Source organism: Spea bombifrons, chromosome 8, assembly GCF_027358695.1.
Source record: "Spea bombifrons isolate aSpeBom1 chromosome 8, aSpeBom1.2.pri, whole genome shotgun sequence".
In the NCBI taxonomy this organism is placed as follows: Eukaryota; Metazoa; Chordata; class Amphibia; order Anura; family Pelobatidae; genus Spea; species Spea bombifrons.
In genome coordinates, this window is record NC_071094.1 from 9,661,404 (window position 1) to 9,805,582 (window position 144,179).

Genomic DNA, 144,179 nt, shown 5'->3' on the forward strand with positions numbered 1-144,179 from the left:
TTTTTATATATATATATAAGTGAAAAAAGAAAGCATAAACCAGGAATAATTAAACCGAAGACAAATGAAGGGGATTATATCAATGAACATAAAGATCTAGCAACTGCTAAAATAAATACTTCTGTTCTGTTTTTACAGAGGAAGATGAAGGTGAAGGACCGCATTTAGCAAAGAGAAATAGGGTGACATGTAAAACAAGCGCGTTAACATGGGAAGAAGTTCTACTTAACTCTCCAAAGTACAAACCGACAATCCATGGACCCAGTGGGATACACCAAAAGTTATTAAAAGAGCTTCAAAGTGTCCTAGTAAAACCGCTAGAAGACTTATTAAACCAGTCAATATTGGCAGGAATGGTTCTAGAAGACTGGAAGTTGGCAATGATAGTCCCAGTTCAGAAAAAAGGTAGCAGGGAAGTCTTATGTCAGTAGTTGGCACATTAATGGAAACCATGCCAAAGGATAGGATTGTTTTTAGCTGCTGTCAAAGTCTGTGTTTCTATGACTCAAAAGCTGAGATATTTGGCAAAATTACTATATCTAACCAGCTTCCTGTCTTTTGCTTATATCCTTTTCTGCCTGGATGCAGCAGAAATCATTTAACCTCAATGGAAAAAAAATAACAGAAAGGGGGGACAGAACGAATTGGGTTGGAATAACATCCAAAGCTTAACAACAGCGGGTGAAGATGTCTGCTCCCAGTGGTATTCATTTAAGGAGCTGAGCATCACTTAGAGCCAGAACAATAAACTGAGATAGAAATGTATCACTGTTTTTTTTATATATATATATAGTTTTCATTGCAGTTTATGGATTTTCTATTCTATTACTCAGAATCGAATTGATATTGTTTATTTAAATCCACAAAACCCCGTTCATTGAATGTTTAAATTCCAAGTGCATGGAAGCAGTGCAGGTTTTTTAAAGTTTTCCAAATGTTTTGCTTGTTGTACTCTGTATGCCATGTTTAATCACAGCATAGGATTAATGAATTCGGCAAGCATACGTCTGACGGAACATACTCCGGTGAATTTGCAGCGTTACCTGAGAGCCATAGGCATATCCAGCAGGGGGAGAAATAGAGGTGAAACAGGACAGACTTTCTGATTCTGTATACCTGGTGGCTACAAATATTTTACAGACAGATTCAAATGACCGTTTTGATTTGTGTTTTATTGTTATTGGTTTATTTATTTATTAATATATTTAATGATTGATTTTTATTTATTTATGATTGCTTTCATAAATTGCTACATTTTCACGTCTTCTTTTTCTTTTGTATTTTTTTTTTACACCAAAGATATACATAGAGACATCAGAATCAATTGTTATCTGCTTATCATGTGGGGTCACTTTATTATTTGGCATAAAACTATTTTGTTATTCAAATGAGTGTTTGTAGGGGTTGCAGTATATCCTCTATATTCTTGGCTTGTCTGCTAGAGATAATAGTGGGGAGTGATAGGTCAGTGTTCATGTACCCTCCTATGGACTAGCTGGAGAAAGAGACTAGGTAGCTGTGTTGTATGGGTCAGCTGCTTAGAGCATCCTAAAACCCATAGGACCCTCATCCCATTGTACAGCACTACAGACTATATTGCCGCTATATATATATATATAAAAAAAATATATTAATAATTTGGAGTGGTTTCCTTCACTTTTTCAAATATTTGTTGCTAGGATTAATATATTTACAGACCCACAGGCCCTCTACTATTCTATTGGAGAACATTGAGCTCTCTCCACCTGTCTAGTAAAGGGTGTTAAATGTTATAGATATGTCACTGACTAGTCTATAACTTAATTCTAAGCATTTTTGTGTTTGTACACATGCTAATCATGTTATCCCATCATGTTATGACATAAATCTCAGATGTCATTGCAACAGAGGGGGTGGTGTATTTATTTAGATAGCAGATAAGATATATGGTGATTAAATGTTTAGAACAATAATTAGGGAAAATACATTTAAAAAAAAAATTACACAAAACAGCTCTTTGTTATTAAAAACCTACCATTTAAAGCTTATTATTATCATTATTATTATGTTCCTCCATCTATAGCCACAGACTCTTCAACCTCATACGTCGCCCTGTATATTATAAGCTTGCTATCAGAGCTCTCTTTACCTTGTATAAAGTTTTGACTTCATGCAATATATAGAGCTCTGTGTAACTAAATACATATATACATAAATAAAATGAAGGGTGTTCAATGGCAAATATCTCCCTAGCACAGTGATAGCAGGCGGCAGAGGGAGTGAGCCAATTTGAGGCCTGACGTGCCCCCTTTACTTTACCACTGCTATTCATAGTATGCCCCGGTAGGTGGGCATCATTCATCTGAGCCATAAGGATCTTGACTCCTGGAACCAGGTCAGAGGTCACACGATGGACTGATATCACATCCACTTACAGAAGCAGAAGGTGGGACAAGTAGGCGTCCGACCATTGCCCCCAGCCCGCTCAAAAGCTCCCCTGAACTATTGACGCTTCATGAATGTTACATCACTGGCTCTCATATATATATTTATATATTACATACTTGGGGTACCTAACCTGCCATCAATACATCCCATCTACTTTTATAAACATACCATAAATATCATTTCTGGTGTCTGTGCCATACAGTAATGAAACTGACATTTTCATTGGAAACTTTGTGCGTATACAAAATTGCATTCTACCCATTAACTAAGTGTAGACGTAAAGTGTGAATTTTATTATCCTACATTAAAATGACAATCTGGCTGCTTAAATACCATTCTTCCTAATACTGTAACCGAGTATCTCTAACAGGCCCTTTAAACGAGGATCCTTCTTTTTGAGCGGAGACAATTGGATAAACACACTTAATGTAGTATTATCATCTATAAAATACAAGCATATTCTGCAGCGCTGGAGAACGATATACAATCAAATAGTATAATTTACCTTTTGTTCAGGCTGGGTTTTAATTAAAAATACCGGCCTGCTATACGTACGTGGGTTCCGAAAGGCGAAACACTAACTTTGCTTGGATTTATTTGCTAGAACACAAATTTTTCCATTTTCAGAAAATGACCTTATATAGAATTAAAACAAAAAGGACAGAGAAGAGAGGCAGGCATGATACGCTGCCTACTGGAACTGAGCGGGTCCAAAGGAGTCTGTCCTCTTTCACTTTAATGCCTGCTTGGTTTGACTTTAGAAAGTGTTGAGATATATTCAGGGTTATTTTCTATAGATAGCGTGATATCGCTGATGCCCAGCATACGTCGAGCTCAGGTACAGTGTGCACACAATAACCGGAATGTCCTTCAATTGTTATTCCTTAAAACCAGGCAGGGTTATCTCGCTGAAATCAGGAGATCAGCAGCACTAATACTTATGACCAGAAAGAAACCAAGGATAAGGGTGAACAAGTGTGCGTTGCGAGATATACGAAGAGAGCAGCTGTTTGTTCTTTTAAAACACAAATTTAATACACATTTGATTTATATGTATAAAGTTGTCGTAAGCGCATGATGTGGGTCATAATAGTATGCATAAACAGGACCGCTATCTTTTATACATTTTATACATATGTCATAACATCACAGTGAATGCAGCCATTATATCTTTCTGCAATTTTGTTGGTGCGAAAATGCATCTATACACAGGACCCACAACATTTTTAGTCTACTTTGTTACTTTTTATCTAAATTTGGTGTCGCCATCCGGAATATGCTGCTGCCACAGGGCGCGCAATTGCGATTTGTCCCTTCAACTTTTTTCATTCATACGCAAATCGATCTGCAAGAAAATTGCGTTTGAATTATATTTAATCTGTTTAGTAATTGTGTCAATCTGATATCGTAATAAATTCTATTGATGAGCCACGGTTAAAACATGTAATAGAGTGTCCGTTATGTGTTGAGAAAGCAAATTTAGTTTTGCTTCCTACGTGCTGAGTAACACTTTCCTTCTCGGAGAGACTTAAGCTGAGGGTGACATTTAAATATTCTGCTACTGATTCACGAAGCACTAAACCGAAGCACGTTACGTTGCACGTGAATTATTGTTACTGTGTTTCTTATAATTTAAAAACAGACATACAGCAAACGAATAAAAAAATGCAATTTGCATTATTAATTATAATAATAAAATATACAGATAATAATCTTAATGGGCCATAAAAGATTATCTATTATGCACCTTATAAAAACAAACGGACGGCTACAATTCATTAATCCTCGTACCGGGAAACTAGTTAGGCTGGCGTTTAATGATGTTACAAATATATAGTTATTGATATTGATTAGATCATCGCAGTCAATTATAGTTATTAAGTTGCCACCTAGCTTGTAAGGTGTAGGCAGGCTGGTAAAAGTTTTGACGCAGGGCCAGCAGAAGCCAAGCAGGGGCTACGCCATGGCACCCCCCTCTTTAATAGTTCTGATAACCTTATGTCCTGAGTATTTAGGGACAGTCCTTAAATTTGTCCCAAGTAGGAACTGCAATGTTCTGCAAATAACAATAGGGGAATCAGCAATTGGTGCTGACGAGCCGAGGGAAAGGAAGAACGGTATTTAATAATTAATCTCAACCAGATTTCCATCTGTTTATTAAAAAAAAAAAATAAAGTCTATATTTCCTGTCCGTTTCAGCTGCAGTCAATTGATTTTTACCCTTTAGGTCTCAGTAATTTTACTTATTGATTTGTATAGCACCATTATATTCTGCGGCGCTGTACAAGTAGTAAACTGGAATTGCTGAGTGCTGCATTAGGAGTGAACAATATGGAACTCTTATTAATAGCTAATGAATAATTATTAGAGTCTGTGGTCACTTGTATCACTGATTGATTAACGAACTATCCGGTAAACATGTACTAGGACGCGTTAGCATTTCAGTATTAGAGACGGTGCTTCCTGACTACACATGGTCAGCATCCCTCAGCCTCCGGTCCTCCCGCTACCATGGCAATGAGTGAACGACCATCCTGCAAGACTAAGTACCCGCCCATTCCATTTCGTCACGGTTCGAATCCACTAATCAAAAGTACGCAGGCGGGAGGGGAAAAGGGGGTGCGGTCAACCTACCATGCTAACTCCTAGCAGCCGACACAGATCGGAAAAGGGGCGTATCCGAGGTTCGCCATTGGCTGCCTGCCATCTCCTCGTTAGCAACGGCGGCAAGGTTGCGTTGCAGCGCCCACCATAGCAACAACATCACCGCGCCATTTCTTCTGAGGCAGTACCCCGAGTCTCCTCCTCATAGTCGGAGTTGACAGGCGGGGACGGCCGAGTGCGGTCCGCCTCTTCACCCCCCCCTTTTACTCCCTCCTCCTCCCGGGGCCCAGGACACGAGGAGGTGGAGCCTGCCTCCATTATTTATATTTTGTCTCCCTTTTTATTTCCTCCCCTCCTTCAAAGTCTGACACGTCCGCAGTGAGTGAGTGGCGTTGGCAGCCTGTCAATCCGTCACTGGGGCCGGCAGCGGCAGCAGCAGCAAAAAAGCGGGGCAAGAAGCCGGAGCCATAAATCCCGCCCGGGAGCCCCGGCACCGGCCCCCCATCCATCTCTCCCTCATCAAACCCTCTCCCCTCAGCCGCCGCCGAGGACGAAAAAACTTTTTTTGATTGCTGCTCAGAGGCATCATCATCATCATCACACCGGGCAACCTTAACCATTTCTATCACCTATCACTGCACTAGCTCTTCTTAATACTCTCATTAATACTATATCTGCTACTACCGGTACACCCCCCCTCAGCCCCGGCCACAACTTTCACAGAGACTTTTGTTTTATATCTTTTTATTGGCGTTTAATATATTTTTGTTTTTTTTACATATTTTATATGAAGACCGGTTTATTTTCTTTTTGGAGGTGATCTGCGAGGAGCTCCATCAGTGACTGATTTATTTATTTCTCTGAAAGGAAAAGGCGACGAGAAGCTGGAGATTGGCAGCGCCTGGATGGGAGACCCGAGCGAGGGATGAAGGATTGAAGAACTAGGGGGAAAAAAATCAAGAAAGAGGAAAATCTAAAAATACAGCTTTGACTGCTATGAGAAGCGAGGATCAAGCGATTTGTTACACGTCTTGATGAGATCACTGTCTAATTTTGGGGGAAATAATCTACATTTCTGTCAATATTTTTTTTTTAAATTATACTTGATTGGAAAATAACTGAAAATAAACTTGATTTAACCAATAAAGCGAGCTTCACTATAGATCGCTAGCTGTCACGGAAGATCGCGTGTGACAGAGATCTGTGCCTCTTTTCACGATTTTTTATTGTTTTTTTGGTAATTTGCACTGGCGGAATAAAGGACCGAAGTTCCGATCGTAAAACATAGAACGACCGTAAACAATCAGAGGTTCTACGGGAAACCGGAATACTCATCGCTGACAGCATGTGCGCCCCGTCGCACCTCTTTTACTTCTCCTACGTTGAAGGGATCATTTGTACCGAGTTTTGTTTGTGATAATTAAAACCCCAAAACTTTGAACTTGTGTTTAACTTTTTTTTATGGGACCCTCAGAACTTGTACTTGGAATAAAGATCTGATTTGTGCTAAAAGATACACAGCAGCTGGACTGAGATTTGATCACCGAGCGGCTTCTTCTCGTTACATTTAATAGATCGGTGGATGGTCATTACGGTTTTTTTTTTGGCATGAAGATCGACCATAGACCTTGATGACAAGTCTGCCTACCTAGGGAGATCAGAGGTCTCGGGCTTGGATCTGACGCTTGTTATTGTTGATGTGTGGGACAGTGACCCCCCAGCGGTACTGCTCCTGGCTGTGAGGTCTTCCTTGCAGTCTGTTGCCATTGATTGGGTTGCGGTGAGGAGTATGGACGATCAGACAAGGATGATGCAGACTTTAGCAGGGGTGAACATGGCCGGTCACTCTGTACAAGGGGGGATGACTTTGCCTCCTCCCCATGGACACGATGGGACAGACGGGGACGGCAGAAAGCAGGATATAGGAGACATCCTACACCAGATCATGACCATCACTGATCAAAGCCTGGATGAGGCACAAGCAAAGTTGGTTCCCAATGCAATAAAAAAAACAAACCCTAAACAATACAACCTCATCAGCCTTTCCCTCCCCACACATCACAGCAGCTCATCAGTCCTGTTCATCGCGGAGGGAACCACTTCCCCGTGCAGGCACTTTGTCAAATAAAGCAACACATGTTTGGGTAGAGATTCGCTGAGATGCAGCTGCAGGCTCCTCTGGCGTGGGGACGAGATGATTCAAAAGCAGGCTGGGATCGGCACCGCTCGCCGCGGCAGCAAAGCAGGCTTTTGTTCCATCTCACGTGCGGATAGATTCCCCCGGTGCCCGTATAAATACGACTTCCAGGACCCCTCTCATCCCCTCTGCCTCTGGGGTAGAAGCTATCCCTTTATATATGATAATATCTAAATAAAGCTTGGCATGGGCTGTTTGTCCCTTTACAGTAATTGATCGGCCTTTATATTGTCAAATTGATGCTTATAAATTCCTAGATCACTCAGGTTCCCTTTTTTTTTTTTCTAAACCAGGGCGATCCCCTTATCTGGTCCCTGCCCCTACAAAGCGAATTGTTTATAGATCTTGCTTTAAGGGCCACTTACTTTCCTCCCAACAAACATCTTGTGGTGTAGATGAGCCTGCCAGCGATCTCTGAGACACGAGACAATAAATGCCTATTTTCCTACCCAAGCATTTATTGTTTTATTCTTGGCAACCTGTTTGCATGATTTGTAAACAGCAGTCACTCTTTAATACTGTTTATGTAGTAGGAGTGCACAGATTGTTTCTATCATGCTTTGTTTATATGTCTGTGCCTGTTTCAGTAGCCTAACATTATAAAATCCACCTGCCATTCATTTGCTCATCCTTCAGCAAGTTGAAACATTGTTTATTATTATTTTATTTATTATTTATTGAGTGTGTGTGTGCAAATCTTAGGATTGTTTCTAGAGATGTTGCTGCAGAAATCAGGGGGTGGAGGGGGAGAAAATAGCAATGTTTGGAAAATATACTGCTGTGTAAAAATTGGCCCTTTTAATAAATCAGTTTTTGATGTGGATGGAAGCAGCTTGTTGCAGACACTGGCAGATTTATATTTGCAATAATAGCAAGCTAATTTGACATGTGAGTAAACATTACAAATTGCATCTCCTTTATGGTAAAAGCTCAACTTACAAGTTGCCTAACACTTTTGGCATGAGTAGCAGGTGTTTCATCAATTCCCCCCCAAAGTGAAACATGTTGTTGGAAATTAATAAACAACATATGGCATATAAATCAGGTATTTTATGAGAGACACACCAGTGAAAATAATGATTATGTGTCAGTTTCGAACGATCATAGTTAAACCCCAGGTATTTTTTTTCCCCGTAATCCATGCCCAAAGAGAGTATTTGCTGCATGCCTGTAATCTTTGTCTCGTGCCGCCGCTTTGTACATATTTTGGCACATATAATGTCAGAGAAATTAGAATTTAGAAAGCAGTTTGGATTAATCTTTTTTGTGCTTGATTCTTTTTCAGAAAGCATGCGCTTAACTGCCATAGGATGAAGCCAGCACTCTTCAGCGTCCTCTGTGAAATCAAAGAGAAAACAGGTAGGGTCATGCTTTTTTTTTACTGTGAAACATGGATTTTATTACATGCAGTTTGCCCTGATTGTGCACCGACTCGTGTCCTGGAACTGGGCAACGCCATCTTTGGTCTTATTTATTTTTCTCGTCTTGTGTTGTTAAAGCAGTACACAGAAAGATAAAAAAGTATTGATATCCTATACATAGGCAAATAGTTGGAAGCTGTCGTTGCTGTGTACTGGGATGGGGGGAGGGAGAAGTCTACATATGACACAGGACAGAGGACCTTCAGATAGGTTATGGAGCAGCTGGATATTTCTCCTTGACTATTCCTTTAAAGAACAATACAGAGGGAAACGATATGTCTTTAACACCTTAGCTTCCAAGTGAACCTGTAATTTGTCTCTATATTAGAGTGCGGTAAACTAAAATCGCTCTACAGGTTGGCTATGTGGCTTAAAAGGAATTCTCCATGTGAGCCATGGACCCAGACAGAGATGTCTCTACAGACTTCCATTAAGTGGAGATGTTGGAGACTACATCAACAGCATGCGTTTGTACAGAGATGTGCAGCCCATCATTACGGTGATTTTCTTCTCAGAAATATCCACAAACCCCCATCATGAGATCAATAAAGGAATCTGAGCTGTTGACACTAAATCAGGTTATTAATTAACTCCACAATCTCACTGTAAAAGATAACTGCGTTTTGTTTTAAAATCCATTTCTCATCTCAGCCTAAAAAACGTTAAAACGTAGAAGAAAGAAAAAAAAAATAGTAACAAAGGTTTTCGCAGTTATTCTTGGCAATTCTGATTTCTTTTGTTCTTGATTTATTGTAGAGAATAGCAGTTTTGCTCAGGGGGTAGTGTAATTAAGTGCTCAGTATGTGTCCGTATATATATATATATATATATATATAAATATATATATATATACAGTAAATTATGTTAAACCAAATGTTATACTGCTTTTAAGATATTTTGTTTCTATCACATCAAGGTGTGTAACATACTTATTACCTTAGAAAAACATAAATATTATTATATTAAATAATTATATTATTTGAAAACAATTTTAGGTTAATTATTTTATTAATGAAGGTTAATCATTTTTAAGGGAACTCTACAGTGTCATCTGATATGTATTTATATGAGCGGGTCTCCTTATTTATTATTATTTATTGATTTATAAAGCGCCATCATATTCCGCAGCGCTGTACAATGGATAAACACGACATAACAAATAGCACCTAACAGTTTTCACCTACAGAAACAAAAGGTACAGAGGGCCCAATCTACTTCTTCCGCCAAACAGATCAAATATTCATGATAAATCTCAACTTTCCGAAGTTCTTATAAAACGACACATGTATTATTTATCGATTGTCGTTGTCTGTTTGCGAAACTGGCAAATCCAACCATGTGGAAATGAAAATAGTCGTTTGGAATTTTGCTTTATTTAGGTTATTTATTTATTTCATACAAATAATCATTAAATAATCCAGGGATTTCAATGGTGTCAGATCACTAGAACCTATTAAGGGTGTCAGTTTCAGTGTTGAGCTTGTCAGTGATACATTGTAGCAAATCAAACGACTACAATATATATATTAATTGCTGGCACACCTAATCAATCACTGTCAATTTCCGTGTGCGTAGAAGGCTTTTTTTTTTTACCCCCAAAATCTATCTCTTTAATTGCTGCTTTCTGTTCGTATAATACACCGCAACCTGATCTTTTGAACGCAGCACTGCCTTGAGCTACACTGATTTTAGTCATTCCATATGTGAAATTCATAAAAAAAAATACACATTTTAATTGTAGCAAAAAAAAATACTCTAATCATAATATGTTTTCTGCGCGTTCATCTTTTTGAAAGCCAATCTTTATAAAAAAAATATAAATAGTGTCACATAACATCATATGGAGATGTAGCTAGACTTTAAGCGCACCATTATTACTAATATTTAATCCTATACTGAGTTGCAGACGTAAACGTTCATTCGCATGTTGGTATTTGAGAGGTAAATGATCATTATAATAATTGTATATGTGTCTAACATTCGTATTAGAATCCTTCAAAACTTTGTTCCTCCCAGTTTAGGCGGCTTGTAGATAAAGGTTTATCCAGTTCAAACGTCCACCGGTTTCCCAGACTCTGAACGTGGTGGTAAAAACTGACAAAGGGAGAGCGTGTGAATGAAGGAAGACGGGCCTTTTACATTATGAATGAGAACATGATTGTTTAAACAGTCATCTTAACATACAAAGAATCAATGGGCATCACCCGAGTAACACATATTATGATAGATATCCAGGCGGTGTATCTTATACGTAGGAGAATGATCAGCTTGTATCCTCCTTGTGCTGTAATGTAGAAACGAGGGGAGAAATTAGAGCAGACAAATTGAATTTGCACATCGCGTTGCTGTTGTGTGTCCGACTTGTGCTTTAACAGCCGAAGCAGCTGCTTGTGGAGTTATAAACAATGCTGCATTTCAAGTGTTTGTTTTTATTCTCAGTGGCTGCAATCTGTTTAATGTCACAGAGGGCGGCTGGTCCGTGTGCTTACACTAACACGGAAACTTTACCCTATTAGCTCATCCAAATGAATAGGGTCATGAAACGTTCTTTGTCTTTTAACCATATCATTGTTTCCAAGCAGATTATGTACCCGCCGCATCCATCAGAGGAGTCCCGCTCCTTATTTTTTTTTTTATATAAAAATGCCTTTATTATTTCTGTCGAGTTGACTCTTTGTTCGGGATCAGATGGGAAGTCGTATTCATTAAAAGCAGCAGATAAAAGCGTACAGTCGATTAATCAATGAGTTCCTTTTCCGTTCTGAATAGAAAGGCTTCTTCTTCTTCTTCTTCTTGAAAGGACAGGATATTTGTGTACTATCACGCGCAGGTTCCCGAGCTTTATTTAGATTCGTGCTTTGCTAACGGCAGCCACAAGGTAGCAGGCTTTTGCATATGTTTTACCCCGTAATTGTTATCTTTCCTGAATTATTTGCTCCGAGAATTACAGTGTTTGTGGGATCATTTTTTTATTTTTTTTTTTCTTCGGATTTGAGGCATTAACCTTACCCAGAATCAATCTCCTGTTTATTTGTGTGTTTGGATTAATCAAAAAAAAAAAGGAGTTAGATGGAACCTGCCTCCTGTGTTTGTTGCATGTAGATGAGAAATGACTTTTTTTTTAAATTAAATAAGCAAGCTGTAGATTTTTCAGCTAGCCACAGGCATAAAAATCAATACACTTGAACATATGATTGTGTACAGATTTTTTTTATTTATTTTTTTTAACAAGCCTCAGTCTGTAGGTTTTTTTTATTATTATTTATCCCCATGTGGGTACATACTGGCAAAACCTGTGATTGCTTCATTAGTATTGCGTACTGAGAAAATTAGAAATATTTTTTGGTTTGTCATAAGAAAGCCAACTGCCTCATTGATCTCTGAACACCAGCTTTTCTTTATGCTTTATGATGAATCGCAATGACGTTTGGGTAGTGTGAAAAATGAAGACTTTTGGGGTCCTAAAAGTGTATGCATATACCAAAAAGCGTCTGTTTGGTGGCACTTTATCCACACATCCCACCGGTGACAGGTAATGCTAGAAGAAAGAAGGCGACGAAGCGCTCGTAGCATTTAGGTACATTGACAGCTGTCAGCCACCTATAAATATATGGTCACTATGGAGCAGAAAGCTTAAATGGCATTCATTTAGTAGTAATGTCTAATGGCATACGTGATGGTTTGCCAGATTTGTGGCCTTTTGTGAGTCTTATAAGCAGGACAGACTTGGGAAGATCATAAAATGTAATGAACTTCTCCAGTGAGCGAGGCGTCCGTAGGGGAAGCTCGAAGGACTGTCTCAGGCTAGTTGAAGGATTTTTATATGCCTTAGGAGAGTCCGTAGAAACACTCACTGACTGTTTTTGACCCAGAAAACAAGATGTGAGTAGCCTTTTGGGGGACCATTAACCGCTTAATTGCCAGGCTACTTCTAACGTTGCCATATAGTGCTTTGCTGGTATGTATGGCATCATAAGGGTTAAATAGCAACATGATTTAATTGGCCACATGCTAAACTATCGTTTTGGTCGGAAAAACTAAAATGATTTACGCGTATTACTGCTAACAATCCTAAATAATAGTCTATCAAGGGGAAAAAGATGAAAACATTTTTTTTTAAACAATATTATATTTGTTATGCACTAAAAGGACTTTTTTTACCTGCACAATACATTGGAGTTACAGATAGGATTGGCTCAGACATTTAGATCTTGCCAGATTTATGCTTTTTTTTGCCTTGATTTTAAAATGTCATTAATTCTGAGGGAAAACAGAATAATTTACAGTAAAAAAAAATGGGAAGAAAAGCTTGTATGTATTTTAAGTAAGGAAAATGCATTTCTGCATATTCAAAGTGAATCGTATTAGTGTTTAGGGGTTTATTATAGTTAGCTTGTCCTTTAACGCTTTCTCACCATCAAGTGTTAATATAAAATATATGTCGTGTAAGTTAAAAAGTAACTTATTTCTTTGGCTTTAAGTCCTAATTGCAATCAATATATATATATATATATATATATATATATACAAAATATCCAGATGAACCCAACTTAAGTAAAATTACTTATTCTGCATAATGATTCCTTAAAAATTGTAATAAACCGAACAGAATAAGAGAATTAAGAATGTATCCATATTTTAAGTGAGAGGTATCCTAATATTTTTTTTTTATTCATCGTTCCATATGATAAATGTCGCCTTCGTCTAAATAATAAGCATCTCATTACAAAAAGGTAAGAGAGGCTCAAATGTCTTTTCCTGCGGCAGTTCAGTCTCAGGTTTACAAAGGGTTAAACAGCCACAAGCTTGAACTCGATTATAAGGATCTGTTTCCAGACTACATGTCAGCTTCCTCCTGTAAGGTTAAACGCCATCCAGTTATCAATGCAAACCCAATAAATGAAGATAATCACATATGCTATGTATAATAACTGGAGCTTAGGTATGAATATTTTATCTTAAAATGATCCATATTTTATCATATTTATAGCATATATTTTTTCAGGTAATATGTATTTGGTGCTTGTTCCGGGTTTTCTATGCTGTAGAGCAAAAAGGGTCTGCGAGACTAATTTTTACGGTCTTTAGGCCAGCTATTTCCTATATATATAAATATATATATATATATTCTTTTTTTTTGTCCCGTATCGCTCAGCCGGTCTCAGGGTGCTCTCGTTTTACACTCCGGTTATAAAGTGATGCGTCTGTTGGCGATATAAAATGTGTAATTATTGCAGTGTTGGGACAGAAGAATATTACACATTTATTCCTTTCTGCACATTGAGATACGTTTTATGAGGACAGCATGAAATGTCATATATTTTCTGATGGCCCCATAAAAGTTATCACTTCCTGAATAAGAATATTGGAATAAAGGCTTTTCATATTCCTCACCTTCCAGAAGGATACGCCGTTCTGTATTTTCGACATAGAATAAAACGGCGCGCGTTTAACCCCAACCTACAAGAAATGCTGCATGGCGCACGTTTTATCATTTGGGCACCGCCGAGACCTACAAATACTTCTCATAGCGAGGGGATCAGGGCAGAAATTATAAATGACATTGATTCAATTTGAATATTGACCTACATGTAATTTAAAGAGATGCAGCTGGCCAGGAAAAAGCAATAAGAACTGGATTAGTGTCAGTATGCTTTTCCCAACATATTTGCTAACAATAACATATTATTTATTTATATATTAATAGTTTCGAGTTCACCGCACATTATATTTATATTTAGTGTAATTTACTTACATTGATTTGCTATGTGTGTGTGTGTGCGTTTGCTGGAAATATCAACTAGAATCTTATAATCAATATTTTTTTTATTTAACTATAACATTAAGTGGAATCTTAACATCAGCCAGAGAAAAGCACTATATATATATCTATATATATATATCTATATATATATAATCTATCTTCATATATATATATATATATATATATATATATATATATAAATGTATATATATATACATATATATATATATATATTTATACATATATATATTTATCTATCTATATTTATATATATGTGTGTGTGTATGTATATATATATATATATATATTTATTTTCTTTATTTTTATATATGCATGTATATATATATATGTGTATACATATATATATATATATATATATATATATATCTTTCTATATTTATATATATATATATATGTGTGTGTATGTATATATATATATATATATTTATTTATTTGCTGTGTACTGGTCACATACATAAGTTGTGTTGTTTTGTTCCCCTTAGCCCGCAGGCTATAGACTGAATGTCCATTTAACACCACTTTACTCTGTAACAAGTTGTAGTGAATGCAGGGAACTGATGGGTGGATGTGACTTTCTTGTCTAATTGCTGGAAAGAAATGTATTTGTTTGCTCTGGCTTTTTTTTCCCTCCCCTCCCTTATTGCACCAGTTCACACCAGGAGAAGAATGCGGTGTTTGTTTTCCCCGCACGGCTTTGTTGGAAACCAACCCTCTTTACTAAGGTGATCGTCCAGACTCACATCTCACCAACCTCACAAAGCCGGCCTCTGTCATCACGCTGACCTCGCGTCACACTCTCCTACAGGCCGCGCTCGTTCTGAATTATGAACGTTGTAAATAATTCACATCAATATTTAATATAAATTATGGAATTATTAAATCTCGTTCTCTTCTCACTGTCAGTGTTTCAGCAAACTTGAAGCAATCACACAAGCCTTTCTGATGGATGAGAGTTTAAAAACCCGCCGGTTTCAGCACCCGTATAAAGTGCTCACACTGCCCTATGTATACGCTAGTTTTATATAAGCTCATGAGTGTCATTATGGGAATCTGTAGGAGCAACCGTGTATGAAACCTGTATCTGATATATTCAGAACTCAGAAATGGTATGTCTGATTTAGTAAAAATTACAAATCCTGTGTCAGTCATTATGCACAGTGAATAATAACCTTTTCTCCCCCAAAAAGTGAATGTTGATTTTGGCAACTATAGCTGACCCCTAGTAACTATAAACTATAACAATAGTCCTACTTCTTAAAAGGAGAAGAATTTCGCGACAGTTTCTTCATTTCAGGTTATTTAGTTCTCTTTGGTATATTGGCTGACCTAGGCTTATCAGCATGAAAGCATAAAAACTCAAATGAGAACGGCGGCATTTCTGCCCACGCCGTGCAATCTCCCTAGTGTGTGTTCTCCTTACAGCCGCAGGGAGCCTATTGAAATTGCTTGTAAATTTAACAGCGTCCCGGAGATGTTAGCCCACAAGGATTCCCATCGTGTCGCTTAACACTGCGGCACGCGGAGCGCTGGCTGCCAAGTTAAAGGGTCATCTGCCCCGCGCGAGGGTCCCTCTCAAACAAGAACGGGCGTCAGAGCTTCTGCGTCGGCTGAGTGTCGGGTGTTGGTGGATTTGGGCCAACGCGTTGAAGTGACGGAACACTTTTGAATATGGTGTGGATACAGACGAAGTGTTCCACAGATTAGAAATGATCCTATTACACATATGTTGTGTCTCGGGGTTTCTTTCTGTGTTTGTGAACATCATCACGAGAAGTTTTTACTTAAACTTTAAGAGGAAACTGTAGTGTAAGTCAGTTGTCTGTAGTTGTAGAAAGGTAAAGGTTTTTAACCCCGTCCTGACAATGGCAAAACTAATTCTATTGAGCCAACCTGGTGGTGAGAATGTGAACGAAAAGACAGTGTGAAGGTAGTACTACTAGTCATAGTAAGGAGATCGAAAGTTAATTTCATTTGTTGTATTATTGTGTATTTTTTGCGCTCCTTTAGACGCACAGATCCATGACGTTTTGTTAGTCATGTTAGTGTTATATTAACTGTTTCAGTATTTACGAGTGAAGCCTCGGATGCAGCGCAAAGTTTGCCAAAATAGGACCCACAATCCCTTTAAATTGCAAATAGATCTGTTTTGCAGCTGGGGTATTTCTGCACGTACAAGAGTGTAATCCTGTCTAATCCAACACAATTTACTTGCTATGATGTCATAAACTACACTTCATACACGGTTTAATTTATGTAATGGTTTAATGTATAGTGTAATCATGGTGGGCTTAGTGAAATAATAATAATAATAAATTAATACTAGTAATTGAAATGATTAATAATAATAATTATTATTATTATTATATTCATTTTTAAGCAATACTACTGATTTCCCTTTGTAGTAGCATTCATACATTTAGCAATAGTTCTTTCTGACCTAGGGCAAAGACACTTTACCTCCCTCTGGGTCTTGTAAACTCCTTATGTACCATTCTGCATCTATTACTTCTACTGTTTTTCCGCTCATAAGGAAAAAAAAAAGCAGACATTTCTTAACGAGGGGATATTTTCCATTTATTTAAGCAAATATGTTGGAGCTTTTGATCTAATTAGGACCCCTAGGAATCACAGCGAAAAAAAGATCCACCTTATCGTGAAAGCATTTCAGTAGCGTAAATGAATGCCCATCGTTTCATCAAATGCTCTCGTTTAGCTATCCTTGTACCCTGCTATTAAAAAAGCTCTTCTTCCCTATTAAGAGCATTTGAATTACTTACTAGTATAACTGTATGCAAATTAGCCATAAATTAATCAGGGCTACTTATTCTGTTGCTTTTAAAATATTGTATTCATGCCGGAAAAATGACCATAACCAACCTCAATCGGTAATTTGTTTCTTTTATCGTTTTGTTGTATTTTATTTTTGTTAATGGTAAGCATGCAAACCTTGGCCTCTCATTCGGGACTGACAATCGGTCTCGGGAGCCAATTTTTAAATGTTATGAAACGCATTCTTATGTTCTATTTCTTTACCTTTTGGGAGAAAAAAAAAAGTCCTGTTTCCAAAAAATGCAGTATGTGTTAACTGCAACTAGTGTTATATTTATTATTATTATTATCTTTTATTTATATAGCGCCAACAATTTACATAGGGCTTCTTACAATACATATATTCAAGGGGTCCGACAAGACGAGAATTGACAAATTAAGACAAACCGATACATTAGGTAGAGAGAGCCCGGCTCGCAAGCTTAAAGTTATATTAGTTTAATGCTAAAAGGGGTTAGTATGGAATCTATATGGGAGGATCTTCAAGAGAAAGGTAGAGGTTCTCCAACACGTCACCTGTATATATTTACATTCTGTTACCTTTTCCATTCTTAATATCTCCAAAATATGAAGAATTTTGTGACAGCGTACAAGCAACAAGCAGGGCAATTTAAAGTGTTTGTTTTCAAGAACAGAGCCTGATTATACTCCACGCAGCTCACCCACATTTATTATTCTAAACGCCGTTATGTGAAAATCTATATGTCTCGCAGTTCCATAATAAATTTAGAAGGGAAAAAAAAAAAAATCTAGTAATTATAGCATGGGGCATAATATGTCCTAGACAGTACTCCAACATCTTGTAAATTCATATACTTAGCAGATGCCGATAAGTTTGGCAATTATCGTTTTCTTTCCTTTTCTTCCTCCGTCTTGGCGAACAGTACTAAAACAGTGTGCGGTAAAAGTGTTTAGAGAGAGAGATAAATAAGTTGAGCGGTTTTGCATTGCAAAGTGGTTGGTGGTATGTGTATTTTTTTTTTATTTTTATTTTTTTTTTTCTGCAAGCCTTTCTTGGCTTCTTCTAAACTGCTATTGTGAGCCCCAAGCAGATTTTCCCATTGCTAATGTCCTAGAAGTATTAATTCACTTTGAAATGCTAATTAGAGGGCATTATGCAAGAAATGAGATTAAGTGGCAGCGTGAAGCCATTTGCCTGTCAGTAAATTGAGAGTTTTAGCATCAAGAAGAGCTTTGTTTTTTTTTTTTTTTCCCGTGCATTTCTCTCGATTTTGCATATAAATAAAATTGATTGAAAGCACTCAAGAAGCTTCCAGAATCAAGCAGGATCTTTCCATCTTTTTTCCAACACCCTACATTACCATTTTACTCATTAAAGGTTCTGACCTCAAAACAATACGGATTGGGTTAAATCTCGGTGGTGCACAAACGTCTCTGAATTCCGCTAGCGTTTTCGGGTCTATTTTTGTTTGTTGGGTTAGTAAGGCTGAAACGGTTGGCGAGAGGACAAGGCCTGCTTACAGGGGACGTGGGGGTCCGTAAAAGCGTATTATTTGGTTAACCCAGACATAGCCCAAGTCAGGGTGAGGTGGGATCTTTTAATCAAAGACAATTCTACTAAATGCATCAAAGGGCTTAATGAATCTTCTTCTCCCCTGTTGTATAAGAATGTTTACGTCCTCGGTTGTTCTTTCAGTTGTTCTTTAGATCTCCAGTAAAGCACCATTTAATATGCGGAGCCCTAATTAAGACAGCGTAAGACTTTGACACTTGTTGCTCGTATCTTTTGCTGACTATAAGGGGCTGGGACAGCCATCATTAACTGTTGCATTTATTTACAGGCACCATATATAATCTCGTATCGTCATCCGTTTTTGGAGTGCTTCGAAGTCAGGATCGCTGTAGTAGATTCCCCTCTCTTTTCTTTTGCAAGAAGCTAACAGGCCCGTTGGAAGCTGTTTATCCTTCTATGAAGTTCTGTGTAAAGTCTAGGGATAGAAAGCAGACCTGGCATCTTAATTCCAGACATATTTATTAACCCTTTCTATAGCATGGTGAAATAATATAGTATAGTGAACTGTTGAGCTTTAGTGTAATTCCATCAGGGCCGTTAGGTATAAGTAAATGTTAAATATGGTCTTACTGAGACATTCCCTTTCTTATTTTACATGTTTTAAGATATGATTATTATACCCCTCTCGTCTTGAAAGCTAAAAATCTACATGTAGAATACCGGAAGGATTTACTGTTTCAGACAGCCCAGTGGCCCCAATGCCGATAGGGAATGTGAAGTTCAAGTCATGTGACCAACAGTGTTGTTATAAATTCCCTAATCCTGCACATTTCTCAGTCTGTCGTTATACATCTGCAGCTGCCAGGTTAAGCAAGACAGTAACTTTTAATTCAGGGCAAGAAAAAGAAAAATGAAAATGACCCAGGACCGCATCGAGATCTAGTGCTCCATTTAAAAGGCGAGAGCGTGTTATAAATTTGCCATGTTTTGCATTAGAAAATATAAGTAAAAGCAAGATGGCATTTATGACGCGTCCATTAACGGGATGATACTGCACACTTGTGTCACGTAGTCTGAGAAATGCCTTTCTGCTACTAATTTGGTTTTGTGACGGAAGTCTAAACATGCATCCTTCTGTGGTCCTACAGATCATAAGCAAAACCAAGATAAATTAATCAGGTACCCGTATACATATATATATTTATTTAGAGATTGTTACTGGTTGATTGCCGAAAAGAAAATTAGCTTAGTCAAAGTTTCTTCAGTTTCTTCAGCTTCTTTTTTGATGTAGGCCTCTGTTCCATCGCATGTCGATTCGAGAAGCCTCATCCAGACAAACTGACATTAGTGCCTCCCTTATCACTCTCATGTATTTTAATATATATATATATATATATATATATATATATATATATTCCTACTGTTCCTACTACCCCTACTACCCCTACTACCTTGGAAAACCACTTAAACGTGACATCTCTGAATGGTGGCTATGTGGTTCCTAAAGATATCCTTCAGACATCAGTAATACCGGTGGCAATAACACCTGGGCCACCACTGAGAACCACTAGATCAACACAAACGTCACATAAATTAAGAAAGTTATTTCAACCTTTTTCTTGAATTTTTGTTTTAAAATAAGCAAACACGGGAAAGAATAATGGGAACGCATGATATTCGTGGAAAATCTTAGCAATCCAAATAAAATACACTTATGCCAATATGGACATGTCTAAGGCTGTATAGTGAAGGGCTTTTGTCACTTTCGGTTTGCTACGGAATTCCGCATGCTTATAGCAAACCAAAAGTGACAAAAGCCCTTCGCTATACAAGCTAAATTAAGAAACCATTAATATATAAAAAAAAAAATTACAACAATAATTTTCTGCATGGTAATCCCTACCAGAATATAGAGCGAAACCACTGAAGAAAAGTCTGCAGCTAATTATGAACTCCAGACAGAATGAATTGTGTATAGAACAGAGTTTATGATAACATGAGGGTGCAAACTGTAATCGATGACAAAATGTATTACCTCTAGTTATACAACCCTGCCTGCTTTTTTTAATGTTTTTTTTGCATTTTTTATTTACCATTACATCCTCAGAAATAATTACCGAAATGGTCCCTCTCTTCCGTTGTCACTGACAGAACAGTGCCCCCAAATCCTATATTCTGCGTCCCAAGTGCATTATTTAACATTTATCAACATTAAACTGCAGCTGCCACATCCATTCTTCTAATTTACTTAAATAACTTGCCATTTAACTTGTTCCACCAGGAATGTCTACCCTTTTGCAGACCTTTGTATCATCTGCAAAAAGACATAACTTACCATTAAGACCTTCAGGAATCTTACTAATAAAAATATTAAAAAGCACAGGTCCCAATACTGATCCCCGAGGTACCCCAATAGTAACATGTCCTTCCTCTGAATATACACCATTCACTACAACCTTCTGCCTCCTGTCACTCAACCGTCGCCTTATTAATTAAACTATTTTAGTGCAAGGGAGAAGCCTTTGGCCACGCTCACTCTGCACTCACTTTCTCTCCCATTCCCTGCCTACTCAATGATATTTAGCCCCACCCCCTGCATTACTAGCCCCACCTCCTGATGAAGCCACTCCCCCAGAAGAGCGCCGAGTAGCCTACCATGGAATAAGGGGTTCCGGGTATGACCAAATCCCATATATTTTCTTTCCTGGTAAATATGTAAAGTGGAATTTATGGTTGCCAATATCGGCCATATAAGTTACATGTTTCTATACAATGGAATCTTTCATGATTACAAAACCAACATTTACAATGATACAAAATTATCTCTAAAAAGTACAATTAGAATAAAACATTTCAGTCTTGCCTCCCTCTTACTCTCCCTCTCCCTCTCCCTCTCTCTCTCTCTCTCTCTCTCCATTCCATGTTCTATGAACATAGAATATTCATATGCTCTGCATAATCCGTATTGTCAGTTCCTTTATTACTTTTCTGTTTTTAATTAGCGAAAGCACTTTTTTGGGTTACATATTTAATTAAATTGGAAAAAGGGCACTCATTCATAAAGAACCTGTACCTGGGAGTACGATAAACAAATCCGATCAAAACATTGTATATTTTCCATATTTGATCATTGACATATATAATATAGTCAATATCTCTCGATATGCAGATTCCTAAAACAGAGATCAATATCATATCCAGAATGTTTGTACTCCAGACATCGATGTATTGTATGTATATATATATATATATATATATATATATATATATATATATATATGTACACAAGCTGTCATCCTACAGGTTTAAATTTGAGTCGAAAAGTGCTCTGATTTCTCTTTGACCTCCTGGACGTATATTTCTTACCATTCCTGTGTAAATTACCCCTCCGTAAAAAGTACAGCCAGCGATTGTGCAGAGGCTAACATGATCCATAGCGGTAACGTGCGAGTTTTATGGCATTTTATGCTGAAGTTTTCTCAAAAATTATAGCACAATCCTGTCACTATAAAACCAGATGATAGGTAATAACAGGCAGGGGGAGGATTTCAACATTTTTTTACTCGTTGTTGCTTCCGAAGAAATTGATTGTTTTTTATTATTTCTTCTTTTTTTTTTTTTACCCAGCTGTAGCAATCCTTAAAAAAATAAACGATTGCAAACCTTTGGACATTATTGCGGTTAAATGATTGTCTATTATTTGTAGTTTGAAGTAATTTAGTGGATCGCAGATGACGTTCTTCGTCTGTGAAGTTATTTGTTGAGTATATTATCTGTATTATCTTGAGGAGCCACTGGGGATGGACGTGCCAGAGCACATAATCTATAAAAATCTTAATGTTTTAAGGGGTCCAAAAAGAGAAGTTACACACAGCCTTGCTAAGAGCGCCATACAGATCTAGGTTGATTGGATCCATAGACTATGACAACAATTCACCATTTCAGCCATTGCTGTGGTTCCTATCATTTCTAACTTTAAAATAAAAGGAACAAACTTTATAGGGTGGGGAACCTCCATTGGGACCTAAATCTGAAAACCAACTTGAAGACAAACCAACACAAACCCTAGACCTGAGAAAGTATGGAAAGCAGTAAAGATGGAGAAAACCCAGCAGCCAGGTAGCCACGGCTTCTATAACGTTTGTACCGGTGGAGTTTGTGTCATATTGATTATTAGGGCTGGCCCAAGACAAAATGCCGCCTGGGGCGAAGTTTAAAATACCGCCTCCCCATTATCTACCCTTCCTCTCCCTCCGCCCCTGCCGCCCCCCCCCATTATCTACCCTTCCTCTCCCTCTTCCCCTCCTTATTATCTGCCCTTACTCTACCCCCCCCTTGTACTTTCCTTTCAGCAGTCCTGCAGCGAGTCTCCTTGTTTGGTCTCGGTGCCGGCTTGTAATGCTGAGCGCTGGAAATGACGTCTTCCGCCACTCAGCATTACAAGCTGGCAACGAGACCGAGCAGGGAGACTCGCTGCAGAGGAGAGAGAGAGGGGCGCCAAGCGGGTACTGACAGCTTGGTAAGCGAAAAACACTCGGCGCCCCTCTCTCTTCCGCTTTAGGAAAAAAAAAAAAAGGGCTTGGGGCGGCAAAGTGCTGCCCCTTCAAAAGTGCCGCCTGGAGCAGTTGCCCCACTCGGCTCCATTGTCGGGCCGGCCCTGTTGATTATAATAATTATTATTGTTTTATATAGCGCCATCAAATGCCGTAGCGCTGTACAATGGGTGGACAGGACATAACAAGTAGTGCATAACATAACAAATTGACTTACAGGTGAGGAGGGCCCTGCTCAAACGAGCTTCAAGGAAACCATTTTTCTGAGTAAAAATAGAATTTGTTTTTTTTTACAATATCCTGTGTGATTTCCAAGTTCTTCCTATATTTCTCCTGCTCTGGGCTTATCCGTAGTAAAACCGCCTCAGTCCTCTATATTTAACCTACTGAACACGCGTGTGACGTTAGTTCATATCAGTGCGAGTGAAGACTGCCGGTGTAACAGCAGCGTGCCGCTCCCGAGTCTGCATTTAGCTGGAGATTCGTCTTCTGCAGCTTAATGAAATCTGCTAAGATCCAAACAACCTGACTTATTTTTTTGCAAATTGATTGCGCAGACCCTGCCAGCTCGGTTTTGCATGACAAAATGGCTCTTCTTCGTCTTCGTGACTTCTCTCCGCGCCTCTGGTTAGGTATGGCAGGAACGCTAGTTTTTATTTACATGTTGCCAAGCTTAATCGTGCCTTCTGACATCTCTATAATTACCAGGCCATTTACACGGAGGAGTAACAGACCTTGCATCCAACGCAGCTCAAAAAGAGTCAATGTGTCCTAATAAATGTGTAACAAACTTTATGATCGTCTCTAAGGATCACACTTTTTGTTCTCATCCAATTTTTTTTATTTAGCATTTTTTGTTTATATTTTGGGGCAAAGCAGAAGAAATGTGCTGATGCTCTAAAAACCATGTGCCAGGGATTGTATATGTAGTTATAGTTATTATATGTGACATCGCGTTCCCTCGTACTCCAACGTATACCTCACTTCAGATATTTCTTACTAATTTTTGCGTTGGATGAATTGCAGAGGACTGTTGCATATATTTTATTTTTTGGGGGCAGAAGTTTTGTGCGGTTGTAATCAACAGTGAAACAACATGTTCATCCCAATATAGGTGATTATTGGAGGGGGGGGCTCTTTTGCAGCAAGCAAGCTAAAATAATCTATTTGCCAAGTATAATGCTGGTTATTTCCATGGATCCTCTTCTTCATGAGAATATCCCCAGCACTGTTTCTGATATTATTATGAGTATTTTATCACAACTACTATCTTTTTTTGTGTGTAGTGCTCCATTTATGTGAAGTTCAATATTTACACTCAGGACTATGTACATATACTATAAAATGCTGAGAATATGTTCCTGAGCATAGATACCATACAGACATGTTTAAAATAAATAAATTAATAATAACAGCAGTGCCATGAGCTGCATACACACACAATATATATATATCATATATGTATATATATATATATATATATATTATACATATATGTATATTTATATATAAAACGTGTGTGTGCGCAGCTCATGGCACTGCTGTTACTAATAATTTATATATATATAATTATATTATATATATTATATATATTTATATTTAAATATAATATGTGTGTGTGTGCTGCTCATGGCACTGCTGATATTAACAATTTATTTATATATATATACGGTAATATAATATATATAAATATATATATGTATATTTATATATAATATGTGTGTGTGTGTGTGTGTTCAGCTCATGGCACTGCTGTTATTATTAATTTATGTATATATATAATATTATATATATAAATATATATATATATGTAATATGTGTGTGTGTGTGTGTGTGCAGCTCATGGCACTGCTGGTGTGCACGGCTGCATGCTGACCTCTGAGGAATAATTATAAGGAAACGGTGGTGTTGATAGATATTATTACAGATAGCTTGTCCCGACTGGAGATTTGCAGCAGGAAAGCAACTTGTCTTGTTCACAAAGTGCTAGTGTTTCTGCCCTTATCCACACCATCAATATAACCCATTCTGTCAGGAGCCTGGCGGTGGTCAGCAGTAATGTAAATATTTGTAGGATGAGGGTGTTCTACAGGCTTCAGTCAACTGGCGTAAAGCTGCTCCAGACAGCTTAGTAAGTGTATGCCGGAAAACAGATTCCAATTTATCCACCAAACAATTGTCTTTGGCTCCCCCGTTATCTAAGTGGCCGCACCGACCGCTAGATCCAAGCCAGCTGTCACAGGCTGATGACCAGCGTATTTGGTATAAAGTAAAGTAGCGCTAGAAGTTTGGGAGAGTTTGGGCTCCTCTCATGCACCCTGCAATATTTTAACTTAAAATAAAGTAAATTCCGAACAGTTATTCACATGGAAGAGGCAACTAGTCCCGTGTTCTTCCAATTGGCAGTTTAATGTTTTTCGCTTGCCGTACATACATATTCTGCAAGCGGAGGTGGAACGTTTATCATTTCAGTTTGGGGAATGAACAGAAATGTTGTGCTCTGAATTTTTTCCACTGATGCCGAAGTTTGCAGACAGCGTCTGGAACTTGTATGTACCCTCGCACGCTTTAGTTTTTCATCATCTCCTTTCTTATCCAGCTATAAATTATGCAAATTAGCTTTTATAGCAAATCGCTAAACAATTAACACACTCCCAACAATATTTTAGCAGGTTAATTGCAAAAAGAATACTGTACAGGCGGCTCTTAAATAAGCCTTGGAAGGGATGCTTGGTGGTTGGGGTCACGAGGAGCCAGGAGTTATTTGAGATGAATCTTGGATTTTTTGAGTGTGTGGAGAGGTAGCGCAAGCTCGATAGAAGAACTTTCCACTCGAGTGACTTTAATTATAAATTTAGCATTGTAAATATAAATACGTGGCAGAAGAATTGGATTCAGTGATCTTGCTCTCAAGTTGAACACAAGTTGGAGATGCAATCGAGGTCCACCAGTCACCATGCCAAAGATCGCAAAGCAGTGCTCGTATCATTAGCATACTTTGCTTACAAGTTCTCAAAAGAAATATTATATTACGCAGCATATATTATTTTTATTGTAGGAATCACTGAGAGTACGAATACCTTTTTTAGTAGCGTTCCAGCCAGACACCGCAGTAATGCCTCGGTCTCGGAAACGTTACTGCTGGTAATATATTCGGACTCCTTTTTTAGTGATGGGATGATGTATACGTGCGCAGGGACACAGCCGACCAAGATTTTCAGTTTAAATCACTGAAAGCATTGCCCTTTGCTCAGACTCACATTATAATCCTTTAACCACAAACCACCAATTCTATTAATGGGAAGAGCACTCAAGAGAAGAAACTTCAGCTTTTTACCTTCACCCGACTGAAAGAAAACCGGTCGTCGGCTGTTTGATCTGTTTAATTCAACATGTACTCCATGCGCAATAAAATGCAGTAGGGTTCTCAGAAAGATTTTGAATTCGTATGGAAAATAACACTGATTATGTGTAAAGCAGGAACCTAATTCATCCCACCATAAAACAGGCATATCTCTGCTTACCTCTCCTATAAAGTAAACGGGAAGGCGCTTAATGGTTTGGTTCACTGCAAACACTTCCGATAACAGCGGAATTACTTATCGAGTCTTGTGTTGGTGACTGCCGACTTACTTTTAATATTTAAATGCAGTGCCCTGAAATGAATACCAGTTTGGTTATTGTACATAATATCTGTAAATCATTCTAAAGTTTCCAGATGGAGCATACAAAAAAAAACAAAACATAAAATGTACAATAAAGTTCTCTATGTAGGACCTCAACGTTAATTCAAAGCAAGAAACACTTTCTAATCGCTTTGCTTCACTAATCATTTGTCATAAATGTAATCCTTCTCGTTTATCCTCTATACATGCTTTTTCTGCTCTACAGATCCATAAAAAACTTGTTTACTAACAGATTTTTTTTCTAAGAAATACATTTTTTAGTTTTTAAGGAAACAAAAGTCATTTTTGCTTGATCTTGTGTTTGAAGGCTAATACTAATGAATAACGCCTGTCTAATCCTCACCCAAATGCGTTACTTTATATTTATTGCGCAAGAGGATTATTTTGGTTCTCTTAAATGTTGTCCCCACACGGACTTGCCATTCCCGGTTGGAACAAAAGAGTTAATAATGTATCAAGCCGCATGTAGATATCCTCTCCAGAGACATTAAATAATCTGTAATCCATTTCCAAGGACGCTGTCATTACAAATGTCTTAAATTTGAGATTCCTAAGTGAGGCCAAAGAGTTCACTCCAGTAATTCATCCAACTTTTATTTACACATTCTTTCGGCGTGAGGTTACAGTCCTTTCCCTGTTTAGGAGAGCTTTCATGGTAAAAAAAAAAATGATGGTTTAATTAAACTATGTAGAAATGTTATACTTTATAACATCACAACACGTTTGTTTTTATTCTCTGAAGTTTTAGGTTTCAAAGTTATTAGGAAAGTTTCCCCCAGGATTATAGGGAACTATTCTAAAGAATGGATCTCTTTCTACCTTGAAAAAAAAGTAGATAACGAACTTTTAGCCCCTATACATGATAGACGGCAGAAACGCTCGCAATATCTTAGTATAAACTACTCTGCAGGAAACGTGGATTCACACTGTAATGGTTTGTGGGGGGACAACTTCACATAGCTTGTGGCCCATAGGTTTTTTTTAACCCCTTAAGGACAATGGGCGGTCCCTAAACCCATTGAAAACAATGCCTTTTCAGCCCGTACATGTACAGGCTTTGTCATTAAGGGGTTAATAATGACTTTGTGATTTTCGATACCAATTCCAAATCTTTTCAGGAAACCTACTATACTTTATTTCACGTTGAATTAAAAAGATCAGTTGTCCTCCATTTGGATGAAGGTGAAATCTAAAGTGTCTTCTATTTCTGTTTATAGAATTTGTGGTTAATGCAATATAGAATATAAGACTATAGAGACACATAATAGTGCAATATGGAGGCTAATGGGAATACACGGTGTGTATAGACACTTGCAAGCAGAGTTGCAGGATAAACTTCAAGTTAAATATGATGCAATCTCTTTCCAACGTGGCTTTAATGTAAGATACGGCGGCTCACGTGGACTGTGTATGGAAGTAACGGCCACTCGTGGGACCAGGGATATCGAATTAAAAAACCTCTCAATGCGTTGCGCCAGGCTAATGCCCGAGCTTCACCGAGAGAATTCGGCTTGCGGTTAACGGGACGCTCATTTGATCAGGGCCCTCCTTACTTTTTGTACAGTTCAGGGCCCAATCTGCCTCCGGAGTGGCTAGTGCTGCTCTATCAACCACAGGCCCACCAGGCATTTGCCCAGTGTGCCCACAAAGTACTTTAAGCCCACTTTATTTTAGGGAGTCCAGTAATTAAATGAATACAAAATAGAAATGAAATTATACAATGGTGTAAATCCATTGGTAATTGTTATAATTCTTTCTGAAATAGCTGCGATCATCAGATACTTCTTCTGAGAGGTTCAGAATTAACGCTGCATGATATCGACTTGGTAAAACTTCACCCCAAAATGAAATTACAGTCATTTATTCTGTATTTAACATTTTTGTGCTTGGACAAACATCCTCCATTCTCCGTTGTGTATAGACAGATGATAGACAGATATATATGGACATTGAGATAGCCCTGTTAGTCCAGTAGTGTAAATTTAATAAAAGATATGAGTTTTACAATAAATACCTTTTTATTAAACTAACTTTCCATTTTTAGGATGACCTTTTGATAAATAGATAGATATACTCCACCATTCAAAAGTTTGCATACTTTACTATACTCTACTGTTTTCCTGGAAAACAAAAGACATTTCTGGTTGTGACATATTTGCAAAAAGGGTTTTCTAACCATCTATTAGCCTTTTAAACTTAAACTTGGAATAGTGAACACAACGTGCCATTAGAACACAGGAGTGATAGAAGGGCCTCTGTACGCCAATGGAGATATTCCGTTAAAGATATTAAAGATATATTATAAAAATCAGCCGTTTCCAGTTACGATAGATTAACAGCGTCTGCGCTGGATTTTCTTTAAAAAACAAGGACAATTCTAAGTGACCCCAAACTTTTGAACAGTAGTGTGTGTATATATATATACATTGTTTAAATATGTAGACCTTATTAACTCAGCAAAGTATGGAGGGAAATCCAATTTCAGTGTATTCTTTCTGATTCCTGCGTTGTTCCTGGATATGCAAACAGAAGATCTTCACGCCAGGAATACATGCAAATTAGTTTATGGACAAGAACACCTTTTTGATGGTTTTGGAAAAAACTACAGGTTTTTGTTAATGTGATTTGTCAGCGTACCCTGCTACATCAACGTAGGATAGCTTACATTTCAGCAGTACATTTTTTACTAAAAATGCAAAATTCTGGCACTTTTAACAGCAAACGGTTAACTCATTGTTCTATATACAGATCTTTGTGCACTAATATGAAATGTTAGGATTAAAAATAAATCTACGATCCCAGGCTGTTGTAATATTTACATTTGGCGGTGACACGCCAACATCCCCTCGGTGCCATTTGTGATATGTTGTCATCAATAACTTTGTCAGATACAATAGAAGCTTCCCATTTCAATCCACCCACCGCTCGGTTTAATCACACGTGGGCTTTTTATTTTTCTTCTTAACAAGAGATGCAAAATTAACCGAGAAATTGGATAAGGAATCCCCCCGGCTCCCCAGTATATTCCCGTTACAAACACAGGACCCCAAGCTTGCCGTCTACGACGATCTTATACCACCGTGCGTCGTATCTTCATCCACGGTTACATTTACCAGCACACAGCGCCATCCGATATCGCTTCACTTATGTACATTGTAATTGAACGTATTGTATTTTCAATAGGAGGAAAACAAGATTTCCCTGTCGTTTTACCCACTGATTAAAAGCTCTTCTTTTTCATTAAGAAAGGGAGCAATTTCCCAAAGTGCTTTTTTTTTTTTTTTTGGTATCGCTTTAAATACAACTTGTAACCCCATCAGTGCCAGAGAAATTTTAGAACATTAAGTAATGAAAAGTACTTCATTTAAATCAACATTCAGAACATTTTATTGTTAAAAATCAATATATATATATATATATATATGTTTAATGCTTCTAGAATATGCCCTCTAAAATATATATATATATATATATATATATATAAATATAAACACACATTTTTACATGTGATCTTAGGCAGGTTTTACAAGTTTATTGGATAATATAATATATATATATATATATATATATATATATTAGAGCAACACACATTTCTACATGTGATATTAGGCATGTTTTACAGGTTTATTGGATAATATAATATATATATATATATATATATATCTGTGTGAGTTTGTCCGTATTTTATATTTTTAGTATTGTATGGCTGTATGCATAAAGATCTTTATTTTTTACTGTCCTGAAAAAAGACGCTTGTATATGAACCATAAAATACACATTTTGCCAATAAATATACATGCCGACAGAAGCAAACAGCATAAATGTTTATTTATTGTATTGCTGTAAAATAAAAAATAAAAAAACCAGAAAATGTTTGCATTAAAAGCACACAGATGTAGTACTCAGCCCTCTTTATTACCCCGTCAGACCCATCCCGATCATCGCTAGAGAAGACGGTGGGGTGTAGGAGACTCGTCTACTTTCCTTAATTCACATTTGCATCCGCTTTTTTTTTTGAGTTTCCCGGTATCGATCATCCTACGGGGAAATATTGAGAGTTATTAGCTTAAAGAGGGTCCGAGGCAGACGCTGTTCTCTCCAGTAATGACGCCGCTATTTATAGATCTCCCATTTCATTAGTCGCAGGGTTTCAGGGAAGAGGATTCCTCCTGGGGAATGGGATACTCGAAGTTCATTTTCTCCCTGATACACATTAAAAAAAAACCCTCTCCATACCGCCTTCATCTCTCCTCCGTATGGATCTGGGGCACAGGCTGACATCTGGAGGAGGCTGGAAATCCGAAATATATATTTGTACCGAGGTTATTGCAATACGAGAGTTCAGCATTAAAGATGTGACGATATTTGTCACCGACACCGGCACAGCAATTATCAAAGAATACATAAATTATACGATTATCCACGCATTGGGATTTTTGTTGGTAATACCATTTTTTTTTTTTTTAAGAAAGGCAGCAATAATGCATTTCAGGTTTGTTCACCACATGTGATGACTTTTATCAGAATCTTTACATATAAACACTGTTCGTGTCAATATATCCCTTTATAGGGGGTAGCATTTTATGAATGGATCACCCCTTTTCCCCACTGCCTACTTCCGTTAACCCCTTCATGACAAAGCCCGTGCATGTACAATACATTGTTTGGAATGGGTTGAAGGACAACCCATTTTCTTTAAGGGGTTAATTAAAATAGCCTTAAACGCTTAAAATTTATATTCAAATGCGGTAATATGTTTAGGGATTTGTAACGTGGTTTCGATTGTATTGCGAACAGATATATGTATCTGAGAAATATATTCCATAATAATATTAACACTGGAAAAAAAAATATAGATTTACTTTAATAAAAAAAAAAAGAATACATTATTTAAAATTAATAAATACAATGTATCAGCATTCCTTTATATTTTTTTTATTGCTTTACGTGAATATTTACTTAGTTGCGATTCACTTAATTAGAAGTGACTTCCGAATGCTGCCTGGGAAGGTATTTATAGTATTTTCTTTGCCATATTTGCATTCGAGAAATTAAGTCCCCCACGCCAGCACTCGACATGCCTTTCATACATTAGAATGATGAATTGAGAGCAGAAATGAGGAAAAGACTGCAATGCAATGAAAATTTAATCAGCGTCTTCTGCTGCTTTAATAAGGCAAATAATTCTTATTGGTCGCTGCGTTAAGATTTCTAATATTTAATTCATAGCAAACCCTGCGTTATTTCGCGAGCGGTCTCAAAAGCCACACTTTGCTGCCTGCCCAAAAAGGCAACCATAACAGCTTAAAAGCAGATGTAAATACCGACTACAACTGAAGCCATTTGATCTGGGGCGGAAAAAAAAAACCGACAGCACTGTCACCAAATCATCCGTTCCAGGATGTTTGTGAATGGCACGATCATACTAAGGTCGGGTTTAAGTCTTAGCGTGGGATGGATGGGGGGGATATAATGACGAGCCATTTAATATGACGGTATCTGCATACGGCTCCCCTATTACTTTTAGCGAACTCTGTTTATTTTAGGCACACCACATTGATTTTTGCCCGCGGTACCTGGGAAATATATTTCAGCCGTTATTCAGGTTATTAACCCCTTAATGACAAACATGTACGGGCTCAAAAGGCATTGTTTTCAATGGGTTTAGGGACCGCCCACTGTCCTTAAGGGGTTAAGCCGCTAATTTGGTTTTTACCCATGTACGTTTAAATGAAAGTTTCAAAAGAATACCTAAGCAAATTCTTTCCCCCCCCCACTCCTAATATAATATGTTTTAATTATCGCGCAAATTGATTTTAGACCCGCAGAATAAAACGCTCTTTGTTATATCGCAGAGTAACTGCTGTTCTTTCTATACTCCTTGCCGTCACGGGGGAAAGCCGATGCTTCTCTTTCGTAAAAAGGGTTTAATGGTATCGCTTCTGTAATTTAACTGCTATTTTAAGTAGATCGTTTAATTGATATTTGGTTATTAGAATGCAAATTGCCTTTGGGGTTTTTTTTTTTTTGTGATCATTGAAATATAATCTGTGATTTTTTTTCCCCCCTGCGTAAGTGTCGTAATTTTGTACGTTTCTGTCACGCGGCTCCCCTCCTGGATGGAAAGGGTTAATTGAGGCCAGACGACCGCGTTCAAACGAGGCGTGTAAGCCCCACACGCGTGTTTCAGGGAAATATCAGCGCCAACTAATAATTACAGGTGCAGGGGCTTTACTGCTTGTGCATAATGACCTTTAACGACCTCAGAGAAGGACACAGTCTGCTGCTTATTACAGCCCAACGAACCCCGGTGTATTTTCCGAACAATAAATCGACCCTGTGGACACATTTCCACTTTAAAGCGGGGTCTCCGAGACCCCCGGTTCGTTTGTACTACAGCATAATATTCCGGCATAAAGCCGGACGTGAAAGTCTTGTACGTCGTCCTCCATGTGTCCTGTAATTCACGAGCCCAACGTGTGTTTATCTAACGGGCACCTTACGCCCAGGGCTGAAAACCGACTCAAACATTTAACCGAACGATGAATCCGTACGTCTCGATTCAGCGCTGAAGCCCAAACAACATACAGTTCATTTTTATGTTTATATACATGCACACACACGGGCCGATGCCGCCTTTATGGTGAGAAACCTGATTTTATTCATATTTAAGGCCGGCGAGGTTCTGAATTTAACGAACTACCTTATTCTCTAACCGCCTCTAATTGATGTCATTTTCCCCGAGGGAGAAGGCTCCCGCGAGCCTCGGAGCCCACGCCGTCCACCCCGAATGCGCCCTGACAGTATCCGGCCCGTGTTTGGCATGACAGGAATTAATACACGCAGACTGCAGGAAAGCAGTGATTAATGTCAGGTGGGAAGCGATGCTCGCCCGCGCTCCCGCTCTGCTTTGATCGGGATTGAGAAGTGGAGAGACCTGATTTCCTTCCGAGCAGAAAGCCGAGGTCGTGCAGAGTACATTAAAGCCCGTTCCCAATCACCTTTCATATGCCTTTAACACGTGTAACCCTTTCACGGCAAGAGAGAGAGACAGATCAGCCACGATCCTAACATGATTATCATTTCTGTTAAAATAATAACTCGCCGGGCAGGCAGTGATCTGTTTGAATTCCCATGGAATAAATAATATTTTTTTTTTGTCGGTCCCACCTTTTTTAATTTAACAAATGATGTCATAAATAAACGAGCCCGGAACATTTACTTGTTGAAGAAGAAAATGCTTCATTCCGAAGAACGTGTTCCAGATCTCAAATGCCGCGCTTCCCACTATTTCACTGCATGCGCACGTCGCCCCCTAAAACCTTATACATTCCCAAACCCTGTGTGCAACGCACAATCGTACAACACGTATCGGAAATCAAGCACACGCTTTATTTCCTCACTTAAGCAACAAGGAAAACATAACGGGGCGTTTGCACGTTGTCAAAATTATATTTATTTAATGATCAATAAAGGTTGGAATAAAAAATGCAGCGAGATACGAGTGTGCCGGGCTGCAATGCATCAAAATAATTTCAAGCTACGCAGCGCCTTATATATTTTTAGTGTAGATGATATGTATTTTATGTATTTTCAGCTAATTTATATTTTTTTAAATTACAGAAAAAACTGTGTGTAAAGCATGTCATGTCTGGGTGTAGGTGTGTGTATGTATGTGTGTTTGTATGTATATATATATATATATATATATATATATAAATAAATATATATATATATATATATATATATATATAAATAAATATATATTATATACATACATGTTTAGTTTTTCAGTTGTTTGATTTTATTTTAAAAAAGTTTTGATTCAGTGGAATGTTTATATATATATATATATATATTTATATATATATATATATAATATATAATTTATATATATATATATATATTATATATATTATATTATATCTGTTGTAAAAAGACTTATTACTCTGGTGTAGGTGTAATTATAGTAACAAAAATGCACATTAAAATACAAAGATAGGAAGATAGAGTTTTTTTTGCTGTTTATCTAAAATACATTCCTTCCCCAGTTAAACAAGTACCTTTTTGTAGTCGCTTTACCGAAAATAAACGATAAAATAAACTCATTTCTTGGTGTTTTGTGCCTTAAGACATATCCTGGGCTTTTATACCCCGGTGAAACGTGAGCGAGGAGCCTGTCAGTAGCAGCGCATGACAAAATAGATTATTAATGAAGATCTGATCTCCAGAACTCTATTAATTTATGTCTGCCTGTCGCATCTCACAGATATATCAGCCTCCTCACTCAGGGAAAAAAAAAATACCTGCCAACATTTCGGCTTTGTTTTAAAGTTCTCCCTAAGATAAAGGATTCGTTAGTAGGAACATGGTGTAGCCGGCGCCGGAGCTGAATAAAGACTCTTTATCACAACTCTAGAAAGAGCGCTGGCAAGAATAACTAACTACCTAGATGGGTATGGTAGATGAGGAACATATTCTGCGGAAAGTCCTTTTGAATTTCTATGTATGTTGGCTGTTTGCTTACGGATAGAGCTCTACATTCTATGAAAGGCTTGGTTGTATGTGAATTGTGGACCCCTAGTACTGTAGACAGCCCCATAGGTAGAGAATAGGATTGCATAGGTGCAGACTGACCACACAAAAGCATCTCGTTGTCCTTCCAACAATATACAACCGTATATTGCAAGTCAAGCCGATCCGGCATACGCTAGGTTAACTTTGTACTGAGCTAGGAGGTTAACTGGCTAGGATTACACGTCTGCCAGTTCTGCAGCGGATAGGGTTAACTATTGGGACACATACCTTAAAAAAAGCTAATTGCAGATAAGCAGCCAGGTTTATGTGTGCTTGTCATAGAATTATTTGTGTGCTGCACTAAAGGAATTTAAGGAGTCACTTCAAAGCCTTTACACCTCTTTCTGTTATTCAGTTCTTTAACACATCACCCATGCATGTCAAGCTAGTTTATACTCCCTAATCTCTTATCCTGTCTATAATTGCTCGGATCGCTAGCAGGGCTTTCCTTACCTATAATGTTACCTTATGTTCGCCGTAAGCCTGCTGAATCTCTGTCTTGTGGCTCAGAGATGCTCCAGTCCTGCACTCGAAGGGGGCTGTATGTAGGTGAACAGGGGGGCTGCTTCCATGTAAGCAAATTAAGCAGGGCTCAGGGCCCCGAAAGGACTAAGGGTCCCCTAAATGGTTGATATGAAAACACAGATTCTTCATAATGTTAATAATACATTTGTTGTTCAAAAATATTGAGTTTTTGCAAATTTTTTGTGTTGTTCCTGTGTTGGGGCGCCGGTAAACCTTTTGGCTCAGGGTACCTACAACCCTAAAACTACACTCAAAGCTTTGTATGCAGATCGGAAAGCGACATGCCATGTGTCCTTATCTACACGCCTGTGCCGAGAATTATTAAGTGAATAAAGACTTATTTTGAATTCGGAGCAAGACGCTGTTTAGCCAAAGTAATTGCATATTGCAGCATGTAATATTACTAACGTTTAATTTTACGGACAAGCGCCGGAGTGCCAACCTCCATTATTAACTCAAAAGCGTTCTTGAAGACTTGTCCTTAAAGATGAATGTTAGTCCAAAATGTATAATGTAATACATACACCCTTATGACTGGGACATATAGATAAATACAGAGGCGGATATGGCTCGGGATCTATAGGGATGTCTGCACGCAGTTACAGATATATTTTTGGTGGTTTATGATTAGAATATGGATTCCTTTGCAATCCCTGTGCGTTTTAGCAGCGTTTTCGTCTTTCCCCGGGATGTGAGGGTACAGCCTCCCGGCTGTAAGGATGAAAAATGAAGGGCTCTGTGTTTAGGAAGTAGAGGCAGAGTGCCGAGTTCCTTCATATCACCTCCAATAAATGCATTGAACCCCCTCCCTGCCCCCGTCCGTCGCCTCCTCCCAGACACATAGACGCATTTTCGAGGCGGACAGCTATATTTTTCAGAGCGCCTCGCGCTGAGAGATTTCTGCTCTCTGCCTGACACGAGACACCGAGAATATTTCCTGAAGTCGGGGGGATTTTTGAAAGGAGAGGGGGGGAAAATGAGCACGCTGCGGCGCGGTTTCAAGGAAGATGGTCTGACCGGAGTTTAACTCTTCTTTGTGCTCTAATACTAAGGAAGGCGATGGGGCGGTGGGCATAGCCGCGATGAAACGGTTAATCTGATAATAGGAGAAAGGAAGGTTGTAGACCTGTTCTTTAACACAGCCAGGGTCAGCAGAGGATATCTGAAAAGGGAGAAGTGACTGAGAGAGAGAAAGAAAGAAAGAAAGAAAGAAAGAGAAAAAAATGTGAATGGCCGCTGAATAATAGAAAAAGAGGAGACAGAGAAGATGTATGGGCCGGAAAGAGAGAAAGCAATAGATGGTTTGGGGTAACGGTCTGACAGCAGAAAAGGAACATGAAGGAATAGGCACTAAACAGAAAGTCTATGTTCTTAGGAGCTGGAGTCATGGTGTAAACACTGAAGTGGGGGGCAAGTGAGGACAAAAGGAAAGGGTTAAATAGAGAGCCATATATGCCATGCATGTCCGCACGCCTATGACAGTTTGCTAAGCAACTTGGCTAATTCACGCCTGGAAAACAGCGCCTTTGGCATACAGCGAGAAGCAGAATTGAGACTTGTTCATTCCGTAGGACCCAAACTCTCCCCAGCACGTGAAGAGGAGGCCGTGTGTGTGTGTAGGTCGCAGAACCCGCCTGGCAGCAAAGGGATCATATCTTTGGTTAAAAAGAAGCGGCTGGCATTGTCCTAGAATTTATTTCCCCCGCTGGTCTCGCCAGCCAGATTTTTGCATGCGTGCATGAATATTCTGACGAGAGCTGGGACTGGAAGCATCCCATGGCTGCACAAAGATGCAAGTTTGGCCGGCTCCCTCTCTCGAAAGAAAAATTGATGGCCGTGCAAACAAATCATTTCTATTTGCCAGTGCCTTAACCATCACACACAACAACACGAGGAACAAAAGATAAAATAGGCCAATCAATCTGTTTAGTAACATATGCTTTACACGGAGATTTGGATATGATGGCGTCGAGGTGGCAGATAAAGCTCCGTTATGTCACAGTCTAATTTTATGGCCCACAGTATGTTACTGTTATAGAAATGCGAATGGGTTATGGAGCGGGGTTTGCAGCCCTTCCGAAGCCAGTTATCGGGAAAAGCGCGGCTGCTTCTGCAGTGATCAGATACTCGCAACCATATACGCTGCTCTATATCAAAGAACTTTTTAATAAACACTTTCCCAACTTTCTAACCCCTCCCCATCGCTTAGTTTTAAGGCTTGTTATATCTGGGTTTGAGGGACACTGAGATTTTTGTGTGAATGCTGATCCATAATCAAGATGATTTTTATTTTTACTCTCTTATGGTTGCGTACAAGGCCTGAGCATCTAATCTAATTCAGTAGGATTTATGAACCAGACGAAAAATAGGGGGCCGGCTTGATTTTTTAGGAACCAGAAAAGTATGTATCAAAAGACATAAATATCAAATTTTACCAAAGGTTAGGCATTAGTAGTAAAAAGGTAAGGATCCGTGGGGATGTAACCACTGTGACCTCATATTACGAGAACATTATGTCATCATCATCACCCTATCCCAGAAGGTTAGTAGGCAGCATCATCTATGTGCAGAATGTACGGTGCAAGAATACATACCCAAATATATCTGTTACGGGGTGTCAAGAATAACAGTTAAGGAAAGAATCCCGTTTTGTTTTTATCTAAAGTAATCAAGGGTCAGTGCTAATGTAAAGAGATATAAACTAGTTTTATTGTGTGTCTGCACTTCTCCTGCTGGAATCACGCAGCCTGCGTTTTATTATGCCACCTATCTTAAAAGGGCCATCGAGTTATTTCAGTTAGAACAGGAAATAAATGTTGAGCAAACAAGATACCTTAACTGAATATGCAGTAAAGGGAAATGAAAACAAATTTATATTGAGGGAACGAAGATGCTGGCAGGACGCCGCGGTTGTGAGTTTCCATGTCCACTCGATGGTCCTTCACAGTTGGTGAAGGCGGTTGTATAAATATTGTTTAAGTGGTAAAAGGAAAATCAAATGCTCCATATAGAATTGTATTTATTCACAGGGGACAACTTTCCTGGACTTTTTTTTTAAATAACAAAATTACTATTTTTCATCTTTCTTGCAAAATACAATCCACTTATTTCAACAAGACATGGCTGAAAATAATTGTGCTCTTCCTAAAGTACAAAACACTCTGAAGAATTCTAGGTGGACAGAAGCCAACAAGGTATTCCTTACCCACAAATGCATTGGTTGCTTTATTTTCAAATATAATATATGGACACAAGTATTGGGACACCCGACCATTACACCAACAGGGACTTTACGACATCACATTCTAAATAAAAAGTCATTAATATGACGTTGGTCCCTTTGCAGCTATACCGGTTTCCACTCTTCTGCTTTCCATGAGATTTTGGGGTGTTTGTGTGTTAATTTTTGCCCATTCATCCAGTAGAGCGTTTGTGAGGTCAGGCACTGATGTTGGACTAGAAGGTCTGGCTCGCAATCTCCATTCCAGTTCAGAGTAAAGGCGTTCGATGGGATTGAGGTCAGGGCTCTGTGCGGCCGGTCAAGCTCTCCCACCCCAAACTCATCCAACCATACCATTCAGTGTACCTTTTACTTTATTCTTAGCTTTTTATACATATAATTTCTTTTTTTATAGTTTTACTCGTTCCCTCTTCAGCAGGCTTAATACCCTATAGCTTTTTTTGTAAAGCAGTTTGTTATAGTGATCTGCATATAAAGCTCTAATGTCATCTTTTACACCTCAGAAGACCAGAGAGATACTACGTATTAACTGGCCATTAGTATCTCCTTATGTGTATGTGATGCCAGAGCTGGGCGATATTATTGCTGGTATCCAACTTCCATGCTGTATAGCTCTTTCTGGCTCTGAAGATTGTACATCTACTAAATTCTTTCTAGAATAGTCCTGCGCTGCTTTCTTAATAAAGAAATATATTTTTCTTTTGAGCATATATAGTAACGGTTATAATAAAAACAATAAATCAAATAGATATGAATCTATTTCTTATACACACTGGTAATTTATAGAATTGCACTTGTATCTTGTGGCTCTATAGCAGGATATTTGCATATTCTTGGGCATTTCTTGAATCTTGGAAATGTATGCTTTTAACCGTTCGATTACACGTCGCCCTATTTTACTGCATTATGTATTAGAAGCCAGAGAGCTTTCTCAGTAGTTGTTTCTTTATGCAGTTTGTCAAGCTTTGGTCACAATGTCTTCCCTTTAAAGGGATACTGCAGTGTCCAAGGCAGCCCCTTCAATGAAATATGGATATTAACCCATGACAAATGCGTTGTTTTCAATGGGATTAGGGACCGCCCATTGTCCTTAAGGGGTTAAAGTACTTTATAACTACATTAGTATGCATCCTTTAATCAGTAAAAACAGCACATTTACAAGAAGCTGCAGCTCAAGAGCTGCAGTGCACTGCAAACCCAATGGTCTGTTTGTTTATGCCATTGCTAGCTGCTTAAAACAGCCAGTAAATAGTAAGAAAATCGCCCCCTTCGAAGTCAGTAGACCCCCTGGGACGTTTGGGCGAGCCAGTGCTGGGGGTGCTTCACGTGGGTTTTAGCAAACAGAAGGTTTGTTCAACAGAATACATCTTAGGAGCAGAAGGACAGGGAAGAGGGCAAATATATATAGAGCCCAAAGCTAAATGTGTTAAAGTGCATATAATTCCTAGAGTGTCCCTTATGGGGAGACTCAGAATACACTATGGGGTCCTTGTACGTGATATCTCATATATCTCATGATATCTCATGAGTTTTTTAATTCTGTTGTTATACTATGCTCTGTTTTGCTCATGTATAATGTTGAACATTGAGCAGTTCACAAGAGATCAAGTCACTGCTGAGGACAGCATGCAGTTAGGAATCAGGATTGTTGGTAAGTATACACACCCCAATACTATTATGTCTGGGTTCTCTTGGCTCCCATTAAAGCAGCAAACCGTAGAGGGATCTTGAGATGGTCTTGGAGAATACGCAAACACATCCCAAAGCTTGAGGGAAAGTCTTGAGGACTCCCAAGACTAGATCATTAGTGTGTTACTAAATATCACTGTAGGTTTTTGTATCTAGTTTGTGTCCAGTTGGCCATTTCTCACCAATTCTCTAATGGCTCTTCTTCGTGGATCTGATAAGATCCGGCTGCGAGAATCAGAGGATTTCAACTCATTCCTGACGACTGTCTGTGGCTTGATTCCCGGCTACATGCATCCAAGCACACATACACGGCATCGCCACATACATCTTTCTCTAGAGTAGCAAAGGACATTTGTCTTTGCGAATTGTGGTGAGATTTTAAAGAGCGGATTTGACAGGAGACATTTTGCTGACATGGAATATTTTGTTCACTTCTGACTCTGGAATAAGTGCTACTTCTGTCACGGTGATTGATTTATTTTTGTTTGAGGCCACGCTGCTCTGTACCGTGCACTACTGCTTTTCTTTCTCCTTGGTGTTGATCACTAACACTAAGCTTGACAACACATTTCTACCACCTCACACTTTATGTGATGATGTGAGCCATGTTTGGAGCATGTAATGACTCATAAATTAAATCTAACTAGTTATCACCCCATAAACCTCTGTTAGAAAAGGATTTATTGGCCAACCAATAAGTTGGTGGCAAAACGAGTCTGATACATTACGTCTGATACTTACTTCTAGATTTGTCTGTGATATATATATATATATATATATATATATATATATACATATATACATATATATATGTAATATATAAGCAATAAATAAAATATTTCAGCACTTTATAACATTATCTTGTCTGTGTTGTTGCATATATCTGGTACTTTAGCTTTACATTTCAAAATTACAAAATTTTATAATAAAAAAAATAAATCTGTGGCGCTTGGAATATTGTTGAACTTGAGTTTTAATGTTTTCTAAGCTATATTTTATTACCACCACTACATACAGCTTTTGGTACAAAAAAGAATAACTGAATAATAGCATAAATACTTTAAGAAAATGTTTTTTCCTTAACAATTTGATGAGTAGGCACTTTGAAAAATCAACAATTTTATATTTGCCTCCCAGTTATTTGTTTTTCACTCCCAAAAGCTCTACGATAATCCTAATTTCCATTGTCTGTGACAAGATGAACCAAGCCAGGAAAATTTGGCATTGGATTTCTCCAAATGCACAGACTGTTCCATCACACCAAGCCAAGCGAGGCCTCAGCTAACACTCGTAAATCAAGGTACTCTGCTCGATGACATCTACTGAGTAGAGACAGGATGGACACGTTTTCTCGTGTCCTCCCAATCTTTTTAACGCTGCCACCAACTGCCACCAACACAATCATACCTAGGTCCAGCAACCTGGTCCTACTTGCTTGTTTTAAAAGTTTAAATATTTAATGTGTCCTTGTCTGAAAACAACACTCTAAATATGTCCCTTCCTTGTGAACTGGAATATTCACATATTGCATAAATATTAGGGTTCTTTTAGCATAAATATGGGTTGTTTATATTACAAATATCAGCAGTTTTCACCCATATAATGTTTTGACTAATCTCCTTAATAAAACTGTACAATTTAAAATATACGTACCTGGAAGCTCTCCAGGGCAGCTTTCTGATCTCAGTATTTTATGAACTGATCTTCTAAATGTTACCGTGTTTTATATAAATATATATATATCTGAGAACATGCCTCGAATTTGGCCACAGAGGCTCCAGAAGATGCTTCTCTGGTCTCTGGGCCAGCATTTTATCTCTAGGACCGGGAAGCGGGTGTCGAGTGCCCAACCTGTGCGTTGCCCACTTAAATTCCCTTAAAAGTCTATTTGGGGTTTGGCCCCGACTCCCTACCACAAAGTTAAGGTCAGACAGACCTCGAGGGGAGCAGCGTTCAGAGGAGACAACATTAAGAAATTCCATTGTACCTCCATTAGGTCTGCCTCGAAATATATTTTTGTAACTGAATATCATCCTAGTTTAACCTAGCGGTTATTTGAAACCAAGTGCTGGATATTAGAACGTCCTGTTTTTCTGAAAAATACATAAATGATAGATAAGTGTAGTTTGCTTTTCCATGGGCCGTGCCAGAATCCTTAAGATGGATAAGGTGGGGGGTGCACTATTCCAGTATTTCGCAGGCAGAGTCTCTGGCTGCACAGATGTAGGAGGTCAATTCATTGGCAAGGACCATTAATGTCTACTTAAGTTTCTACTAGTCCACTCGCTAATGCCGGTCATACAGATCCATCCCATATGTTTGTCCTTTGTTCAAGAACAGTTCAATACAGGTCTTAAACGCTGAGATTTCCCCTGTAAAATTAATTTGAAGCGTTTCCGCTATCCATGGGGAATTAATGCCAGGAGCAGGTAATTCACATCTACTTTTGACCCCACTGCCCACTAATGGCTCGGAAAATTGCTCATTACAGCATTCAGTATCTAACAAGCTATCACCTTAACATCTAATATTATATGTTACCTTACCGAGGGTAGTTCTGCTTCCATTTTATAACCACATCTGATTAAGAGTCATAAAAAGCTGTGGAATTCTGTGAAATACACGTTTTGGAAAAAAATTGGAGCCAGCGGGTAATCTCCTTTATTGGACTAAATCATTATAATGTTGTTTCTATTTACATTTTTTATTTTAAAACCTATTTCTTTGTCCTGGAACTTTGGTTGCTGTTAGTATGAACCAAACTGAGTTTACATGATGGGTTAAATGTAACATGAGTTATAGATAAGTGATCATTTGTAGATAAAAGTGAGCTATTACGCAGTAAGAGAAGATATTTTTTTCCGTACACATTACGTATTGAGGACTCCTGAAAATGTCGTAATAAACCAAAGTATTATGTTGGTATTGCTTGGTGGAGTAACCAAGGCCAGTCTGTTTTGACCCAAGTGTCCATAGAAAACCATACGTTTGGGGTCCTTGTTTTTGAAAGAAAAGCAAATTGTGTCCATTAAAATAACATTAAGTGGATGGATAAGTACAGCACAGACGTTATTTATGTCTTTTAAGCTAAAAGATCATTAGAAAACCCTTTTACCCTAAGTTACAGTTAGACATTTCCTAGCGTTCCATGAAAACCCAAACTTTGTAGTAGAGCCCTGCGCGGGACTACTTTTTGAATCCCGCTCCCGCCCGCTCCCGCAATGTGGGTGTTCCGCTCCCGCCCGCTCCCGCCACATTTGTGGCCAATCCTGCCCGCTCCCGCTACATTTGTGGCCAATCATGCCCGCCTCCTTACCTGATTTCCCGCACAGTCCCGCGCGGCTGCCCTCGAGTTGTTCCCTCACGGCGTCTCTTCTCTTGCTCCGCCCAGGAACAAGACGGAGTCACAGGAAGTGATGTCACATCACGTGACTCCGTTTTGTTCCTGGGCGGCGCAAGCTAGGAGACACTATAAGGGAGCAGCAAGAAGGCAGCCTTGTGGGACTGCGCGGGATTACCGGGACCCGCAGGTACAGTGCCTGACCGCCCGCTCCCGCCCGCAGCCCCAGCAAGACCGCCCGCGCCCGCAAGTTTTTTGGCGGGTCCCGTGGGACCCGCCTCCCAGTGCAGTCCTCTACTTTGTAGATGTGGAGATACTTCGATGCCTGTGCAGAAAACAGCTTTGTGGAAAAGCATTGGGATTAGGTATCTTATATTTAATACTATACATATTTATTTTAAATCATTATATTTAATTTAATACTAAAACGAGGTTTGAGGTTAGGTAGCTTATAGAGTATAGAAAACTAAGTGGGATGCAAGGAACACAATACTTTCTAGATGCCAGAGAATGGCATAAGGGCAAACATATTAAAAAATGCCGAGATTTGCATAACCCTATCATGAAGAACAAACAGAGAAACCCTATGGGAATTCCAAAGTTTTATTAATAAAATACTCTTGAATTGTAAAAAAAAAATAAAAGCCCATCTGCGAGTTCTCGCTCCTTTTCTTAGTCAGTAATAAAATGATAAAGAAGGCGTTTCATAGATGAGTTCTTTCTATTTATTGCGGCTACGAGATTTGTTGCTAAGGCAGCACCTTTTACACGTAGAACAGAATTCCGAGACAGAAGCAATATGTAACGGAGGAGGGAGGCGAGAAATAATCTTCCAAAACACAGCACATTATGGATATATTTGACAACATTAGCAATGTAAACTACAGATTGAGCGTATAAAAAAAAAATAAAAAAAATAACTAGGAGGGAGAGAATTTTTTACAGTAATGCCGGGAAACAGAGCTTCTGTGATTTTCATGAACAATCATCAGTTATGGTGCAGCAAGTTCACAAATCAGAAATGATATCTTTAGGCAGCGCTGTCAAGTGCTATTCCAATAACACCAGCCTCGCATGTGAATAACAGCAGACATTTTGAATTAATTAATCCGCGTAGATAGCCGGATCCCTCTTCTCATTAGTCTGCAGGTCTGGAAGCGGGAGATGTATGTGACGAGGATGACGCTCCTGCCTTTTAATGGTGATTTATGAAGATTCAGGATTGAGTGAGATTTGTACGAGGTTTCGGGGATGAAATAAACCCGTGGTTTTTTCATTACTTTCTCCCTGTTTAGGTACAGATAGAAAGAGAGAACAGTCAAGGGTGCTCGTAATAAAAAAAACCAAAAAGTGAGGTAAAAACTATGCTTTCATGGCTAGAGGAAAGTGTTTAATTAATGGAGACTTTGGGGACACCAAGATCCCCTTTTCAGTCATTTATTTATTACAAATATTTCCTGTCCATTCTGCTCATTGACACGGCACCATCCTCTCTCTCTCTCTCTCTCTCTCTCTCTCTCTCTCTCTCTCGCTCTCTCTCAGTCTCTCTTTCTCTCTCTGTCTCTCTCTCTCTGTCTCTCTTTCTCTCTCGGTCTCTCTCTCTCTCTCTCTGTCTCTCTTTCTCTCTCGGTCTCTCTCTCTCTCTCTCTCTGTCTCTCTTTCTCTCTCTGTCTCTCTATGCATATAGAACATAGTAAAATATATTAAGAAAAACTCTGTTAAAATAACACTTTATAGGAGGGGTCCTTAGGCAATAGAGTTATGATAAACGCCGTGGCATGAAAGAAAAACAACGTATTCCAGGAAATCCAAAAAAAGGGGAATTAGTTGATGATATCTAGAGCAGTAAATCACCCCATACTATATTACTGATTAACACCTTTGCTCAAGCACATCAAGCATTGGCCCATAATGGGTTATCGCATAGAGACTCTCCATAGTCACTTAGCATTCGACTGCCTTGTAAGAGTTGTTGGACGAAAGTGTGTCGTGAGCGCTGTTTAGCGAACATGCCCTCCTTTCCTAGACTGCCGTTAGCTTGTGTGGGAAGAGCAGCTCGACTGCAGTTTCAGATCTTTTTTTTTTTTTTTTTTTTTTACAAGCTTATCTTTGCAACTGTCAACCGCCGCTGTAAACCTTTACTACCAGCCGTTAACCGGCTCTGCTTTAATTATAGGCAAATTCCTCATTCTGTCCTAAGAGGAAGTTCCAACAGTTCTATATTTACAGCCCATAACAGAGTTACTAACCCGCTGATACAGATGTCGGCTTCATAAAGGAAGCCAGCGCCTGCCAGCGAGAGCAAGCGGCCAGATCCGAGCGCGTGCGTTTGGAAGGTCAAGAGTGGGAATTACAGCAGAAAGTGAACGCAGCTTGTTCATATCAAAGCTCGGGGTTTTAGGAGCCCGCCTTGCCTCGTCAAACTCTAGTTGCTGAACATTTATACGGATATACGCACGCTAATAAACATCTAGGTTTGTTTATGCAAATGCGTGCTTGTGTCTTCATGACTTATTGATGGGTGAGACGTGGCTAAATCACTGCTGTCTTGCTAAGTTTTGCAAATTACTTTTCTTGATTTTGTGAGCGATGATGTCATACTTAGAGTCACCGAAACCTTGAGGGTCGAAGCAGATCACGCAAGAATTCCAAATGGACAGTGCCTGGGACATGAGTGATGCCGGGACGCCTTGCTACGTCTCCCTATCTGAACTAAGATTAGTTAAGTCATTGTATGAGCCAGCTTGGATACGCCTGTATAGATCAAATTAAAACCAGAATAAAAGTAATAATTTAGGGATCAAGGCCACGCGATTAGGGATCAAGGCCTGGGATTTGTAGCTTGATTTATCTATCTGTCTATATATTATTATTTATTGTTTAATATAGCACCATCCTATTCCGTAGCGATGTACTATCTACCTATCTACTTATTTAGAGGGCACCGTATTCAAGCACCATAGGATGCTGTTAACTAGGAATTGCATCTGAGATTGACGGGGTTAACGCGTGAAAAGGGATTTCTTTACCTGTAACAGAGAAAGAGTTAGTTATGGGTCGATGGCGAGTGTCGCTACACTTGCAGAGCTGTTACGCCGCTCTTATAACATGACTGTGGGAGTGTAAGGCCACTGCTAACATCCATCTTTCAGGGCTAACTCCCCATTCTCAGTGTGACAAGGATTACATTGCTTAATAGCGATTAGATTGCCAGCTGTTAAGCACCGGGAATGATTGCACCTGAAAAAATATTCTATACATTGCCTACTGAGCTTATATGGAAATATTAATACATGTTAATATATTATTATTATTTATTGTTTTATATAGCGCCATCAAATTCTGTAGCGCTGTACAATGGGTATATATGATAAGGTTTATAAATACCCCTCATGTATCTCTTAATTCTCCATCCCATTCCCACGAGTACATCGGGTGGAATTGGAAGCGCGCGTCGGGTCTCCACGCCACATTACAAAAGGTGGAAATTCTGATCCGATGAGTTCAGCCTCGGAATATTTCTCTCTCTGTACGGCAAGAGGGGCCTTTCCAATTCTCCATATGTATTATGAGAAGGCAAATATGTTTGAGAGGGTGGAATAAATTGCCAAATCATTCAAATAGTGCAGGTTTTATGGCTATGAAAAAAACATTACAAGAATTTGAATGTGCCCATTCATTCCTAAAGAATGATTCTTAAACTGCAGGCAGAAAGGCAGAATGCACAGGTGTTACGGCGTAAGCCGCTCATTCCGACGCGCCCAACATATGCTCTGTATTATTCCCATTATTAATTGCGGTAATAACATGTAATAGTCAGCCGACGAGATACAAATGGATGCCATTCAGTGGAATACTCAGACAGCTCAGCAATTACCCAGACAGCTCGCAGTCAGAGAATCTGTTCAAATCTAAGATGATCTGGGATACGCCGGTGTCGGTACCACCTTGTCAGGTCTAAAGTATGTTGCGCAATACGACTTTTAATTGCACTTGCACATTAAAGGGAAGTTATTACCTTATTACTAGTTATGTTAATTAAACGCAGCATAGGAAGACGCATGCCACGGCGTGCCTCGGGAAGGAGGTAAACACTACATCGGAGTGAGTGTGTGTTTGATTTTTCATGAGAATCCATATTTATATATACTTTTAGGTAACCTCTTAAAGTGGATTTGTTATCTGAAGAAAAACTTACATTAATAGCATAATGAGCTTTTTAACAAAACCGGTTTGCCGTTATAAAATATCTTTCGTTACACATTTGTACTTAAATTCTGATTCATTATTCTATGCCAGCAAGCATTTTACCCATTCACCGGCTGCCGATTTTCAGTCTTTTGAAATATTTTCCAGATATTTGCTACGTGATCTTTGAGTGCCCACTGCATTTAAGAACAAGTAAGTCGCAATATTTGGGAAATGACGGATCAGTCTAAAAATATATCAACATAGACAACTCAAAGGGTTGAATCAACAGTAGTGCTCAACACATAGGACAGCTGCATCGGGCTGAATGCAGAGACAACAGCTTGTTAGAGACGGCCATTTTCTATTAATTGGGCAGTCTAGTGTCCCATATAGCGATGAGGGAATACACATTAAAAGTTTTTTTTGTTATCTGTAAGGGAATAAATACAAGAACTTACCTTTAGAAGAAGCTGCAGTTCCCAACCCCATCATCTGTCTCATTTTCATACTTGCCAATCACTGACAATAAACCAACCCATTAAAATCGCTTTCTATGGATGTGCGTAGGGGGTCTCACTTGACCCTCTGGAACTCTTTTGCAATCCAGAATTGGAGCTGGCTGGTGGTGGGTATATTACACACACATATGTTTGGTCAAATGCACCGTCTACAAGCCAAGGAGCTGAGGGAAGGAAAGAGAACCAATGCGTAGTTGGATTTTGACGAACCCCTCAATGCATTTCCAATTGAAATAAAATGACAATTTAAAGGGCACACTCACCTATCAAATGCATTTAAAGTGCATGTGATGGCTGGACTGTCCCTTTAAGGGTAAAACACTCATGGTCAATCAGCTGCTATACTTGCCTAATCTGGACAAAGGAAGCTTAGTTTGGAACAATCCACAAGATTCAAGATGGCGGCATAAGATGGATGTGGAGAGAACCATCAGTTTCATCAATGCAAAAAGGGCCAAGCTGGCCAGCGGCACGACACCAGCTGAGCCAGACCATGGCTGATGGAGCTGGTAGTGCGCAGACCTGGCTGCTCTGAAAGAGATCTTCAAGGCATTGATCAGGCTTTGCTCTCACCTTTCCGTCTCAAACTTGACATAGTTCAAGGCCATGCTGTTTTGAGGTTTATTAAATCTCTTCTGCCATAACCAGCTACCATATTCTTAGAATAGACCATGACTATAACTGATAGAAAACAAACACTAAATGCTGTATCTGTTTGTGGAGTGGGTTTTAAGCTAAGTTGTAATTTTAGGGGATGTAGTACGTTCTAGTCGTGCTTTATTGATGCGCAGGAGTGATATTTTTGAAGGCTGAACGGGAGTTCTGACTGGCAGTGCAGTTTTTGTTGGCTCCTTGGGAAAAGAACAAACCGTTGCTTACTTTATTGAATAGAACAGCTCCATAAATCCTTCTTGTGATTCAGCGCCAAGCTGCCTTGCACAGGAATGTTGGACAAAACTTTGACCATTACGGTTTAAGACAAACGCCTTCCATGATGTTTAAAAGAGACCATCTCTACTTAATCACACACGATAAAGCTTAGCATTGGGTTCTGAAACTATTATCTTAACCACTAAAGACCATGAATGCCTTTACGCATCTTTTCCTATAAAGGGGTTAAATCAGTTTAAACCTCAATTTTCCTTAATTATGTATGGGTTATTCCACAAGTGACCCGACACCCTCTTAGTCTTCATTATTATTTTTTTTTCTGCCAGAGTAATAAAAAAACATATCCTACCGATAAGTCGCTGTTTATCCAATAGATTTTCATGTTACCGTTTAAAGTCCATACACGCGCCACTGTCCGCATTATAACCCATAGCTCGACATCTTGCTCATCGGACAAAATGTCTAATTTAAGAAGCTAAAAATCCCCGGAGGTTTTCGGACCACAGATCAGCTTGGGGTACGGTTAATTGCCGACAGCACAGGCAGTTGCCTTAAATGAGATCCCAGTACGGATTATCTTCAGTAACAGAGACCTTCTCTTATTATCTACCAATTCAAAATGCCATTGTGTTGCATGTCAGAGTCGCACAAATTGCTTTGTTCCAGCATGCTAAACCTTCGGGGGCTTAGAGGAAGACACCCTATTACCGAAGCTTCTCAGACACACGGCAGACATATTCAAAAGTAAGGGGTAAAATGTGTTTACTATTGAAAAATGAAAATGACTGGTAAAATGTTCATATCCTACCGAGTGATGGATTTTGTAGGCTGTGTATGGTGTGTGGAATTGATTTGTCTGTTTGAGTTTTGTGTATAAACATACATACTCGTATACTCAAGTGTATATTAGCAAGCATTCAAAGATAGTAGTCTGCACATAATGAACATTTGCCGCAGGTAAAAAAAAAAAAAAGAGGATGAAACCGTAATAACGCTAATAAAGATTCAAGAACTGCTGGCAGCCCGGAGCACTTCCTTAGCCTCAGATTGTGTCCGATGTTTTCCTCTGTTTCATTTGAAATCAGAGGCAGAGCTAACTCTACTCGCAGTCCTAGAAGGTAGCCTCTGGCAAACTGCTTTATCTCCTCGTGTTTCTATTTACTGAAGTCTAAGGGGGTCGTAATAAAAAGACCATTTCCCAGTATGTTTCCTACTGACCACTGTATGCTCTCTTATCTTGCCAAGCATTGCCTGCCAAAGAGCCTATTGAAGGTTGCCATGCAGTTTAGCTTGGATACACTGTTTGTTTGTTTTTTTTCTCGTTTGGCCCTACAACGTCTGACATGTAACAGGTTTGGGTCTACACCGTGACACTGACTGAAGTTGGAAGGAATGCAAATCCGAACATGGAAATGTTGTACATGTATACATTTTGTCTCTGCTGTAACCTGGGAAAGCTCATTCCATTTCTAGATTCAATTATTTTAATTGTTGTAAGATTGAATCTAATCTTAGTTGGCTTGGCTTGGGAGCTCACCAAGTTGCCAGTCCGTCTTTAATGTTATTTTTAACTCAGGGAAACTGCAAACGAGTTCTACTGTGAGCTCACTAGGTTCTAAAGACGCAAAGGCTATGTTGACCCATACCCTTTCGTGAATACCATTCTTTAATATCATCTGTTATGGTCCAGCTTGGCCCTAACTCCAAAGATCAGACAGGGCTAACAACTACAAAGTAGTGTCCTGTGTATCAATAAGTGTAACGTTGTAGTAGTGATGGCACCATTGGAGGAATGAGCCAAAAGTATCTGCTGGCTTCCTCTCTGCTCAACCTAAGTAGGAAACATCAGTTCCTGAGTCTTGAATTAATATGTAGCTGATGTTAAAAAACACTAAAGTACACAATTTCAGCAGCAACAACTACATTAACCATGTATGGTCCCAATTTCATAATTTTGTATATGCATCCCATACTAGTAGCTTGTCGACTTATATCTCCATGTGGGCTCTTTACCAACTGTGTCCTCTTTACTATGTCCTGTGTGATGCATCGCGTGTGGTAAATAAGCTGTCATATTTTGAGGCAAATGGGAAGCCGTGTAATGTATTTAACTGCTTAACCTAATACATGCTTCAACACCACGCAGAGATTACTTAATTTTTGATATATTAACTTTAACCGTATATCAATACTTTCAGAACAGTTATGAATTTGCCGTGCAGATGAATTATTTTACAGGCGCTCATTAAACCCACGTACACGGAGTCCGGCGCGTACATCAATTTATCAGCATTCATTGGGAAATGTTCCCCAGGTACGAGTGTTGAACCTTTGAACATAGAACGGTACAGACAGAACTCACGTTTGTCCAAGGGCTTTATTCTTTTGCAGTGAAATACTTGAATTTAAAGGCAGACGCTCATCTCTAGGACTACAGGTTGGTTCAGTACGATGTTTATGTTATATATATACCCCTAGAAGGCGGACTACAGCCACTTGGCGTGAAATAAGTGAGCTAATTAAAATCTCAGCTCTTCCAATCTATGGCCATTCATTGCATGTTTATAGCAACAGGATATTCTGGAAATACAATATTTGTGACACCATGTGTGGTGAATGAATATGGCTCTGGAGTTTTGATTCTGGATATAATAGGCTTAAAGTAACAGTTTTTATGTCTTCTGCATCAAGCGGATGAGTTAACTGGCCATTCTTCCTCCGATATTCTTTACTTCTCAGTAATCTTCCCGATAAGGTCAATGACACGGTACTTGCTATAACATGTTAACTATCACACAGGCATATATTTCAGCAGCTTAATGGGTTTATATCCTAAAAGAAAATGTCTGATGGGGCTTCTAGCGTTCATCACGCATTAATTTGCTGACGCCGCGCCAGAACACCAAGACGTTAAAATGCTTGTGCAGCCAACTATCCCGTGGGAAATATCATACAGACCAATATGGATACCCTGGTTTCTGACGTTGAACCAATATGGTATAATCACTCACAGTACTGGAATTTTGCTAGAAATAATCTTATTGGTACACTTTAAAAAAAATGATCTCACCCTCCAGCTCCAAATCTGCTCTTCCATCAACAGAATTTGATTTAATAAGGGCCATTAAAGCAGATCTTTAAAAAAGTTAAATAGGAAAAAGTAGCAGTACAGCAGTTTTATTAACTGAGACAATGGGAGCAGCTACCCAAGAAGTAGAAAATAAATGACTTGGAACTTGTAGCGAGTTGGATAAGCCTCCTGCCAGGGAGAGAGATTTGGAAAGTGGAAGAACAGACAGCGAGAGAAGAGAAAGTGTTGTCTTTGTTTTCACTTCTACACATGGCATGTCAGCCGCGTGAAGGACACAACTTATTCTAGCACAGTGGATTGGCACTGCTTGTCAACACTTTGTAATGATGTTAAGTCAGCAGTATGTAGGATTTGGGATGCCACAATGTCTCGGTGTCTCCCGGGATGCATGTTTTAACTGTGCCACTCCACCAACTCCTCGCTGAATCATTAAAAAAGAGAAAGTCTGTGTTTCTTCACTAAACCTGTAGCATCTGGCAGCTGAAAAAGTGCGGCGGATACGAGCAACATGGTGCAGAGCATGGGAGAAATTTCATATTGTGACAACACATCAAAATAAATTGCTGTCAACAGACCCAAACACAGAGTGCTGTGATTTTATCTGACGTGTGAAGGGCTGAGACAGGCTGTCTTGACAAGTATTCCTGGAGCACCTGATATATACACAAGACAGTGATGTAAATCTGATTTGCCTGATACCAATGTGCAGATATAGTTACAGCTGTAGAAAGTATCCCTGTCCTCTTATTATTCACACATACACAGGCCTTTGATTCCCGGCTCCCGGTTTGGTCGTCGTCCATAGTTGGCCAAAAGTGTCACTCGAGTCGCTGAATATCGCGACCATTCTTTGGCCAGAGAGCCTCGCCAAAAGAGCGTAGAGGATAGGATTCCGAAACACAAGATGTGCCTGCATGCTTTCAAATTATTAATGGTTCCATAAATCCAGCCAGCAATTTGTAGACATCTTTGGTGCTAAGCAGGACCATGCCTTACCGGCGATAGCATTTGTCTACTTGTATTTACCTCTCAAAGACAATCTCTTTGGCTCCTACTCAGAACCATTACAGATCGTTTAAGAATGCTACATAATCTCCCCCAGATTCTGACCATCCTACGAGTATAAATACTGAATATTTCATCTTCGCTGTGGCAGCCGGGAGCACAAAATGATGCATTGAAATTTGACTCTCCGTAGATCATCCCCTCGTATGCATATTTCACTTCGATCACCTCGATGCAGAATGTAAATGGGGAAAGCGCTTGCGTAGGGTCGCCACACTTTTGTGCAAGGGGGAAAGGGAGTGTGCGCATAATATGCATGCAAAGGTGTTATGCCGAATTCTCGTCTCTCTCGCTACGATCGTAAAACCATAATTTTGTTTTGCATGTGCGTGATCCCCAGAGGCTTAATGCCGAAATGGATTTCACATTGCAGAATTAGCATGCATTGCCGCATACTTTACGTTACCGTGACAATAAGCAGAAAAGTCTACAATTCTTTGCTTTACCCAACTACTTGCCGTTAATATTACTTCCCTTTGTTTAGTAAAAAAGCAGATTTTTTAAAAAAAAATCTCAGATGATGCTGTGATTATATACATTGTGTGGCTCGGGGCTTATACCACCACCTTAGCCTGGCACATGTCCCGTGCCCACTGTCTTACAGAACCACCATCCATCTGACACAGAAAAGTCTCTAACACTTTATTTCACGTGTAATTGAATCAAATATTGTTTTATTTCCCCTGAACCATAGGGTATTAAATTATATATATGCATTGTATGCTGGATTTTAACGTATTTCGTGCAGTATTCAATTATTTTGCAATCAAAACAGCCACAACTCTACTACTATGTATTCTAATATGATGTTGGTGTAATGCTGTATATAGTGTGTAGTTCATATGTATTATTATATATTATTATTAATTATTATTATTATTATTTATATTGCAATGGCAAACAAGCAGTATATAACATAACAATTTAGACTTAAAGAAACTAAAGACGAGGAGAGCCCTGCTCAATTGAGCTTACTTTCTAGAAAAATAGATAAATGGCGTCATGAACGTGATGGCAGGTAAGAACCATCCAGCCCATATAGTCTGACCATTTTTCCTGCTGTTAAAATCCTCAAACTTTATTCCGTCCTTAGTCTTATATTCAGGATAGTCTTATATCTGTTTAAACGCCCTTACTGTGTGTGTATTCAGTTCCTTTTCATATTTGACAAAACGGTGATCTCAACTGCTGTGTCCTTTTATTGATATTCATGAAATATTAATAAATGTTTTTTTTTTTAAATATCAAATTAATAATACTTAAAATACCTGTAGCTAAAGAGTAACCTTTCAGTAAAATGGAAACAATTTATGTTTAAATGCTGGTCGCCTTTTTCTAGTATTGTTATTTTATCCCTTAAAGGCTGCTAATGAGAGATAGAGCCTCATTATGATTTTAAGGATGAGAGAGGAATGCTTTTAATTAATGATATGTAAATGCTCTTGAATTGATTATGTTAGAATATCAAGAGAGATGGGTAGAAGCTGTGGTGTAATATATTTTAATTAAGAATTAATTAAAAATGATGGCAATTTCATAAAGCCTTGCAGAAAATAGTGGGAATTTACTTTCTGTCAGGAGTAAATTAGCTTGTGATTAAATAAAAGGGCCTCGCATTAATAGCAGAGTTATTTTTACATTGCGCTATGAAGAATTACGCAATTTCTCCTAAATATATAAACTCCGCATTTAAAGTAGATTTTCTTTCTTTTTTTTTTTAATATATAAAAAAAGTTAGATTAACGTGCCAGCACATAAATCTTTGACAGAAAAAAAATAAATAAAATAAAAAAATTAAAAAGTGAAAAAATAGAGTTATTACATTTTTAATTTATTTTATCAGGATTTTTTTTTTTATTTTGTTTCACAAAACTCCAGAAATGAGGTTGTCTTTATCCGGCAGTTTTAGCAGTGGCCCCATGTTGCCATCAACTCTCCTGTCTCATTAGATCTTTGGCTTCAATCCACACTATAACTGGAATTCGGTAGCTCGGGTACTGGAGGGAGGGTTTGTCTCGTCCAAGGTGACCTATGTTGTGGTTGGAGACACCATCAGAATCTTTGACATTTGACTTTGTTCAAGTAGTTGTCTTGTTCTTTGAAAGACTCGGATTCGCGCGTCGTGTGACCTGAGCGTATATATCTGCCCTTGTGAGTCTACGTACGTTGGTACCGGCACATGAACAGCAAGGACTTAGAAATCAAAAAATAACACTTTAGGATGAAGTGCAATTATGTGGCTTCAGCAAAGGTTGTTTAGTGGGATTCCTCCAACATCCCTCCCTCTCCGTCTCAAATTTTAGATGAAGAGTTCAGCTACAGAAACATTCCTGATCTCCATACACAACATGAGTTCAGCAGCACTTAGCCCTGGGAGGGAGGCAAAGACTATCTCGGAAATGGCTCTAAATTGACTTCACACCCATCGGAGCATCAGGGTTCATTCTCTTTAAGTATTCTCTTCCCCACCACGATGCCACCTAATTGCTTCTTGAATAATTTCACTCTTTCTGCCTGGACAGTCCTGCCCGCCGGCCCAGTCGCATTTACCATTCTCGGCGTGAGAAGCCTTTTCTTCTCATGTCTCGAATTAGCTTCTCCGTTAATCTTCAATTCCATCTCTGTTTGTGCTCGTCTGAGATCAGCTCGTTTACTTGCTCAAGCAAAGAGTTTTAACCGGCACGACCCACTACTAATAACGTATATTTACATAAACATAACACTGGTTTGCTTTAGAACTTATTTCACTTCATTATCCACCCGGTGAATAATTTGTTTGCCTATTATAAAACATTTAAAATGCGCTCGCAATGGTTAATGTATTTTTTTTTTCTTTCCATCATCTAAACTTTAACGTTTTTAAGCAAATTCCTAATGGCAGGGAGAAGGGAGTTTAAACAAAACAGTGACATTTAAACCCACGTCTGCTTTTTTCCATAGCTGCCCATTTGATTCAAAGATATTTTATTACTAAAAGTGCATCTCCTAAAATACCTCGAAACGCGGCTGGGTTTTCTTAACTCTTTCACTGGCCGCTGGTATCTAAATGTCTGTTCTGCTTGCAACTGGATCAGAAGCTTCCAGCGTGCTGTTAACTGGTTTCCATTGCCCTCCAAGGGACCCGCACACTTAATTAGCCATTAGGATATTCACGCGAAGGGTTAAACCAAAGGCAAATTATATATGCGTACCTGCCAGCCAGCTCTTGTCACACACCCATCAGCCGGAAAACATTAAATGAGTCGGAAAACATTAGCCAGATATGACAGCGGCAGCTTTTAAAGCATTTAATGCGTCTGCCACCACTCAAACCACAATGACCCTCCCAGGACCGAGGGAGTCACAGACACGGCTGGAGGGCTGTTTATGGCGTTTAGCGAAGGGGGGCGGCTTCGAGGTGTTAATCATGGTTGATACATTGTTGATCTGCTACCTGTTATATCGCCACTGTAGAGAAACCGGTGTCTCCTTACAATGTAATCTATAAGTCCGTATACATTTTACCGGTCACAGAAGAATGTTTTTTTCCAGGCTCATCACATCTCGCTGCTTGAGAGAGAAGAAAAAAAAGATGAATTGTTTTTAAGGCCATGCAACAGGAGGGTAATACAGTCGCGCGATCTACCAGCGGCTCTGTATAGATAATTGCGTATTCTAATTGTAAAAACCAAAGCTAACATGTAGCCGGGTCAGGCGGCGGTATGAGCGGCCGCACCGGGATGGCGATAAAGCCGTTTCGATCTGCCATCGCATTCTGTGTATAAAGCTATTTGCATAAACATTTTAAGGGCTAGAATGTGACTTTTGTGGTTCTCGCAGGTTGACATCCCATTCAGTGTCTGGGTGATGCATGCCACATCCGAGTAGTGGAAATGATTTGTCCTTTCCTTTGTGCTACTTGACATTAAAGAACCCGCAGCAAAGATCCAGTAACAAAAGGAACATTTCTAGCTTGGCGAGGCCTGCATTGTAATTATACAGTTCTTAAACCTTCAGACCCCCCGGCTGCTTTTCCCCCCCAGCTGTGCGCCCGTCACTTCACACCCCTGCCGACTCCCCATGCCTTCCCAGGAATCCTTCGCCGCGCCACCCTCTGTGTTACAATCTGCCAGCGCAGATATAATTGCCGGGTAGCTCCTCGCTCTCTCTGTCTTTCGTTCTGAGCCTGTTAAAGTTGGAGCTGACACTGCCCTATGAATCTCCTGTCAGAGACGGCAGAACCTAAGCTTTTAACTCTTACCGGCCCAAAATCTGGCATTCCATCGTTATCGCTAGAAAATGCTGGAGCAGAAAAGGCATGGGGGATTTCTGGATCCCAGAATATTAATATTTTACATTATAGGGAAAAGCCCAAAATATTGCTGCATGTGGCAGGCCGGCAAGACCAGGGTCGAAGGGCAAGCCAGTCCAGAGGTGGGGTGACCCCCATTCATTTAGAATGGAGCCGCAGGTTCTAAGAATAAGATCAGAATTAGAGCGCCAGCTCTATGCTTGACGGTATAATAACTTGGCGCACAGCTGCCTTAGTACATTTGAAACTGGGCAGAATTAGACTTACTAGTAGACGTAATGGAAGGAAACACCGAAAGAATCCAGTATTGGACAAACCCAGAACAGGACACATCCTAGCACAATTAAGGATGAGTCACATATTTTATGTGTAAGTACCGTATGTCCAGCAACACAGTAACAAAGACAGGCGTTGAGCTGTATGTGGTAATGAGAGGAGTATTTTAAGGCAATATAGGGAGACGTTGCCTTAACTGTGAGTGCAGTAAGTATGGAAGAGCGCCTGTAGAACCCCAGGTGTATCCATGCACGTGATTGTTCTGTAATGGCTGCCTGTTTTTGGGAAAGAGGGATATTGTGCATGGAAAAGATGGTGGTGCGCTATGGCTGAACTCAATATTTGGACTACTTGGCTAATATATATATAGTCAGGGTATTAGGAGCAAGACATGGTGGACGATGCCGTAAATCAGGGTTAGGGTTGTGACTTGGGAGTGTTTTTGTAGCGTGCACATATAGAATCTGCAATAGAGATATCCCGGGGAACGTGTGGCGTTTGACGTTGCTATTTCACCTTATAGAGAGAGAATCAACCCATTCCCAATCTTAGACGCAGAAACTGTACATGACTGATTGATGTGAATACAGATTAGAAGTAATAGTGATTGTAGCGTTATTGTACAATTTCATTTACTTATGCGTCATCTAGGATCTCTACCAAGCCATTGGGATAAGCCTTCAGACGTCTCACAGTTGGATCATATGGGCTTTACCATTGTGATGTATGCATTTGGGAAAATATTCATACAGGAAGGTGCTGGTGCTCGTAGGGTTAAAGCTGTTCTGCTACATGGTTCCTGTGTTCACTATAAAACAGCACCTTCTGATAAAAGCCTCGTCAGTCCTCCGCTACACCCGAAATCAAAGGCTTCCTTCAGCCACGCTCCAGAAGGCCCAAAGAATGGGTTCTGTTTGATAAATAGAGTTATCACCCGCAATCCGCATCATAACACCTCTGGCCGCTTGCCAGTAATGTACTCTTTTAATCGATTATGCATTTTTTATTTCTAAACTTTTTGACCAGATTAGTTACGATAGGAGGACAGCATGTGCGGGCTTAATTTCTAGAGATAAAAATTAATTATGGGTGCAAAATGTCATTGTGCATGTACAAAGTATGTACAGCGCTGTACGTTCTTCCATGCCAAGTAATTCCGAGTACTACCGAAATTCAGAATTAACCCATTCACTGCCGACGTTCACTACCCCGCTGCAGGGAATGTGTTAAGTCCCTCACACCGGGCACAGCAGTCTTGCAATGCCCCTCGCCACTGGAAGCAGCCATAATATATCACTGTCAGACCAGCGCCCTCCGCACCTCAACATTTCCACTTCAGGTGCCCAGGCGGCACTCACCGCGGCAGCTGAACAATCCTGACACGCCGTCCCCGGTGGAGAACCGAGGTGAGGCACGGTTGGGAGGCAGAGAGATTGGCGTCACTGTCTGCTGCCTCCTTACAAGGGGAAGCCTGATTAAAACTGAAAGGAGGAATTTATCGTTAGCCGCCGACACGGGCGAAAATAATCCTATACAGAGTTGGGTGCATACAGTATCCGTGCACCTCGGGCTATGCCCATTATCGTTCACCCGCGTAGTAACAGCCATTCTTATCTATGGCTTTTTGAAGGACACAGTCAGTACTGGGCCATTGTTTAGCTTGTAAAGCTTGTGTATGTGTTAACACGCAACATTGTCTTTGATTTGTATCTATAGACGTGCGTAATATGTACAGATCACCGGCGGATTCTGTAGGGCTGTAGATCTGTCTGTCCCTCCATGTTCACTGCTGATCGTATTAATATATATTTGCATGTGTCTGGAAATATATTGTGCACTCACCCATACTTCTTTTAATAGGGAGAGCTGGGGTTAATCCTACCTGGTGGCTTTTTTTTAACGACGGTAATTGCCATTGTGAAGACGGGGTTTTGCAGCACGGAGCTGCGGAGTGAGAGCAGCCGTCCGGGTGCGGAGGTGGAGGGAAGTAGGCAGAGACATGGGGACAGTATAAATATCCTTCCATTTCACTGGGGAAATTAGATTTACACCGGCAGCTCAAAACCAAGGACGTGCAAGTGCCCTGTGTGTAATACCGTAATATAGACCGTTCTTTGTGTAACACAACAGGCAATCGCACTGTGTAGAGTATCTTAATATAGACATTTTGCTTAGAGCGATACAGAACAATACAGACAGGCCACGGTATATTATTTCAAAACAGGTTTATTACTGTTAAACCTTACCTTTTCACAACTGAAATTATATATATATATATATATATATATATATATATATATATAGTGCCTTCCAAAGTGTCCCTGTTTGAACATCACAGACGATATGTTATTAACTTCTTACATGCGTAAGTCTTTACAGATTGTAGATACAGAAAAGTGGCATAGAACATTTATTGTATATGCACTATATGGGGCAGCTTCCCGGGACTCTGAAAACTGGTACTGTTGAGAGGAATGGGCTTCCCAGTCATATCATTCATTCGCTTCTGTTCTTTTGACAGTACTCAAGTACCTACAGTACCACCGACGTTCCTTTACGTTAATCTGTAATGCTTTCTCCAAGCCAGGTTATAGAGGTGATCTTAATTACCACGGATGCTGTTATTTTACATCTTTACACCTCTCTGATTGTAGAAATTACTGTTTTGTGACTCCAGCACTGATATGGGGCAGGGAAATCATATATATATATGTGGATCAGTCTATACATGTACTAAATAGAAATTCTACTCTGTGACAGCTTAGCTCTCTTCTTCTCTCTCTCTCTCTCTCTCTCTATATATATATACCTTAATTTACTAAAGCCAAATCTAAATCTAAAATGATCATCGTAACTAAATACAATGTTCCTCTTTGTGATGACGCTGGTCTTTTTCTCCTTAGCTTTCTTCCTTTCTCTATCCCTCCTTTTCTCCCTCTATCCTCCTCCTCTTCGTATCTTGCTTTTATTTATTAATAAATGACAGCATAGCTCGGTGAAGAACAAGGGGAAAAAAACAAAAGATTTTTTTTTTAATAGCTGGCGCTGTGTCTCCATGACAACATATCCCCCCCCCCCCACACACACCACCACCTTCTTCCTCCGGAGGAATATCACATTAGGGCCTACTGAAGTTTTAAAATCTAAGTAATGGAACGCGTTAGCCACTGCGCCATCTACTAGTCGTTTCGGCCACGGTGCATAGAGGTCATAAGCTGAGTTCAGTGAAGGGAGCCGGGACGCCAAATGATGCTGAGCGTGCGTCTGGGATATGAGAGGAACAGAATTACAAGAGGAGTGCAGACCTGCTGAGGCAATTACAGCTTAATGGGGTCATTTGGAAGGCAATTGCTAGGGGTTAATGTAGTATGGAGAGATGAGGTGAGATTGAAGTGAAATTTGGGGGCTGCAAATATCTTAAGATAAGAAAGATCAGAGAGCAACACATTTCCTCGCAGACAGGACACAGACAAGAATATTCAGTAGGAAAAGCAGGCGGCTGGGCGGAGGGGGGGGCATGAAAAGAGGGTAGGGCGAGAAGGTGACGGATGGGGGAAACAGATAAAATCAGCCGGCAAGCCGCGTTCCCTGTGATACAGAGGTACCAGTCGCTTGGTACGTGGGTCTTAATTCAAATAATGCCCTAATGAAAAAGACCCCGATGCTTTGGGGCAGGGGTAACCAACAGGTAGCTCTCCTGTTGCTACAGAACAACCGCCATGGTCCTCAGGTGTCCCCTAGGTGTGTAGCTTTGAACACCAAGCTGATCACCAAGAGCCTCAGAACTTTTTTTTTGTTTTATAGAAAATCTTTACGATCTTTATTTTGTCTTATATTATTTGTTTAATGGTAAAGATTTTTAATTGTTTATTGCTCATTCATGGTGTTATGGCTGGATACATATAATCGTCCACGAAAAAAACTGTATAAGGGTAAAGAATGATGTGTTTTAGGATACCAAGTTTTACTGGCAAATGAATTTATCTCTTTTTGTGGACGAGTGAACCAAAATACTGCTCCTTTTTAGAGTTTTATTTAGTTCCTTAACGTTCTGAAGAACAGAATTTACACATGCCATGTATTCTGTAATTGTCAGCATGCTGTATTTCTCCATATATAAGGCATCAGCAATATGAAATTATACTTTGGAAGAAGGTTTCCAGGACACATAATAGGAATCTGTTGGGTTTCTTCTGAAAACCAGCTTTTACATGAACAAAAACAAGAAATCACATTGTTTGATTATACGTCTCTGAGGCTTTTTTGAGCACATCGCATTCCCCAGCATCAGAGCAAAGCAAAGAGATTGTCAAAATATTATATGAATATCAGCTAGCGTTCCCTGAATGGGTATTTGGGTTGTGCGGAAAAATTACAGGTGTTTCAATTAAAAATGTCAAAACTCTGATGGCATAATGAAAGTCATCATTTTTGTGTTAACTTGGATTGCAGGCACACAGGCCTGAGAATTGGGACTTCACATTGATTTGCAGAGCGCGAGGATATTTAACTATTATAATTACATTAACTTCTTCCGCAGAATATTTTCATGTATACGTAGGCAGGCAGGAAGAACTGTATACTTACTGTATATGTCTACAACCACTATAGCCACCCTCCTTTTGCATATGGGTTTTCAGTCTGTAGACCTCTATAGTGGCCCATGAGTTGATGTATGATTAAATGCCCCTTAGTGTACATGCAGGATACACAAAATATTTATCTCTGACACATTTTACTAGCTGAGAATTGTGTACATATCCTATCCTAACGCTGCGTTCTACAAATAGGGATTGGCAGAAGAACGAAGTCAGGTCCTACAAGGTAATATTGGGGATTCACTGCTTGGGCTGATCCCCAGAGTCACGCCAGGCTACGGTCTGCGGAGCAGAACTGGGTATTGGGTCACTGCACAGGAGATACAAAATAGAAACAGTGCCGGGGACGTTCTGACATCATGCTGAGCAGAGAATCATCTCACGGTCAAGAACATATATTCTTTGTGTAGTCAGCTTCTAAAGGAAGAGCACAGTACACAAAATTAAACTGTTTTCAGATTCTAGGTTAAAGTAATAGTAATTTTTCACGTATCCAACCTACAGACTCTCATTTAAGACTCATATAAAGATATGATGGCTCCGGAGAACGAAGCGTACGAAGGAGCTACACGTTTTGTTCCAGGGTCCATCAGCAGCAACATCTGTGACCTTTAGAGTTTTTCTTTACTCTTTCAGTAACCCTACCTATTTTAAGTTTGGTGACAAGGGACTGTATTGCCTTCTCCACCTTTGCCACAAATTGTACCGTAGATCACGTTAAAAAAAACCAAAACAATCATCAATGAGTTAACTGTTCAGTACATGAATGCTAACGGTGTTACCCATGTCTTACCCTATTAAAAAGAAGAGGAAATGGAAGCAGACAATGTTTCTGTTTGATAAAATTGCTTCTTTTTTACTTCCAACCCCAGACATATCAAGAGAAGGCATTAAGCGAAAAATAAAGGGAATCTTGAAATTATGACTTAAAGTCTGAAGGGTTGGAATTCATCGTTGGCCACGTCTGTACTGTTGTAAGGTAGAAAAATCAATGATGCAATCTTTTCCCTCTCTCCTTGTCCGAGCCCTAATTGAAATGGAAAATCAGATGAACGGCCAGCAGATAATTGTTTTATCAATACTGCCTGCCTGCCCTGGAAGGGTCAGCCTGGAATGATCGCGAGCCAGAGGTATGACGGGGACAAAATGTGAAATTGAACGAGGAGGAGGTTATAAATCAGCCGTGACAAGAAAGAGTGACCGGCGTGTGTGCAGCTGCTGGGACAGACTTGGTCTGTTGCGAGGAATGCCTTAACCCCTCAAGGGGATACAGGTGTTCGTATTAATATCTCAGGGATGCTAATTGCAATGATGCGTGGCTAGTGGGCAAAATGACATGTAGTTGGCACAAGGAGACCTTCTGGTGTCGCTTCAGTACATGGAGGTGTTAGGTAATGGCTCTGCTAGACCCCTGAGCTACTTGGATAGGCATTATTAAATCACACGCAGTGATTATTGTATTATAGTATCTCTTAAGCTAGGGAGGAGCTGTTAGAGGAAAAGTAATAGCTGCAATTAGCAGACAGAATATTCGGAGCCGTTACAAGGAGTGGTTAAAGGTAAATGAAAGCGGATCAGCTATGATCTCATAATTTATATGGCTAAAGAGGGAAGAAGTCTCAGGGAATTGTAATTTTAGGGACATTTTGAGGAGGGGTTTTCACGAAGGACTGCAATCTACATACATAACGCCCCCCTTATGCTCAGGTCCGGTCGGATCCCCTAGGTGTGTATAGCAGTCATAACCCCTCGTGTCCTAGAGATCATGTTAGGAGATGCTCACATCACACGTCTCATATATTCGACTTTGATGTAACTTGTTTTGAGCAGCAAGCGGCACGATTTTGATATATATCCCCATCTGACATTATCTAGCAGCTGGAGCTTCACACTCTGAATCCGCAGTCACACAGGGATCCAGGTCTTGTGTTGCCGGACCATCCGACTGACATTGAGTTGATGCCGAGAGAGGAAAGCCGTGTCCCTTAGCGGTTCCCACACATGAAGAACATTTTCTTTTGTCTCAAATTTGCTTTACTTAGACACCAGTTTGGACATAAGATTCCAGAAGTCATATTCCTGCCAACATCATACGGAGACAGACTCTTTTGCTGTTGTCATCAGCACATCTTGGTCATAGTTATAGGTGTACAGCAGTGATCTACTTACTGTGGGGGGGGGGAATTGATTATTTATGTAATTTTTAACATACCTAAAGACATATGAGGTCAACAGGTTGGACTTTAATACAACTGGGTTAAAGAATTATTTAAAACATGCGCCCCCTATAGTTGTGCCACCATCATGCATACAGTATATACAGTATATACAGTATACCTTCCTCTATTAGAGGGTAATAATAAAAATCACCAGTAATGTAAGAGGCATTAAATCATAAGACACACGCTTTATCTACTAGTACTTGCTAGTTAGGTTAGACAATACGTTATTATGATGTGAGGCATCAGATTCTATATTGTGTTTACATTTTTACTGTCAGAAGTCTTTGTGTGACTTGTTCCTCCTCTTACGGCACAATTATCTCGTGCTTTATAACTAAACCCTAATGCGTGTCCTGCCGCCGACAATGCTGTCAAGAGCCTTCTTCTATAATATATGTATTTATGCATGTATGTATTGAATTTTTATATTTTATAATCTACATGTATATATATTCCGATTTCTTTATGTTTTTTACGCCTTCGCTCATCCATTTCATAAAATGTGCCATGAAGGGATGGGGTGAGTGGATTCCAATGTTTTCGACAGCCCGTGTTTGCATCAAGAACGCTCAACGAGAGGGCGTTTGAACATGCCATAAGCAATATAGATGAATAAAAGCGAGAGTATTAGCCTATCTACGCCACATAAAAATATTTGGAGCGATTGCGTCTAGAAGTTGCTTAGTGCTGCCATATAGAAGAAACTTAGCTGGCGTCCTGAGCCTAGTTTAAAAGTCCCATTAAAAAATAATTATTTTTCTTTGAGCATTAAATACAATGTTGTATCCAATAATGTCGTTTATGAAGAAACGGGTGTTTTATCTCTTTTTTGTACCATAAATCTCCCTTTATCCGCAGACATGGAGGCAGCCATTGTAGATGACGTTAGATGATTTTCTCACCGCAGTGACTTTTATGAGTCAGAGGTTCCCTCTGGGTAATTAAGACTTGGGTGTTCTATTTTTTACCACAAGGCTGTGTGATAAGGAGATAAAACACATATTAACAACACATATGTAGCTGTTACATTAACAAAACCTCGAATCGTATTTCAATAGAAAAATGCAATATATCTATAAAAATTATTATAGGTATATTATAGATATTAGGATAGAAACATTCTGTTTGTAATTCCTCTGTTAACACGAAGAACCAGATAGTCTATTTTATTCTCCAAATACAGACTTCCATCTTCCGTCTACCAGTTTTTTTTTTATTACATTTTTTTATAACGCACAGGGCGAGCTTGGAAAATTTCCTCTCGCAACCTCCAGCTAAAACACTTAGAGAAAATCACCGTTTTGTTTCGAGCTCAAGTCTTTTCCCATCCTGCTCCTAGTCTGGTGCGTGGAATCGACAAAAATATGAAATTGATTTGGTTGAGGAGTGTTAAAGAGCCGAGAGCCAAATGTCACAGCAATGAATGGCCACCGAGCTGGGAAAATCGATGCGGAGGTTACGGTGGGGCTGGGCAGAATGCCGTGTTCCTGGAAGAGATCAGCGTGCTGCGGCCTTGGAGAGCCATCAGCAGGAGAGCCTGAGAGATTTAATGGCAGCGGAGAGAGAAGAGCTGACATGGTAGATATATACGCAGCGGGGGAGACTGAGGAGCAGGATTCTGGAACATGGTTGGAACCCAGCATAAGTTTTTTTTATATTTCTCCTGTAAGGTTGATTACATTTTGATATTATTATGCTATGTGAAAAAAATAGGTGTAACTGATACAATCCTACCAAGTGCATTTCCACTGGAAACTCTATTTCGAAATGTCATGAAGAGACTTGGGCACCTAGGAGTAAATCCTCGACCCACAATGTTAGGAAAGATGGGGTTGGAAAGCCTGTGCAAGTATGAACTTGTGTTTCATTGCAGAACTATCTGTTCCGGTGTATTTTCTGAATCATGCCATCAAAAGGAGAAATGAACGCTTAATCTTACATGGTTTTGGTAATTGATCATGAAGATGGGGATTTCCTCACCGCCAGCCAGATCCAGCATGGGATCCAAGGGTATAACGAGACCCCTGTTGGCATGTGTAGAAAACCCCCCATTGATTTCGATGGTAGTCCAGTGATTGCCCGTTTCAAAAAGCCAAGGTGATACATCGCAACGCGTTCAACAGACAAGCTTTTCATTTTATTTTATACAGTTAATAAATGCATATTAAACTACTTGCGCAATACTTACATATCCGTTCTTTATTCTGTATGAGGCATTAGATAATGGCCCTAAAACTTTCAGTTTATATAAAACAATATTGTTAAGGTAAACAGTTATAATTTGGCAACTTTGTTGCATTTTGTCCTCAATAAAATTATTTAATGACAATTTTCCTGTAGTTGTTCTAATAAGTTAAAATAACACATGAGCGTAAAATAGAGATTTTATAGGAACAACTACTCTTTTATCTTCCTATTTCTTTTACTTCTTCTTTTACTCAATTTCTTCCACATTTAAATTCTCAACCCCATTTCATTTCTTCCTCTCTGCTCTCCCCCCATAGTGTATTCTACCTGCAAGTCTCTCCTCTCCCAAGTCCCATTAGACCCCCTCTAGCCCCCTGATCTTTGTACTATGCACTTCCACTTCATTTTCCGCCTGATTTTTTTTTCTGAAAGAAAAATTGCCTCATTAGCGTACAATTCCCCAACGCCGCATAATCTCAAACAGTGAAGATTATAACCTGAAAGTGGGAAAAAAAAGAAAAAAAAAAAGGCCAAAAAAAAAAAAAGGGCCGTGGTGAACCCTGTGTTAGTGGACGGCATCGTAAAAATGCCCCCTATGTTGTACGGAGTGTGTTTGGAGAGCCGACGCCATATGTTCCTTGCGTTTTTTCGCTGGGATTATGCCATCATTATTGCTGATAAAAGCTGTTTACTGCCTTGGCAGAGGATTCCTGCTCCGAGCCATTCTGGAAATTGGCATACAGTTTACAGAAAAGTTCATTTAATGCCAGATGCTACATCCAGGGCCTTTGTTTAATGCTGCGATCACCGGCTTCAGCCAGGCCAGCCGCACATTGTTCTGTTATCTTTTCTCTGTATACATTCCTACCCACCTGTCTTTATGTATTTGCGCATATACCATTTTTTTTTTTAAAGTTGATTGTATTCACTCAATCTTCCTCATCGTGTCTATTAATGATTTATTTTATGAAAACAATCATTGGAAACATTTCCACCAACGACACACCTAGACGTTTAAAAGCCAGCCCGCTTCCCTTGGTGTCACTGTTTTGACATCCTTTTATTGATTGTCATGCTGAAAAATGCACTCCGTGCTGTGCAAAAGTTTTAGGCAGGTGTGAACAGAATGCTGTAAAGTAAGAATGGTTTCAAAACTAGACATGCCGATAGCTTATTTTATTCATGTAACAAAATGTAAAGTGAGCGAACAGAAAAACATCAAAATCAATATTTGGTGTGACCACACTTTTCTTTCAAAACAGCATCAATTCTTCTAGGTACACTTGCACAAAGTCAGGGATCTTGTAGGCATCAAGTTAGGCGTATGAATAAACACATTTACCAGGTGCTAACGATGGTCCATGTAATATTTAGTTTGAAACACAAACATTAACTGAAACAAAACCAGCTGTGTAGAAGAAATAAAACGTGGTGAAGAATAGCAAAAATCACTAACAAGGTAAGGTTTCCAAAGAGAGTATAATGTCAAAAATAATACACCATGGCTGAGCACAGCAACAAGACACAAGGTAGTTATACTGCGTCAGCAATGTCTCTCACAGGCAGATAGGGGATTCCAGATGTTCAAGAAGCACAAAGAAATTTGCTATGTTGAGGACTATTGACGCAGTGGCCTACCAAAAAAACTTGTGACGCAGATGAAAGACACATCATGCTTAATTCCCTTCTCAATCGGAAGATGTCCAGCAGTGCAATCAACTCTGCATCGGCAGAAAACAGCGGGGCCCTGGTACAACCGTCTACAGTCAAAGTCATTAAGAACTATGTTAAGTGTAAGGAAGAACAAGGAGTCCTGGAAGTGATGGTATGGACCCTACAAAGCCCTGATCTCAAGATCATCAGATCATCTGTCTGGGATTACATGAAGAGAGAGAGAAGCAGCTGAACCACAGAAGAACTGAGGTGAGTCCTCCAGGATGTCTGGAACAACCAACCTGCCGGGTTCCTTAAAAAACTGATTGATGCTGTTTTGAAGGCAAAGACTGGTGGCATTTTGCTAAATGATAAAAATATGCTATTAACATGGCTATTTACGAAAGCATTCTTATTTTACAGAAGTTTTTCATACCTGCCTAAAACATTTGCACAGTACTGTAAATATTTTGAGCAGTTTAACCCCTTAAGGACAATGGGCGGTCCTTAAACCCATTGAAAACAATGCATGTTGAGCCTGTACATGTACGGGCTTTGTCATTAAGGGGTTAAAACATGACATTCAATAAAAGGGTGAGAACATAATGATAACAAGGGAAGCAGCCTAACTTTATATTGTCTAGGTATTCTAATTTAATACGCATTTTTCCAAAACAAAAAATGTCAACTTGCATGTTGAAGGAGTAGAGAGCGGTGTAATCTAGTTCATATAGAAGAGTCATTATCAGGCAAACTGGGGGTTACTCCAAATTCTTCAAACCGGATAGATGCATTTCTTCAAACAGGGTTTTCCCAGTGCAACCCAACTACTGGGTCAGCCCTCTCTAGGAGGCGAGATCTCAGTGGGGTCACCAGTGGAACATCTTGGCTGGGTGCTGCCCTTGGGCTGACCTAGAGGAGTGTTGGTTCTCACCTCTTATCCTCACCGCTGCCATCTTCCATGCCGAGTGCCGAGAGACATATACTGACACGCAGCATTTAAAAGAGGCTGTGCACAGTGCTATATAGTTTATAGTTACAAGGCCCAACCAACCCATGGAGCTCTGGAAGTGCAGCCCTAGGCCTAGTGTACCTAGACCAGAACAAGCCACTTGGGGTCACATATCAAAACATTATGTGACACAGAAGTAGTAGTGCGGCAATGACACCCAGACACCAGACAAGGTATGCTGGCTTACATGCGTGAGTGGACATATTTAAGAACAATAAATAATAATAATAAATAATAATAATTGTATTGGCAAGGTGAGGTAAGGTGCTCATACACAGAAATGAAAACGGTTAACTAATCATGAGTGAGAAGTGCACTTACACCGGCATAGCTCCGTTCTTGTGCCATACACATATAGCATTAGGGTAATGGTAGATACTTAACGGGTTAACATATTTCCTCCATAGGATGTGGCCCTTTAGAGCAGTAAAGTGTGAAGTTCCAGCTCATCCATCCAGCCACAGAGAACTGAACAATCAATAATTCTTGTTTGGGTGGAATTCAAGCTGGACTTGCAAAGGGTCTAAATTTACTGCTTTGACCACCATAAACTTTAATCGTTTGTGTCAACCCGAAATCATCAAAGTGGGAGCTTTTAACAAGAGACACAGGAGAAAATACACCCGTAACTGCTTTCACAACGTGGAATCCTTATTAAACACAGTTTATAATCTGAAATAAACCTGGACTCGGTGACTCTGTATAATCACAAACGGAAGGCGGTGTAACGCTTGCACAATATACACTTTATAAGTAACAATCCAGAATAAATAAAATCAGTATGAAATGTTGATGTTCAATAATCACCATGATCATTTTTTTGTTATTTAATACAATTCATTAAAGTCTGTTAACTATAAAGAAAACAAAATGTGAATTCCTATAGTCTAAGAAAAAGAAAACAAAAATCAAAGTAACCGCCTGCCCCTATTTCCTTTTTGTCTGAAAAGACAATATATTTTTTAAGTAGGAATCAATAAAAATTATTAAGTAAATAAAAAGGTTTTTTTTGCATATTTTTGCTGGTGTGCAATGGATTGAAGTCGTCGTAAAGCAATGCAAAGCTCATCAGGGTCAAATGGGTTAAACTCCCGATTCTTCTGCATGTATCTGCAACTCTGGCCCAATTAATAATTTGCATAATTAGCATGCATATTAAATTGGGCCCGTCTTGGCGCGTGTTTGCCGTGACAGAGTAATGAAGACGCGGAGGGGCTGCTGCAGGCCGCCTTCAGCCAGTGCAGGGAAGCAGTAATTTGCGCTGGGACTGACAGGCCAGTCCGGGCAAACCCTGTTTGGCAGCTTTAATCGGTGACAAACGGCTCTTAAAGCCGTAACAGTGTTTCTGTCACTTACCCGGTTTGATGTCACCGTTAGACACAATAAATCAATAGTGTCAGAATTCTGCAATGTTTACAGCTAGCGAGCTTTATTATTTCATACGCTCCGGGCCGCGGACATCTGCAAATTGTCATAGACAGGGCAGAGCGCTGCGCGTAACGCGCGGAGCCGTGTTTGAAGTATGCAGAGCAATGGGTGTAGCAGCGAATGCGAGGGGTGCGTCTATGCGTACCTATGATTTTTGGAGAAGCGCATTTGTAGTTTTTTATTAAAGAGTATCATGCTTTTTGGCGGAGCGGTGTGCTTATATTCTGGATTCCAGCTCATCAAATAGGCAATATGTCTTGAAAGAAGTTAGCGGTCCTGAAATCTCCACAGAGCACAGTGTATAGACATTTACAAAACCAGTAAAGAAAAAAACAACTAAAACACCACGGTGACTAGTGCAAAAAATTATTATTATTATTATCTTTTATTTGTATAGCGTCAACAATTTACGCAATCTATATGGTCCAGCAGTATTCGTAAAAGTCAATCACATATAGACTTGGCGCAGTACACTCAGAATGCTGCAATAAATAATAACACCAAACAAATAAAAAAACAGGGAACATGCACAAAACCGCTCCCAAAATCAGGAGCAAATGGACAGTTTTTAGGAGAAGCTCTAGCTCCAGCCAGTCAGGGATTTGCAACTCCAGGGAGCCACTCAGGGATTTACAACTCCCAGGGAACTCTTCACCGATCCAATATGTACGAGATCCCCTGCTGGTAGCAGATCACAAGATCTCCAATCACCACATCCTATAGGCCTTCAGATATAAAAATTATAATCATTGGCATGGAGCTCTAATAAACCATGGTGGCCCTCTGCTTGATACATTACATCTCTTAAATGTATTGTGTTTGTGTGAAGTTATGGCACAAGATGGAAAGGAATTCTATATATACACAAATGATACTTAACATATTTGGTAACTCATTGTTTTCTGTTGCATTAGACAAACCATTTTCAGCCAACACACACAATTACTCCTCCGCTGTAACGCTGGCCATAGGTCTCATACGTTAGCTGTACCCACTGCCAACCAGAAACTCATAACTCATACTCTGGTGAATACCGTCTATATAACACCTTGTGCCAAACCAGTGTTGATTAGACCCTTATATACATAATAATTATACTTTATATATAATATTTATACATAATGATCCACTGGATCTGTGACACATACTGCGATCTACTACGACTACACACTACTGTGTCATGAACCCATTTCATCCCGTTACTATCCTGCTAACCAAAAGCTCGTGCCACGTTTATGCAGAAATGCACAATTCCACACGCTTCTTTACATGATGACGGGGCCCAGGCCAATGTAAATGAGTATCCTAGTACCAAGCCTTTGGTAAGACCATCCTTTATATACCGTAGCACCCGTTATACTCATCCACAGCACACCCCCATACTCAGTACAGCACTACCAAGAGCAAACGATCATGGCTGGAACGTATTCGTTAACAAGCCTTAGCCATTCTTAGAAGATTATGAGCACACCGCTTTAATTCACCACATTGTCTGTAACAGCGGGGAAATGACAGCTCGGAGGGCAGGGGAATCGGGTGAATAGGGAGCATCATTGCAAGCACCCCCCCCGTTCCATCTTTTTAATGGTGAATAGAAAAGGTGACATCTGAATCAAGCATTGCGTGTCCACACGAGGGGTCAGCGTGCGTAACCTTGGCCGATGACGTCCCAGGCTGCTCTCGAACTTCTTGCGGCTACACTCACAAGACAAAGAAGAGAAGCCTGGATAATTAGGCCAAGCTGATCGGCAGGAGGTATCCAGCCTCTCTCAGACTGCCTCTTGTATATTCATGACCCTGGGTGATTGATGGAAGGACAGCGATTGTTGACACTGTCATTTGCAAGTGGAGAGGTAGGGATGAGAGACCGAGATGCTTCTAAAAAGGGACCTTGCCGCCTCCTCATTTGAATTCTATGGTGTGCGTCACCCACCTCCAGCAGGACATCTGCCATTATGGGAGTGGGAAAGGGGTTAACCCGCGCAATGCCAGAGCGGCAGTAACCACAATTTAAATTAAGCTGTAAGATTAGGGCCACACAGGTTAAAATGCAAGGAGCCGTGTGGCAGCTGATAAGATGCGTTATTGTCTTGTTCCTCCTATGAAGCCGTTCTTGTGGGTGCCGTGGATCAGGAAGCACATGTCAGACACAAGAAGGAAATAAATCAATTCCGCCTGCTTTCCACGTGCTTAATGTTGTTTGGCACAAAGAAATGCAATGATTTTTTTATTGGGACTGTGTTAGTATAAGCATTTTTTGGTAAACCACCCATTTTAGGTGACACCTTAATACAACTCCGATTATGGCTCTATATTTGGGCTGTCCAATTTCAGCCCTGAAGGGCCAGAGGTTTACAGATATGTCCATTATGACTGTGTGGATTGGGAAATACTATACTATACAGGCCCTTGAGAACCTGCTTTATTATCTTCTCCTGTTAACACATAAAAACTTCCATGTGATATAAAAAAATAATTACATCACGTAGCTGTCTCATGTAACCTGCCCTTTACTTTATATAATATATATCGTATTCCTATATATAATACATTTTTATTATTTTTATTATATATTTTTATTTATATATTATATTATTATATTATATATTATTATTATTATTATATATTATTATTATTATATATATTATATATTATATTATTTTTATTATATATAATACATTTTTATTATCTCCTACTGTTAACACATAAAAACTTTCATGTGATATAAAAAAATAATTACATCACGTAGCTGTCTAAGATTTCATGGCGCTATATAATACATTTTTCTATACATTTGGTGACTTCAATCGTTCTTAAGAATTGTCTAGCTGAACTTCGTCTTGATACACCTCAGAAACAGGTTATTCCTACTTAAACGTGTGATTCAGAGAGGCCTCTCACTTCTTTGTCTGGCTATATTATGAGTAAATCGGGAATGGAGTTGAGATTTGCGGAATTCTGTTATTCCAGACAAACGACTGTTGTTCCGGCATAAAAAAGGAGCATATTCTTTCACAGGAAACAGATAAGCTAATTGTGCATAAATCTTTACTGCAGCGATTAATTACACCGATTATCTGCACAGTCATAGTTTGTTTTTCACCTGCAAAAAAGTTGAGTCTTTAACCCTTTCCGTACCAGTTAATTAACCGGTTGGCATTGAAACGGTTATACTTCCTCCCAGCCATTCATTCCTATTCCTCAACTTGCACCGTGTCTCCCTCATGTCTCCCCCTTCCTTTCATCCTCCTCATCAGCTCAACAATTTACGGCCGAGCTCTGGAATTAACGCCCTCGACTGCCATCTTTGTATTTACGCCAATTAACACATAAACTCTTAATTACCCAGATCAGGGGAGTTCCCAGCCCATAAATGGGAAGTGACACCGCAGCTGCCGGCACTGAGTCAAGGTGACAATGAATGGGGACGTATCAATTAGATGACAGTCCCATGGAGGCGCGAGTATGCTCCGAGCAGAGGGTGCGAGTTGATGGGCCATGCTCAGTCGAAGCTGTAGGCACTTAGAGAGTGACAACCTTGTGTTGAGACAGAGATGAAATGCTGCTTCACATTTTATGTCATTGGATATTTTTCATACATACGGATGTAATTTGTTTTATTACAGAAATCATATTTTTTTACGAGAATCTCTTGCTGAATTCCCGAGCTTTTTCGCTTACAGAGAATTTTATATTAACATTTTTTTCCCCATTATGATGAATATTTTTTTTGGGGGGGGGTAAGAGTTTCAGTCAAATAAATTAATGTCCGTAGTATATTTCAGATAAGACGTATTAAGCCACGTGGTGTAAATATGCACTTTCATGGGCCACTCCTTGTGGTTCTTCTGAGGTCCTATAACTTCCACTGATCACCTTGACCTTCCGTATCAAAACAGAAGACCTTTAGTTCTCATACGCGTTTCCTTTTCTTAAATAAAGATACTTATTGAAACTAAGATTCTAAATGGTGAAATTCTTTTGAAATTAATTTGACCGGGGTCCTCCTTACCCTTCGTTTCTGTAAGTCCAAATTGTTATGTGATGTTATGTCCTGTTTACAAATTGTACATCGCTGCCGAACAGGACAGCGCCATGTCAATCAATAAATAATAATTATCTTGTTGATCACCTGCCAATTGTGACCCTATAAAAAAAAAATGACATTAATTTGCGGCTTTCACCTTCTGTTTAGCTTATTTGTCAAAGGCTGACAACATTAAATATATATATAAAAATCTACTTTAAAAAAAAACGGCTCATCGTTTTCGGTTTACAACCTACCGGTGGCTTGAACTGTAATTTTGCCAGATGCACGCAGTCACATGCTGTTAATCTCCCTCCATGCTGTATAAATTTCTGCAGACCCTGAAACGCTCGCTCATTCCTACACACGGCATCATGTAGATAACGAAAAAAGCCTCATAAAGTGACGTACTTAACGAAGAGAACCATTTCACACATTAAAGCAGAAGGTCCATTAGCATAAATGTTTAACTCTGCCAAATACATGTAGTTACTGGAGGAAAAAAATGTTTCATGCATTAACATTGAATATCGCTCAATTTGCCTACATAAAATTCCCGGGGCCTTAAACATTCTGATCCGCGCCGTATGGAAATGAGAACAAAGCAAAAGGTCCATGTTTACTAACTAGTACTAATGCCTTCAGGGTTTCTGTGCATTTGTAAGAAGCTATAAACTACAGCAAGCTAGTATAATGGTTCCATTATTGTGGAATGAGTAGGGGGTTTTATGTTTGAGCGCCTCTACTCCATCCCTTAAGATGATTACCCCCAGCATTTCAGGTGTCCAAAATGGGACATCTTCGTCCTGTAGGCAGGACCGTCCATCTATGTTCCTCAGCCACGTTGTGATGTATTAAAGCAGAACGTCAGGGTATGAAGTCATATTGGTTCAGTACATCGGAAGACGGCCACGTGGAAGCTGTGATTTTATATTTGTGTGTATATAATCTCATATATATTTGTTTACGTGCATCATAACTAATGGGAACGTGATACCAGTTGACTTTCTCTCCATTTGCACGCTGGATAGTGTGAAGTATGAAAGCCACTTTCATACTGTTGCATGTACGAGTACACAAACAATCTGACGGAGTGATGTTTCTGCCTGGGACAGGCAGTCGTATTTTCCAAGTACATCTTGGCATCAAACTCCTACCAGGCCACCCACTTTTTAGGCACCGAGCCACAACTAACTTTGCAAACACGTAGCAATCCTATGTGCTAAAGAGTTAACCCTCTTCACCTTGGCCAGATAATGAGTCCTAATTAAGGACAGAAAGAGTACATAAAACAAAATGTCTGAGACCTGGATGTTTAACCTGAGGAGCTGTCATCTTTTGGGCAAGAATTATGGCTGTTTTCGTTAGGAGAATGACTGGAAATTAGCTCCAGTCCTCCAGCAATCCGTCCTCCCGCCCGGAGCATCTCAGTGTGTTTATACATGGCTTGTATGGCAGCCTTCATAAGACATTTACCCCATGATTTGCGATGAGCTTATGTGTGAATAATTAATGGCAATTAATCCTTAATTACAGTAATTAGGCAAGTCACAGGAAATTAAGCTGCAGCTGGAGAAGACCATGCCTGCATAGCGAGGGCTGAGGGGCTGTGTGAATTTGCCTTTCACTGACAAGCAGTGCCAAAGATGAGAGTTTAGCGGTCCCTCCCGGCTGATGAAGGAGAAGGAAGAATAACCCGTTTGGTGCCAGCAAGTACTAGAGGGTTAACAAACACCAACTTGTATCCATTTAGTATTCACTACTATGTATGTCTCATTCAGGTTGGCTTGTGTGTGAAATGTCCTGAATCACGTGTGCAATGCCATTTAGTTTAGATGTGCAAGTAGAATCTGGTGATGGAGGAGAGACCTAGGAAATCCCAGTTTGTATGTAAGAATAAGTCTCTTCTCGCTGGGCATCAAAAGCTAACCTCATAGACGCTACAGCAGCAGCTAGGAGAAGACGCTCACAAAGCGGATAAAGGATCCACGGACCATTTCAGCATCGGGAAGAATGTGAAGAGCATCTCCATGACCTCATGATATAAAAAGGTTAAGGAGGAAGCCACAGGGAACAGTCATGGCGTAGTTTACGGGATCACTTATATGAAGTGTGACAAGAAGCAGTTCTGGTAGCGGCAAAGGGAGATGTTTTAGTGAACTATAGGTGAGCTATATACTGAAATATGTGGACTATTTCTAAAATGCAGTTAAAGTAACGTTTCTAAGAGGGAAATTGGTAAAAAGGAAGTTTATCGCAGAGGTTTCTTTTTGTCTGAATAGTTCTAACACATAGAACGATACATTATCTTCACCAGCAGGTTCTGTAGCGCTGTTACAAGAGACCGTGGTTAAAGAACTCATCAATGGCGCTCGTGAGCGAAGCAGTCCAGAACATTGTAGATGGTTGTTAAGCATCTGTTTTGTAATGCACATGACTCCCCCATTTTGGCTAATCTCATAAATGGGAGATCCAAAATCCGTATCTTATTTATGACCCAACATGGCTTTCTGTGTCTAGTTCTTGGCAAGCATATTGACAGCACGTTACGTTGTACATTGATGCACTGTATTGTGTACTTGCAAGCGCCGATACATAAAACAACATGGGGTTGCGTCATTCCAAATGAAGAACAGCGGCGTATATTTGCCTAGATTTACTAGTCCTAGGGTAGCAGGTGTGTGGGGGCAGCAGCCATATTAACGAGGCCAGATCTCCCGCTTCCAGGGCGCTGCTTCTCAACGGGCCAGTTGGGGAGATCAAAGATCTCCCTGGTCATTTGCCCATTTACACTATAGAGGTCTGCCCCAAGCTGGCTCAACTTTGTCTTGTACTCAGCACTGTGCTTCTTTCTGAGTGCCGAGTTATGATGTCATACGCCAGCACTCATCTGGACACGCTGCGCAAGGAAGAAGGCAGGTGGGTCCTGAGGAGCAGCCCACCTAAACATACCACGTATCTCAAGTACCCAAAGGGGATGAGGTTATTTTGCACCCCTTCTTCCTTGTTTTTTTGTTATGCTGCCATTTTGATGTTAATATAATTTTTGTTCTTATTTTTGCTCAGAATGGAACAAAAACAACAGTTGGAGTGTTTACAGCAGAAGAAAAGTGTGCGTGGATGATATTCTACGCATTGTCTTTATGGACGGGTTAATTGCTAGGAAACTATTAAAATAGGCTTCGTGTCAAAGGCACAAAGAGTGTCAGATTCTCACTAAGCCCTTAATTATGACTTGTCAACACTTAGCCAAATGAGCCTGTGTCCTTAATTAGCTTTGATTTAGTATGTTCATTGTTAGGAAGTGTAAACAACCGAATAATTATTTTCTTTCTCAGAATCTGGCAAAATAAGGAAATATCAGTGGTGTCAAAAACTGTTAAATGAGCAGTCAGTGGCATTTATAAAAGAAAGGCAAAAATGGGAGGTTTTTCTGCAATCAACTAACCCCTTCTTAACCAGAAAACATTAAAACGCTCTGATTAGGTGTTTGGGATATAAAAAAATATTAAATGTGTAAGATTAAGTACTGCTTCAGGATAACCTTATAAAAAAAAGGAGATTAAAATCAAATCTGTTTGCTTTCTGTGCGATGGTTAGAGGGTCCGGGTACGCTAGGTCTACTACTTTTATGCCCTAAATTGCAGAAACGTTTACTTATTTTTGGCCTCGGAATATCAAGTTGAGCAGCAACGTCCCCTAAGCTCCATTGTGTCTCTGAAATTAGATTGCAAGCACTGCTGGGAAAATTCTATGCATAGCCTCACGTAAGGGAAAAAAAAAGTGTTATTAAGATTAAATACAAGAAAAAAAGTCTGTAGGGATCAGCTAGTGGTGACATCTGGGGCTGATCGTAGACGGAAAACATTTCAGGAAAACATACGTACCGATGACTCATTTGAAGGAGAGATACGTGGCCGGGAAAGAAGGAAAGAGAAAACGGACCTGGCGAGGAAGTGAAAAGGCGAGAACTGTAAAGAGATAAAGACGTAGAGAGTTGGGTGGATTATAGAAGAAAGAAGAAAAGTGAGAACAAAATAGTGAGGTCTCCTCTACATACTGACTGCCGTCGCTGAATTCTCTCGCCAGTCTTTGATTTTATAAATGGTTCTTCATGTCCCCTTCTCCTTCCAACCTATCTCCCCACACTAGCATGCAAGCAACACATTTATTTTAATATGTAGAATTGGTTTGCTAACAGGGTGACAATTTCAAATGGACACCCCACTGTGTAGCAAACACTGGAAAGATTGTTGCCTATTTACCCCGCCAAGGCAGTAGTTTAGGAGCGCGACGGTCCTCCCTGGAAACGCTTTAAAGTGCAGTAATTTTATTTAGGATAATGAGGATTTATAACAGTTTACCATACAAGAAACCTGCCTTTAAACGGCCGTCCAAATAAGCTGTTTAGCTTTGCTGAACCGAGCGCAGGATTAGAAGAGCACTAAAGAGACATAGCGTTAATAACTGCTTGGTCTGCACATTACCAAAAGACAAATAATTCACCTTAAATGCGTGTGCCGTTCTTTTTTTTTTTTTTTAAATTAGCATGGATCCACAGCCGCTTTTCTGGCAAGGACCTCTAGCCTGCCTCCCCACCACATGAAAAAAAACACACACAACAAAATGGGTTAATTTTGGACTTTTATCGTGTGTACCCTGCAACTATCATTTACGAAATCATTCCAACTTCCACTGGAATGGAGGAATGTGATATTCGTAAAAAAAAAACCCATATTTTTTGTACACACGGTTTTGCTGTAAATGGAGACTTGTAAATAACTTATCTTGTGAATTTGTTAGTAGCGCCAAATGGAGTTATTTAACCCCTTAAGGACAATGGGCGGTCCCTAAGCCCATTGAAAACAATGCATTCTGAGCCCGTACATGTACGGGCTGTGTCATTAACGGGTTAAAAAAATCTAAATCCACAATGTATTCATTAGGGAACTTGTAAATAATTAATAAAGATCAAGCATTAGCACCAAAGCGCATCAAAGTTAATAAACTGTTCACTATACAGAGAACGCACCGTAAAGACGATGCGTAAAACTTATACTTCCAAAAGAAGGAGTGTTATTTGCAAGTCATGGATGTGTTTCTAAAGTGTTCTTCAACATAAAGGACAACCTTAGATGTGCAATAATTAGATCAAAAATGAAACAGAAAAAGACACCAGTTTGGGGTATTACCCGTTTTTGGCTACTCCCCAAATAAACTAGGACCAGTGTGTGTCTTTCATACATTCCCATGAAGAAAAGATTGAAATGCTGCATTCAGGTGAGGGTTTATCTGACATGTGGGAGTTTTGAGTTAAAACAAAGTCATTTTCCTGCATATCAGTTGCTGAAGATTTTATATCCATATAATGTATGGGTAGAAAAGGGAGCTATATGAGATTATTTGACCCTATCCGGACTCTTAGAAGTCCCAGCGTCATCATTCGGAATACGAACACAAAATAGCTGACCTGTTAAGTATGGTAGATCAAAACCTGTTGGTGATCCTTGTAGGCAGATCTGTAGTTTATCTTCCTCTTTCACACAAAATCAAGTAGGCAAAAAATGGTTCCCAGTCTATGTAAGACGCACCTCACTACTTTCACTGTTATTATCTTGTGTTATATTTTTGTGCACTTAGGTTTCATTAAAGGATATTTGAAGGCAGTGTATATGCAGAGAGCATTGACGTAGCTGACGATAGCATTGTATAGACGTTCCTTAGTGTTCGAGTGCTTGCCGTGTCATGACCTTCCCCCGGCCAAAGATGCCCCCAGCAGCAGTCTTTCTATCTGGGTGATATCCTTGCTTCAGCGGAGCCACCGCAAATATTTACAGTTGCGGATGCTGGGATTTCACTCCGTTTTGGAGGCAAAAAACACCCAAAGGGCCTGATCTTTGAGGGTAAAATGTTGATGGCACTAATACAATGTGATCAGAACAGATTAAAAACCTACGTCCAGCTGTTTTCAGTGTTCCGCTGTAATGTAATAGGCCTAGATAGGTAGACAATATGACATATGGGTATGTCAGGCAGCCGCGGTTACACCATACTGTGCTGGAGTTTTATATGTATCTGTCTAGTGCAGCACACTACGCTTTCCCTGTGGTTTCAGGACCTCTTATTATGGGCTGGAGAGCGGCGATATTAAAGCTTTATGTGGCTCCTGCAGCCGCCTGCCTCCGCTCACAAGGTCAGTGTGTTTGCTGGTTTAATAGCTCCCCATCAAGAATAAAATCAATGAGCTGCCTCACGTAGCATCTCAGGGGAATCTCTTCCATTCCACCAGCAAGATATCCAGCCTGCTTTTCTAAGGTTTTTATTATTAATATGTATAGTTTTTATATCCCTTTAATGGGTGGGAAGAAAAGGGGGCATTTGGAGATTATTTGAAACCTTCCTGACTATGTGAACTTTGGGGACCATGGATAACCTTTCTTAATGTGAACCCAAAATAGCTGATGCGTTGGGTTTTTTACAGCGAGCCCTTCTATATTCCTTCCCATATAATAATATACTCTATAGAAATAGCCGGTTGTAGATGGGGGGTCTACACTGAGCAAGGTTATGTGTTATAGAGTCATATGGAGGGCTGTAGAAAGACATCCAGTGATAAAAATAAGAGGAGTGTTGAAGAATTGAGATAATTAATGTTAGGTTACAAGCAATGGTAAGTTGGAGCAATAAAAGGATATAATTATTTATTTGCTTATTTAACATCCTAAGCGGAGCAGTTTTAATGGCCAGTAGCCGGGTACGTTCCGTGACATCACAAAGGGAACTCAATGTACATCGTGCGTGAAGGACTGGCTGGTGACACTCATTCACCACCAGAATAATGTTCAGCTCACTAGTATCCTCAGTGCCCTCAGTCCACCAAACTCAATTAGTTCATCAAGGATATAGCAAAAACAATATTTAATGCAATTTAAACAGGCAGAGCAAAATTAATGTAAGAGGGAACACAGGAAATTGCTGTAATAATTGTCGTTAAAATTACCTAGATACAAAGGCTCGCTCTGACCCCACTGTCCATCTGACAGTCTCATATGGCTGTTATTAACGTAATCCTATTAGATATGGCCGTGTTTTAGATATTGGTTGCAATAAGGGCCTTGTATCCTCTTCACAGCCGGCTGATGATTGTACACCGCGTCTTCTCCTAGAGCAACTCTCCAAACACTTGTAAAATAAGCAGTGCCCTCAGTCTGGAATTACTCTGTGGATTTCTGATCCATTCAACTCTGGTATAAGCCAAAACATTATGTTGTTCTTGTAGAACCGTTCCACCGGTGCTCAGCGTACAAAGCCTTACATTTTATGGCTGGGGCATGGCAGCTAAAATGTAAGAGAAACCCTTACTGGGTGAGAATGGTTTGGGAAGTGGGTAGAACCAGGTAGTCAACCACCACCAGGTAGCCAAAAGACTAGCAGATCCAGAAAGGACTTATTGTCCTGCTTTTTACAGGCACATGAGCTCCATTAACCCTAAAAGCATATTAAGAGACTGCGCATATAGAAGTTACAGAAGGCATTAACCACCTCTGTAAAACCTAAATGAAACCAACCTGCATACCTGTGAATGTATTGTGTGGCGTATGTGGAATGGAAGGTAGTAGTAGAGAAACAGTTTTAGAAAGCAACAGGGGTTATAGGGAGCAATTACATGGATCAGCAGGGTGAGCAGTTATTCACAGAATAGGTGGAACATCTTACTTATGCATTCCATTAAACAGGAACCATTATGAACAATACAATTAAGACGTATATTAAGATAGGTCACACCTTACTTTTTGATGGAAATGGATACATCCCTTAATGATTCCTAAAAACATATCAAGCTGAATATCGTCACTACTTTATATAACTCTGTCAAGAGTCTTTTTTAATGTAAAATAAACAGATAAACATTTATACAATTTGTAACGTTTTATGACCAGTGATGGTGAAACATGTCCATGGTTTACAGTTGTCCTCCAACCTTTTGTGCCCTGGGCTAACTTTAAAAAGCATATTGATCACCCAAGATAAAATTGTCATGCTAGTAATAAAATCTAAGCATGACGGTAGCTTAAAGATAATACAAGCCTTCACATACTAGACTAGAAATAGCCCTGGATTCATCCTGAGGACTACCTCGAAAGCTCCTCGGGACCACTGAGAACCACAGACCAATAATTTCACATTTATTGGTAGAAAATATTCTTCTTCGGATAGCGGGATAGAATGTCTGGGGCTGTTAACCCTTATGATGTAGTTAATGTACGCAACCTAAAAGTATTACGATTAGAAGATGCAACGCATTTTGTACAGATACATATGGGTGGCATTCCCATAGATGAAAAATATTCCCTATTAAAGGAGAATTCTATGCATTAGATGTAATAGAAATGTGCATTAAAAAATATGAAATAGTATCCATATGGAACCATGAGGGAGACTACAGAGAGAAGCACCGTTCAGCCACGCTCTGTCTGTATAAATGTACCCCCATTATTAATAATGACTACTGAGCTATGTAGCAGTTTGCAGTGATGGACGTCTTATAATACCATATAATACAATTCGACTATTGCAGCCTCCCTAGATAAACTTGGCCCGCGTTTTATTACAAAGTAGGTGGCCTGGAGGAGAAATCTCTGTATTCTTTGCTTTTTGGTATAAAATATGCACTGGGGTTTCTTATTTCATCTCCAATCTGTGTTATGCTGTAAGAATGCAGCAGTGCCCAGGGTCCTCTTTAATATTTAATTCAACAAGTTTTTAATCTGTCATTATGCTGTGATGAAGTAAGCATCAAGTGTCGCCGAGAAAGATTAAATTATACTTGGAAATAGGAATTGAAATGATTTAAGGCTGGAACTGGAGTATTTGCTTTGCACACGTAATAGTGGATGTTGTTCTGTGTGCATGTATGCTTGGGCGTGTTATATATATATATATATATATAAATATATATATATATATATAATTGTATATATATATATATATATATATATATATAATTGTATTTATTTATTTCTTGCTTTGTTCTTGACTATGACTTTGCCTGTCAAAGACTAAAAAGAAAATTTTCCTTCGTTGTCACGTATCATAAGGATGTTTTTTCACGTTCTGTTAGTTAAACGCCTTCCTTTCTCTTATAAATCACATATCATTATTTACTGGATTGCTGTCAGATAGCGTACTCATATCTCAAACAAATATCTCTATTTAACTCCTGTTTATTCCCATCGTTGACTATGCTGAGAAGGATTATCTAGCATTAATTCCAACAGCACCCTTAAAAAATAATCTTTTGTATTCTCAACATTCATGCTACTTCGACCATCGCCTAAATACCCGCGCCCCCAAAAGGTGCATTTGGCAGAGCATTACGCAGTTGCTTCGTTATCCAGTTATGAAATTAGTACAGCGTCCCTTTCTCGTTAATTCATTCTCTTTCTTCATTTAACCCATATTTTGGGTGTCTACCAGCACTCCTTACACAGATATCCCCCTCCGTAGCACTATGAAGTAGACAGGTTGCCTGCTGCCAACGCACTCTGCTGATCGGGCAAACGAAATGCACGGCTGTGTGCAGGAATAAATAAACCCGAGCGGCTGAGTCAATAAGCAGGCTGAGTTCTGCGCCTACAGCAATGGCGGACAGCTCATTTTGTAGATGTGCGAGTTTTGTTTACATTTATAATGCAGCTTTATTTAATGCTGACAGATATAGCTTGTGGCAAATGATAGTCAGAATGTATGAGCAGTCATAATGCTTCTGTCTTCTTATAGTGCAGCGATGAAAATAAGCACTTCACCTCTGTTTTTATTGAGCAAAAGATAGCAGACAGCTACGCTACGCAAGGCTATTTATTGAGTTGTTTTACTGGCTCTGAACATGCCGCTTTATAGCCGTTGTGAAAATGGACTTTTGCTGGTGTGTGGGAAAGGAAATAGCTCGGCAGTGTGGAAGAGCTGTAAAAAAAATATCTCTATAAATTATTATTATTTATTTCATTTTTTTTTCTTTTTTTTTTTTTTTTCACTTGAGCTGGAAAATGTCATTTGAGCAGCGGAGAGCGGCGATACTACAGACAAGTGCAAGTGCCTTTACTGGGGATTTAAACCAAGTGCAAGCGTACACATTATATACTGTGCCTGCTTTGGGTTGTACAATCAGATCATGCGCTGAGCTCTGTAAAAATATAACTGGGGAAAGAGAGAAAAAATAAATAAATAATAATAATAAAATATATATATACAGTATATATGAAAATATAAAATAAATATTAAACATATTTATGAAAAATAATTGTAATTACTAAATAATAATAATAATAATACAAAAAATATATATTAAAATGGTTTATTATATATATATATATATATATATATATATATATATATGAAAAAATATAAATATTAAACATATTTAATTATAGAAAATTATTGTAATAACTTAGAAAACAAAACAGATATATTAAAAATTGTTTATTTTATATATATATATATATATATATATATATATATATATATATATATATATATATATATATAGTCATAGGTTTCAATAATAAAATATTCTCCTTATAGCTTCTGTTCATCTAGCTAAATCACATCTTTATATAGTGCTTATATGTTTTCCAGCAGCACCCCACTCCCATCACATTGAATCTCACCAACACTGCCTAACGTCAGCGTTTACCAGCTCGGCCAAAGCTAACTGAAAATGTGTGCGGAATTCTATTAACAACATCAGAAATGGGCTTCGTAGATTAACAAGGGAGTTTCCGCTCCAGCTATCCACTTCGCAGTAAATCCTCCCCATCGCACCCTTTGCCTTTTCATGACACCACTGGCGTCTAACTAACAAACTAAAAGAATGGCAGGGGAGACGCACAACACATGAATACTTCACCAAACACATGGGTTTTTTCACTAATATGTATGTCTTAATGTATAGAACTCTAGACTACTTGTCACTTGGTGTTCATTTCCTGCATCACATAGTGATATATCTCCAACTTTACCACCAACAATGGAATGTACAATTTTCCTTTTCATCAGATTCTAGTAGGTCCAAATTTGGGATAGATGTGGGAAAATACGTCCATAAGTGCTCCCTTTAATGGGGCGATTGGGAATCAAAGAACGGTGATGGTCCTAAATCCTATCGATGTGTAACCCACCTTAACCAAGTCGCCTGCCCCACGCTAAACATGGCTTTCAAGTCTTCAAACCAACCAAAAATAGTTGTTGTTATGATCATCTTGTCTGCGCCTCACTTAAGCAATCATTTATTGTTTAAATACAGCACGAGCTGTAACAAAACGCTGTCAAGAGCCATCACACTCATTAACCTAGCAGCTAATTAGCCGCCTCCTGCTTGAAGCCTGACAAGTTTTGCAACGTGAACCTATCACTGCGGTGTCATTTCGGGAGAAGGGGGTGTAGGAGGCGCCCATTAGGTGTCTGCGAACGGAGGGGCGCACGTGGAAGCCTCCCATCCTGCACTCCCACCAAATGTTACCACCACTAATACTCTCAACTGTAATTACATTGGCAACGCTTAATTACCGTAATTAGTGCATTAACCGTTTTATTTCAAGTCGGGCGAGAGAACGCGATCAGGTTCAAGTGCCGGCGCCATAAGAGAGAGCAGTTCTGACTTAACCCTTTCCCTCCTGCAGAATGTCTCTAGTAATGTGCATTTAGATGACTATATTGGTTTCATTTGTTGGAAATTTTTACAAGGTTAAAGAGCATTTTTTTAATATGTAGTCACATTGTAGTGTTATGTTACTGCTGCCCCAGAGCGGAGCAATAATTCAGGCCTAATTTAGCCCCCTCTGTGTTGCACCTGATTTCTTTTTCTTTCCTATTTGCTTTTTATTTTCCTTGAATTACTGGTATGCACGTTATTTTTTTTCTATTTTATATATTGTTGTTGTTATCAATCAACATGTTACCTATGTACTGGAAAGTACTGTCCAAAACACATGTTGTGTATATGTATAGAATGTGTAGGAATCCAGTAAAGGAGCACAGAAAGGATCCAGCAGGGGTGTGAATGCTGTCTAAAGCCCTTGTTATGCTAGACACTCTGGATAATACTTATGGAATTGCAAACAGAACATTAAAGAGCCTAATTGTTGAAATCAACCAGAAAGCTCAGGGGTCAATTGCCCCCCTAGCCCTCCTTGCCAGGCCTCCATTTTTAGATATAACTACATATCCCACTTTTCTGGTGAAAATGTATCTATCTTACTGGAGCAATCTTACTGGAAATCTTTTTTTTTTTAAATTCCGTCCAAATTTCAAGGTTTGGCGTATAATCGGGAATATCCTGTATGCGATACTTCGGCGTATAATGAGGAATATTCTGTATGTGATACATGATGATTACCTTTCTATAATTCCATTTTAGTGAAAGGAAGTAAAATGCAGGTTGCTTTTTATAGCAACAGCTTAATATCTTACCTTTAGTTTTTAAACTATTCCTTTTTCTCTTTAGTATAAGTAGGATTTGCAAGCCAGGTTATTTTTACGAGCCGATAAAGACAAATACCAGGAAACAATCTGATAAAGAGATTTTCCATCACAGAGACAAAACAGAGCCTTAGATATAAACTCTCGCATACAATCCTCAGAGTGTAGAATATTAGCTTTAATTTACAAAACAGCCTCATTTCCCATGCAGATAGTAAAGACAGATATAACCCAGGGCAAGTTTAATTTCAGATTGGGATTTCACGTTAATGTTTTATTCATAGTGTTATATCAAAAGTCCACTGCAATCAAGTTAAGCTCTAAACTTTAACCGTTATGTCAATTTCAATTCTGCAGGACACAGATAATTTATTCTGCCCTGATTTTTTAAAAGGGGGTAGCATCTATACCCCTCCTCAAGGATTTCTCCTGCTTGACCTGGTTTGCGGTTTTCGGCATTTCTGTCCGTCTAATTAGCATGTTCACCAAAGACTGGGGCAGCTCCCTGCGCACAGCAGGGGCCTAGGGGCATTTAATAAGTAGTTGTTCTGTGGTAGATTTGCATGTTTCTCTCAGGGTCTGAATAACGAATTACCTTGACGATTATTACATGCCCCCACCCCCGACTTTCCCTCATTGTCGAAATCAGGCCACTGCATTGTGACACCAGCGGAAAAATGGAGAGGACATGCAAACCCTAAGTAATAATACATGGCGCAGATGGAAAAGTCTGTGTCTTTTGGTCTTCTATGGATGCCAGTTCACTGTGTTAAAATACAAAGCATTATAGTACATTTCCCATGTGACTTCATACCATCTAAGTAACAGGGGCACCTGTCGGTGAGGGTGATACATTATATTGGGCCAACATAGAAAAAAGATGAAGAAAAGAATACTCCACAAAGTTCACCAAAGTTGTATTGCATTCTTAATGAACTTTATACAACATGCATCCAATCTCAGTATCCCAACTCATTTTCCGATCAGCGTACTCGTCTTCTTATGAAACCATCGTTTGTACCTTACATTTGACTGAGCACTGGAAGGTCATGCGACGCCGGCACTCCGTCATAGAAGCCCTGGCAGAAGTGCCGTCAGCAGCAGAGGTTGTCTGCGCGCATTGCACCGACCTCCACCGGCTGCCAGGGAGGAGGATCCGCTTCCCCTGCAGCGCTGCGGGGGATCTGGATCTTAGTCTTGTAGTCAGACCTCGTTTGAGGTCTTGATTAGAAGACGACCTCGAACATAAGACGTTGCTCTGAAAAAAACCTTGTCTTATAATCGAGCAAATACAGTAATAATGCAATGGCCAGAAGTACTAAATATTTGGATGTGGCTGGTCTACAACATACCACTAAATCTGTTTTCTTGCACTTGTGGTTTCATACTCTCAGAGTGAAGCAGGTTAACTTGAACATCAACTTTGGATTGTCCCATCTGATCTCTCCACCAAATTTGAAAGGTCATCGCCATCCATCAGCTTAAGCTCCACTCAACCTGGTCTTCTTGCTTCCGAAGCGAGCTTCATTCGCTACACCACCCACCGCTGATCCGTGATAATAAATGCAGGACCACAAAGGGCACCAGCGCTATATATGATCACACACATATTTTCATGTTTTTTAAACAGCTTTCCACATATGTAATTTAACCCCTTTATAACCACAGAACTGGTTAAGCACTTGCAGTTTATTAGTTCAGTCGGCCACCTCTGGGTAAGAATCCTGAAACTTTTGATTAGCCCTGATTTTACAGTATCTTAGCCGAAGCTGACAGGTAAATCTTTGGAGGGCATGTCCTGGGGGTACACGCTTAACTGAGAAAGTGTGCCAAAATCATCTATAATACATCAATGTCTAGTTTCTAGAATATATATCTGAAACAAAGACAAGGCCAAAGGCCAAATACGGTTTAGGATTTTAGAGCCCAGAATAGATGTGATGAATCATTGTTATCTGGTGCCAGTTCAGTGTTTCTATGAATTATTCTGGTACAGTTACTCACACCAAAGCACTCTGAACTTAAGTGATGTCTGTCTGTCTGTCTGCTTGTCTATCTAAATACCTATCCTGTCCTGGGAACTCTCCAGGTTTGACCCGCTTCCATGGGTCTCCAGGTCTCCTGCTTCTTTCTCCGGGCAGGAGGGCAGTGCTTCCCAACTGCTAACGTTTCCCCTACATGCATGTAACCTTGCGCCCAAATGCACCCATCACAACCCCTTCACAAAGCAACTCCCCAGAACACGAAGATCTCCTGGTAACGGGGATGTCCCTCGGTGTGTTTATGTGTATATCAGCATCTCTGACATAATGTCTTATTGACTAGACATCAGAAAATCCAAATCTAAAACGGTTAAACAGAGAAAGAGTTCAGTCTCTACTTTTCTTACTACGTCTTTGTTCTGATCGAGGAGAATCCCTCTTATAATGTAGGAGACGTCCAGTGACAGGTGTGACAGGTTCCAGGGGGTGGTGTGACGTCGGATGGGCAGGTTAATGACCCATATATGAAGAGGGCATTTTACCCCGAACTGACAAGGCAACGGCTACTTTAGCGATTTCCTTTGGGTTTCTTGAGATTGAAACCTTTCTCACCACCATATTCTCTGATTTCATGTAGTTCTAAACACTTTATCGCTGGTACCTAACTTTTTGGAGCCTTTAAAATGATATTTATGGATTCATCTCTTCTTCGCTCCTGAAAATCAAGATGGTTCATAACATTTTCTGCCAGGCTCCTAAATTCTACATATTTTATGCTCCTGCCATGGCAGACACGCAAGTAAATCAGGTGATCAGCGCTACAGATTTACAAAGTTGAATGTGCCCATAGTTTTCCGTCTTCCAGTTGCCCATCAGAGCTTTTTACTGAGCTAATGGTAACTTTATGCGCTTCTCAGTATTCATGGAGTCTTTAGTTAAAGTTGACACCTTTTATTGGACCGAAAGATAAGAAGAAGAGACCTCTGAGGTTCCGTAAGCTTATCTGACTTTATATTTTTTTTGCTGTGTTTGCCCAATAAAAGACACCCTATTATCTTGGGCTAATACAGCCATAGCCAACTTCCTCATCACCCCTAAATCCACGGGATTGTACGCCATGAAATATAGGGAATGAACTTCCTTGCAAAGCGCAGGTGGCGTTCATACAATAAGGTAATTATTACTATACTAACTTTGCTGATGCTGAATGTGTATCAGTTAATGTGTTAACGACCCGTGAATTACTTTACATGTGAAAAAAGCTAAACTCCCTTGGGCACGTTCCCCGCCGTGTCGGCGTTAACAAACCACGTGTATGTAACAGACTTCAAGTCGGAACGGAAAATAAACACAAAGAATATTGTAAACATAAATTAGAAATTAAATTAGACTTGAAAGTTGATATATTTCTTCCTGACAGAGTTGATAAGCAGTTTTCTGCATTATCAATGCCAGTACGAAGTGAGTCTGTTTCTCTGTCTTTATTTCCACAGGGAGCAAATATATGTTAAGGGATTAGCTTTATGTTGGGGGAAAAATGAATGGTTTTATAGTGAAAATTTTGTAATAAGTTATGGGCTATTAAATCCTTTGTTGCACTATAGAGAAATATGGGACACCGTTGTCTTGGTATCCTGCACAAAGTGCCCCCCCTCCCAAATTTTTATTATCTTCCGCTTTGCAAATGTGAAGGTCTTTGTTTAGCGGATGAGGAAAGCCTTGCGATTACATTTGATTTTCACATAAATGCAGCTTTTGTTGGAGGTATAATTATAAAATCGGAGCAGTATAGATGAAACCTGGCGAAATGTCAAATTGAGATTGCTGGGTTACCATCGTTTTCCATTTTAGCTGTTATGTGCGCATATATTTTGCAGTGATCACAAACGTATACATGCCTTACAGGCATCCAAGTCTCGTCATGTTTAAAGCCAGGTACCGGTGTCCATACCTGGGAACTTCTGGGCTCCGGTGAAGAAGACTACCCGGAGCCTTCCCTTGCGGTCCGGCTGATGTCGGTGTGCGGTCACGCTGAAGGCAGCGGGAAACACCCCCATTGGGCGTGGAGCGGGGCGAGGAGCGGGGCAAATGGGCGAGGAGCGGGGCATGTCAAGACCCCGCTCCCGTGACCCGGAGGATTCGGGTCTTGACCCGGAGAACCGGAGGAGCAGCTCTCATCCAGCAATCTCTGGGTCAAACCCGGAGAGTTCCCAGGTATGCCGATGTCCCAACAGCCCCCAGCTCACTGAGAAGAAATGCATTGGGTTGCTTTAACACAGCATGCACGCCACCTTCAAAGATCACAAAGCATAATGGAGTCATAAACTATCTTATCAGCAGCTTACTTTCTGGGTAGAGCTTTGGGAGTGGAGCATGGAGAAAGATGGAGACAAAAGCCATAGAAGTACACTAAGTACATGAGGTGAGGTCCGGTTGGGGAGCCCTGGGGAGCTCCAAGGTGTTCTTTTGTAATTTGTGTGGGAAGCCTTGTAATCAAGTTCAGCCAACCATTTGTGAAATGTGAAGTATATGCGATAAAACTAGGAAGAAACAGTTACTGTAGCTTATGTGCAGAACTCTGAATGAGAAATCATACTGTGATAACCAGGAGAGCTCTTTATACTAACCCTGTACTTTGCATGGCATGGGACGCTTGGTCTACATTAGTCTGCACTCTGGCCTGCTATGTGTGTGTACGGCATGCAAGTTTCTCCCATTCACAAACTGTTGTTGCCTGGCAGCAGACAGGTTAAATACAGTTTGTTTTAGCTGCCTCCCCATATTGTGCAGGGCCATTTCAAAAGGTTAGACGTGCCATTACAACTGCTCCAAAATGAGGGAGGAAGCGGTTTTATAGGTCTCTAACTCCCACTTCAGCCATGAGAGCAAACTAGCATCAGTTTAAAGGTCAGGCAACTGCGGTATGACAGAAGAGAAGGGGGATATTAGAGGCAGGGGGTAGGGGAAGAAGCAGCTTGATGCTGGGGTGATTCCACAGCATCAGCCTGCAGAATTATGGCCGCCCAGAGACTCAGTATCACTTTAATGAGTCCGTCTGAAGAGGTAGAGCCTGGATTTATGTCGCTGCTCATAATTTTCTGTAGAGACTGTTTATGGCCGAGGCTTAAAATCCCTATTGCTCATTTTTTGTGTATAAAAAAAATGCTACTTTTTAGGGAGTCTGCATTACCCCCAGTATTATTTCACAAAAAAAAACTGAATGTGTGCCCTGTGTTTTATGAATATATTAGGGTGGCATCAGTAGGCACAGGTATGTTGTATATAATCAGCCTGATTCGCATGTACATTCTTTACGCATATAAAGTATTGTTCTAATGATAGAATGTCTTCCCTTTTGCCCAGGGATTAACAGAGTTTGGTGCACCTCCTTCACCGTCAGACTGACCAAAAAACACAACAGGACCCACATTAGAGGGATTTGCACATAATAAGTAATTGTTCAGCTATGCTAAAAGATCTGACATGTGCTATGTGATTCAGTATAAGTAAAGAGCTGAGATCAAATGTTCCATGGTGACATGGGCCAGTAGACGTACTTCCATAAGCCCACCCAGAAGAACATCCATTCTTTAGAAATATATGACATGAGTCTAAGTGGTGCTTCTCTGTTGGCTGCCACTGATCTGCGGGGTCGTCTGATGGCAGAACACAGGTCGTCTGTATTCTCCAGCTTTATCTGGCTATAAAACTCAGAAATTCAAATTAATACAAAGCTACAGGTTTTAAGTGGTTTGGTTTGTTGCTCGTAAATTGTTTCCTTCTAATGAGCAACCGACTAAAAGATTCTAAATAACATACAAGGTTATAGGTGCCTAAAGTAGACAGATTAGAACTTAGATGCAAGATGAGTTAATGGAATAGTAAATTGTAAATATTAAGTGAAATTCTGTAAAAATTAGAATGCTGACCCAATGATTCAATACAGGGATATGCAGAAAGCATGGAAACGTGTGAAATTTCCAGATAATCTTTAAAGAGAACTCCAATAATTCCAATAATAAATAGATAAAAAAAAAGGCTGGGATAGGATACGTTATGTTAGGGAGATTATTTGACAATATGGGCCAAGAGCATTTGAGAACCACACCATTACATATTACATCCCCATGTTCTCAATCATTCCAATAGAGAAGCAGCAATATACATTCTTCTCAAGCTAAATATTCTGGCATAAACATTTACTGCCCCCAAATAAAAAAATAAATAAATATGTTTACCGGGGAAAGAAATCTCTTCTTGCGATTACAACTTTCTTATCAGATTCAAAGGAGCTTCTGAAGAGGCTGGTAGGGAAAAGGAATATAAATCTGCCTCTAAAAAGGTTTTCTCTGAACAGGAAAATAAACATTTTGAGTTTTTGATACACAGAGGCTGCATGCATTTTATGGAGTGTAAATTTATTTCACCGCAGCTGCAGATTTAAGATTTATCAACATGGCTGCAAGGAAATTTCCAATCAGATCTGTTCTGCTCGGCAGGCAGGGGTTAAAATGTATCCGTCGTTATTACAATTACAGTCCAGCACTTCTGCTGGCACTGTCTCATGTTATCTGTTTACCCAGGCCATTTATCTAGGTACTGACGTTAGCATCAGATCTTGATACCAATACGTACATTAGGAAGAAATAAGCAGCTCATGAAAGGTTGTGTTAATTAAGTATATCATACTAAAATATGTTGAGGCATTACAGCAACACAATCTGAGTGAAGAAAGCAATCTTTGATTGCTTTCTGAACTGATTTAACCCCATGACGGTTCAGGACCGTCAAAGGTCATTCTCAGGCCGTTTTTGCGTGACGGCCCTGAACCGTCATCGGACGTTAAGGGGTTAAAGGGACATTATAGCTCAAAATAGGTTCAGTCAATAACCACAACCTCAATGAAATGTTTCAGGGTCACATGGTCATAGTTCTCCATTAATGCCTTTACCGACTATGAAATAAATAAGATATTTAGCTCTCTGATATCCATCTGCCTTTCCGTCCTGTGAGTTGGATGCGTATTATTCAGAACCACAGTAACCAACTTCGCGTTCTGTTTCTCATATGATCTTAATGCACCATTGATTAAGGTGCCTTATTATTTTATACACTGTTCTGGCCCCTTTGTCCACAGCCCACCCTGTTTTGATGTTTCAGCAACACCAGATCAGACTTCAGACTGTGTTTCGTAAGGAAAAAAAATCCATCTTTTGCGGCACATATTTCCTCGATCTCCCTCACAATCAAAGAAGGCCAAGTAATCATTTTCTTCCCCCTCTCTGCCTGGTTTCCCAAATTGAAGTGGACACATGATAAAAATGTCAGCCCCGCTCGGCACGTCAGGCCCGTAACAGGATTACATGTCAGTCCTTAATGCCTGCCTGTGCCCCCCCCCCACACACACCATGAATGGCTGCATTATTGCTGGCGGAAAGTTCCGGTAATATATAGTAAGAGACAAGTAGCTCTTTATGGCCAGTGATTATTCGCTTTGAATGAAACCTGTGATTTATGTCCATTTAACTGAGCAGCTCCTTGTAAAATTCCCACTGCTGCATTTTTCCTCAATACAGAATGACTGAAGCGAAAGTGACAAGCGGCTTGGCGTGGAAATGTGCAGAGCGCTGCGGTGTTATATTTAATATACCTGACACAGGAATCGTTCACCGACGGACTAACCCCCTCGCTACCTTAGGCTCACATATCCAGAGACAATGAGGCTTTCTAGTGGACCCGTTAAATATTCTCAATTACCTCCGTTGATTGGGTAGAACGGCCCTGCGTCTGGATGCCACCAATAATGAAGCTTTCTATAAATAATAATACAGTGAAACAGTGAAATCCTGTCTCATTGCAAGTCACACATTGGGGTATAGCCCAGGGTCCTGCTTCTCTTAAACACTGGCAGGATAGGAAGCGGCGCGAAACGCGGCACAACGGTAGATCGCTAACCGGTTAAATGTATCTGCCATTTTTTCATTTACGAAACAATCTCTAATTCAGTCTCTCCTTACTGTTTCCGTACGTCCCAAATGTGACAGTTCCAGCGTGCTCCGTGATCTGCTGGATCTCTATTAATACACGGTCATAAAACAGGTCATAAGAATAATGTATATGAAGGGTTATGTCATGCGATTAGAAAATATAGTGCAAAAGATTGCTAGTCCTGGATATATATATATATATATATATATAGATATAGTGGATATATGTATGGGATATAGTGGATATATATATATATATATATATATATATATATATATATAGTGGATATATGTATGGGATATAGTGGATATATATATATATATATATATATATTGGATATATGTATAGGATATACTGGATATATATATATATATATATATAGAGATATAGTGGATATATGTATGGGATATAGTGGATATATATATATATATATATATATATATATATATTGGATATATGTATAGGATATACTGGATATATATATATATGGAATATAGTGGATATATATATATATATATATATATATATATATATATATGTATGTATCCAGTGGATATCTAGTGGATATATGTCTAGTGGATCGAACTAATGGGAATGGTTCTTAAATAATTTTAAAGGCAAACTTAATTACTCAAAGTCTGACATTGTGCAGAATTTCTCCATTGACAGTCGGTTATTCTCTGTAGGGTTTCTGGTTCTGTTGCGGTTAGAAGAAGGTGATCAGGACAGGCCAAGCTGTTCTTCGTAGAGTTAACACCTATGTATCTGCATCTTAATCGACAGATTATAATTGAATGGATGCCTTTGTCGTTTTCTTGGCATAAACAGAACATTGCTAGCTCTGAGGTACAGTGTACCTTTCTGATTGATGATCTCTCCTTACTACGCTGGGAGAATTTGTTGGGCTCTGGAATCGTCCAATTTGCAATTAAATTGATTTCTCTAATCATATTATTATTGTGCTCAAATTTCCCCATGCTAGTCAATGGGCAGGATTCAGTGCTGGAGATAAATCTACTGCATGTAATTGAATAGAATGCCTCCTATAGATTGCCATAGAAAGAAAAAATGAGATAAAAAATAGTGAAACATTGGGTTGGATTCAATGTCAGAGATAAATCTATCATGAGTAATTGCACAGATTGCTATTGAAAAATATGAGATAAAAGATATATTTTATCTCAATTAATCTGGGCCGCAGGATCTGGAATATATAGGGGAATAGCTGTTTTACTGGATCCAGCCCAGTGTCGTTAGAAATATTATTTTCTGTAATTTGTTTATAGAAAAGAAAATATTTTTAAGAAATCTAGAATACAAATAGAAAATGTTGGTACATATGAGATAGATGTAAACTCGTAAATGTGTATTAATTTTAAAAAATAAATACATATTCACGCATATAAGTTATTTGCCCTTTTTGTATGTCCTTTACAACTTTACAAAATGAAATTTTTTTATTTAAAATTTAACTAAAATAAAATAATATCCTGCCCCTGTCCTTTGTTTTCTGGGTGCCCATGAGTGTTGTGTTTATACGATTGTATTACACATCAACAAAACTCTAACGGGAAGAACCTGTTACTTGACCAAAAACAAAACTATTTGAATTTGTTCTTAATTGTTTCATTCCAAAAGTTCATACAGTCACCTAAGCAATCTTACTTAAGTCTCACCCCAGTCACACTTCCTAACAGTTTCCATCGCTGACGTCGCCGGGGAATCCCTGTGATGTGGCAGGGATTTGCGGGGTCTGTAGAGACCCCGGTTGGGTGTTCTGCCACAATAATGCACTGGCTGTCAGTGTGCCCGCGTGTGTGCGCTGGATCCTTATGACAGTCACAAGGCTGCAATCAGCAGTGGAACCCCATAGGGGAATCCTCTGCTGTACAGGAGAACACTAACAGGTGATGTCACAGATACATCACAGGGGTTACCCTGCGCTAATAGAGATCCATGAGGTCACAAAACCCCCAAAATGGATCTCTGTACATTGTGCACTAAAACAAAATAAAGGTAAAAACTAAAAAAAAAGTTTGACCATTATTAAAGCTACAGTCCCACCATGCTAAACTAGTTTGAAAAATATGATGCACACCTTGTAATCTTTGCCCTATAAACTGCCAAAATAGATGAAAATCCTGGGCATACAGGGCGAGTTTTTAAAATAAGGGCAAGTTAATGAATATATATTTGGGTATATGTTCCTTTTTTTTGCCGTTTCTTTCATTATAATCATACAAAATAATGTCTTACATTTGTGAATATGATTGTGCTACTTGTGCTGAAAAAAACCCAACATATAATTTGTGCGGTTTCACTAACTGAGAAAGAACAGAGAAATAGTAAAAACATAAAAATAGTTGATGTCCTGTGGTGTAAAAAATAAATAAATTGGTCCTTGGGGGGTTAAAATCCTACATATGTTTACATGTATAAAAACCAGGTATTGAGTGGCCAGTACACGAGGCATTGTATCTAGCAGGGATGACGTATAAGCTGATTCTCCCTTTGTTGTATAATCAGCGTCTCTATCGCTTTCCGCTTCTTTTATATTCCACATATTAGCGCAGATCTTAACTAACCTCGTCTATTCCAAAACCGAACGGAGCTTAGCTAGTTTCTCTTTAGTTCCAGACAGAGCGTGCCCGGCGTGTGCATCTAAACTCCCAGGTGAGGACATTGATCGCGATCTACAATATCCGAGAGAGAGAGAGGCGAGAATACAGTCCAGACTCCGCGGGGGGCTAATCTGTTTATTTATAATTCAAAAGCTTAGCCCATATATTAATGAACCCTTAATGAGCTGCTGAAAAAGTCTGAGATTATTACATTTAACCATACCCCGCAATCAGGAGCCACCCGGAGCGGACGCTTTAGTGCCGCTTTACAAGCGAGGGAAGCAGGTAATACAGCGAGGTTAATATTCTGACCCCGCGATTTCATTATTCAAGCTGGAAATTACACCTCCTCTCCGCTCCTTTCTTTATGTTCTGCGTGGAGCGGCGGGGCAGGTGTTGCACAATGCAAGGTACTTAATTAGGATTTGTCGAAAGACGCCAAACGATCAGAGAGAAATACTCCCTTTCTTGCGGGAACAAAGACAGCGCCGGCGTAGCCCCGGTGCCCGTAACTACGATCCCGGATCCAGAATAGATTACATCTTCCAGAAGCACCGCGCTTTACTTAGCTAAGAGCACGCGTGGGACAGACACTATAACCGAATGTATCCGTAGCCATGCGCAGGTATATTCGGGGGAATTATTCTCTGGCAGCGTTGTAATTAGCGCAATAAAAGGAAATAAACTATGTATAGCGGGGGAAGGGGTTTGCTTTTGTTGCAATAACACCGCGTGGATATTGAGCCAAATCTTTATTGCGGGGACATCATTTTTACATCGTGGCATAACTGAAAATCAAGGAATCTCAAACATTTCCGTAGCATCGCTCTGGGTTATAGACTATGTCACTGGCGGTTTATTGCATTTATTACATTCTGGATTTTAATAATAGAAACAAATATGTGGAATCAGATAAAAATTTGATTCAAGCCAGAAAAAAAAACTAAACTATAATAAATTATAACCACAAATATATACAGTATACAAAACAATTGCAACATAGACAGATATATAGAACTACAATAAGTGCATTAAAAGCAACATATATGAGAGTGACTCTATACACTAACTAGGTATCAATGCAGTGGGTACGATAATGCGTTGACGTTGATAGTAACCGGTCATTTTGACTTTTATAAGAATGAATGAAAATAAAATATACCCCTTTGTAGTTTATTTTACATTAAAATACAAAAAAACAAAAAAATACAAAAAAAACAAGCCTTCAACTCAGAACGTTGGCCTTCAGCCCAGGGGGGATCCAGAACAGCCTCCAATCCTTGATTTAAACAGATTTAAAGAGGTTAATTGAGCTGGGACATAATTCTTATTCTGTCCTGTTGCAATTTTAATGGAAATGCTGATTTGAGACGATTTGAGCGTTCCGTGTTTATCGCGCAGTCTGTTCAGTTCGGTTGACTGGAGGAATTTCCCATAACTCGTTGCAAACTCTAGTGACTTCCCTCGCGTCGTACAGATGGAGGATTTACGGAGGACTAGATCAGAAAACTCGGACGGAGTTAAGCCATGAAGGCATTGAAATATTTTTGGAGGAGATTGAGCCCTACAGGGTTTCTATTAAGGTAATATTAGAAGCAATAGGCTGCGGACATGAACTGAGATGAAAGAAGTCACTCCAGAATCCATGTTTTGCATCTACTAACAAAAAGAGACCCCATCGTAGGTCACAAAGAGTTCCACAAAGAGTTCCTCATACTTTTCTCAAGTGGATATGCTGCAATATGGGGTGATATTAAGATTTGTGGGTAATATGTTGCGTTACGGGAGTATGTTATGCTCGGTAAAAACTACAGGGCCATGTATTTCTAATCATTGTGCAAATCTACCAATAACACAAAGTCACCTGCCATGTTTTTGGCCATTCTAGTGATTTTATCGTTTCAATGAAAATGTGTCCTTTATCAAATTCTCCTTTGTCGTATTAATACATGGCATTGCTTGTAGGTTCTGCCTTTGATACAAAACTGCCAAGTGTATCTTTAACAACGATTCAGATGTTTTTGGCTCTAATCCCTTCACTTTTTCTTATACTTTGTGTTTGATTTCATTGCAGGTCTCAGCATCCGAGGAGCACAGGAGGAGGACCCCCCAGACCCGCAGCTTATGAGACTAGATAACATGTTACTGGCTGAAGGTGTATCTGGACCAGAAAAGGGAGGGGGAGCAGCTGCAGCCGCGGCAGCTGCAGCTGCATCGGGTGGATCCTCTGACAACTCAATAGAACATTCAGACTACAGAGCCAAACTCAGCCAGATCCGGCAGATCTACCACACAGAACTGGAGAAGTATGAGCAGGTCAGTATACAAATAATATGCACTATGGCAATGGAGGCAATTGTCTCCTGGGTTGCTCGTAGTTGAAGGTTTTAGAAGCCACCATATAAGCCCTATATGTCTTGCTTGCAGTTCCACATTAGGCCACCAGGGCAGAGTGACATTAAGCAGCATTCACATCCTTATCAGATCTTTTTTATTTACCTTCCTTATATTTTATTATTTATTGTATTATATAACTCCATCATATTCTGCAGCGCTATACAATAGATACATTATTATTACTATGGCACTTGACAACACTTGTCCCTTTGGCTAAATGTTGTCAATCCTTTTCCTTTTTAGTAGATAAAACATTACAGTAAATGATCCGTTCGTATTCAGACCACCATATTATCAAAATATCTTCCTGTACAGATCCAGAGTTTAAGGGAGACAGGAATAAAAGTATAGTAGGAATGTATGTTGCGTGTCATTATTACATTATTATATTACATGATACCTTTAAGGTAGTGACTTCTAGTAGAAGCTTTTAGTATGCCCTTGCAGGAATAGTAGTACACGGACGTTGTGTTTGTTAATCACGGTTGCTATAATTTATTTGACACATTGAGAGCTGTCTTCCCATAACTGCACTCAGGTTGGTTTTTGCCAACGGCAAAAGTATGGTGAGGGCCCTGGTGCCCCTGAGCGTCTGGGAGACCCAGCTTCCACAACATACAGATGTCCCCTGAATTCACCCAAGATCTGGAAAATTGTCCAAGGACAGATCTACATTAGGAAACGAAAAGGTCCACGACGTACTTCATGGAAGATGCACATGTTATATTTATGCTCATATAGTGCTGGCAGTGTACTTTGAGCTGTCCACTGAATGTGCAGGCACAGTTTTCTTACATTATAATTCCAATGCCCGAGGCACTACGAGTGACTTGCTTAGTTTCACAAGGGTCTATTACAGGAACCGAAACAGTCATCTCTGCATGAGGCTCAGTGAGCCAATGGAACGTGCACGGACCAGTCTCCACATTTAAAGGGACAACCGCTCTAAACTATGATGATAAAACTTAATTCCGTTTAGTGTTAAGATTACTGAAAACGACATCACTGATTCAAGTAAGGGAAACAAAAGAAAAGATGGCCATATAGCCTAAAATACCCGTGCAAATGGAACGATATCAGCCACACACCTAACAAGAATTAATGGTACCCAACTATATAATATGTGTACACTAATATTGTGATATAATGAACAGTATTATAAAAGGTGCGTAAGGGTTAAATATTAGAAGAAGTCTCTTCAGCAGCATTAAGTGGATTTGCATGGTCCTGCTTTGCTATAAACACCCTAAAGAGCTACGTTTATCTCCGCTCCATAGAGTTTTCTTTGTAACACAGAAACAGCATAGAATTTGGGTCAAAACAGCATAGAATTTGGGTCAAAACAGCATAGAATTTGAGTCGGGGGGTTTATCTAGTAGATTGGGCTAGATAACACAACGAGAACACATATAAATGACTGAAAGTGCTAATCTAGAGCTGTTTTAAAAAATAGAACATTATATTTTTGTAAAAAAAATTGATTTTAGTCAAATACTGGTAAATAGAAATGATAGGAGTTCCCCTTTCAGTTCCTAGTTCATAGTAATAGTTTTATGTCTATCCTATTTATCCCATATCCGTATTTAAGTAATTAGATAATAATAATTTTATTATGTATCACCCATATCACTCTCTCTCTACCAGAAGATATAAGAACGGAAGTAACATGCGGTCTTTAATGGACGGACAATAAAGAAATCACTTTAGCGGGAGTGCATACATCTTTCTTAAGGGCGTAGCCAGATTTTAATTATCTAAATGTAAATACTTAACGAATCTTACTTAGAGTAATGAGCTAGAGTGCATACTACATAAACGAGATGTTCTAATTAATCTTGTATGAACTAGTGCTTTAAAGGGATGCTGGGTGAATCCCACAAACTCTGGGTCCGTGCCAAATTGCTAATCAGCCTTTCAGTTCATACATGGCTTCCCTTAATAAGTTGAGAGATGTTTAGCAAGCGTTTGAAGAAATAAATCCCCTCTTATTCCCAGCGCAATACAGAAAACATTTTGCTCTCATTTTTCTGTCTTAACAATCAGGGAATAATCTTTTATTTTTTACCATAATGTTTTTTTCGGAATTTACTGCCTTTTTAAATATTGATGACATGTAGTCTTTTTCTAACTCTACTGGTCACCGCTTATTTCTAATTGTGTTTTTCAATGGTTTCCCAATCAAAAACGACTGTTTTTGTTCAATTTGTTAACAAAACAATTTGTTTGAGTTATCATATTCCATTAAGTGGGGCAAGTGGGCAAATGCTGAATTGCTTCCTCCTCCATCAGAAATTCCCGTTTAGAAGATGTGGCATAATATAGGAATAATTGGTGTCGAGAAGAGATGATGGAATTGGACATTGGGTAAAAAATGGCGAATCCACCAATAAACCCATCATCTGTCGATTCTTCCGCACCACTAAGACAGTGGCTGTCTGAAGCAATGTCTGGTGTTCCTTATTAGAAAATTGCCTTATTTATAGAATAAAATAGACTATATGATGGTTTTTTATGTTTCATTATATCCTCGCTCCACTTCCACTGATCGTCTTAGTCTTTCTTCTCTCCTTTATCATTTTTCTCTCCCTTTCCTTTCACTTCCCTAACATCTCACAATTAGCAGGACACGTTCACACTAATTTCCCTTTGTTCTATGTGTAGCACCAACAATGACACATACATACAATCGCATTTATTACTAATCAAATATTTAACTCTTAACACTATAGGCATGCAATGAATTCACAACCCATGTGATGAACCTACTGCGGGAGCAAAGCAGGACGCGCCCTATCTCTCCAAAGGAGATCGAAAGGATGGTTGGAATCATTCATAGAAAGTTCAGCTCCATTCAGATGCAGCTGAAGCAGAGCACATGTGAAGCCGTCATGATCCTACGCTCAAGATTTCTCGATGCCAGGTCAGTGCTCCTTTCTATACCTTGAATCGTCTAACATTCCTGACATGATTTTGAATCATCCTAACATCTTGCCCACTTTATCAGTCCTTACTTTGAGAACATAGTAGCAGCTGAATTGATACAGCATTACTGTAAGCCCGGTATGGAACATTTTAATGGGCAAGTGTGTTCAGTTCCTAGCTTGATCCACTACTTTTACAAGGAGCAGTTTTCTAGGATAATTAAATGTTATTCTACACCAGGATTTGAGGAATCCCAAGAAAGGGAGGAGATAGCGAAATCATGGCTCAATCAAATAAATGTTTTATATCAAAAAAGGGTCTAAAAGGGGATCTAAGAGCAGTGAGTTTCTGGCCGCCCCAGGCGCTTCGTTTGCCGGATGCCTTATGGCACAGTAGGCCCGGGGCTCTGTACATTTCAAGCTTCCCCATAGGGAGGTTGTCTGAGTTCTATGAAACATGTATAACCTTCTGGAACTAATCCCATCTGTGCTTCAAGCCATGGGTTGCTTCGTTGCTCCTGAAAGATAAGGAGCAATTTCTTGATGAGTTGTTCATGTTTATATATGTTACATGCGTGCTTGAGGAGGTAGGGTTTGGTTCCGTCCATGCATGGTAAAGATATCAGCACGGTCACACACAGAATTACCTTTTTCAATTACACATCCTACATTTTCGTCTCAAGATGGACAAAGCTCGACTGAACTATAGTTCAATTCATTTGTAGAATTACGTGTAATTGCCTGAATCCTTTTAGAATTCTAGCCGAGAGGTGCTTGCTGCATACGTGATATCATTAAGTGAACACGTGGAACGTCATGCTACTTACACTGATCCATAATGAATTTGCCGTGGTATTTTTTATTTATTTTTTACCTTTTTCTCATTTTTTCCTGCCATTGTGTAGAGAGAATCAAAGTCCTCCATGTGTTCTTTTAAAATATAATTTAATAGGATTTCAGTTTAAAAAGGGATTCTGATGCATCGTTGTAGTGATTGGTCGAATGTTCCTTCCTATTCCACAATTTCATTGGTCACTATGGTGAAAGGACCAGTATTTTATTTTGATCATTTCTCATCATTTGGCATGCGGCCTTGACAAAAACTGCAAAGATTACTGTTTGTTAGGAACATATTAAAAAATTCATTTCCCTGTGCTAAATTTTCTGGCCTAGTGTGGGGAATTTAAACATTTCTGTTATTGTGCTCGTTCGATTTATTTTATAAATGTTAACCAAACTTTAGGTAAAATCGGTAAAATGGATTTTATATATGAAAGGCTAGATGTGGCATTCAGTATAGGGTAGTTCTAATATTTCCGTTTTTTTTTTTTACAGGAGAAAAAGACGTAACTTCAGCAAACAGGCCACGGAGATCCTAAATGAGTATTTTTACTCCCACCTCAGCAACCCCTACCCAAGCGAGGAAGCCAAAGAGGAGCTGGCCAAAAAATGCAGCATCACGGTATCACAGGTGAGTGGGAGATGCGGGAAGCCAACCGTTCAACATGTACGATGGCCTCGATCTCCGGAATCGCAAATTCCCGTTATATTCGGCATTCTTACATTTTTTTTAAAAAAATCCCTTTTTTGTCTATAAAATCCCACGAGTGTAAGTGTTACTGGAATCGCAATTCATTAATTCTAACTAATTCAAATGGCTTTAATTAAGTGTAATTAATGCATTAGATCTAATTACCATTTCTATACCCCTGTGCAACATGCATGTAATTGGGTTAAAACAATAGAATTGTTCCTGCCTGCTTATCATTAAAGGTATTGTTAGCCTTAGTTTCAGTGTAACGTAACAGGTGGCTGACTGCATTGTTACTCTGCCCTATGAAGAGGGTATGAAGGACCGCAGCCGTTAACCCTTTCTGTGCCAAGGTGCCTACCAGCCTTCCTGAGCTCCAAATGTTAAAGGTTGTGCTGGCTGACCCTGCCAGCGAGTAAACCCATAGGCCCTGTCATGTCTTGTCATATCACGTATGACATTTTGATGCGGGTGCTCAGCGAGAGCCAGGCTTTTATTGGTTGTGGCAATCTGAGGTCCATTTACCAAGCCTCATAGCTAGCATCATCTCAGCACTGGCAAACAATTAAAACACATATCTATATATACGTATATATATATATATATATATATATATATAACTGAAATAGATAGAAATGTAATAGATTTTTGAGTGAAAACATAAGAAATGACAACGATGACATCACATCGATGCTTTCTACGCCACCCATGGGCGCTGGGCAAATAAAGTACACAAATGTGTACACAGAGTAGGCTACTGATGGTGAGATACTATAGCTTAGAATGTTTAACATCCAAATAAATGATCTAGCTATTACATTTTCAATAAACCTCCAAAAGTTGCCGGCAGTTTACCGGACACTTTTCAGGAATGTTAAAGATTACCAATGTTTCCTTGCTGTTAGCTTTATACTGGGATGTAAACAATACAGCTTTGCAAACGACAGCTTAACATATTATACCCTGCCCAGTATGACGTCACATCTAACTGCGTTATGATGTAACAGCTAACTGGATCACTGTGACATCAAAATATGCAGCAGATGGAGCAAGACATTCATGCTGGTATTTACAGGGCTAGGCTAATACTGCAGATGTAGAATTCTGGATCTTAACATCCAGACAGACCATTATTAAAGATAATCGTAGATTGAAAACGTGGCGTGAGCCGTATCTATTCATTCATATATTCAGTTACACTTTAGGGCTTATGGATCAGGGCCAGCTTGTGTGTCGGATCCTCTGATCTATTTGTTCTGATGCTTGCTAATGCTATGAATATCTAGAACAGGAGACCTACATGTAAATCTTCATATATAGTGGTAAAGAACAGTGCTTCTGGGTAAGGTATTGGGGGTATTGGGGTTACTGGCGTGAAATGTTCCTGTACTTTGTAAAGAAGAGCAGTAATTCACACAGCGTGACAGCCAACCCCAGCAGTGAAGAGGTTAAGTAACCTTGCCGAGTGTCCCGGTTTCTCCGTCTGCGGGGTCTTCAATAAAACAGGTGTGCGACAGTCATCTCATTAAAACCTCTCCAGTGAAAGAAATAAAGCCGGTTTCCAAAACATAAAACACATTGCACCACTGCAGAGAGATGAAGCATTTACCTAATAATTTATAGGCGTTTTTTTTTTCTTGCCATGTTAACGCTGTAATTAGCTTGATAAATAAGCAAAACAAAACCCTTCTTAAACGAATCTGCAATTAGAACCGATTCATTAATTGACTTTCGGAGATGGAGAAAGAACAAGAAGATGCTCGTTTTCACTCGCAGCAAAGACGCTTTGCGCTGCAGGGAGGTGAAGAAGGAGCGAGGTGACGCCGTCTCTGGCATTACCGTACCCCCAAAATGTAACTCTTCTTGTCGCAGTTAAAGGCATATTTATCATTAAGCGCGCCGATCGCTATAGTGAATAATCTATCCAACTCCCATTGAAGAAGCAATGCTGGAAAAGTCTAGCTTCTCATTCAAAACTATTCCAAACTATAAAAAATAAATTGCCGTAAAGAATCAGCGCAATGTGGTGTGTGCGCAGAGAAGGCCATCCATAATATCACATGTCTGACAGCAATGGCGGCCTCCAGATCTGAAGACAAAGGGCGTTTATTTGAATAAAAGGAGATAAAACCAGGATTTTATCCATGTTGACCTATGTTTCTGGGAACAGAAATATAGGAGGAAACTATTTTTTTTCCATAAGAATAGAAATCAAAAGCTTCTTAATCATGTATGAACACTCTACCTTCTTTCTTCAATGATTAAATTCCCCAAATTTACACATACAGAACGTCCCAGCCCCTTCTCAAGTCTTACTTTCCCAATTCATGATGGTTATTCCAATTCTAGTGATGTTTCGATCCTAACAAATGGAGCAGCGTCAGTCCTATACATACTTCCATATTGTTAAGTACATCGTTAATGTAACAATATAGATTCATTCTGGAAAAGGGACCCCTAGACCTAACGTCACCATGTTTTGTGGCCATTTTGACAGGCTTCTATGCCATTGTCCTTAAGGGGACAATGGGTTGTCCTTAAACCCATCAAAAAATCCATTGTGAGCCTGTACATGTGCGGGCTTTGTCATGAAGGGGTTAATAGATGGATTCATTCCTCGAACATTGGTCAAGATAAGGAAGATAAGCAACACGATGCTCACAACACGGAAAAGTACCTAGAAATATTGTGAATGAAAGAGAAGGAGAAGGGAACTAAAGAGTTTCAATCATAGAGTAGAAGCAAGAAGCCACCACTTCCATCTCATTCAAAGATGCGCAGACCTTATACTTATCTCCGGCGTAGCCTCATGTAATAACATCGCTTTTACGCTCATGTATTTGGAAGACAAATAACGCCCTGGTATTTCTCTTAACCAGTCCGTGATATTAACCGGTCCTTTCTGTGCAGGTTAAACGTAACGTATGAGCGCTTCTCCTTTTCACGGCTTCCAATTAAACCTCGCTCGTTAGTTTAACCTCAAGGTAATGCCATCAAACAATGCATGTCAGGGAAACACTGCCCACAGTGGCGGTCATTAATTTTAATTGCCTTGATATTAAAGATTAAGAAGCTTCAGAGAGGCTGGGATGGAATCCTGTACCATGTCAAGAATATCCGGCACCCCGAGGCCTCCCGAGACTCAGGCAATATTAAAATATAGCGGGGGGGTTGGGGTTTGGAAGCAAAGCGTTATTAGGCATGGCTATTGTTGAGACTATAGTGAATTGTCCCTCTCCTGCACACGCCAGAGATTTCCTCACTTCTAAAGCTGTTAATAAAGCAGTAATTTGATTTTTTTTTTCCGTAACAATAATTATCCGCCCGCCTTCATTAATGTATTATTGCCCCTCTGGCTGGCAGGATAATGGTAAGCAGAATATATATAATGCATCCAAGTGTTGACCGGGGACAAAGCAAAGAATGAACTCTGCAGGGTCGCAGCGGAAGGGGGTTTAGTAGAAAAACTGCGCTGTAAAATATGCGAGCTTTTTACGGACAAAATCCCCATATTTTATTAAAAAGCAAAGTTCTCTAGAGTCCATTTTTTTTTTGGCTTAACATATATGAAGCAAATATATTCTTCCTAATAGCTGTAGGTTACTTAGTCTCCTTTCATTTTTGTTATATATAGGCAGCCTTTTCTAAAGCCTTCTTTTGCAGAATGTATGTTTTTAATTGTATTGCCCCGGATCCAACAGCACTTGGATCTCAGATAGTTCACACTTTACAGTAATACAAATTACAGTTCTTACTATCAGGCACAATATATTTAGCAGCCCGGGTTACTTTAAAACCGTGGGATTAATACAGTTCACCAGTCCGCATGTATATACCACTTATAAGAAGAAATACCAAAAACAACATATCATTACTTCAGCGTTATTATAATGATCAGATTTACACTTTGCTTTGTGTATTAAATTGTATTAAGGTATTAGTATTAATCTAAGTTGATTCTTTTATTGGGCAGAAAAAAAGATGCTTTCAGGGTCTCAGAGGTCTCTTTCCCAAATCGATTCATCCTTACATTCAAAGAAGAGACCTCTGAGATTATTTGGTGTGAACCAAAAAGAAGTCGTAAAGAGTGAGATAAAATCAGCTCATTGCTAGCTTACAGCCTCTGTTAAGGACGGGTGGGAATCATTTCAAAGTGCATTAGCATCTGACAATTATGTTATGTTCTCTTTTTTTTCCCAGGTATCCAACTGGTTCGGCAACAAAAGGATCAGGTACAAGAAAAACATTGGCAAGTTCCAGGAAGAAGCAAATTTGTACGCAGCAAAGACAGCAGTGAATGCAGCTCACGCGGTGGCAGCAGCCGTGCAGAACAACCAGACGAGCTCTCCCACTACACCAAACTCCGGTGAGTTGGCTGTAGCACGGGGTGGTGGGACTGTCGCATAGGACAATTATCATGTCGTTCGTTTGCGATTTGAGACCAACCTTCATAATCTCACATAAGCTAGCCCAGCGATTTCTAACATAAACTTGCCCCGTGATGTCTAAAGACCTCTCAAAGACCACCGAGAACCCAGGGTTTATTTAAATAAGAATATATCTGTAATATTTGTCCTTCAATAAACACAACTCATGAAGATGGTAAGCACAAGCTAAAGAATGTATGTTACATTACATCATGTTTATTATACAGTGTCATTTGTTTACGTGTAAGAACTTCTTACCCGTTCTTGGTATCCTTCAGCATTCTGCTCAGAGCATTCAATGATTGTCTTAGAAATCCATGGATTTATATCTCAGAAGTCAGAATTTTCCTTTCAACCTCAAGGAGGTTTCTTTTTCCGTAGTGTATAGTTACACGTTTATGTGTGATGTGCAAACATGTTCTCTTTGTAGTAGTGATGGGGATTTGATCTGATGCTTGTACATCATGCTTCCTTAAATTCACAGGTGAGTGGGGCAAATGCTTCCACGCACTTATAATACCCTTACAAATAGATATTACAAGTGCTATTGGCCCATCTTAAAATTAACATAATAGTTTCCCGGTCTCATATTTTAACCCCATTTTAAATCTTTTCTCCTCCATCTTTCATTTTTAAGCAACCTCTTCTTTTATTCAGTTCCTTCGCTCTTTCCTTTCCTAGGTTCCTCTGGTTCTTTTAATCTCCCAAATTCAGGCGACATGTACATGAATATGCAGAGTCTGAATGGGGATTCTTACCAAGGGGCCCAAGTTGGAGCCAATGTGCAATCACAGGTAGGAGTGATGCCCCTGAGCCCCTCTCATGGCCACTAATAAAGCACACATGCAAACTAAAGGTGTGCGTCGGTGCCATCCAGGTCCTGATCTCTCAGCCTGTTTTGCAATCCTTGTGAATGCCTTCGGCTCTGACTTGAGTGCTCGGGGGAGGGGATTGAGACATCTACAAGAACCTTAAATTGTAGTCATTGTCACAGTGAAATGGTGGTTATTCTGTGTTAAACTATTAATAGGAAGTAGTTCATGTGTGAAGGGATAACCTTTCTTTTATTACAGGGGAGTGGACTATACTGATCAAACAAATTTCCAAAGGATTGCTATCAAGATTTTTAAAGGAGCACTCCAGCATTTTTTGTTTAATGCATATTGGAGTCCATTTCACATGGACTCTGGTACATTTTACGGCATGCAAATCGGTGCAGGCATTCTTTAGTTATTGGAGTTAGAATATGAGACTTCTGTCTCTTTTAGCTCCTCCCCCAGCTACATCGACTGAAAGCAGGTAGCATACTTCAGTATGCCCTTTCCACATGTTCAGGAGAACTTCCGCTCGAGTGAATGGGAGCTGAGCTCCCTTTTAAATCAATGAGAGTGGCTTCAGCCAATTCCATTCATGCTATCTGAACACTGATATATTGGTAGCATACATGGGATTTGTGCTGCTTCAGTGACTTCAAAATAAGTGCCAGTGAGCATGTGCAGAAAGGTGCTTCCTGGTCTCAGTACAGACATCAGAGGAGGATATAAATGATACAATAGTCTTATAATTAAAGAAAGCATGCTCCAGTTTACAAAGCTGTTCCTTTAACACATTTTGCATAGTGAAAGTTGTCCTAGTTTTCTTATCATAGTGTAATTGTTCCCTGGTGCATATTATAATTTGATAGCTTGTATTTGGGACTGTTATTTATTTATTTATTTATTGTATTGCAAGAAGCATTTGAAGCATGATTACCTGATATCATTTTGGTAAAATAAGCCGTCAGGCACATTGACAACGTTCACAGAAAGTCTAATGCTATTGTGTCATCTCAAATGTGTTTTTCCCTTTCACTATAATATATTATATGCAGCTTAACACATGAAATGGAAATATGCTGTAAAGTAATCTATGGATTGTGATGTGGACTCAGAATAAAATCATAATACTCTTTAAATGTTTCTTTCTTCTGCTTTAGGTGGATACCCTTCGTCATGTTATCAATCAGACGGGCGGATACAGTGATGCCTTGGGGGGGAATTCACTGTACAGCCCACATCACCTAAATGTGAGTATCAGCACTATAAATAATGATATTTATATCGGTGGCTGTGACGTATCGGTCTAACAAGATTGTTTTAAAAGCTTCATCTCAAAACCAACACCTTAAACATTTTGCTACATTCTAGTATAGAAAAATGAATAGGGGGCTAAGAAAAATAGATGTGCCATATTAGCCCTAGAGGGACATTTTATTGTGCCAACATAGAAAAAGTTGTGAAGTTATATAGGTGTTCTGAGACGTCTGAGGTCCCGAACCACAGCTTTTTCTATTGGCCCAATAAAAATATTCAACTATAGTGGAAAGAAAATAATTTCTAAAGAACTCTGCTTTTAATCAAAATAACAAATCAACACAATCAGAGATACTGTTTGAGTATACATATATCCCATTCTGATTTTATAACAGTATGTCTGTTCTGGTGATGCTATACACACATGATGCTGGACACTATACTCATATAGAATACATTTTAAGATACTTGTCATAATGACAAAGTATGAAAAAATAAAATGCAAATTAGTATAAATTATTATTATTGTTATTATTAGGTGTGACCTGATGAGCCACAGGTTGTTTTATTCATGAATTTGTTAAATGTTAAAGAAAACAATTTCTGCTCTTTGTGATATGTCTTTTCTTTAACTCTAGTAGTAGTTTTTCAGGGAAAGGGGGGGAAATATCCTCCTCACCTTTCACCTCTCCCACCCCAAAACCTCCTTACCTCTTCTTCATTGCCTAACTCAGAGGAGTCTCCTGATGGGAGGCAGGAGGCTTAGTGTTGCTCCCCATCCAATTTACAGTTATAGATACTATTGCCATAATAATCAACTAGCAATGTTGCTTGCTTAACATCATGGGAGTCGCAGTCAAGAAAAGGTAATGTTGTGTAGTGTAGATGTGTGGTGCACCGCAAACATCCTGATGTATTGAAAAATAGGGACACAAAGAAGCAAAATAAGACACTTGGTAGTTTTGCAGCAGTTGTGGCACTCAACGTGCTGTTATTCCATTTCTCATGATGTTCAGCCAACCAAATGGATTACTGAGAATCGTGAGATGTGCATTCCATAGCAGCTTCAGTACCAATACATAATGATATAAAACCCAACCTTTGCCAGGCTGCCTGAGAGTCATGGGATATATAGTCCCAACAGCTGGAGTATTAACAAACCAAGGTTTGAAATAAACTACCTTGTGTCTGCAGCATGCAAACAGTGTCTCTGCCCAGGAGGGGCACTCTGTGTCTGTGAAGGAGCAGCTGCCTGAGTGAAGGACAGGAGACCAACTAGAAGGAGAGAAAGAGACCAGACCAACCCAAATCAGTAGTGGGTGCACAGAATTAAAAAGCTTTCTTGCTGCACTCCCCAGACTACCAGTCTGCTCTTTATGCTGCTCTAGTGGGCCTTTTTGAATTTCCTGGGGGGGGGGGCACCCATGGTAGTACATAGTTTGTACAGTTGTACAAAGGGGTTTCGTTGGGATTAACCCACCCTGCTGCCTGTTTGTGCTATTGTGCTACCTTCCACAAGTGCAGGGATAGATGTTGTCTGAGGTCTGTGAGGCTGAGGCTTTCACTATGTAGGTAACAATAACCTGTGAAGGGAAAACAGTACAGCTTTTTTTATTTTGGACATATTTTGGATATTTTTTCTACCATACTAAGCAGTGTACTTTTTATTCCCTTTACAGAAAATATTTATGACAAAGGGATTTTGCAGAAAGCCCTGTGAGTTCACTTTTTCTTTCTTTAAAGCTCAGACTGTTTGCTAATAGATAGATACCTATACATGGACATATCTCTGTAGGTATTCTATGTATTTTCAGATAGTTAAATAAGTCATGATGTGACATAGCGGGCTGCAAAAAAACACAAAAAGGGAAAGAAAGAAAGAAAGAAAAAAAAAGAGAAAGAAAGAGAGAAGGGATAACACATACTTAGTTGTCTTCATGGACAATATAGCTAATGTCTATAAGCGTTAGGTTTTGAGGAGAGATAGAAGCTTCATCATATTCCTAGTGGATTGCTGCTGATGATTGAGAGATTAATACTTGGAATTTTTATATCGGGGCATACAAACTGATCTTCAAGGCCTATAACTCCACCAGGGTGTCTGTAACATGGCATTACCCTATTAAGGTTAACAAATGACTAAGCAACATACCCAGTAGTAGCTGGAGTCATTACCTTTGTCTTTGGCCCTTGTAAGCCGCACCTGGATGTGATATGTACTTGTCCTCAATATACACATTAATCATTACTCCGTAACATTGTAAGATGGTCACTTTCTTAGATTATTTTCATTAAATACACTATAAATTGTACAATCTAGAGCATAGTAGACATTTCCGAATAGAATGGTGACCATACAGTAGTGGCAAAGTGTTAGAAGACATTTTATTACCATTACATCACACACATGATGTAAAGTATTTTTAGATTATATGTGACAACGTGCAGTTCTTTTGGGTCATAGGACAATAGCTTTATATAGCTACATACACCTAGGAGAAAGAAGATTAGCATTAATTAGATTTTATATTTATTAGTGCCAGCAGATCCTATAGTGATGTACAGTGAGGTCATACATCATGATGACGTATTACAAAACATAGAAACAGAGAATTTGATGGCGGTTAAGAAAGATTCGGCATATCTAATCTGCCAAAAGTGGAAGGTGCGGAGGACCTGCTTAATAGAGACTACAATTTAAAGGCAAAGATACAGTTTGGAATATATGACCTCACTACACAACAGAAAACTACAATAACAATAGTAATAATAGCATTAAAAATTACAGCGCTGTAAGATTTAATTTCCCCGCGATTATATCAATTATTTTCTTCCGACTTACATCGTAAGAAGCTAAAATCCAAAGCTGGCAGCCTTGCCAAAATCAAGCATAGAATATCTCTTTTACGTAAACCTCCAGATCTGTATCCCCCCCCCCTCCAAGTGTCAGTCAATATTAACGATTTCCCCAATGATTGAAAATGTTGCGTCCTTGCAGGGGGGGTCAGGGGGGGGGGCTTGGGCAGGACAGGCCATCGTTAAATACGCAAATTGTTTGCCTTTTGGAATATCAAATGGCTCGTTTTCGCGGAGTTATAAATAACTCCTAATAGCTCACAAGAAACTGTCTGAAAAGCGGCTTTTAGTTACAGTGTTCTTTTTTTTTCATTTAAAACATCCCGAAATGCTTCAGAGAGTTTGCAAAATCCTTATCAACATGATAAAATATGAAGCTGTTATTGCCTGCAGCATTATAGCAGACATGAATTCCATCTTTTCTGATGAGGTTTGATAAGGCGCTCTCTTATAATACAGAGCGTAATCTCAAACCACCAGAGGAAAGATTAATTTATTTGCAAAGAAAAAAAAAAAATCAGGTAGGGAGAAGGGGGGCAGAAACCTGACTGACGTGGGCTCTTCCAACTGCCTCGCGTGGTAAAAATATTACACATTTGTTGTTTATAAATTAGAATGAAAAGCCATAAAGGACATAGGGGAAAGAGTGATAGGTATTATGAGTGATAGATATTACATATTTGGGGCCTTGCTGTCGGGAACTGAGCAGAGCATAATAGATCAGCACTGTTACACATCTTTGCCGTAGATTCACTGCGCTTAACCCCTTATGGGCTAGATTCTGTACTGAGTACAGTCTCGGCAGGAGCTCTTTTTTTTATTATTTTTGTGTTTCTTTTGTTTTAAAATAATAAACATCGGTCCTCTTTAATTTTTTTTCTACCAAGGCAGTGATTTTGCCGCACTGTTCCGATGCTGCCGAGCATCGTTTGTTGGATTGTTCTCTTAACCAGTGATGGATTTAGGACGGGGGCCGCCCTGGACCTGACACAGAAAAGTCCCCCCAGCACTCACCCCGCAGCACCCACCTCCAAGCCACCACCCTTTCTGCCGAGCCAGCTGGCCCAAGCCCTATATTGTAGTCCCTTAAAGTAACCATTGCCGTGGGGAGCATGGTCGCCCCAATAGGGTAATCGGCTCGGTTTTTCTACACAGAGGTTGCAGCAGGGTTGACATAGGTCAGGATCTGCCACGGTTCTTTGCTGGGCGACCAGGTGCTACAGCCAATATTTATGTAATGTTTTTCACTCTCCAAAGTCCTGATGAGTTTGGATTGTGACGCAATAATCCAGTGCCGTTCGGTGGAGGTCACATGACACAGCACAATATAAGTGTGTTATATCATCAGATGTCTTTAAAATAATGTTCAGTTTCATATATTTAATACGTTCATAATATTTGAAGTGGTTCATCATTGTGTTCTATTATGTTGCAGCTTTTTTATTTTTATTTAAGTAAAATTTTACTTAAATAAATATACAAAATATGTAAATATTATATAATAGTACAATATATTATAGTGTAATAGAAAGTAGCTTGGTGCAGTTTTATTCCATATCCTCCATGTATAGGAGACACTATACCTCTTTTTGTTTTTTGACCACTTTGCTCCTCTATAGAGTTTAATACTTGCATAACTGGAGCCTCAAGAATGTTCCTTTATTTATCTTCAAGGATAAAAGCGCCAACGAATATGATGGTGCTATATTTATTAATAAATAATACTAATAAAAACAACATGCAACGTAAAAAAGCTCTTTGATTTATCATGCATTGCAGAAACAGACACATATCAAATGAATTGAAGGCATATTACATGTAAACAAATGTCATTGTCTTAATATGAGAATTATATTTCACTAAGTGACCAGGAGTTTGCGCATTGTGACTGGGACCACCAATACATGTCCTTTCTCTCTTATTTCCAGGCTAATGGAGGGTGGCATGAGGCAGCGACCCCTTCCTCTGTCACGTCCCCTACCGAAGGACCTGGCAGCGTGAACTCTGATACCTCTAACTGAGTGATTCTTCTCTGAGCTGTGTGCCATTAGACTCTTTGACCAAGCATCATCGCAGCCTTCATTCAATACCACGTGAAGCAGTTTCCTAGGCCGGAGGAAGACGGTCACCTCTCTTCTGATGAACATAATAATTTCTCCAGCTTGGAGGCGCTGCTTTACCTCTTTCAAATAGGGTCCGACTGCCTCACTGTAAAACCCATCGGGAACGAGCTGTAGGATACAAATAAAACCCATACAAGACATCAACATTTTTTTGGGGGCTAAATCACCACTTTGAGAGCACTTTATCTAATTGGGCCAAGATCTGCGTTAGCATCAGTGAAATGATCTCCACGTCCCATCGGCACTTTTTAATAAATGGCTAAAACTGACAGAATGAACTAGCAGCTTTAAAGAGAAATATCTGCATGTCTACCCAGAATTCCAAGGTTTACTGCGAAAAGAGGCAATTTATATATCATTAACATCTTTTTTTTTTAAAGTTTTTGCTTGTTTTTCCATGTTAAGCACCGCGTTACTGGTATTCATGTAAGCAGACGATGCATTCACTTTTAACACAAATCCACAGACATGGCACCTAAATCTGTTCCGATCATTATTTAAACAATACCGCTTAATTTATCTCTCCCAAGATTCTATAGGTTGACTGCGTTTTTATTTATATAAGAGTTTGCACTGGAAAGGAAAAAAATATCCATATCCATTAATGGCAAAAGTTGAAGAGCTATAGAATATTCGTATCCAAAGTAATATTTTAACTATGGAAATGTCTGTTTTGTCCTATTTTTCTCATTTATTTTTCTCTTTATTTAGAGAATTGGTCCAGTGTTTCTTTTATCTAACTCTTATTTCAACAACATACTGAACCCTTTAACAAGGAGGCATTTTTATATAGCAAGCAGGAGGCTGTCTGCACTCATTACGCCTGAAGAAGACACCTAAGTAGTCTTAAAAGCTTGCAACCTAATGCAGTTCAGTTAGCCAATAAAGGTATGATCTTTAGCCAGCTTGATCTTTTTATTTTTAGTTTTTTGTTTGTTTCTTTTGTTGAATTAAGCAGACATTGAAGTAGCCCGATGAGTATGTATAACATAGGTTGTGAAACTGTGCTGTAAACCAAAGAAACAAAGAATTTAGACATGACATGGGATTTGGAACGTTGATTCCACCCATATTCTTGAACGGTTTAGTTGTGTTTTTCCTTTAAAAATGCCTCTTCTGTTCTGGGACTTTATATCTCCATAATAACAAATAGTGTGTTATAGGTCTAATTATTTTTTCATACATCCCGATCCTGCCTGCACGGCCAAGAGGTTCTGTTACGTCATTCAACGACATCTGGCCACCAAGCTGAGCTCCTGGAGAGTCTGAGGTCTTATTAACAGTTCTCCGGTATTTTATATTGGCAGCAGAAGTCTTTTTTGATATTGTATGATTAGAACGTATGATTATATTGCATCTTCATCGTTTTTCTTCTTTAAAAGTAATTTCCTCCTTTGTTTAGCCTCTCTCTCTCTCTCTCTTTGCGTTGTAAATAACCTGTTCATTGTTCAAACGGTTTCATTGCCGACCACACAGACAGCCGAAGGGTTTGATCTATTTCCCTTTGTGGTGTTTTACAGTTAAGGGTTAATTGCTGTATAGAGAATCGACAAAATGTGCTACTTCCAGTGGCTTATGAGCGAAACCTGTAAATATTGTAGCAAAAGAGAATTTATACATCGTCACTAAGCAAAACAGCTTTATTTACCTCATAAAAACTCATCGGAACCAACAGACATATCACGTGTAGTTTAGTGTGCCCACTTACTACCTCTAAATAACACGCATAGTACGTCTTTATATCATTGTGTAGGTAAAACGGCAGGTTGGGACATGAATACGCTGTAGTGTATAGCAATACGTATTAGTGAACTAACTCCTGAATAATATACGCTCTCCAAAAGCTACCCAGGTTCTTCATATAACTGCTCCTTCTATTGCCCCATATCACCGCTCTCTATGACTCCTTCTATTGCCCCATATCACATCTCTCTATGACTCCTTCCATTGCCCCACACCACCGCTCTCTATGACTCCTTCTATTGCCCCATACCACCGCTCTCTATGACTCCTTCCATTGCCCCATACCACCGCTCTCTATGACTCCTTCCATTGCCCCATATCACCGCTCTCTATGACTCCTTCTATTGCCCCATATCACCGCTCTCTATGACTCCTTCTATTGCCCCATATCACCGCTCTCTATGACTCCTTCTATTGCCCCATATCACCGCTCTCTATGACTCCTTCTATTGCCCCATATCACTGCTCTCTATGACTCCTTCTATTGCTCCATATCACCGCTCTCTATGACTCCTTCCATTGCCCAATATCACCGCTCTCTATGACTCCTTCCATTGCCCCATGTCACCGCTCTCTCTCTATGACTCCTTCTATTGTTCTATATCACCGCTCTCTATGACGTCCATGACATTGTCAACTGATCCTCAGAATCCCTCTTATTTCTCCATGTATCCTTTCTGTACCTGGGTGAGACCTCTGGGACTCAGCCCAGATTTGCAAGAGTGAAGAAATGAGCGCTAGATCTGCACCAGAGTAAATTCCTCCTCCTCATTTGATATTTAGGTTCTTGAAATCATCCATAGGGAAACCAGCAAGGACTTTCCTTGCCCACCATATCTCCTGCTATTGCTCAATATGCCTTTTTCCCAATAAGTCTTTTCATTATTCCAGTGCCCATCATCCCCTTAATCATTTTATTTAAATCCCCTCCAATCCTGTATTTCTCTATATATCTCACCAAAATTGACAGAACCAGAATCCTTACGCAACAAGGATGCTCAGCAACATGCAACAAAAATTTCAGCTGACACAATAATACAGTAATAACGCTAAAAACGGATAACTTGCTTGTCTGCAAAACTCTGCTTCTCTCCCATTATATCCATCAGAGATGCTCATCGTTACACAAAGGCTCGAAATCTTTCCATATATTGTTTATTAAGGAATACTAACATTCCAAATGTATAAAGAATATCTACAGCGGTCTTACTATTTTTTTTTCTAGAAACAAGTATTAATCAGTTATAATTAAACATATTACTTTAAATCATCTTTTTTTTATATATAATAATGCTCAGTATTGCTATACAGTGCTAGTTTTTCATTTTCCATCTTCAATTTTCTGAACACACTGCTGCTTGTCACACTGTTTTCCATCTTGAAACGTAATGCGCATTGTAATCTTTTGGAAATAAAAATGTATCTTTTAAAAATAAAAAAAAAAATATACACTTTATAAAGCTGCATTTGCAACTCTGAAGCTTACGAGTAAACATGGGGGTCTTACGCTGAAGACGTACAAATAAGATTGAACAGTGAAACTGTTGTATATACTAAGAGACATTTTAAATGTTTTTTCATCTCGTTAAATCCACACATATACAAAAAAAATGTAAAAAAAAATATTGTAATGCATACAAATTTCAATATGGGGGATATGTAAGAGGGGGGTGGGTTGGGGCGGGCAATGTGGGCCTTTTTTCAGTTTGAATTCATTTTTGTATTGTATAAGGATCTGGTTGGGGTTGATTCATGGGAATACTGATGATGATGATGATGATGACAAATTGTGGCAGTGATTCTAACGTATTAAAAACAAATCGTTCAGTGTTTACTTTTTAACTGGATTATACCCCTGGATTGAGAAAAAAATTGAAAAAAAAAATAATAAAAAAAAATAAGTCTTCCTTGTGGTAGTTCTATGTAGTTTCAAAAAATATGAATAAAATGTTTTTGATTTGCTCATTCCGTGTGTGAGATGTTTCACTATACCAGGTAACAATATAAAATGGACCTATTGTTTTTGATCCTTCTGCTTATTGCCTTATTAACTAATATATAAGAATAAATATATATATTTATTGTGACACAATGCCCCTTCACTTTGGTACTCTGTCCGGGAATCTTTACTCACACACAGTCTTCCAGGCTGCAGGGACGGCTCAGACACGAGGAGGGTAAAATAAAAGGCTGGGCCTGTTTTATTTTGTCACCACAGGCATTACAGAAAATAAAGAAATCAAAACAAAAAGCCTTGCTCTTGTGAGCACTAACTAATATAGGATTCTCAACCTAACTGCAGTTGGACGGCTTATCCGTTCCAACTTAACAAAATAACAAAATTGTACGCAATATTGGCAGCTCTCTCTCTCTCTCTCTCTCTCTCTCTCTCTCTCTCTCTCACTCCCTCACTCCCTCACTCCCTCACTCCCTCACTCCCTCACTCCCTCACTCCCTCTCTCCCTCTCTCAGGGAGTCAAATGATCTCTCTTGCTCTGAGACCAGGAGGCTACTTAACTGCCTCTCCCATTAATTAGTGGAAACAGGTGAGTGCTTAGGAGAGTATTCAGGAATCTCCGGACTGGATTCTCACCTTCTGGTCTTCGGCTGCTCACAAAATGTGGAGTGGAGCACTGGCCCGCCCTACTCTCCAAATGCTCCACCCCAGGGACCCAAAATACACAAATAACAGACATCAATAATTCCATTATTAACAAGACATCTCCCTGGGGCTAGTAGAAACTATTGTGGGTAACCACCCTGCAAAATATAAGGGGATATATACATTCCCTCCATTATCATCCCCTGCTTTCTGTCACACAATATATATATAAATATGGAAAAAGTATCTTTATATATATATATATATATATATATATATCAATCATACAGGCAGTACGATAAGGGGCCAGGATGTTTGTATACTAGATAGAGGTAAGATAACAGAGTTAGAACACATAAAAGTGGTTATTACGCAGCTTCCTGAAAACATGCAACAGCCCGATATTTTTAAAACTTGTTTTTAAGGGGACATTTTGTTCGGAGATCCATTTAAACAATTCTGAAAGCTACTTCCTACAAAGACGACTAAAGGAAAGGCTAAGCAGATCCTACCTATTTTACATATTTTATTCCTTCAGCTATTTATAGAAGGTGAATCAAAGAATTGCTATGTTCCAATACCAGCTGTACACACAGAGAACCGCTAATCATTTTAAAAAAAAAAGTATTTTTTTCAGACCGGGATAATTAAGTAATTTATTTATACTCGGCTTTCAATAATTCCGGTAAAAGTAAACTCGGCCAGGCATAAGTTTTGGTCAGTAAGTTGTTAATAATTGTTAATTGTCTTTATGGAGTTTGATCAATTACGGTCTAGAAAACCCTGGAGCTTTGACTTTGGTATCATTGTTAATACCTGCTAGACCTTATCCTGCTTGGTCTATTAAATAAGATTTAATGCAGTCTCAAAGAGCGTTTCCATGTGTAAATTCCAATATGATTGTGTTTTAAGGGCATTTTTAGAGTAAAATTGTGTTAAAACAATAGTAAAGTTGCCTGCTCAAGACATTCAACGTATCCATTGCAGTATTCCGAAGACAATGGTCTACTGTGCGTGGTCTTCAAAGTATGGTTGGCAAACAAGTACCTCTCCACCTGCCCCACTAGGATCCTTGGTACAGTAACTTTTTGGCTTGGGGCAACTTGGCTGAGGATCATGGGAGACACAATGTCTCTAGGAAGACGAGATGGGTCAGCTTACCCTCTATCGCACTGGTTTGTATGGAGAAATATTAGCGGGTTGGAAGCTTTTGTGGTTTCAACGTTTTTTTAATTAAAGAACAACTCGGAAGATATAATGTGAGAGACACAAACTGATATGAACCAGAGTTTGGTTACAATGCATGTATGAGGTTTAGCATATGTATAGTCTGTGTGAGGATATACAATGTTTTGGTGATGGGTCTCTGGAAAGAGACAGTAAGACTTTGCACAAGTTTAAGAAACCCTTATTTCTATAGACCTGAATGCAATCTATACACTAAATTCAGCATGGGATATCAAGAAGGCCATTTATGATTTATTGCAGATTATCAATGCATTCAAAAAATGTATATTAATTTGGCTCTTTGATACTCTACAACAGTACATTTTAGTACATGTGTTTCCTAAAGATACGTGTTAATCATACACATATATATATACAATGTATACACAACATTTTCCCCTTTGTTTCATTGCTTATAGCCAATCTACCTCCCCTCCTCCTTTACTGTAAATGTGAGGCATGTCAGTAGGGACCGAGCCGGCGTAATGAACACACGGCCCATCTTGCTTTCCCCTCATCACATTTCTCTGGCCCACAGGCTACAACCTGTCATGCGCTGATGAGGTTCATAGCTGGGGCCATCAACCAGACCTCCCACCCCCTCTACACTTTGTCTCATGCCCAGAGCCCAGGGGCATCATTAATGCACCCTATCCAGAGGCATCAGATATTCCTCACCCTTCCTAGAGCCTTTACAGCACAGACTGGTGGGTAACTTCTGTGTTACCATCCCCGATCACTTTCCTATTAACCTTTTATTGCTTAGCTTGCAATGCAAAGTGTACTTCATACGTAATGCCTATTTACTACTAATTTCTCCTATGGGAAATATTTCTATATATTTGTTATTTTATAATAATTTTCTAACCATATTTTATATGGATCACCATGTGATTTAGATGCATGGAACATCCTTCCAGCAGAAGAAGTAGAAAGTAATGCAATAGACGATTTTTTAAACATTTCAAACGGGGAAAAACTTTAAAGCCAATAAATAGACATTTAGGCTTCTTGATAGGAAAAAAGGAAAAGAACAGGCATCTGGAAAAGAACAACTTAAATATTTAAAAGCATATAAATAATTGATCGTTTCCCTTTGTGAAGAAAGGGAGAGAGTAACTTTTTGGCTATTATTCTCTTTCGATTTTATCCAAATAATACTGTATCTGTATGCACTTGGTACACAGGATTCTGGATAAAGACAGGGAATCACAAGGTTGATTTACTTTCAAGTTATATTCTAAGAGTAAATCCACCTGCAGTCCATTCCCTGCCTCCTATCCTGATCGCATACAGTATATAGACAAAAGTATTGGGACACCTGACCATTACACCAACAGGGACTTTTATGACACTCTAAGTACATAGGCATTAATATGTAGTTGCCCCCCCCTTTGCACTTATAACAGCTTTCACTCTTCTGGGAAGGCTTTCCACAAGATTTTAAAGAGTTTCTGGGGGGATTTTTGCCCATTCATCCAGTAGAGCGTTTGTGAGGTCAGACACTGATGTTGGACGAGAAGGCCTGGTTCGCAATCTGCATTCAAGTTCATCCCAAAGGTGTTCGATGGGGTTAAGGTCAGGGCTCTGTGCGGCCGGTCAAGTTCTTCCACCCCAAACTCATCCAGCCATGTCTTATGAACCTTGCCTTGCTTTATTGTGCAAACCAACCCCATAGGAAAGGAAATAAATACTTAAGAACCAGTAGATTCGAGAGTATTGTATAGCAGGGATGCTCTCCAACTCAAACGTCGGTCAGAAAGTCTAATTCATTTTGGGTTAAAACCACCTGTTCTCACTCTTTCAATCCATTCTGTTGTGAAGCCCTTAAGGCTAGGCTACAAAATATTTGTTTTAAACCATTAATAACACTTCTAATGGTACCAAGGGCTTATTACAACAATATTAAGTTTCTTAATTATAAAGTCTAGGAAGTATTTTTTATGTAATTATAAACAAGTATTGTCCAGCAGCCTACCTGCTGAGATGTAATTGACTTTTAGAATGTACTGCTGCCTATTAGTATCCAAACAAACTTTAAAGCAATAAGCAGAACCATTGGAGTTACACCCATGTTTCCCTCCTTAGAAGGGACAGTCCCTCTTTTTAGAAGCTCAGAATATTTGGCAGACATTATCATATTATAGTGTTCTATGGACCCCAAAATCCAAACACTAGAAATGTGTTTGGAAATTAAAATTTGCTACTTAAACACATTCTTCTTTTTCTAAATGGCCTTTTCAATTAAATTTGCTACAGACTAATATAAAACGTTTCAGTTAAAGCCTCATCCTAGCAACATTTCTACCACAAGTGTCTTTCTGACCATTGAACTGCTCTGATCATGAAGGTTTTGTGTAAAAAACCAATGCATAGCCATAGAGTAATGTGGATTTCTCTTCTGCCTCCTTTCTTCGTCTGCTTCTCCCCATTATCAGCTCCATTAACCAGGCCTCTTGAGCACTTCCACAAACTGGTGGAGCATCCAGCAAAACCCTTTCCCCTGATTGGAAGAACGGGGGACAGCCTGTCCCCTGTGGCTCCCCCCTTTTGCAGAAGTACTCAAAGAGGCCAGAAAAATGTATACAGATATGCCGAAAAAGAGGGGTGCAGAAAGACTTCTCTTTCTCTGCGAATCCCTCTTTGGCAGACCCTCTATGCACGGTCTCTCCTCTGAAGGCTGTCCCCTTGGCTCTGCCTTTTTGCGGAAGCACTCCAGAAGGCCTGATTAATGGGACTGATAACGGGAAGACGTGAACAAAGAAAGAAGACAGAAGAACAAGAAGAGACAGGAGAAGAAGCAGAGCTGCAGAAAAAGAGACAGTCGGAACTGTCGGCAGAGAAGGTAGGGAGACATTGGAGAGAGTGCGAGAAAGGGTGAATGAGTGTCAGAGAGCATGAATGAGGGTGAGTGACAACAAATATCATTTCTTAATAGAAAATGTCCAACAAATTTCGGCCCAAACTCAACGGCAGGAAGCAAATTCATTGTTCAAAATTCATTGTTTCCAAAAAGGAAATGAAAAATGTGTTTGAATCATTCTTGGTCTATTTGCACAAGTCTAGTTTATATCCCATCTATTAAGTTATGTCAAAATTGCATTGCTCAGTGCAAGAGAGTAAGTAACTGCAAGATTCTTTGAAAGATGCTCCTGGTTGCTCAGTGAAAAGCAGCTTGTAACTTCTTAAGGACAAGCTGCTTTCGCTGAATTCTAGGGGGCATCTTAAAAATGAGTCGTTATTTGAGGTGAGTGAACCAGCTGCTGGGTTGTACAAGCTGGGGCGAGCTGGGTGACCTATTTACAGGCCAAGCTGGACACGCTGAAGGAAAGTCATTGTGAGCACCCGTATCAAACACAAGAGCGGGGTTTTTGAGCTGTTTCAGTTTCAGCTTGTGAAAAGAAGAGAAATATGAGCCAGTTCAAGCACAAACCATCGTTTTTTTGTATGGTGATGATTTTCTTCTTGTTTCTTCCTATTTCTGGCTATAGTGTCACTTTAAATGCATTCTCAGCAATATCATCTAATTCCTATTAAAGAAGCATAGATTTTTGTAGCTCTCAAATCGCATTCAATAGAGATTTATCACAGAAAACAACAAGAACTGCAGACCTTGCTGCCTGAATCCTCTCAGTAATACAACAGTCATAAATATATAATTATATGCAAATTGACACCTATATGAAACAGAATGTTACAGTACACAACATAAGGCCATGTTTAAAAGCAAATGTGATTATATTAAATTTTGATGATAGATTTTCAGCCTTCGCGCAGACTGTAATTAATCAGCCCTTCTGGAGATCTGTAAATATGTTAATAACAACATCTGACACAGTAAAACTGGGAATTCTGCAGGAAAACTTCATTTTACGAAATTTTTACAGCATTACCTATTGTTTATCATAATTGTGCTTGTGATGTCTGCTGCGCGGTCACACTTATCATGACAACGGGCCCTGGAGCCCATGTGTCTTTCTCCATGACCTAATTCATGGCCATGTTTAGTAGAACTGTAAGGCATGTTTTTTTTCTACTGCATGTGGGGCAGGTTCATTGTGTGAAAGCTGAGCTCAAGTCAGGCACCAGGTAAGAGCGAGTGAGTGTGTGTGTGTGTGTGAATGTGCTTTACTTGCACCTTGAGCGGCCCTGATCTTTTAGGTTTTAATTTGGCTTCTCTGGTCTTTACATTTAAAACTCACCAGGGTCATCCCTTCGATAATGTGATTCTAAATCCTATAGTGTCTGGTGACAAATGTTCAGGCTCAGTTCATTAAAACTTATGGTAACAACAGTAATGGGTGCTTAACTTAGTTCCAGTCTACTCTTATTCTCTATAATGTACAGCATATACATGCTTACTCATCCTCTCCTTTATGCTAAACTTGGGGATAACTCAGGAAAAGTCCTGTTAATCCATGTTAGTGCATAGGCTTCCATATAGCCTCATCCCCTTCTGCCCTTCCCTGCCTCCAGAGACACTCCCAGAAAGGTGTCCCTATACTTAACCTTTGAAGATTAGAGTCACAACCCCATGATCTAAAGCAAGTCAATGTAAAAGGAGACATCAGATGGATCACCAGGGGGTACCAGGTACTGGTACTGTACAGATAAGCTCGCAAGTGATTACTCTGCATCTTGGGTTCCACCTTCAGTTGAACTGACCTCAAATTAGAGATACTTTAAAAAAAAAACTAACATTTCCTTCTTGCAAATACGTGGAGAGATTCATCAGAACTCCCCTCTATCGATCCTGGCTCCAACTGAATGCATCTCCTGCACAGTAGTGAACATGCATGGACAACCCATGGATGGACCACCCATGGACATCCACAGAAAGTGCTCCTATTGATTTCACTGGCAACATTTTCCGGCTAGTGGTTGGCTGCTTTATCTGAGCACAAACCAAGGCAGTGCACTGTACCTACGGAGCTGAAGTGTCTTCTAAAGGTCTTTTCTCCCTTACAGGCTAAAAATCATATTAAAGGAACTTACAAGGTACTTTAATGTGACTTTTTTAATTTGTGAAGCTGTATGGGACATTAAGCTGACCCTTTGAGGTCCTTAAACTAGTGCAACTTTTACTTCATCCTTTCTGAATTCTCCACCACCTTGCAGCTGCCTCTTAGCAAGTTCTACCAGGACGTGTGCCCGGGGCAAAATATAAAGGTTCAAACATATTCAGAGCGCTCCAAGGTGATAAATATCCATCAAAGAGCCATTTGATCATCTCCTGTCACTACACTAATAAAAAGGATTAATTTATTTTTCAGGACTGCCAAATCTCTCTAGTGTCCCAGGGTTGGATTTCTGTATGCGTGGGACTAATTACAAGCGTATCGGTAGCATGAAAAGTATGTACAGGGGGTTTATTTTGACAGACTGCAAGCTCTTCAGAACAGCAACAAAGTTTGAGCCGATTTTGAAGGTCCTAAATGGGGTTGATACAGAGACAGATTTTAAAGCATTAATTCGAGCTGGTTCATTTATATGGGCAATTTATGTATTTTTTCATGATGTTTTTGGAAGTTACAAAAAACTTTTGGGATTTAATTACTAATCTGAGGGTGACCCACTAAAATGCACAAATCCCATGGATGGTACCATTTACTAAACAACTGGCTAGCTTGAGTTACTATGGGTTTATTTCCCATTGATTACAACTGAGATTCATCTCAAGAGTTAAAAAAGAGTACTTATGCCAGTTAAGTTGGTTATACGTCGAAAGCATTAAAGAAAGATGTAGAGGATTTTCTATTAGGATGCTTTACACTGTTGGATGGGTAGTATATAATGCAATAAGTTCCTACCTGAACATTGAGTTGCACGCAAATAAAGCATGGATTTATCTTCACCAAGGGGCTGCGTCCCACTGAGCAAAATCCCAGAATGGAGCGGAAAGCGCGCCCCTCTTCTAGATACGAGTCAATCTAGCAATGCGGTGACTTAGTAAAAGGTGACTGGGGGACATTAAAACAGACCATTAGTTTTTACTTGCCTACTGCTTAACGCTGGACTATAAAACCTTTTGGCCCATCCAGTCAGCCGATTCTGCTGTAAAAAAATCTATTTGGTCCTTGGCCTTTTCTTTGGTTCGGAATACTAGCTTATGTATGCATACAACGCCACACTATATTACATGCTACCAACTCTGCCGGAAGACTCGTTCACCACCCTCCCAGGAATGTGAAGTAAAACTTCTCTCTACTGTATTTCCTCTAAGCTATACATTGAGATCTTTTAGTCTTTAGGACGACTTAGGACTCTTTCCAGAATATCTATATCCTTCTGGAGATGTGTTTTCCAGAACTATACACAATACTCTAGGTGAGGTTTGAACAGAGATCGGTAAAGATTTCGTTTTCTACTACTGGTGCCTCCGGCTATACTATTTACTGAATATATTATTTTAAGTCATTTTGCTATACAGTCACCAAAAGTAGCATCTTGGAAGAAAAACTTTCCTTCAGAAAGCAGGATCAGGGTTCTAAGAAGTACACCAATCTTCTCTCACCGTAACGGGGATCTCACACCATTTTATCTTACTAGCAAAAGTCACCCAAAATCTCATGTGATATTAAAACAAAATAAAATCTTTATTTTCCCATGAGATTTCCATTATTTAAAAAAAATGTTTACAATATTCCCATGGAGCTTAATAATTGACTAATACGTTCTACTAGCAAACATAGGAACACAGAAAAAAAAACATTTGGCTCATCTAGTCACTCCATAACTCCAAAAACTGTTGCCCCTCATGTGTACTATCTGAATTAAGTAAACATTGCGTTTTTATGTAAGTGTGTATATTTGGTCGCTCTGATGTAAAGCCCTGCACGGGATGGCTTTTTTAATCCCGCTCCCGCCCGCTCCCACTGATTTTTTGCTCGCTCCCGCAATGTGGGTGTTCCACTTCTGCCCGCTCCCGCCACATTTGTGGCCAATCATGTCCACCTCCTTACCTGAACTGCAGAGTTCCCTCGCAGTCCCGCAAGGCTGCCTTCTCGCTGCTCCCTCACAGCGTCTCTTCTCTTGCTCCACCCAGGAACAAGGCGGAGTCACTGGAAGTGACATCACATCACGTGACTCCGTGACTGGAGCTTTCAGATTTGTGTCATTCTATGCCCACAATGTAAGGGCGACAGATCGTTCATTAAATGTGTTTTTCTTAATCTTCCCTAGTTCCAATTCAACTTTAAACCAGTATTATTTTTGTTGAGTTTTAAACATTGAAAGGGTTTCTAGAGGAAGGAAAGAATTCCAGCTACAGTCCACTCCACATGTAGGGGCTTCTTGGATCTGAAAGTGGGACCCCCCAATGTTCAGCGCAACATAAAGAAAGGACCACTGGGGTTTGTTTCTTATACGGACCAATGTGAATTCCGATAAATGCTTTTGTAAGGAGATTATATGACTTATTTAGAGTTATATATGCTAACAGGGTTGGCTCTAGGGGTGGTTTCATTTGCTTTAATAGCAGTTATAGTGAGGATTTGCACAGAACCATGTTGGTTGCTATATTGAAGATTTAATGGAGCAATAGCAGCTGTTATATGGAGTACCTAATTCATCTGAATCATCTACATATTGATTATTTCCCGGATCTATCGTAATTAAATTCTCCTCTCCAAACCTGCAGTTTTAAATTAAGAAGTTTTTTGGTGTTAACCTATGCTTAAAATGAAGCTTCAGACAGGATGAAGCACAGCCGCTATCATTAAGGAGTAACTGTGTCTCAAACCATAAAAATTACATTAAACAGGGACATTTATTTGGCAAAAACCAACGGAGGAGTTAATTTGGAGATATAATGATTTATTGCCAATAATTTCCAATTCATGACCGAGCCTCGATCATAAAGAAAATCTGCTAGAAAAAAAAGGGAACGGACATGAATACCAAGAAACAGTTGGAGGAATAACTATCACAAATATTTAGAATAGGCAGACAAGTACAATTCCGATACCTTGCAGAATTGATTTTTTTTTGTGGAAATGATGCATGGATTTAGATCCGTGACCAGCCTAAAATAATCTTTTTAGATTGTGAGATCATCTTTCTGCTCCAATTATATCTGTGTATTTTATACTGGTCTATCAAAACAAGTTTTCCCAATTAAATTTAAAAGGATAGAAAAAGAAATTCTATAAATAATAAACGCTACAAGACTGCATTAAAACTGGTGCCGTCTTATTTACGCCACCATTAGGTGTCCATGCTCAGGTTAACAGATGTTGCCACGTCAAAAAGTTGCCATGAGGGTCTTGCACACCCCTGCAGGGCATGAATGTAATAATTCATCAGTCCATGAAGAAGACTGCAAAGGGATATATGGAAACTTTCATTTTACATAGTTACATTTATATTATTGAGGATTATTGAGGGCATAATTGCACCAGGGTTCCTATACCCACCTATGCCCTCACTCATCCTATGTGGTGGAACATGATGGAACTTTTACCGGCCCCCTGTGGCAGAAAATGGCAGTGGCGGGCATGAGCTCACCTAGAGCTATAGCAGACTCAGTCCCGACTCAAAGAGCCCATGCCGGGCTAGACTTATCCTCCAGATAAGTAGGTTAATGTGAGCACCATTACAGACGGTGCCCAAAGATGGAAGACAAAGAGACATTGTTATCCAGGTCACCCTCTGGCTCATGGACGGTCCTTTCTGATGAGAGAATGGAGAGGTGTGTTGGGTCAAACCTCACACTGGGTGATCCAGCTCTACCGGGATTTATATTGAGGTCCCTAGTATTTCAGGTTATTGCTGAGCCTCAGAACACTCATTCTCTCGCTCCTCATCTCATTCCACCTACTTCCTGCAGAAACATGTGAGTCAGAATGATAATATCCGGTTACACCACCAGTCATTTTAGCGTGGACACAGCGTCCTCTCAGGACAAGTATGAATACAGGCTTGGGCTTACAGACCAGTGATAGGAAGCACCCGACTGTCTCCTTCTCTGCTTTTGTTGACACTAAATTTTATATAAAAAGTATATGTCTGAGTGTACTGCCTCCACCCCAAAATACATTAAAAAGCCACGAGATCATGGCAAGGCACTACACACATAAAACACGTAGTAGTAGTAGAAGAATTAAAAATCTGGCATCAAAAAAGTATGCATGAGTTTCTCTTACTTTACAATGCGTTGTTTCAATAATAAAATAAACTATCACAATTCAGAAATGGATTATCAGAATCAAATCCTGATTAGTAGCAACTGGTCCATAAAGTATAGCATACACTGGAAAAATTTATCATCTTTTCATTATTGTTATTTAAGCTTATGATGGAGTGTCCTATTTCAGTTAGTGGGAAGATAAATTAAATGCACTAATACATTTAACACGTGTAATAGAATTCAGTTCATAGATAGGACATAAATAGTGTCTAAGCAGTTAAGAAACTAGCCAGGGAATAAGGGCCAAAATTGATTTTTTTTCCTGCACTACAAAACTGTTAATGAGTTCATAGGTCAAGGGACACATACAAAAAATTGCTGAGGGGCATTATTAATTCTTGGTTAACGTTCAGTGGACAATGTATTGGTATGTTTCACCGTGTAATCCGAAACGGAGACCCAGCAGCACAGATTTAACCTGAGATTGTAAACGTGCAAAAGCAGGGCCCTCTTCTCCTTCTGTGCCGTTATATCTTAACCTGTGTTGTTGTCAACTTTAAATTGTCCCCTTTAAATATTTTCACTGCCCCTATTGTAATAGCACTATGGAATGTGACGGCATAAAAATGTAAAGGTACCCTACCCTGGACTCCTCAGGAGGGGGCATGACTACTGGCCTATGGTGGAACTTAGTCTGTCTTAGCTCTTTGGAACACTGGCAGCCTGAAGTACCAACAGGTCTTAGAACGATTACTCAATTAGTTTCAGGGACAGAACCCAACAGCATGTTTAGATATATATTCAATAGTTTGCCTCCAAGTTTTGCTATCACTTTAACATTAGCCTTTGTGTCTGGGTTTGTGTCTTTGTCTGGGTTTGTGTCTGGGTATCTTAAAGTATGTTTCTGGGTATTTTAGTGAAAATGTCTGGGTAAGATGGCGTATGAACATGTATGTGTCTTTGGGTATGTTAGTGAAAGTGTGTGTCTGGGTATGTTAATGAAAGTGTCTTTGTCTGGGTATGTCAGTATATGTGTCTAGGTATGTTAGTGTGTGAATGTGTCTTTGGGTATGTTAGTGTATGTGTGTGTCTGGTTGTTGGTGTTGAGTGTCTGTGAGTGTTAATGTGAGTGTCTGTGTGTGTCAATGTTGAATGTCTAGTTGTGTTGGGATACATGTTTGGGAGTGTATATTAGTGCCGAGGACCTGTGTGTGAGATTAGCATGCATGTCTAGATGTGTGTGTGTTAGTGTGAGTGTCTAGGTGTGTGCGTGTCTGGGTGTGTGTTAGTATAAGTGCCCCTCCTAAGGCCAAGCTCTGGATCTGCCCCTAAACGGATGTACACTGATGCTTTGTAGTCATAGAACATGATCTGTTAAAATGCTATGTTTCTTTGAAATACAATGGTGAGTGTAAGCTGTTTGTGTCGTATATTCAATTAAATCCCATCTCGCCTCCAGAGGTCAGATTTATATCTAGAGGAGGACTCATCAGTTTATTTTAATCCCTTTTATTTTGCTTTGTATGCAACTCTATGCTTGCCATTTAATAAACTTTTTTATGTATAACACAGTGACCTTCTTTGCATATTAAATATAAAAACTAATAAATCATATGCTTTGTGCTGTAATATCATATTTTTACAGAGTGTTAAACTGTGTGTAGGTTAACCCTTCGTAACATAATCTGGATTTATTAAAGTATTCTTAATGAGGTTTCATCTACCCCTTATGTTATATATTGTATTCCTCAAACATGTGAACAGTTTTTTTTCTCATGATGATAAATGAATGAATATTATTTTAATAATTTGGGTGACATTTCTTGAATTCTATTCATACTATTTATATTTACCCTACTACATATATTTAATTGCCTCCTTTCAGAAGAAGAGTTTGACAATGCTACCAATTTCCCTCTTTCTTCTTGAACATCATCCTTGACCTTTCTTTTTTCTCCTACTCCAGACTTCATAGTGGTCAAAATGGGTAATAAGGATCTTAAACATTAGACCTTTATTTTTGTGAACAATATGCTAGCGTCTGAGGCCTGGATATGGCTAGAGTTTCTAGATTCCTCTAATGGATGTGTGGCCACACTATATCTTAGTATTTTAACAGTTATCACATGCACAGATAGTAAGTGCATGGAAGCAAGCACATGCTTGTATTTATTATTTCCCTTAAAAACAAGCAATTTTACCTAAAAACCAGATCTATCTGTGGATTGGAGATGGTCAATTCTGTTTTAGATACTAGAAGAAACCACGTCAAGTTAATTGAGTCTTACAGGCTGAGATATTCTTAACATGATGACCATCAAATTCAACTGTGATGGAAAGTTGCTTTAATATACATGTTATATACATGCAATTTGAGTAAATTTCATTAAAAAAAACTCAGGAACTGGTCCAGTGACATATTTTGGCTGCTTGCTGTTCTCGATATGTATGCCTTAGAATTCACAACATTAAAATCTGATCATAACTCCTTTTGAATAGAATCATTCAACATCTTATCTGTAAAATGACCTTACCCACATTGATTAGTATATGTAGGAGCTTGAATCACACAATTCACACAATTTCTGAATTAGCAAAAAAATAACTTATTTTTTTAAATTAATGTTTATATTTATTGTATAATTATAATGCTAATTAATGTGAACAAAATCCTATTTTTTAAGTAAAAGGTAGATCCACCCAAAACCAGTTCCAATTAAATCTGAAAAGATGTAATTTGCAGAGAACTACATTCACAGCTCACATTACATGTGAAATGCAATTTTCTCCTGTCTTTGATTTATCACTGTTCATTGTTCAAAGAAGCATGTTATATTTCAATACTGAAATATTGTTTATTCATTAATATTTTAAAACCAACTTATTGGTGTACCCGCCTCTCACGGCATAAAAACTTCACTTTTAAAAACATGAATTAATGAACACATTTGAAAAGTATAAGGAGATATCACAACCACTCATTTTTCATGTTCGCCGCTGAGGGTAAAAGTATGCTTTTATTCTTTTTATTATTTAGTTTACATGCACACCCATCTGTACCTTTAAATAAAATGTGTAAGTGAAGAATGAATGCGAAATGAATCAGCCATACAATTAAATCCTTCACATCCTTTGAGAACCGAGTGCCGTGCATTGCCCGGTACTATGCTAGAACTTAAAAGCTATGGGAAAAACGCATGATAAAAGTGTTTTGTACCATTTCTATGTACATATAATGTTGGCAATGTTTAGGTAGCAGAATCACTGAGTCAATGCCAGGACTGACCAATCGTTTCCCAAAGCCGGATGCCCCAGACAAAAATATATTCCTGGACCTCCCTTCTTTCATGCACTTGCTTAAAAACATTGGAAAGAATCTTGACAGTTGTCATTTTTAGTAGGTTTCTTGAAAAATTTCCGTTACAAATGTTATTTCTAAATTTTTTTCTTGTTGAAAAGATATTTTAAAAGGACAGAATATTTTTTAACAGGAAAAATAATCAAAATTATGGTTCAATTCATCTTCTAATATTTTGAGTGAAAACACTGGTCCCTGGCTTGTCTGCGGTGATATATTTATGCTATGGTAAGCCCAACCAAGAACATGAACCATTCCCACCTCTACCGTATACACTCTTCCTGTCCTCAGTTGGCCGACATTGGGTTTTGGCCATTCCTTTCTAGGCTTTGATCACAATCAACTCCACTTTAACGTGAAAAGCTTCTCGGACTTCATGATTTCTGTTCCATCCGAAATGATTTGCCATCCACCCAGTTGGTACACGGAGAAGCGATATTGCTGTGAGTTAAAATATCTTGGTAGGACATTGTTGTGAAGCCACCAGCTGCTATTTAATAAAATGAAAGGGATCTCTCCAATGAGAGAGTAGAGGAATCACTGCGGTTCTGTTGGAACCTCATTTTAAGCTGGATTTGCTGGATTTTAGTGCACATGTAAACAAGGGCTATAAAGGCTATATTGCTAATATTAAACAGTGGATGCATTCGGTCCCCCGGCTTTGGTGGTGAAAGTGTTAAGTATCTTCCTCCCTGTGCTGAATTTTTCCATGCGCAGTTCTTTTATTTGTGGTCAATTTGCAAGGAGAGCACTTTCTTGCTGTACAGGGTAGAAAGGTGATAGATGTTGACATCCAGAATAAGGCTGAATATATTTTAAACAAAAAGAAATGATTCTGTAATAGGTTTGGATCCCTGAGTTACTGGAGCAGACTAAGCTTTGCATCCATAAAAGAGAGAGAGAGATCACAAGCAATATATACATAATACAGAGTCATTAGTATCTGAATAAAAAACAAAGATGTATATAGGACCATAGAGACAACCCGACAATGATGTTTAATGAGTTAGGGCTTTGTCTCACAAGGCAGCAGTGCGAATGAATGAGTTCTTTAATTGGTTAAAGGGACAGTCCCACTGGGAAACACAACAACCTAATGACCACATCTTGCAGTGTGTTCAGGTCATACGAAAGATGAAACAACAGAACCTGTCCACCTCCGTGCAAAACACTTAGGAGATTCATCTCTGTGTGATAATAAGATCAGGGCAGGTTGTTAATATCTGTTAAAACATGTTTATGTTTGTATGTAATGCTAACCTTTGGTAACAGTTGGTCTTGGGTCTGGTGTTGTTTAGTTGCCTGAATTAAAATAAGGGCACCATTTCCGTCTATATATATATATGTAGAGCTGAAACAACGAATCGATAAAATCGATAATAATCGATAACGGAAATCATCGATAACGATTTCCGTTATCGATTAATCGAGTGATCAATTCGTTGTTGGAGCACTCGGCTCCTTTTACTTACCTCCGCGAGCGTTCCCCGCTTCTGCTACACGCTCTGCAGTCTCCGCCTTCTTTTAGCTACGTGACGGATGTGACGCGTTCCGGAGGTAAGTATTCTTCATGTCTATGTGCACGGATCGCACAGAGCCACTCGCACAGAGCGAATCGCTCTGTGCGAATGGAGCCACTCGCACAGAGCGGTTCGCTCTGTGCGAGTGGCTCCACTCGCACAGAGCGGTTCGCTCTGTGCGAGTGGCTCCATTCGCACAGAGCGGTTCGCTCTGTGCGAGTGGCTCCATTCGCACAGAGCGGTTCGCTCTGTGCGAGTGGCTCCATTCGCACAGAGCGGTTCGCTCTGTGCGAGTGGCTCCATTCGCACAGAGCGGTTCGCTCTGTGCGAGTGGCTCCATTCGCACAGAGCGGTTCGCTCTGTGCGAGTGGCTCCATTCGCACAGAGCGGTTCGCTCTGTGCGAGTGGCTCCATTCGCACAGAGCGGTTCGCTCTGTGCGAGTGGCTCCATTCGCACAGAGCGGTTCGTGAGTGTGGGTGCAGGGCAGAGTGGGGGTGGGGGTGCAGGGCAGAGTGGGGGTGGGGGTGCAGGGCAGAGTGGGGGTGGGGGTGCAGGGCAGAGTGGGGGTGGGGGGTGCAGGGCAGGAGACTGGGTGCAGGGCAGAGTGGGGGTGGGGATGCAGGGTGTGAGTGTGGGTGCAGAGCAGAGTGGGAGACTGGGTGCAGGGCAGAGTGGGGGTGGAGATGCAGGGCAGGGTGTGAGTGTGGGTGCAGGGCAGAGTGGGTGCAGGGCAGAGTGTGAGTGTGGGGGCAGGGCAGAATGTGGGGGCAGGGCTGGGTGCAGGGCAGAGTTAGAGACTGGGTGCAGGGGCACAGTGCAAAGTGCTGGGTGCAAAGTGCCAGTGCTGGGTGCAAAGTGCCAGGGCTGGGTGCAAAGTGCTGGGTGCAAAGTGCCAGGGCTGGGTGCAAAGTGCAAAGTGCTGGTGCAAAGTGCTGAATGCTGGGTGCAAAGTGCTGGATGCAAAGTGCCAGGGCTGGGGCAAAGTGCTGGGTGCAAAGTGCTGGGTGCAAAGTGCCAGGGCTGGGTGCAAAGTGCTGGGTGCAAAGTGCTGGGTGCAAAGTGCTGGGTGCAAAGTGCAAAGTGCTGGGGCAAAGTTTCTTGAACAGTAATAGTCCACCTCTTTTCAGAATGTTTGGGGTTATTTTGTTTCATAAATATTGTGTTTGGGTTCTTGTACTTTGAAAATATTGTTTTTTATTACATCATAACAAAATAAGAATGTTAATGTAAATTTTAAGTTGTTTTTTAACATCCAGTTCATTAAATTCTTTTAAATAAACGAAAAATTTGCATATTGTTTTTTTTTATCCGATTAATCGATTAATCGAAAAAATAATCGGCCGATTAATCGATTATTAAAATAATCGTTAGTTGCAGCCCTATATATATGTTCATAAAACCCCCCAAATGCTACAGCCCCCATTTCTTAAAATAATAATTGGCATGGATGGGACAAATATATAGTGATCTCTACAGGTATATGTTAATGCCAATAAAACTACTGGGACCGTATATAGCTGCTTAGTGTGGTTTAGTGGAACGATCCTCTGGGATGATATATCAATAAGTGGGATCCTATCCTAATCTTGGAGACCCTCGCAATTTCTTCACTGAATTTCTTTAGTGTTATCAGTACCAGCCTACATTTTAGACTATAAAGGCACATTTTTAAAATGATGTTATAATTGATAATTATTACAAAACAGGCAGATGGCCTGTATTGGTTTGTTTTAGTCTGCCAAGTCTAGTTGTGTCCTACTCTTTGAATGTGTGTACTGTAAGGATGATAATAATAATGATATGAATAGAGTTTCTAAATCGAGGTGGCTAACATTTGTTGGTTTTACAGTCTTTTAATTTCAGCTCTATCATCTCAGCACACTTGCTTTGGGGTTGTGTGATTCTTGCCCACCCATGACCCTGTCGCCGGTTCACCGCTTTTCTTTCCTTGCACCCCACAAGAGCTGCTGTTCCGGAGATGCTCTGACCCAGTCCTCTAGCCATCACAATTTGTTCCTTGCCAAAGTCGCTCAGATCCTCACGCTTGCCCCTGTTTCTGCTTCTAACACATCAACTTTAGGTACGAAATGTTCACTTGCCGCCTTATATTAGTACACAGAGGTGTGAGGACAGAAGTCTCTATTCTCACGTTGAAAAGTCATATTTTGGGAATGTTTTTAATGCACATTTCCTGCCAGTAGTTTATTCCCAAGGAAATTTGGATTCCTAAAATAGAATAATAAATGATAAGCTTTGTGTGCAGGATCTTGATAAGATTTTAAGGTCAATGCATTTAACCACCTCGCTGCCGGGTAGTCCCACAGAATTCTACCGAGCTACGCTTTGTTCTTCTCTACAGCTGTACAGAGGTTAGAACAACCAAGTCCCTTATCACCAGGTAAAGACGGAACAAGTCATTTATAATAACAGCAGACACCCAACAGATTATTTGAACAATGCGTACATTGTTTGAAAACAAGCCATGCTTCAGACTACCCTAAATTTAGCAGATCAGCTATTTTTGTGTGCACAGCTTGTTGTCAGAATAGGTACTAGCCGGATTCACACGACAGATGCTGGAAACATAACCTCATTTCCTTGTCACTCAGCATATATGTTTAGCCACATGCCACTGATACAGTAGTAAGTGTATTTTAAGAAGCAATCTGGGTAATGCTGGTTTGACACCTTTTAGTCGTTCACGCTGGCATATGATCCCTAACTTGTTGCCAAATGTGTAGGTACAATGCCTAATCGCTGTTTACCAGCTGCTCCTGTGTCTTCAATTGAATTCTGCTTTGTGTTAAAATAGTGATATTTAATCACAATAAAACATATGTTTTTGGATGCACAATTTGTCCAATCACAGTGGGCCTCAACCCAAAAGTATAAGAATGGTATATCAAGGGCAAAATGATATAGAGTCGATGACACCCTACCCTGCGTTTGGAGGTACTGGTCTGTCGGCAACAACAGAAGAGAAGGAATGGAGAACAATTATTTCTGATGACTTACAAGCTTACAAGTAAGCAAACAAAGCATCGGAAAAAGCAAGCGAGGTGCTGGGTTGTATAGCGAGAGGCATTAGTAGCAGGAAGAGATGGTTCTGCCACTTTATAGATCTCTGGTCAGACCTCAACTAGAGTATTGTGTACGGTTCTCAAGATCCCATCTCGAGAAGGATATTAACACTCTGGAGAGGGGTCAGAGAAAGCCTACTAAAATGGTGAATGGTTTGCAGGATAGAAATGATCAGGAAAGACTAAGGGATCTTAATATGTATAGCTTGGAAGAGACAGTAAGAATGTGATAGAAACAAGTACAAAAAAGGACTTAATAAAGTACAGAAAGAAAGTTTATTTCAAAAGAGGAGTACTATTAGAACAAGAGGTCATAATATAGTCATAGGGTTGGGGACTTAGATGTAATGAAGGGAAGATTAACTTACTGAGAGGATGGTAGATAAGTCGAACAGCCTCCCAACAGAATTGATAGAGGTTAGCACATCAAGGGTATTTAAATATGCATGAGATAGGCATATGGCTATCCTGAATCTAAGACAAGAACTGATTATGGGTTAAGTCTTTAAAGCAGGAAAAAACAGGCAGACTAGATGGGCAGAATGGTTCTTATACGCCGACAAATTCCATGTTTCTATTTTTCTTCCCTAATCGCAATTTCAAGCCCTGACTACACAAAACCTTGTCCTATCCTTGGCAAAAACAAACAGAAGAAATAAGGACCAAGGTGAGGAGCACAAACAAAGACATTGGACACCAAGGAAATATAATCAAGTAGGACATTTGAAAAAGGGAAGAATTATATCAGGAGGTAAAGAAGGAAATGATCATCTGAAGTACCAAGGATAAGGCAAAAACTGGGGATGAAACCAAGCAAGAAGAGCACATTTGACAAATAAGTCAATATACTTTGGCAAGCACAAGAACTAAGGGAAACATTATGGATATAGGGGTACCAAAGAACAACTGGATTACTCACAAAGCAACTGATTAAAGAATTACAGCTAAAATAGAATGAAAATAAGATATAAGAGACAGGACAATCTGAGAGATTGGGTAGCTACCAGAGGACCAGCTACTGACATACAGTTTGTATATCCAGATAATAGTTACATTTAGATCCATAGGCATTCTGAAGATTCTCGAGCTGTCGTTCACCTAATCTGCCACTCCAGTGCTGTAGTGTGTGTCTTGAGCATAAAGGGGTAAAGTACTTTGTCATCGCCAGTCTGGCCCTGCTCAGCAGCCCCACTCTGTGATTGTGCGTGATCTACCGCTAATTACCAAATGTGCTGATCAACCACTCCGAGAAAATAACACAAGCATTAAACTTGTGTAGTAAAGACACATCTTGTAATGTTGTGTGTGCAACTGTAAATACCATTTACTCCAATCCAAATGTAATGTATTAATTCAAGTTCTAATTAAATGGAAACCAGAGGCTTATTATGCTATATGCATTTAGAACGAATGATACTTAGGTACTCTACTCCTCAGAGAACAAACACAGCAGAATTTGATATTTCTTTAGTTAAAATCAGTTATATTCAGTTTGAGATTTGTTTTTTTAAGAGCTATGAGTACCGTGTTATTCTGCCACTTCACACAAGCAGAGTTTAGTGATATTCCCGTGCATAAGGATATTTTTTCCAGAACAATGATTACACTTTACTCGGTTCTGCAAATCGAGTTCTAATCTGTATTGCTTCTGAGATTGAACGCGGTTGGGAATTTTCATGTTATGATACCTGTTGGCCACATAGAGTGTGAATAAGTGGCCTTAATTGTGGCGCTACCAACCCTTGCCTATGCGGTGTTAACTCCTATCTACACGTCAGGCTTGCCTCCCGAGCATGGGACCTTGGGGTGTACATGGGGTGTACTCTAGAGCTGCATGTATACTTTTTCTCTTATCATATTTTTTTGGCATCTGTTCACAATGTTGGTGGTCGTTCTGTAGGACGGCTTTAAGAACCACTGCTTTAGAAGTCAAAGTACCCAATCCGCTAATTGCAGCTAAACGTCAATGTTTTACAGTTTTGTGGGCCACAATGGAACATTAAGGTTTAGCAGAATTAAATGACGTTAGGGCACCTTTGCACAGGCTGAGTAGTCTGTAAGCTAAATAAAATTATTTTATGGCTGTAATAAAGCAGACAGACATCCATGCCCCTTGCAAAATGTGTAATTCCAGATAGATAAATTGGGCAGTATATAAAATTAACTTTTTATGGTAGAAAAAAAAATCAATTTGTGATTTTCTAATTAGAGATGAACATAATCATGTTGTTCGGTCGTATAGTATTTTATATAAAAATCTGGAAACCTTCACGCAGAATACAGTGGCTGGGATGAGTTTTTAATAAAATGAAAACTCAGACAGTAATGTTAGTTTATAATCATAGTGGAAAATTGGTTTATTCCCCAAACAATGGTTTACAGGCCAGGTGAGATGAAACAATTTTCCTGTAACTTATGAATGGTCGGTCAAGTTTTCTTGGAAGAAGGACAAAGTTTGCCCTGTATAATGTATAGTTAAGTCAGTAAGATTTTGTCAGAAATGTAATTATTCAAGTTAGTGTATCATTAATAAATCAGGTGGCCAACTGCTATTGCCAGGTACAACATGTTGCAAAGATTGTGCCAGCTAGTGTAAAATGTGCCATAGGGGAGATCCAAGGTCTCATTTGTCGAGTAGCACCCATATATTCCCTTGGTTTTGTGGCAGAGGGGCTGCTGTCCTCAAGCCTTAATTGATTTAGCTCAGCGTGTGCTGCAGCCTATAATCACTTCTTCTAGTGAGCCCCGGATGCCCCAAAATAAAAAAAGAGGTGACATAATCTGGCCTTAATTAGGGTAGAGGCTAGCTTTGGCATTTTGCGAGTTCTAGGTTAAGCTAGGGTTAAAATGTTGGGGGTGACAGGAAGTTTGGGTAGGAGTGGGTGTGAGTGAGGGCTTCCGTTTCCTCTCCCTGGTACTCACACTGCTGCTGGGGAGATGGGCCAGTTGCACCATCACCCTGAAGCCCTCTCAACCGGTGGAAAGTTACACCGTCAACCTCCCTTTCCTGTTGGCTGCCGCAGAGTGATGCAGCCCACGTCCCCTCTCGGAGTCTCCTTCTGCCACTGTGGAGAGAAACCACCCTGATTCTCTCCTGGATACCAGACCTCTGGGGAGTGAGGACGCCCACCCCTCCCTGGTATTCACTCTGCCGTGTCCCACTCCTCTCCCTGGTGCACACTCAGCCCCTTGGGAGTGATGCCACCTGCATCCCATCCCTGGTGCCCCTGCTGCCACTGGGGAGGTGGGCCAGCTGCACCATCTCTCTGGCACTCCTGCTGCTTGGAAGAGGCAAGGTGGCTGGAATCCCCATGCCAGGGGGTTGTGGATTTGGGCCGACTGCCCAGCATCCCTGTGCTCCAGGTGTGGAGACCACGGTCCCATCCACACCACCCAGGACACCATTCTCAGATGTTAAGTCTATTAGATCCACAGTCACTGGATACTATACAGTGTGTAGGGACTATTCAGCTGTTCTTCCCGGTAAAACCCACTGGAGTTGTTGTTTTTCTTTTAATAGCACCTTTTCTATGATCTACATCTACATAAGATCTTCATATAAAATAAAATGTCTTCTACGATCTTCCCATTGTAACGCATTACCTCTTACTATATAAGCGAATTGGTCTGCGAGTGAACCTAGAAGAATTGATGATTTTCTGAAGGCAAAGCTTGGTGACATCAAATATTGATTTGAATTAGATTTTTCTTCCGTTCACCCACTTTGCATTTTGGTAAATGATAAAAACAAACTATTAATATGTCTATTTTTTACAGCATTCTTACATTACAGCATTTTGTCACACCTGCCTAGAACTTTTGCACAGTACTGTACCAGTACTCATGACAAAGTTTGTGGTGTATATACAACATTTAGTTAAATGTTCATTCCAAAATCTTTGGTTGGGTTCACCATGGGCTTTACTAGTTGAGTTATATGCTTAGAACTATTTAACTAATATGGAAGGCTGTTAAAAAAATCTAAAATTATGAATTGCCTGAACTCAATCAGGACTATATAGCATCCCCTCCTTTATTGTAGCTCATGCGGAGATATGTTTTGAGATCACAAATGAAATGTCTGTGATTAGGAGGTGGAAGAGCTGGCCCATACTAATCAATGGACCATTATCCTTAATCATATTGACGTTCATATTAACATTTTTACCACCTAATAAATGGATACAGAACGATAGATGTAAGGATGCATTAAACCTCTTGTAGATAATTCACTTTATATAGATACTGGTAGGATCAATTGGTAATTAGGGGTCATTGCAAAGGATAAGTATCAGATAAAAACTTCATATGGAATAGGATTAAAGCCA

The 144,179-nt window shown here is 39.5% G+C and overlaps 1 protein-coding gene and 1 long non-coding RNA gene across 4 annotated transcripts; both read left to right on the top strand.

Moving 5' to 3' along the window:
* Positions 1 to 6,632: 6,632 nt before the first annotated feature.
* Positions 6,633 to 118,372, top strand: PBX3 (PBX homeobox 3). Of its 3 annotated transcripts, XM_053473800.1 has the most exons (10): positions 6,633 to 7,017; positions 8,514 to 8,587; positions 100,941 to 101,182; positions 103,993 to 104,183; positions 105,520 to 105,655; positions 109,916 to 110,081; positions 110,824 to 110,936; positions 112,118 to 112,207; positions 113,894 to 113,930; positions 116,999 to 117,023. In XM_053473800.1, the coding sequence occupies exons 1-10, from the start codon at positions 6,821 to 6,823 to the stop codon at positions 117,001 to 117,003; spliced, it is 1,251 nt and encodes a 416-aa protein (XP_053329775.1). In that variant the 5' UTR covers positions 6,633 to 6,820; the 3' UTR covers positions 117,004 to 117,023. The 3 variants fall into 3 exon arrangements, with proteins under 3 accessions (XP_053329775.1, XP_053329774.1, XP_053329776.1); XM_053473799.1 differs by lacking the exon at positions 113,894 to 113,930 and having other exon boundaries at positions 116,999 to 118,372; XM_053473801.1 differs by lacking the exons at positions 110,824 to 110,936; positions 113,894 to 113,930 and having other exon boundaries at positions 116,999 to 118,372.
* LOC128503643 (uncharacterized) lies at positions 27,983 to 44,992 on the top strand. Its single transcript, XR_008355273.1, has 2 exons — positions 27,983 to 28,061; positions 44,894 to 44,992. It is a non-coding gene; the product is annotated as an uncharacterized LOC128503643 (long non-coding RNA).
* Positions 118,373 to 144,179: the final 25,807 nt, after the last annotated feature.

Bases quoted from the DNA above. Each gene is read 5' to 3' on its own strand.
- PBX3 (XM_053473799.1), top strand. From the start codon at position 6,821: ATGGACGATCAGACAAGGATGATGCAGACTTTAGCAGGGGTGAACATG. The intron at 101,183-103,992 runs GTCAGTATACAA...TTAACACTATAG, and splicing joins AACTGGAGAAGTATGAGCAG to GCATGCAATGAATTCACAAC. The intron at 110,082-110,823 runs GTGAGTTGGCTG...TTCCTTTCCTAG, and splicing joins TCCCACTACACCAAACTCCG to GTTCCTCTGGTTCTTTTAAT.